Here is a 131,724-nt window from a genome sequence, read left to right as displayed (position 1 = left end):
TTCTTGATCTTAGCACAGTATAGTCGTCTTGACATGGTATGTGTTCGGAACCTTGTTAGTCTTTTGGTTTTTACTGGTGTTGTCCTAATCAGGTGAAGTATTGTTGATAGTTGACACTGCAGCTTTTGTTCGATGTTAAAGTTTTTACTTTAACACTGTCACATATTGTGTATTTTATGGTCTATCCTGGCATTCACAATCAGATAAACAGACACTGTAAGCTGACTAATGCGAACTGGTGATGATCACCATAATCTTGGACTGAGTGTGATCTTTGTGGTCATGGGTGATGAACTTGAACTATTGCAAAATTCTTTGTGTGATTTTAGTGATACATCTCAGCAGTGTCAACTTTTTGTGCATCTTCCTAAGATTCAATTGACTGATTGTTTTTTATTTGCTGGATTGTTACGGCTAGGGTTTGTATTTCTACGTACCTCCGTTCGCTGTGAATTATTGAAAAACTCAATCGTGTACGCAATTGATACTATCGAGAAGTTTTAAAAAAATAAAAAAGGAAATCAAAAAGAGAAGAAAAACGATTAAAATAACTTTTAAAAACAAAAATATCAGAAATATATACAAACGTCGAAAAGGAGATGCATACCCCTACGTTAACAAATTGGAATAGATGGGGTGGGTCAGAGAATTGCAGCAGTATGACTATTGCAACATGTATTGATGATCGCATAACAGTGGTTGTAATAAGAGTTCGCAACCAGGTTTAACCTTGTACCTGAGTAAAACCTTTATTATTTACACACCGGTTGACCATTCTGAATACTCATTAATAAGACTTTTTGAACTTGAGTATCACTAAATTGATTTTTATTGGAAGGAAAAATAAATGATTGTGTGTAAGAATGCTATCGGTCGTAGGCAGACTTAATAACGAGTTGGGCGACCTTGTGTTATTCGACCAGTGAAATGTTAGAATGTAACATTCAGAGTTATGCGTATAGGTTTTAATTTATGTGTGTGTGTAAGTACGCCCAACGCGGCTCGAAGGAAATGTAACCTTATTAAACGTTTTGGCATAGTAAATACAGGACAATTTAAATTGTATGAAAGTTCTAACATTATTTTAATAGGCCTTAAAGGATGGGAACGATTCTTTTTATATTAGTATTAGATAATGCCGGAAGCTACTTCATCTGTATTATCTTACAGGTTGATATAACTTATGGGAAGTAGTATTTCATATAAGTCTGACCAGTGACCTGTCGTTTACATCAGTCGGATATACTTTCATGGACAATCTCTACTGGATTTTAAACCACCTCAGGCAGTCTATTCCCTCTGGGAAGTCAATTCCACTTGTAAAAAGACAGACATAGGTCCTCTCTATCCCCACCACACCACATCTTCCATAGGGAGGTTCTGGGGTGGCGCCACGGCGTAGCACCCTGTCACGCAATAGATTAGCGTTTGCTACCTGCGGTTCTACCCGGCATAACTGCTCTTTGTGTGATGTGATGTCTTTTAAAGGCTGGTGCTTACAGTGTATAGCCTTAGTTCCTGGATCTTGAGTAAAAACCGGTACCCCTTCCTGTCCGAGAATATCTAGATTTAATTCGTCCATTTCAGTGGAGAAATAAGAGGGTTTTTTTTTAGTGTTCACTGCGTACAAGGACGAGCACTTAAATGAAGGAGGGGTTTTGCATTACGACTCTTCCTGTGGGCCTTGTTCGCTATTCCGGGCTTAGGTCTGTTGTGATTAGACTGCTTCCTTTGCTTAAATGACATCTGTCTTATATTACTATTTGGGTTGTGGTTTATGTACCGATGTGTCGAGGTTACAAGTGAGAGAATAAAGCCATTAAAAAGACAGGTTCCATAGGAAGTCGTTTTCCTACAAAAACAGAATAAAAACAAAACAAAAATCACGAGGGATCTTTTATTGTACTAGGGAGCGAAGAAAAATCTAATTCCCGCCATATAAGTTTTAAAACTACCTTGCATATTTTTACATATATTACTATTTTTTAAAACAGATTATTAAAAAACGAGACCGGGGATTGCTAAACCCCTCTGGCCTTGTTAAGAGAAGGGACATACACTCTCTTCTCTCTCTCACACACACAAGACCTTACCACACACCACACAACAGGACATCACCACCAACACACAACAAGCTCGCCTTTTACTGAATGATTCGTCGTTGTAACCTCAATATTCCTTACAGCTCACCTTCAGTCCACTGGACCTCCATGGTGTTACTATATAAATAACCAAGGTGCAGGTATAGGAGGACTTGAAATTCTTTCTCTCCCTTCGATATTGCATTTCCATTAAGACTTGCATCCTGATTAGTGTCGTAGGGATGTTTTAATTCTAGTGAAGGAAGCACAAAGGGGGCGAAAGCAAAGAACTATATTTTTAGGACAAAGTTCCGGGGCTGTTAGTTATTCCGTTGTAGATTTAATTTACACACCATGATCCCCAAAAGGTTTCGAATCTCCTTACGTGTAATTCAGTCTACAAATGTCACGAAACCGCATGCAAAATGATTTTTTTAAAGTGAAAACACTAACATTTCAGTTTTCCCTTTGTTGGTGGTCTTAATGGGGTTTAATCTTTAATAATGTGACGCTCAACGAGATCCCATAAGTCCAAGTCGTACGGGGAAATAATCCGTTAAGAAATAAGAAGGAAGAGAGAAAAAGTGAAGAAGAAATTTAACTGCGAGAAAAACTACCCGCATAGTAACGGTCGCCATCCTGATTTACTCGATCAGGGGCTTTGTTACATAGAAAGGGAAGTGGAGAGGAGAAGATAAAAGCGAATGATAACACAGGGACCATAAAGTCAAAGTCTACAACACTGTTACACTAAACAACGTGAATTTTATTTATTATAGTGTTAAATGATAGTCTTGTTTATTCTTACACGCTGATGACGATATGCTTCCATGAAGTCCAATGGTGTAGTGGAGGCCTTGACGCCCATCGTTTTTCAAGGGGCAAACCACTGCCACACAAACACACTTGCTACACCTCAAAACTTCTCAACTCTAAGCTCTACTAATCTACAGATTCATGAGGGCGGTGCTTCTGGCAATCGCTGACAGCTAGCATTAAGAATTCCAGAGATTTAAAGACACCAGATGAAGCTTTAATACGACTAATCTCGAAAAAATTATCTTTATAACACAGGGATCAAGCTTTTATTTTACAAATGGTAACAGAGATAAACGCAGGGATGGGATAGATCTAAGACGTCACAGCTAAACTGTAGCCCCAGGCATCATACAAAAACAACAAATTTTTGTTTAGTTTGTAGTGTCAGCCGGCTTACAAATTAAAAAAAGTAGTTTTTGTCAGCGAGCTACTTTTAGAAGTAGCCGTAGGCTTTTGGCTACATGGTTGGCTATTCACGACTTCAAGACTACAAAAAAAAAACACATGAACAGTGTCGACCCGCAAGGTATCTCGCGCACAGAAAAAAAAACCACATAGCCTAAACATAAAAACTGTCCCAAAAATAGATACCCACACACCAACCCGAAATAGAAAACAACCGCCCACCGACACCATCGATGTCCTCCAAGAACGCTTACCTAAAGGTTATCTACCCCCAGAGGACCAGGCTCTTTCATTTTGAAAACGATGTTTGTTATGGTAAAGTTTTTTATGTTTATAGCAAAATTTATTGAGCTAAGTTACGATTTTTCAAATTTTCCGTTGGTTCAGGAACACACAGGTATGCTTGGATGTGCCTATTTTTCCCCCTTTAGAAATGGTCAACATTTGGTTGTTTATTTTGTTTGTTTGCAGGTGTGGGCCGCAGATGTTCGGACTACTTGCAGTGGGAGAAGGCGTGGGCTTGGAACTCCATTGCCTCAGGCTTCAACACCTCAAGATCGCATCGAGCAAAGAAAGTCCAAGCTTAGAATTGTGGTCCCCGGCTATGCTGTCCTTGGACTGGGGTTGGAGACCAGATCATGCTGATCGCTATAAGGACCAAGACACCTCTTGAACTGTGTCGGACCCAAGGTGTGTGATTTTCGTATTTAAGGATTTTTTCGTCAGTTTATAAAACTATCTCTGTCCACTGTTTTTGAGAATGAAGAAGAAGTGAAGCGTTCAGAGAGCCAGACTACACGAGAATAAGCGATACAAAATATCCGTAAATAAAATAAACAAACTTTGACAGGGGCAGGGGGGGGTGTTGATTAAAAAACAAGAATAATACTCATTCACTGGTCTCTGTGGACACTTGCGTATAAATCCCAAAATAAGTAACAAAAATCAATTATGAAAGAAGTTCACGGCACCCTGAAGACCAACTACCTCACTGATGTCTGGTTGTGCAAATTCAATTGAAGCTGGACACTATCCACGATCAAAACACTTATTTGCCACTACACGTATCAATTTGCCCAAGAAGTGCTGCGAGTTTGAGAGATTAGTTCAGTCTGGGCAGGATCTTAATCGTAATGACAAAGCTGCGCTTGAGTGAGCAGGACAGCACATTCGAGGGCAAAGTTCTGGTCAAAGTCACATTCCATGAAGGACCTGAAAGATGTAGATTAGTTTTAACAGTATTCACAAGATTATCAGCACTATCAAAAGGTTGTTAATATTACCTTGCATTTTTTGTTAATATGGAGTTTTTTGATCTCAGGATCAGGAAATAAAGGCAATGTATATAAAAACCAATTCTTTTGTGTTAGCAAATAACTAGATGTTTTGTGTCTTTGATTGTTTGTATGTATGTTGCTACAGCTAACTTTTTATACATCCGCTTTTACAAGTAGCCAAAAAGAAGCTGACTTACTTTTAAAAGTAGCAAGTAGCTGGTTACTTTTTGGAAAAATTGTAGTTAGTGAGGCGGCTACATTTTGAAAAAGCTGTAGTCTAGCTGACATACATATTATGAAAAGTTGGCCGAATAGTCAAACGAGAATACATAGTTAGACCTAGTCCCAGTGAGAGAGTCGTTCCATTAGAAGGAGGGCGATCCAAAGAAAATCCCACACGATTGCTTTGGAATGTTGCGGGCGTGGATTGAGTTTGGTCTACCAGGACTCGATGCGGGCTGTGAAACAGATGTGAACACGGACTGTGGTCAGCAGAGACGTAGAATCACAAGTACGCAATCTACACACAACAAGCGACATGTAAAAAGACCATGCTGTGGTAAAAAACACTTGTAAAAATATATTCTAGCTTAACCCACATGACAACCTACCCCGGCACGTGTAAAACATACATGGTTAACAAACTGCGGTGGATATGTCATTTTTAACGACATGAATAACATGTTGAACAGCAAATACACGGGTTATGCGGCGGTTCAACAACACATGTAAAACATGCTGTGGTTACCCAAACAAACACCACGTGAAAACATCCGTTGTGCCTCAGCAACAAACGGCAGAATCAACAACAATGACAGCAAACACCATCAACAGAAGCGAATAATCAAAGGCACGAAGCCGCCACCAGAAAAATAGCTAAAAACATATGTAAACATAATATTATGTTGAATTTTATTGGTGGGGGTAAAATCCACGTATGTACCTCAAGGCGACGAGATCCGGCAATGCCGCACCACGAAGCAAACAGAGATGCGTTCTTGAGCGCCGGCATCACCAGAGAACAAGTGGTTGCGGCTTCCTTACAGTCACGACAGGCATGAGTCACCTGCCAAAATGAAACGATAGAGTTCATAGTTACAGGATTTCAGATGGTCATGTTTACCTCTTGCTTACAAGTTAATATGTTCGTGTCTTTAGACGCGACAAACGCAGTTTGCTATCCTAAAAACAAAAAAGTTAAAACTGTGGTTAAACTGGTCATTTGGAAAAAATTATTGAAACTAATTTAATAAAAGAATATAAATCAAATATATTTCTAAACTAAAACATTGCAAAAAAAAAAATATAAATTGGTGACCGTAGTGTTGTTAAAATGTGAGCAGTAATTGTTTTTGTCTTTATTTAAAAGTCTACCATGCTCTAAGGACAACAAACAAGTTATAAAGCTAATGAAATAAACATGGAACCATGCTATCTGATCAACCTGTGAACTGCAGACGACTCAGGTTTTTGTACCCCAAGCCTGCTACCTTCTTACCGGAGTATTGTTAGTTTTTATTTATGTGCGATGTTTCTTGAACTTATTTGGTAAAATTATATTTTGTGCTGGATTTTAAAAAAGGAAGAAAACGAGGAAGAAAAAATTCGAAGCCTTATTACTTTGTTAGCTAATCATCGATGTGGGTACAAAAAGACCAACGACAGGTCGGTACAGTAAAGCGAGAACGTGGATTTTGTGATGGATTTGTAGGATGATTACAGGATTATAATATTTTAGAACTAGGATTTCAACTACCACAATTAGCTCTTTTTAATTGGCATCATAAATCCTAGCATATTTCCAGTGTTGTTAAAAAAGTCGTCAAATGCAGGTTCTAAATTGAAGCAGCAGCGAAACGAGAAATAAAATTATTCGGTTTGCCTATCAGTACAAAAAGTCAGATTTCCCAACAAAGAATTTTCAACAGTAGTATTATGATTGTTTCACAAAATAAATTTTTATCATTACAAATGGGAACAAAACAACAAACCTATGTAATCATGATAAAAAGCTTTTTAAGGGAAGAGGCGTTTGAATTTTAAAAGCTCTCATTAAGATCATAAGATGGACTTGTCTCAAGATATCACACGAGTACTCGTTCCTTAATCATCCATATTCTTTAGCTTAATTATTTTAATTTCATTAGTTTTAATTATTTTATTAGGTTCCGTGAGTGCAAACAATAAGCTAACGCCTCTAAATTACACAAAATTAATGCAGATGTGTGGTGGCACAAAGATTAGTTTTACCATAAAACCCAGAAAAATTAAATACAATCCTGGTATTTTCACAAAGGTGCATATGTGTTCGATTATGAAAGGATATGAAGTATTGTTCCAAAACTCACCATGACTGTTGGGGTGGGGCTTCACGATGTAAGTGTGTGTTATGGGTGTCTCCGATGTGGTATGTAGCATCGGGTAGTACTGAGGGGGGTTGTGTGCCGCATCGACACTGTAACGAAATGTTAGACCAGTGTCACAATGTGTTACACTCTTACATTAGTAAAAACGCAAAATGGAATCGAAGATTCTCTAATACTACCGTGTTCCCCGAAAAAAGACCGGGTGGTATGGTGGAATGTTTTGCTTCCACGAGTTCTTATTTTCAGACGCTGTCTCATTTCTTCATGAACAAAACATGTACATTTATTCTAATATCAGTCATATCATCTTTTTCTGGAACATTCGTCATAACTCATAATTCTTATATATAAGTATCATTACTTCTATAATAGTGGATATCTGGGGCCAGGCTCTATATCACAGGCAATATGGAAAAATATTGTAGATCAGGAATTCAGAACCACCTTCCCTCTTTCATCTCTTTTCTTCATGTGTGTGTGAGAGAGAGAGCTGCCGTAGGTTTTGTGTATGTATTCGGCTCTGCTAAGCTAATCTTTGGTCCACAGGGACGCCCTTCTTCAGATTTAAGGGGTCCCTGTTCTTCGGCCCACCAATTCTTGATAGGGGATCCCATGAGGAAAACTGAAGGGTCCTCCGAATTTTTAATGGTAACGTACGCAATTTATTTTGCCGTAAGCAACAGCCCTGCTTATATCTGCATATGTATCTATGCGACTGGTGCTTGTGTATCTTTGCACGTATTATGTTTAATCTGCGTAACATGTGTGTGTGAGAGAGAGAGAGAGAAAAAAAACCGAAAATGTATAAAACAAAATATCAAACTAGAAATTTCAATAACACATTTTCAAATAATATTATCATCACCCATCAACAGGACAAACTACAAGACTCTTCTCTCACCTTTTTGTCTCTCTATTGAAGATTGCAGTCAGCAGTGCGCTGGCATCGTTGTTGCTGTTCGCTCAACACAGGTTGAGTGTTGTACACACAGTTGTGTCTTCCCGGATCTTATTCCCGGTGCTTGCGCAATACACTTTTCTAAACCGGTGTTGCCCTAAATTTGCTCCCCCTCTCGAGTCTATGAGCATACACCTGATATACCAACCCCGGAACTTCACCGCTAAAGAAACTAGATATTATACCACTACCCTCCCAATATAAGTTTAAAACTAATACTCCCACCTGCACACATTTATAATTTACTCAACTTAAAAATACATCACTACACTCTATTCATCCTTAGTGTAAATTCTAGCACTAATCAATGTCGCCGCATTGTAACAGGAAGAACTAGAAAGTGTACTGCAACAAGATAAAATATACAGGAACACAGCCCTAGTGCACTATTGGATTTTTTTTTCCATGTATTAAATACAACTAAGGCTAAATAATATGCTCAGATTAGTCAATAAGATAAAAAGTTTCCGGTGACGTGTACATTATTCCTTCCGGTGGGCAGAATTGCAAGGGGTACTAAACAATGTGGTCCCTTAAGAAGTGTTTACTCAGGTCTGTTTTTAATCTCCTATTAAGGTTACCCGGTATGTCCATACAGCTACATGTCCGTAGCAGGGACACATACACACAGACCTCACACACACACAGACCTCCACACACATACACCAAACCGTCACCAACACACACACACAGCTCGCACTTACTGAAAATGATCAGGTCGTGCTACCTCATTGTACTACTAACCACCTTCAGTCCACTGACCTCCATGGCTGTTACTATTAAATACACCCAGGTGCAGCGCATGGAGGGACTTGAATTCTTCCCTCACCTTCATATCTGCATTTCAATAAGACTTGCATCCTGTAGTGTCAGGAATTTAAATTATAGTGAAGGAAGGCGCATGAGTTGGAAAAGAAAAAGAAACTAATTTCTTTTTTATTTGACAAATTTTCGGTCCTGACTCCTATTTTCAACCTTTATGAATGAATGGTTCAAACTCTCAGTACTGTAATGTTTCATCCTCATAAAATATAATATTTCACTCTCAGTATCGTAAAATTTTAAACCGCTTAGGTATTTAATGTTTTCACCCGTCATTATTTAACATTTTAAAATCTTTTAATTAAATGATTTCATTTTCATTAATTGCAATGTTTTCAAAGCTCTCATTATTGTAAATATCAGCTCTTAGTATTAAACTATCAGCTCTCAGTATTGTCAAGTTTTACTCTTATTATTGTAATGTTTTCATCTCTTACTATCGTTTAGGAGAGTTTGTCTACTAGCTGTGGGAGCAAACTGGTTAAGAAAAGGTGTGGCCCTGCCCATAATAACAACCTTGCAGCACATGAGTTGGCAGGCATGCTACTCGACTAGTCTGTCTTTTTTTAACCACGGGGATAAACCTTCTTTAATCCTGGTTTTAACGTTCAGGTCCTGATGTACCAGGTTCACAAAAAATGAAAACAGAACAATAAATAAAAACAATAGCTTTTACTTCAATATACACGAGTATTAATGAGTTTTGCGCGAGCTAGGAACGATTCGAAAAACGGGAGATAATCATTCGCGGTCTTCTTTTTTAATCTGCTCTTTATTACCTCCCTTGTCCGTTTCTTTCTATTTTTATGCAATTTGATGTACATGTGATGCAATGTGTATTGCTATTACAATTTTTTATAAATATATCTGACCTGTTTTTAAAACTTTTAAAACGACCTCTCTTAGAGAAGAAATATATCTTATATTTCTCTCTAGAATCACACATAATAATCAGTTTTCTTTATTTTACAATTGTTATGAGCTAAAATATAATATTCCTCTTTTGTTACATCGATCCAACAAATTATTCTATACTGTAAGTCTAAGGTTGATAACTTACGCCTATTAGATAATAATATATTCCAATATATATTACAAAGCCATCTTTTACCATCATGGGCCTTTGTTTCTGTCATATTTTATTTTTTTAATTAACATTTATCATGAGAGATCACTCTAACTGGCACATAAGGCTAATGATGATCATAGTATGCACTGCAAGAGGTCTGTTTGAATGTGTGTGTGTGTGTTTGTACAGATTCTACATATAGATATATTGGATATTTTGGCTACTGTTAACTCCTTTTTATTATGCTAATAGGTGCAAAATCTGTTATCACATTTCCATGTACTGTATTTGTAGGTAACTTCTTTCAAGAAAGCGACCAATGGACAGAATGTCCAAACCTACCTCTGCAAAGCAGCCCAGGATTTCACAGAAAGCTGTAAGTCTTGCATGGTAATTGTTTTTAAATCATATATATCTTCTTGCTGCTAGTTTCATTCATTAAGAAAATATTTATAAGATGATAGGTGATATTGTCCAGTACATTATAAGCATCTTTTTATACATCTGTTTGCAGAAAGAACGAGCAGATATTGCAGTTGAGCCTGCATGCTCTATAACTGTGCAGATTCTCCTACAAAAGGCTGAATTAAAGATGGCGATCACAAATCTTAAAGAAAAAACTGAGCAGCCTGATGGAAGAGTGAGACTTTATAAGGTGTTACCGAGATGATTCTTCTTCTTTTCTTCTTCTCCTTTTTTAATGTCATTAGAGGTATTACAATCCATAGTGTTATTTAAGATTTACCAAGATGATTCTTCTTCTTTTCTTCTTCTCCTTTTTTAATGTCATTAGAGGTATTACAATCCATAGTGTTATTTAAGATTTTGAAAGATGACAAAATGGGCTAGCTGTCTCGCAGCAAATTTTTACTGAATGAGCAAAGATTCCATTTTATTTCACTTTCTTAAACGCTCTCCTCCATCTGAATCAGAATCAGAATGTTATTGTTTTTGTTACTCGAAATGACTTCTGCTCTTGGTGCCACACAGAAATGTCGCGTTTTGCTTCTCTTTCAAGATTTGCTCATTGTTTGGTATTCATTATTCATTTTTGTTTTCATTTTCTATTATTATTCATTGCTCATGGTTTGTGGTTCGCCTGCTCTTTGACGTCAAATCTCTGTTGACGTCATACACACACGCATTCCGACCATTAATTTGACGTCATGCACACACCTTTGTTCAGTGTCAGTGGCTTCTATAAATAAAATCATCATCATCATCATCATCATCATCATCATCATTATTATTATCTTTACTACAAGTTCACATTTGCAGAAGTGTAGTAAACAACTTAGTGATCAGAATCCATGTTTTTACAGGAGTTCTTCAAAAAGGAGGCTGTTTATAGCTCCAGATTCGATGTAATTTATAATTGTTATAAGCGACTGATAACTTGTAGAGGAGCAGGAAGAAGGTTACTGCCAGGAGCGACTCAGTCCATCCTGCAGTGAACGCCCGTTGGCTGGCGAAAATTCTTTCACTTTCGTCAGACTTCGTCCCTAGTACAGCTGATGCTCCATCCGTGAAGCCCACACAACCTTCAGCTTCAAAAAAGGTATTAATGTTATCTACTTTTACCTTTGTAGTAATTTTGGACGTCCGTAAATGATGTGATAAATATCAAAATGGCTCTGGGAGGGAAAATGGTTGTTCACTCCTGGCGTGAGGAATATGATGTTTTTGAGAAGAGAATGAATAGACTGTTAGATAAAAGATAGATATGGCAATGAGTAACATGCAAGTTACAGGTCGTAGTTGGGGAGTACATTGTCCTCTTCACATGATGCCCGAATGTCGTAGAGAAGTGTTAATCAGTCCCACAGAATCCAATCATCTAACACTGCAACAGGGTTACCAAACTACAACGAGGCCATACACCTCATCCCTCCATCTGTGGTGAACTTCGTGGGAAATTCAGTGGTGCGACCTTTCACTCCGGGGGCGCACGTGGTCTCGAGTACTTGTATGGTTGAGGACCTAGTGTGTCTACACGACCTCAAGGAATCTTCCTACATCGTGGGAATACAAGCTTGGACATCGTGATTCGTTGGTATCACTAAGCGCAAAACTTATAATTATTTATAATTATATATTATATTCTTGGCCTCGACCAAACTGTAAGTACTGTTAAAAACATTGTGACATTGAGTCAGATGGTCATTTTTTAGGCATCATCATCATCCATCATCCATCATCCATCATCCATCATCCATCATCCATCATCATCACTACACAATACCACAATACCAAACAGAAAATAGCAAATAGCGCTTTAAGAAACAAAAGTGTTTTGTTACTGTCGACTTGGCCTCTTCCAGTAACCCCCGCATTGCCAGCTGACTTTGACAAATTTAAACATGTCTGTGGACGCAATTTTCTGCCTGACATTCACTAGAGTCACTTGTGTAATATTTTACAGGTTTAGTCTGAAGTACAATCAATAATGAATTTGTTTTACCTGGTTTCTAAATTGTCTTTTTCATGAAGGGAATACTAGTTTGAGCAGGGACGGATAAAAGAAATATTCTCTAGCAACAAACAGTGGATTCGTTTGCCTGTTTTTTTTTTATCGAATATAAGTTTGATAAAATTATGTCATGCGCATAGCCTATAAAACATTCTGTAAGGTTTAAATTTAAAAACACAATTTAATAAGCAAACTAATAATTTTAACTACTTTTCAGAAACATCACTTATATCTCACCACAACAGTTTTCTTGATTTGTAGTTCTATTCTAAAAGTAAGAAAATAGTCTGAAATTTTGTTTGCTTTTCTTTGCTTTTTTTGCAGTAAATGGCGATGAATATTTTCAAGAAGTTTACATGGCTGAGCCTTGTGCTTATAATAATTCTTGGACTAGAGTCTGTTGTTTATCGCGCCTCTCTCCACAACACGCCAGACTTTTCTACATTAGAAAAAAACAGTGTAGACATCTGCTCTACATGGAGAAGTCAGTATTACAGTAACACAATAGTAAGAAAGTTGTAATCATACGAGTGATAATAATTTATTAAGATCGATGTACCGATGAAAACTGAGGACACAAAGCCAGAGCCTCATGACTTCAATAGTGAGACTACGAGAATAAGAAAATACACATAATTATTCAGAGTCCTAGCCACAGACAGAAAGAAAGACAGTCATACAGGCAAACATACAAAAATCTTAAAAGACCTGAAGACAGACAGACAGACAGACAGACAGACAGACAGACAGACAGACAGACAGACAGACAGACAGATGGTTGATAATCAACAGTACAAGACGTAGATGACAAAAATACAAGTTGGTTGTCATAAGTTAGATGAATCATCAAAGATGCCCCCGTCGTTCTCGTCAAACATTTATTTCTGTTCTTGAAGAGACCGTCAAACGCGTCCTCACGAGGGTGCCATGGTGGGGGCGTGCCTGTGATATGGAAAGGTATCATACAATACAAATATTCACGAGGCAAAGTAGACACAAATGACACCAGTGGTCAACAACGACTCGCAGGAGAATTACGAATAGTAAATAAGTGTCAACATCATCGATTTGGGCAAACAGAAAACAACATTTCTAGACATGCTTTTCAAATTAAATATTTTAAACTTTCAATAAGTAAAATGTCTAAAGTTAGATAAATTTTATTTTAAATGATGAATCCAGCGCTTAGTCAATGTCAGATAAATAGTTGTCCCAAACAGGTTAGTTATGAATAAAGCGGGTTCAAGGAATAATCAGTCAACAAGTACTTACCTGTCTCTCATTACACATGAAATTTGATTTTTTGGTGACCTTTAATGATTGTGATAGCTAAACTAGTCTTACAAAATTACATAAGATGAAAATGTTGTTTCAGTGACTGGGGAAGAATAAGGTACAACTGCAAAAACAAAAGAGGAATGGGAAACTGGCATGTTTGCTTTGATGATAACCTTGTGCCTCAGAACAACTGTTTAGTGTACTCATTTGGGTGAGTTCCTAAAGAGTACATAAACAGGGCTTGTCTTCCATTTTCGTGAAAATTATTCACTTATCAGAAAAGCCTTTTCACCAGTTCTCACATTATGTAAAAGTCTCCACAACTATGTCCGCCAAAGTATTTCTCTTTTCCATCATCTATATAATTTTTGAAGTCATTTTGTTTCATTTATACTCGTTCAAGGTAATGTTAACATAATTTTAATTTGGAGAAATGCGTAGACATTACAAAATCTCTTCCAATTTTATTTTTCTGTTAGAAGACTGTTTATTTTATCAGGCATTTAAGGCAAGACCCTCCAAAATCCATATTTTCAGACCAACAAATTATTATTTATCATTGCTATTAGATGAATTGAAATATATAGTCTGTATTCAAGATTTAAAAACTGTGTTTCTTTTTCAGGGGTTATATCACTTGTGGTTTACAGGGTTATAGAATAGTTTAAAAAATAGTAAACGTATTATGCAAAGAAATGTAATCAACTAGCTCTAAGCTCATAATAATCTTATCAATTCTGTTTCCAACGCCTCTGTTTTTCTTTGACAGTTCTTATTCAAGTGCGCACCCACGATCCCAGTCTCTCTCTCACATACACACAAACACACATGGAAACCAACTCACACGCACGCTCGCAGTCTAAAGTGTGTGTGCTTTGTGTGTTTCTTTGCGCGTATATCTATAGTATAGTATTCTATAGTATTCTATACACACACAAAAGGGAACAAACACCACTCTGTCTCTGACATTTATTTGCAGTATTAACTATGACTTTCGCTTTGATGATGCGATGGCAGCCATAGGATGCACCGTCTACTCCTTTGATCCCAGGTAAAATCACAATCACAAAAAAATATTTGAGAAATATATAAATATAATTTTCTATTATTTTTCATATATTACAATTTATAATATATTAGGAAAGTGCCACAAAACAGTAGCAACTTTGTAGAGTCTCAGACTTTCTTGCACCATGCATGCCGTGGGTAACACGGAGAGTATTACCAGACTGTGTCATGTTGCAGCATGCTGGACACTGATGACCACAAGCGTGGGGACCGTGTTTTCTTCAAGAGAATCGGCATCAGCGATAAGGACGACGACCATTTTGTACCCAGAGTCGATTGGTATGTTCAACGCCGCCCGGCGGTCAACGGTTGGCCGATGAGACGTCTGCAGACAATCCTTGACCTCCTGGGTCACAGAAAGGTTAGACAATAACTGTCACTTGAAGACGAGTGTTGGTGCGATATTGATGTGTAAGGCAATACAAGATACGATGTGTCTCAGACGCCATCTATAACACTTACAATCTGATGTCAGCACACGGGTTTGCGTTTTAGCTATTTTTTAAGGCAGAGAATTTAAAATTCAAAATTTAGTACAAGTAAAGTAAAATTTATGATCAAATAGTAAATGGAAATACTCAAAAAATGTTACAATACTGTTTCTTAATCTAAAGTCTCAGTTTGTTGTCTGACTTTATGATTTTTGTTAATTTCAAAAACTTACAATTAAGTTCTACATAAACGCTGTCGTAGTCACCTCCACTGCAAACAGTGAGGAAGCACTGTGTTATTGGTTGTTGTTGTTGTTGTTGTTGTTGTTGTTGTTGTTTAGGAGCAGCTGACCGTGCTTAAGATGGACATTGAAGGCTATGAGTGGAACGTCACTCGTGATCTTCTTGACTCGGCGATATTGTCGTCCGTCCCGCAGTTTCTGGTGGAGTGGCACCTGTTTAAGGACTTTCCGCCTCGAGAACGAGTCCCTGATGCCGTTGATACGTACTTCCGGCTGAATGAGATGGGCTTCCAGCTATTCTCCACTAGCCATCCCCGATATTACCTTTATTTAGCAACTTCCTTGGGAATGCAGGCAGAGGTAGCCTACCTTAACAAGAAAAGAAATTAAAACCTCCATCGTTTCTCACCATTGCTGTATCCCTAGCAGCTCATATTTGAATTCTCACTATGTTCTCTTTTATTGGAACAAGCGTTATGATCAACAATTTTATGCATCATGCTTGCCTTTACACAGGTGTAGATGACCGTACGTAACTTACACATTGAAGTCAGTGAATGGAAAGTCAATCGTAATTTTTAAACCAGTCCTTTTGTTTCCATCTTTCCTGAGATTTTTTCTTGTAACACCTGTTTACGTACTTCACAGGTCGTTAACGAGTGTACGTTGTTGTTGTACATCGGCTTCCCATTTTTTGTCACTGGCAGTCGTGGATTTCATTCAGTGACATCTTCAAGATTTACATCTCTTAAATCATTTAATCCTATTTATTAAACAGCTCTCTTTCGTAAATATTTCTTGTAAAGCTGTTACTTATAGCAATTTCATTTTCTTATTTCTAATTGGATTTTTAGTACTTTGTTCGTATTTACTGTCTTATCTTGTTTTAATTTTGTTGCTTGGTGTTGATTTTAATTTTTTTTTCTAAATCTTCCTTTCATTTTATTTGTAATTTTGAGATCGTTAATTGGTGAATGCACATTGAGCATTCTAATATCACGATACACAATGGCAAGGAATTCTTTTCATCTACAGTAATCTTCCTCTCTTTCTTCATCATTTTCAAGGAAGAATTAGCAGGAGTAGCAGTAAATCTCTAATATAAATTTATTCTCACTTCTTTTCAAATCCGCTGTAATAGATAAAAAGGAGAAAAAGCAATAGTATTGTTCAGCGGTTTGAGTTTACTTTATGAGAAGCCAAACCCCCCCCACACACACACACACACAAACACACACACAAACACACACTGACACACACAAACACACACTGACACACACAATCTGTAAAGAGAAGCTGATGATATCGTATCCATTTTTGTGGAAAAGGTCTGGCTTACACATTGTACATTTTTTTATAGTCTCTTATCTTGATCTTTATTACAAATGAGTTCAACATCAGAATATTGCAACATTTACATCTGTAAAAATAACATTTTTCAGTAGCTAAGAGTGAATGTATAATACAATTCCAGATGAAAATGACCTTTGATTTTGTTGGAGCAAATAATAATAACAACAACGACATCGTCATTATCAGACACACTGGACTATATAAAAATGCTTTGTGGTCCCTAATCTCTGTTTTACAACTTATACAGAAGGCAACTTAGATTAACGGCCCGATAACTACCCCAGAGGGTTGCTTTAGCTCGAGGTATACCCCGTGAATAAAATACTGGGACATGTGGGAGATGCTCAGTTGTTTAGCCAACACATCGGTGGATATAGTTTCTGTCAGCTCTACGCGCCATGACAGAACTTGTTGATTGTTTGATTCCATCCAAGACAGCAGCGTCTGGCGCGGGGTGATAACCCGGCTGTGACTCAAGGTAGATAACCGCCATGACAACATCTTTTGATTGCTTACTTCCCCTTCCTTGAATTTGATGAATTAGGCATTACGTGTATTTTAAAAGGTCGTTAGGTCACGACGGTTTTTATTACAGGAATCTTCCACTCACGTTTTAGTATTGATTGTCGTGAACTCTGGGTAGGAGCAGATCAGAGGTTGTGATTCCGTCCTTCTGCCTATCACACTCTCGATACCTCTACCAAATCATTTACCGCGTGCTCTCACACTAAATTGCTTATTAATTAACACAGGGCTTCTGCTTACGCAAAAAATTGCGTACAGTACTCATTAAAAGTTCGGAGGACCCCTTCAATTTTCGTCAATGGGGTCCCAGGGGACCCCTTCAAATTTGGGCGAAGAACAGATACAAAATTGGGCAAGTGTAGTGTCTGACATCGTAGCCCAGTCTATTGTCGTCTGCTACAAGGTGAGAGTTACTTCCCTTGCACTGAGTTAAATATAGTGTCTGACATCGTAGCCCAGTCTATTGTTGTCGTCTGCTACAAGGTGACAGTTACTTCCCTTGCACTGAGTTTTTTTTTCTATTTCCAAGATGTTGACAGCGAGGTTAAAATCATCGTAACAGAAACGGAAAGAAAGTAAGCCCCCTAAGTACAGTGAGCATAAGTTCATCACAGATGCTTGCACACTCTTCATGGCACAGAAATCTCGCCGTTTCTGACTAGACATGACAGTGCTTTGTGTGCCTGAAAGGCAGTTGAACAAAGTAGTTGATTTCTTGGTGGGTTTTTTTCAACTTTGTAAAGGGACCCCTTAGAGTTAGGCTAATTTAATGTAATTGGGTAACAAACTACCCGACATAAACGGTCGCCACCCGATTTACTGCGATTCCACAGGGCTATGTTACATAGAACAGAGAGTGGAGAGAGAGAAGAGAAAAGCGGATGAATAAGACAAGACCATAAGTCAAAGTCTACAACACTGTTGACACTACACAAGTAAACATTGATATTATTATTAGTCGTATAATGGGAGTATTTGTTATTCCTTCACATCTGATTATGATATGCTTCATGACAGTCAATGGTGTCAACACTGCTCACCTCTACTTCTCTACTTCTACATCATCTACAGATGTTGAGGGTTGGGCTTCTGGCAATGGCGACACTACCGAACACCCACTAGACTAAAGCTTTCAAAACGACCTCTCTATATATCTTACACTTATCTGGAATCACACATAATAATCACTTTTTTTTTATTTTAAAAATGTTATGAGATAAACATAATAGTGTTACTTTGTTACATCGCTCTGTCAATCAAACAAAATATTCTACACTGTAAGACTACGGAAGAAGATACAAAGAGAAGGAATGGCTCCAATGTAGTCATTATTTCTGTTTAGTATCTATATTCTGTTCGTTTACGTAAAGTCATTAAATAAATATATTCTGTTTAGTAGTTATCGTCTGTTCGTGTGCCTAGAGTTATTTCTATTGATGTTCTGTATATGTCCGTGAACTCATTGAGTGCTTGTAATCTGTTTATTCAATTTAGAAAAGATTGATGACTTTTAGTCCTCGTGATAGTTTAGTGAGTGTTCACACATTGCCAAATGCGGACATGCCAGTTGCCAGTGGATCATGAACTGATGAGAATGAAGAGCTGGCTGTGCTATTAACTAAAAAACTATTGAGAATACTATGGCAGCTATTATGCCGGGGAGGAGCCAAAAGTAGATGGCGAGGGCGAAGAAAAGCCAGGCGATCTTGACAGAATGGCTGGCCTGCTCGTACTTCTTTCCGAGAACATCCAGGCGAGCCTGTGAACAGATGTGAACACGTACGGGGTCAATGGCAGACGTCAACAAGGCAAAGGTTAACAAGAGGCATCGTGGTTAACAACATTCAAAACATTATAGGTTACAACATAGTAACAAGCACAAGTAAACACAAACATGATTCAAAAACACGATAAAACTGTAATAGCTATGAACAAAATAAAATAATGTGACTAACAACAAATGTGAAAACAAACCATGATTGTATCACATGGGAAAAATGGTTCGGTTAAATTTATCCTCAACAACACTTGTAAACATTCTGTTGTTAATATCATCATCATCATCATCCATCATCCACCCTCATTATCCATCCACCACCACCAACACCACCACCACCATCATTAGCAGAAGCAGCAGCAGCAACAACAACAACATCATCAACGACATCAACAACGTGTGATTAGATAGCGTTCTCTCACCACTTAAGACGAGGACACAATCAAAAGGACGGAAGGAGAAACAACTATTCACACAAGTAATAAAAAAAGAAATATAGAAGAGACTAAGAGGAAAAAGAGAACAAGCACTAGTTCTATACTTAAATATATATGTGTGTGTATATATAAAACGATGTGTGAAAATACCGTAAGAACAACACCATATACAAGTGCAGTGGTTAGCAATAGACGATTACAGGAAAAGCTAAAGCATCATCATTAACAACAACAACAACAACGGCAAAAGCTTTTAACGCCACCCCCAGATAACTAATAAAACACGTAAACAAAGAATGTTTGTGAGATTTCATTGGTAGGCGTAAGTCACGTGATGTACCTTCCAGGCGGCGAAGATGCCAGCCATGCCGCAGACGGAGAAACAGAGGACGACGGTCAGCACCGACATCACCAGAGGACACGTGGTGTTCGGCTCCACTTGGGTCACCACTGGCTGAGTCACCTGCTGACAGTAAAAGAAAGTTCAGAGGTTGCTGGACTCAAGAGGTCAAATTTTCGCTGTCTTTTCCAAGTAGCCAAAGAGAAAGAAAAATAATCCGAGTTTAACTGTTCGTATTTTTATACTGTGTGTTTATGTGCACGAGTGCTTGTGTTTGTGGGTATGTTGTTTTGACATTTAACATATGCACTTTTCTGTGTTTTTGTTTACTTTTTGCATTTCGTTGAAAAATTTATTATAAACAGTTATATTACTTTCTCTATAGTAATTAATGGATCCAGACACGAAGGTAACAAAACTTCTTGATTTCTGTAAACAAGATAAAGGTAAAATGTCAAATTTGTGAAAATAACTCACCACCACAGTGGTCCCCATTGTAGTGGGTTGGGCCGTATGTACCCCTATGAACTGGGGTGGGGTCCCGGTGTGAACATGCTGTGACACTGGGTAGTACCCAGGAGGTGAGTCCATCTTCGGTACTGTAGGAAACATTTAAAAGACAATGGCGACGGTGTTCCACCTCTCAGTACAACATTATGATAGTACTTTATTAATAATGTTTGAAGGTAGACGGTTGTGAGCAAGTAAAACAGTAAACCACACACACACGCACACACACACAAACACACACACACACGAGTGAGGATGCAATAGAAGGACATGGTCACTTGCGGGATCCGGGCTTGAATGTAAAACTCTTTCTGACCCGTTAGCAGACAACGTAGGTATCTGTAGATATACCCTGTATCGTATTTTCACTTCAACAGAACAGCAGAGCAACACCCTGCTATTGACTGGGTGGAGATGAACTACACTAAGTGCTTGATGACCCTCTCGAGAAACAAGTGTTAGTCACTACCATGCACGGACTTACGGGGAATCCACAGGTCTCCCTTGGGTTTTCGGTCATCCATTAGGTCAATCATTTTAGGTACATTTTTCTGCTAAATTAATAAAACATGGAGGACTTCCACTTTCGAATAACATATCAAAATCTTCCTGATAATTTCTGTGACAGTTTCACAAAAGTGAAGCAGACTGGCGAAGATGTCCTCTCACATCTGTGTCTACCACCATCTGAACTATCAGCTTCAATCCATGTCTGACAGAGAAATCCATGCTCTGATTGTCAAATCGCCATCTAAAACAGATTGTCTTGATTCAATCCCCACCTCACTCACCAAACAAGGTCTGGTTAACCTTCTGTCTGTTATTGTCAAGATTGTGAATCATTCGCTGCCTAACCCTGAGTTCTTCATGCTTTCAATCAGGTTGTTCTTACACCATTCCTAAGTAAACCGGGGCTTAATCCAATTTCTATCTTACTCATTCGTTCATTATTATTTTTATTTTTTTTTTGCCTGTATTAAAATTGTATTAAAATTATTACTAAAATATTATTATATTAATATTGTATTAAAATGCCTTTCGTCTCAACTTTTTTGAAAAACTGGAACAGTAACTAAATATTCTCTCTTACAATTGTTAGAGCACCTTGGTAAGTTGTTTGGTTGGACTGGTGCTGCCCTCCACTGGTCTACATCCTGCTGTGGCGGTATAATTGTGTTGTTTCATCTTTCCTCCTACTTGCTTCTGTGTAAAGATCTGTGTTGTGTATCCAGTCACTATCAAATGTTTTTTCTCACAGCTGTTGTTATCCAAAGTGTGCTGAGGACCTGGAGTTGTCAAACATTCTCACTCAGCACACTGTTGACAGTTGTATTTATGGTCTCTCTTGACTGAACATCAGAACACGGACAAGACTGAAGTGATACTTAAGGCGAATGGTGATGAATCACACCATAATCTGGTGAACTGCATTGCGATTTAGGGTTTAGGTGATGATACCATGAAATATTCCATGAAATATTTGGGTGTGCCTCGAAATGGACCCTACTCAATTCAGTCTCGTGTCATCTAAGTGGTACAACCTTCCTAAACTTGTGGAAACTCGCCAGGGTTGGTTATTATTTGACTCCAATTCTGTGGCTAGACTTGTATTTTGTTTTTGCAAAGATCAAATTATGAGCGCATCATACACCTACTAGCTTCCATCACACTGTCGGGTTCAGTTCAAGATCACTGCTCTTGTTTATCTTTCTGTCGATGTTCTTCATCTTCATGCTTCTAAAGTTACTCGCATCGCGCTGTCTCCACTCTGAGATGACAAAACTCCCCAAGAACCCCAAATCCTACCTTAAATTAATAAGTGTAAGAATTATGGCATAAATCTTTGTTTATATGTATTTGAGAGTATATGTGTGTGAAGGGGGGTAAGGAAGAAAAGGATAGCTCTTCATGCAAAGAAAAAAGATCAAAGGTAAGAAATTTAAAGAAACTATTTCGAATAACATAAAAACAACAAAACAATATGTGCAGTGTTATTATTATCAGCCACAGTCAACAAACTAGAAGCGCTTCCCTTACCATTGGAGTCTGTGGAAATTTCTTGAAGACGGAAATCTGCAGAGGCGGCCATGTCATCGCCTGCTCCAGACAGGTGAGTGTGGTATACAGGACAGTTCGTCTCAGGTTTTATACCTCTGTGCTTGAGTAACACCTTTATGACAACCGGTGTAATTCCAGGTATTACTCCCCCTCTCGTCTATACCCCTGTCACAGATCCACCCATCCCGTAGTTCACTTTAACCCTTGATGTGTTGTTTTTTTATTTGAGGAATAAATGCACGCAGGAATACTTCTGTGACACGCCAAAAACAGATTCTTCAAAAATGAGGTTTGCTTTCTTTTCTTTTGAAACCTATTTTGACCTCCTTGGGAGGACTGGTGGGATCGTTTACCTCTAACGAGTAATCATGGAACACACGAAAAAAACTGATTTTGATGGATCCCCGAATGACACCACCACCTGTTTCGGACGCCATGTGACAAAGTGTGACAGACATGGACGCACAGATGCGCGATATTTTGGAGCGAACGGATTTCAGTTTACATGACAAAGCAAATCTCTATCAGCAAACGTTGTGGCGGTTTTTTGAGGAGGTTTGGACAGTACAGAAACAGACCCTTAGGGACGGTTGACGTGAGACCGCAAGAACCAACGACACCATCACCACCACCCTCATGTCCTACGATGGTGGATGCTTTTCGACGCATTTTTTCTACGGGTCGCAAGCCCAGAAAGCTGCAAACGGACAAAAGAACCGAGTTTTTAAATCCAACATTTCAAAAATTTTTAAAAGAAGCTCACGTTGACTTTTTTTGTGACTGAAAACGAAGATATCAAAGCTGCCGTTGTGGAGCGCTTTAATCGAAGTTTGAAAGACAAGATATGGCGATATTTTACCCGAAAAACCACCCTGAGATACAAGGACGTCTTAATGAGGAACTCTTTACTATCAGTCGCATCTATGATTCCGAACCCACAACCTATGTGTTAAAAGATGACCACGGGGACGATGTACACAGAACGTTTTACAGCCAAGAACTACAAAAGGTCGGTGTAAAAGACAAGTATCGAATCGAGGAGATTTTAATGTGGGGGCAGGAGGAAGAAAGGAGTATTTAGTCAAATGGTATGGTTACGATGCCTCATATAATTCTTGGATTCCGCAGTCGTCGCTCACCCGGTACTGATGGAAGGCACAACACCACCACTACCACCACCAACCACCGACTGGCTTGTGGCGCATCATGGAACGTCGAATTCCTCGAAGTGAAATTGTATTTTTTTTGCCAAATGATCCTTATTTATGTTGTGGTCGGCGTCTCGCTCTTTAATCTGACACGTGGACACGGAGAGGACAATTTGTGGGTGGCTTTGCTCGGTAGCTGTCTCGGATACGTGCTTCCCAACCCTGCTATCGACCCTCCACCGCTTCCTGTTTTCACCAATCAAAAAAAAGAAAAAAAAAACAACAACAACCAAAAAACCATGTTTTATCTCACCCTACCCAGCAACAGCTAGATGGAATATTCTCCAGACAACTCTGCTAGTCACTATTTTACTAAACTTCTGCAGACCATCGACTTGGAGTGAGAATTTGAGGTAGGACTATCAGAAATTCAACTTCCCAATTCATACCTCAAACAATTATTTTCCAGTTTATTTTTTTTTTATTACACTGTGCACGTGCATATAAATATATAAACACATAGTGTAACACTCATACATAACTATCTCGGATATCATGGTTAGAATATGGAAAAATATAAGCTATAAATACTACATATACAGCTCCCTCCAATAAAGATCCAGCATAGAATTCTTATACTAATACGATCTCTACAAAAAGTTAAAATAATTAGTAGCCATTTCTAGAGCAAAGCAAAAAACAAAAAAAAAATGTAAAATTTTTACAAGAAAAACAAGAATTATGGGAGTCTTTCCTGTTATGCAAGTTCTTCACAGAGAAAACTTAAATATATTTACTTCGAGCCCTTATTTCATTCGACCTTATGTCACATAATACTGTCTCTTAATGTCACCGGTAGGTTCGTATAGTGAGTACTCCTGTAACCCTTTGCTATAACTGCTGAACTTAGATTTTAATGTTACAAATCTTTATCTAACTACAAATATCTTTGCCAAAATCAAAGACTTTCAGAATTGTTTGCATAAAATTAAATCCATGGTCTAAAATGATTTTTTAAAAATCAAGCTCAATCTTAACGAATCTCTTCCATCAAGATAAGCCATCAAGTTGTATAATAAAAATATATTATCAGGTATTTGTCTTTATAGTAAATCTTCTGTGTTTTAAAATAACAAAACATTATTTATTGGAGCTGTTAAACACACGCCAGTTTTGTAAAACTGTTTTTAAAAAATAAACCTTTAGTTTTTGTTGAAAAGTAAATTTGTGTAGATACTTTTAGAAAATCAGTAATAAGTACTTTTTAAAGGCTTTTTTGAGGGACTAAACGATAAAATACCTAATGTCTTTCAAAATTTATAAAATGTGCTCTACAAATTCAATAATAAAAATAGCAATAAAAATTTGTTAATATATATATAGTTCATTGCACGTTTTGGAACGTAGACATGAATTCAAGTCTTTAAGATAAAGAAGAATCGTTTACTGGAACTAAAGAGTTGAATCCAAGATCAAACCAGCGTGACACAATCGGTTGAAGTTCTATTGTTGGCTTTACAATTTCTCTGCCTTCGCCGGTGTAAATAGAATATAGGACATGCTGCTCCACCTGAGGAGAGAGAGAGAGAAACAAAATTATAGCAACATCATAATAGAAAAGGCGTTAATCGTCTGGAAACAATAATATTTTACCTCATGTAATCCGAATCCTCACCTCTGCCTGCCTGCCTGCCTGCTTGCTTGCCTATGTGTGTTTATGAAACCGTGTACATGCCATTAACTCAACGTTAGGAGGGTCGCATTGTGTTAATACTCATAATATATTCAGGGTAATTTGTATCCCGTTAAAGACCATCACCTGGCTTTGATTTAGTCGCAAGAACAGTTCCACGGCTCTTTGATACTGCAGCACGAAATTCACCATGACCTGTCGTTTAGCCAAGAAGAAGCCGCCTGCTACCCAGTTGATATTCTTCCAGAAAATATCTCTCCAAGCCATCGTGAAGTTCGGCGCTCCCACCTGTGTACAGAGAACCCGCTTGGGATCCAGGTTGGCCAAAAGATGCATTGTGAAAGCTGTGGTTTTATTGTGCCGTGTCCACATGTCTCGAAAGTAGCCTACATCCACCCACACCACATGCCTGCTGTTGAAGTAGTTGTTCAAGATGGCGTCTTTGACGAACTCGAACTTGGCGTGCGTGACGCACGTGTAATCCGGGTAGACGGTGTTGGGGTAGTGTTTAGGGTAACCAGCACGGTAAATGGCTGCGATGGCGTCCCTCAGCTGGAAGGCCCACAGGCTGGTGCGGTTGACGAGGATAATCTTAGTGAGGTCCGGCTGTTTCTGTCGCACGTGCTGCATGTGGTCGGCGAAGGACGGGGAGTCCGTGTAGAATACAAGCGGCGAGTAGATGGCGGAGTAGGCCCATGACCAGTTCTGGTAGATCCTGTGGTCGCGCTTAATGTTCCGGGCACCTTTGCCGAACTCGCCAATGTCTATGAAGGCGCTGACCATCGTGACATTGTATTCCATGGGTTTGTTAGGCTGCACACTGCTGCTTTGTTGTGTCTGTAATTAGGAAACTTTTTAAAGATTGTTTTTCAAATGTAAGATAAAACAAAACAAATATCTTCATTGCTTTACATTATCTTACTTTGTAGTGTTCTTATAACATGGAAAATACTGTTGACTGTGCACAATAGCCACAGGGTTGACAGTAATGCGCGATGAGAGAGACAATGTACGCAGGCTCTCGTCTGAAGGTAAATGTAAAAGCCACGCCATCAGTTTGCTTGTCCACTATAAAGTTGTTAAATGGCCTTGTAAACAATATTCCCTTATTTCCTGTAAATAATAAACATTCCGTATGATGATCAACTTTCTCTTCTCTCAGTGAGTAAGCGAGAGAGACTGAAAGGAATAACGACAGTAATGAACATTATGTGTTAATGAATAATCTAAATGAGTTGTGTGGAAGATTTGTGCTCTTGTGATTAAGTACTTGTTGTGCTTTGTTCAGATTGAGTGATGACAAGGACTTTTTTCAGTTTCTAAAGCAAGCTCCAGCAAGTTCTACACCTGTATTAAAATTAGTCAGAACTAAGTTGATATCGTCAGCTCGACAAGACATTTTCATACACTACAACAACGCAGGCAGGTACCACATTGATACCAAGTTATCGTAACATGAGCAATAATATTTTATAATGTTGCTTAGAAGTAGCGCAAATAAGCAGAATGTGCATAAATCCAGGAGATGCTTTCACCAACACACAATAATTCAGTTACAATCTTGTTCAATACTATAAAACACAATTTCACAGCGGTGCACCATGTTCGCTGTAATTGTACTGTTTCATATGACTTTTACCTTTGTGAATGATGATATTGTTATTTCTGTTTCTTGTTACTATAAATTTAAAACATAAAATCCGATAGGTGTCTGTGAAAGCTGGCTGATTAAATATCCACAAGACCAGAGCCTCTTGATGGATGATAAGTAGCGTGAAACACACAAACTAATTTTATATTGAAATCCCTGAAGTGTCGCATGCTGAACTGGATTGAAACTTTTGTCTGACGGCCAGAATGACAGCAGCTCGCCACTAATCTTGGTATACATGCCCGCGGAAGCGAGAAAACCCCCAAAAAACTATTTTATGTTTATTTATTGTTGTTACTCTCGGAGACTCTGCTGACATAGCCATTGTTGTTGTTCGCTAAACGGGGAGCTGTTTGTTGTAGAGTTAATCGAAAAATTAGTCTGTAAGCAGTTCAGTAATACAAGTTCATGATGTAACTGTCTGCCCTTTGTTGTCTTACAGAAATAAGATATTCAACTGTTTTGTTGTGTTTGCAGTTAATCCATCTAAGTCTGCTGAGGTCTTCTTACGAAAGTCTCTACCAAATACCACAAAACAATCTATGATACTGATATAAATTTCAGTTCTGTAAAAATTACCAAAAATTACTACACTAGAGCAGTGGTTTTCAAAGTATTTTGGACTACGGACCATTTCACTAAAGTAAAAAAATACTGCGGACCACCAAGGCTTTAAATCACTCTGTACCGTGAATTTCAAATTTAAATTGCTGCATTTGGTTCATTACAATTCAAAACTAAATGTACTTTTGTTAATGGCAATGACAATGACAATGACAATGACAATGACAATGACAATGGCAATGACAATGACAATGACAATGACAATGACAATGCTGTCCCAGTGGGCAATTCGAACAAGGGAAGGTGCTCTAGTCATAAAAGTAAAAAATTAGAAATAAAAATAAGAAATAAAGTTCCTTGCTAGGTATAGCGTTAAAAGATGTTAAGAGTGAAAAATATTAGCAAATGAAAAAAATGGGCAAGTGACAATTATATATATATAACAGACTTACACCAAGTGGTCTCTAAATGTCTGTCTATTGTTCCTTTACGTGTCTGGTCTCATGCGACATTGACTGGTACAAAACAAACGACCATCATCTGCATGTAAACTTCCCTTTGAATATTATTTAGCGCGCTCAGTACAACTGATATTAAGCGTTTTTTCATTTCTGCTAACGGAAATGTTATTTATGTACCAAAATAATACCTGATGTGACGTTTCAAAATGACACGAAAGACCTGGAATTATGGGTCAGTAAGTAAACGCGTCATCTTGTAAATAAGATTTTAGATTTATATTCGTATTTACACGAACTTGTGATTCTTTCCATGTAAGTACTTGAACGAGACAGGAGTATGCAAAGCTTCCAGTTTAGTCACATTGATTGTTTAGGTTCGCGAAGATTAACAATCGGAGAACCTCGCAAGAGATAAGCGGTTTTTTTAGCCGTAAACGTGAATGCTGGCCCAGGGGAACCGGACATGTGGGCAATAGTTAGTCCTAACTCGTACTACCCATGTCAACATAAGTTGCAGGGGAGGCCATCCGTGCAATACTCACATGTCGATCACACAGCTCACTACGCGGTTCTCAAGCCCCTACCCCTGCTGTTCCCCTCGAAAGTGTTGCTCCGCCACGTCAGAGAGCGACGACTGCTCTGCCGACGACACAGAGTCGAGCCTGTCCCAGTCCATGGAAATACACGTGATGTCTTCAACGATTGCAATGCCACGTACAACCGCCGAACGAACACCACCTTGGTGCAAAGGTCTCCGGCTCTTTGGAGTGCGGCGAACCCACCAGACGTTCTCCTTCTTTGAGAACGACGACTTCTGGCCTTGGCGTCGAACGTCTACCTCTCACAGGTAGTGCAAGTCCTCTCATAGATAGTGCAAGTCCTTTCACAGGTAGTCCAAGTCCTCTCACAGATAGTGCAAGTCCTCTCACAGTAGTGCAAGTCCAAGTCCTCTCACAGGTAGAACAAATCCAAGTCCTCTCACAGGTAGTGCAAGTCCTCTCACAGGTAGTGCAAGTCCAAGTCCTCTCACAGGTAGTCCAAGTCCAAGTCCTCTCACAGGTAGTGCAAGTCCTCTCACAGGTAGTGCAAGTCCAAGTCCTCTCACAGGTAGTGCAAGTCCTCTAAGTCCTCTCAAAGGGAGTGCAAGCTCTGGTCACGTAGTCCTTTGCTTTCCAAAGCGACAGCAGGCAGTCCTAACAGTTCCTCGTCACTGATTACCCCCCTTGCTCAAGGTTCTCTAACCACATTAAGCGTCCTTCCTCCCGAGTCTTGTCCTCTTGGCTTAAGACCCGGTCTCGAGGTATAAGTGAAGCTGGCGTTAGAGATGCTGAAGTCGCTTCGACTGCTGACCAGTTGCTCCGTCCACTGTGATGTCGTGCCGAAAAGTGTCTTTCTCCTTCTCCGTTCCCTATTTCACTTTGAAATTCGCACAGACACACACAACGAGGGATGCCATTGGTCACTCACTCACCAACCAATTAAAGGGATTAAAGGCAAAAATGAAACTGCTTAGAATCTAATAAAGAGTAGAATCAATTTGAATCTTGTCTATTTTCATGTCTGTTCATGTGGAAAACGTTGAAGGTTTTGTAGAATGTTGTGTTTAATAATAGAAAAACCAGTCCACCTATACACGTCATTGTTATTGATAAACATGACACTATCCTATCCAAATAGTACATCTATTTCGTTAAAAGTTTGTCTCGGATAGCGAACAAAATTTCGGATAACGAACAGCCACGTGAACCACACGTGACCGACCAGCATGTCATCATTCGCGCTCGAGATCAGTCGTTCCTTATCTATGTGCATCCTTCTTATTTAGTGATTTTTGTGCTTTATTTTAATAAGATAATCCTCAATCATGGCTCCAAAGAAGATTAAGAGCAATAGTAGTGAGGTAATGACAAGGAAGCGGCCAACAATTGAATTGAAAAAGGAAATGATTTCAAAGTATGAAGGTGGCATGCGTCTGTCGGATATGTGATGTCGTATTACCCAAGAGTTTTACAAAAAAGGCAGAAGGAACAGACACTGGACAAGTTTTTTCCTTTAACCTCAAAGCTACAGAAAAGGGAAGTCACCCCCGACTTTATAATGTCACTTGTGCTCATGGAGGGGGAATCAAAGCAGTAATTCCACCCCTTCCTCTCCGCACCTGCTTCCAACCACGCCGTCAAAACGGCAAGTTTTCCGATGTTTAAATGCTTTCGTTAATGTTTTTATGTTTATTTAACTCCATTTATATAGCATTATAACTGTTCTTATTAAAACAAATACCTATATAGCCTGTAACTTTCAAATATTAGCGAGTCAACAGGGGCTGGGAACCAATTAAATCTATTTCCTTTATTTCTTATGGAAAAAATTGTTTCGGATAACGAACATTTCTGATAACGAACAGCTTTCCAGAACGGATTAAGTTCGTTAACCGAGGTTCTACTGTATTAGCATCTGTGAAGCACATACGAATATATATTTTGACCTAAGCCTGAATGAGCCTGAGAAGAGAAACACAAAGTAAGACACAAAATGCACAAAGCACACATATGGACTCAGTCCAAATTATGTCAGCAAACAAACTGAGAGGGGAAGATCAACAGACATAAACCTGCACACAAAGTATGTCCAAAAAGTGTGTTTCGATTGTATATAATGTTAGCGCGGTATCCTAGTTACCGCACATTACAATCACAAGAAACACGAAGACGAAAATGGAAATGCCAAGTCGTTCTTATGTCGGATGACATTTATAGATGAGACAGATCTACAGACCGGAAACTCGTTGGACTAGAGCAGATAGATAATAGTTAGAAACATAGATAAAATCGTGATGAAAGTGTCCAAATCCTCACAAAACAGATATCGCAGTAAAGTGTTGAAGCACATGTCTATGTGGAACTGATATAACCGCGCAACAGTTGTTGGAATGGACTAGTCAATCCATGATGTTCAGGGAAAGACCATTCAGAAAAAAATCCCACACAAACACTTTTCTCTGAATGCATTGCATAGAAATAAAGCACATTGGTAAATGATAGTTTCACAGAAAATGGTGACGAATTGTAAAGAAATATTTTACCTTGGATAAGAAAATTTCCCCATAGAGGATGGACAAGCAGAAAAGAATGATGCACAGCACTGAGATGGCCTTGTATTTGTGCGATACAGTCCACGCCATGACTGAAGATGATGTGTTCACTCAAGGGAGATCATTTTCAATCCTAGACAACAGGACATTGTTTTGTGGTTTTGCAAAATAACCTGAACTTCAGCGACACTTGCAAGCTAATGAAAATATCTTTTATCCTGTAACACACGAATGTTTCAACATACTCAATCCTCATATATGTATATGTAGCACTCTAGTAGAGTACAAAGTAGAATGTCTTTGCCGCGGGGGGTGGATGATGTTGTAGATTTGCATCTAGATTCTAGAATGTTCAGCACTGCAGTCATGTACAAGGTAGAATGTCTTTGTTGCGACAAAGTAGAATGTCTGTGCGAGGATATGATGTTCCAGATTGCATCTAGATTCTAGAATGTTCTGCATCTAGATACTACAATGCTCAGCACGATTATAATGTACAAAGCAAACTGTCTTTGTTGCGAGGGAGGTCTAGAATGTTCGAGGATAAGGAAAATAAGTATCGGGGCTGAACATGAAATAGGAGTCTTTTTCCCCAACATTGATCTCATTTACACCAGCTACTACTTTTTTCTTCATTTGCCTTTCTCATTGAAATACATTATACCTTAAAATGTGTTCAGTACTCACCAGTCACCTCGGTTCTCTTATTAGTTGACAGAAGCTGCTCTGGTATCGCGGCTCATTCTCCAGGTGGCGTGGATGATGCGACAGCTGCTGGTGGTGCTATTCCTGGACTCGTCCATATTCAAGAAGGTAAGAAGTGTGTTCTGAAGAACGACAACGTCTTACAACATACAATGCCGGCGCGGCGGATATTTTTGTAGGCCCGCGCGCAGATTCTCATTGGGAGCGGCGGGCGAAAATAACCGCCGTGTTTTTACATTTTTTTTTTTTTTTTATTTGGCGTTTACAGCGCTTTTTTTCGTAAGGAAATCGCTTAGTTACGATAGCTTGTGCATTTCTAAATACAATTACTTCCCTTGTAAAGGGATGGTACTCTGTTTTGACTGAACTATCGTCAATTTCCCAGAGTAACCCTTCTTGAAAAAAATGGCGAGACGGATCTCGGAATTCTGGCATAATTTGTGAATTTCTAAGTACAAGAACAATGTGTGTGCATTTCTTTTTGGTTTTCAAAGATCCTATTTTAGACATTTTGATCTATCATTATCAATTTGAATTATTCTTCTAGCTGTTTTAGGGGGGTTTTTTATAATTTTTTGAAAATCGGTAAAATTCGTGTGTAACGTGCTGGAAAAATTTTTTTACTTCATCTACCCGATTTTGTATGGATTACAATAATAAAAGTGAGCTCTCAAGCAATTTTCAGGTAGGATTGTTCCTATTTTACAAAGTTTGATCTATCATTATCAATTTGAATTATTCTTCTAGCTGTTTTAGTTTCTTTTTTATAATATTTTGAAAAACGTTAAAAATCATGCGTACCAGTGTGTAAAACTGCCTCTAGCTCTTCCGTCTTCATAGAGTTAATATATTATATTATGCGGTATAACAGAAGAGGATTCGTGTCAAATTGTTTTTGAAACGTGAACTTACATAAAATGAGGACTATATAAGACTTTATCATAAAGTGCATGACACGATAATGAGATTGTCATCGATTCTGGATATCGATAAATAACAACCAGCGTGATATTATAAGTAATTAATTTGTGTGTGTGTGTGTGTGTGTGTGTGTGCTCAGTAAGAGAGAGTTAAAGGGGAGGGGATACATATTATTTATTATTCTTCCCTTATCTATTGTATTCCACAGTCAATGCCTGGTTTTGCGGAGTGAGGAGAGCCTGGCCACACGCTACACAAACATCCTGATTATTATTTTCATTGTTTAAGCATTGACACAAATATTCCGTCTCGACATTTATTTCTACCTCTTACTTGGTCATTACCTCTCCCTTTTTTTTAAGTGTCTTTTATCCCAGTTTATCCCTAAAAACTTGACTACTACAGCAACCTCGTCATCAAACTGCAGCTAGGGGATAACTTAGCAGCTAAATCGTTCCCGCTGGGATATTGAGGAACAGATTTTGGGATAAAACTGGGTCAAGACTGGGAGATTAAGGACGACTCCAAGTGGCTTGAAAGATCATCTACATCGCCATTTAAAGCAAACTGATTTCTCTCGGCATCACAAACAGGCAAGTTAATATCTCAAAGTAAATGTTTAAAGGTTTAAATGGTTAAATCATCAATTATTACAACACATGCATCATTTGACGACGTTTCTGGTAGTCATCGATTTCCGATTTTCAGATTTTTATCAGTACCTTTGTCACAAACCTGCTGTGTTATTTTTTTTTTATTTTTTTTTAAAGCAAGAACGATTTGTGCGTTTGCTCGCTCACTCCCTTGCTCACTTCCCCTCCCCACATCACAGAAAGAGAAATGTCCACATACCGTTAAACTCTTCAACCGTTAGATACCTTTGACCTCGCTGCTAGCACAAGTCCAAAAAAAAAGCTAAACCCTGTATCCGGATTCGTCTCACATCCTCGTAATCCCACGAATCAACTTTTCAATGGTTTATTAATTCAATCATACAATTAAGGAAATTTTTCGAAAGCCTTAAAATGTTTTCCAGTGGTCCAGCAGCTCCACGTGCCACTAGTACTGAGTCATCTTCACAGAGCGGACCTTCATGGCCACGTCATCGCCATGCCACGTGGCCTGCCACAGATGGCGCGCGTCCCAGAAGGCCGTTCGCATGGCGGCGTCCGAACCTCCGTCTGACCAGGGCTGGGCGTAGGGCTGGTTGGCGTTGGCGTGGTTGAACCAGGTCCCTCCCACAGCCACGTTGAGGATCAGGTAAAACTGTGAGGACAGGTGTAAAGTGTAAGTTGTTCATCTCACGAAAGACAGGTTAACTATTTGACCAAAAGGACCATTTTCTACATGAAAATATTTGTCCTGACTTACTGGTCTGTCGAAGGGCGCATCCTTGCCTCCATTGGCCCAAATGTTGGTCCCAGAGAACTGCCCCTCGTGCCAGTAGCCGGCAGCGGGAGTGTTGTGGGCTATGGAGGTGTGGTCATCCACGCCGATCCTAGAAAAATACAGACCCTCCAGTTGACAAAACACTCAAAGCACGATGGTGCGTACAATCGCTGTGATGCTCGCTTCGTGCAACCTCCCAATCACACGCATCCACATGGGCGCACATCTCACTCGGCAAAAATATTCCTAGATGCCACAAAACTGTTTCCTTGACTACACGCAAGACAAGTGGCTGTCCTTGATTTCTGTACTGCTAACAACAAATTTAGGTACCCTCTTCCCATTAAACAATTTCACAAAAATATATTTATTTTCAGAATTGGAGATCTTCTCTATTTTCTGTGTTTGGAATTTGTCATAAATCGCATTTAAAATTTTTTTTCCGGGGAGGAAGTGTAGATGTTGATATACAAAGGAGATTTGTAGCATCATCAATAATAAATAGCTTTATAAGTGATACGTAGAAAATGGCCAATAGTTACTAATGTGTTATTAACAGCACATGGTGCATGCAACTTGCGCCATACTGCAAATATAAGTTTGTTGTCTTACTTGATATAGTTTTGGGTCCAGTCAATCCAGAAGGTATGATAAGCATCACCCAATGTTGTTCCTCTTAAAGTGCTGAAACAAAGTATAGACCCTCGCTTTTTCTTAACACTGAAAACTTTGGACTTTAAAAAAAATTATGAAAGTGGTCACATTCGTGACATCACGTTTGTACACAGACACACCTAATTAACAAATAGTTCCTGCTATCCTATTGGCTGTAGTCTTGACAACATAACGTATCCTGTAGAATCCTGTCGTCTGCTATTTTGTATTCCTTCTTAACGGGGCATGTGTAAAGAAATGTATCTCTTACGCCGAATATCCATCCACACTTGGCAAATATTTATCTTGCATTGAACTTTATCCTATCATTAGGGGTGGAGGGCACCCCACTAGTCCTGCAATGCAAGAGTAGAATGTTTAGAATCACTTTGGTTGGAACTGAAGTAGTGATTGCAGGACTAGGTACTCACTAGGGGCTTCCAAAAGATCTCTTGTTGTTCCAGGCAGGCCCATAGTGCACCGTGGAGTAGTCCACGTCAGCCCCCATCGTCCAGCCCTCAGGGGAGTGGTAGTGAAGGTTGCCTGCAAACCACACACACTTTGACCTTTCCCTCTCCACTCATTTGCAAGGAAGGCATTGGACGACAGTATTTGCTAGGTCTTTCTTGCGAAGTTATGGAAAAGGTATCCAAGGCTACTCCTCGTATCACTTCTGTGAAATAGAAATGAAGACACCATCAGCCAGCTTTGATGTCGACAATTCTACCTTAGACAAGTCCAGTGCTTACCTCTCGCCTCCATGATGTCGATCTCCCCGGACGCCGGCCACCCGCCGTAGTGCCACTCACTGGGCAACAGCCAAATCGCTGGAAAGGACAACAAGGGGTTAACACACTTTGGTCACGTGTCCCTGTTAAAGGAACATTACTAGTCAAAATTAGCAAAGGAAAAATGTATGTTTGTGGTGGCTGATAAAGATTCATGCTTCAAAAATAACTGACCAGGCCACAGCCAATCGCCCTTCGGCAGCTTAGCGACGACCTCGATCTTGCCGTACCGGATGTGCTGCGTGCTGCTGAGCTTGGCGGACATGATGGGTGGGATGCTGTGTCCTTGCAGATGGCAGCCACTTCTTGCATTGTCCGTGCAGGACCCCCAGATAGCTATTATCAGACAATCATTTCCATCAGGTTAACACTTGACACTAACCTCGGATAGTTGTTACTAGATAATATAGACACACAAACGAAGCACGCATGCAGACATGCACACACACACACACACTACTTTGCGTTATTTACCACACAAATATTTGAATATTAAACACCGCTACCTCCATTTGCTGTTTCTTTACATAATATCACGTGTCTGTGTGTGTTTGAACCCCAAATTAACACATTTCTCTCTAAGATAATGATTCTGTCGTTCTGCAATTCCTGATTACTCACAGCCTTTCTCTGTCGGCTTCTCTATTCACTTGCGGCCATCTTGCACAGAAACTTTTGAGTTTCTTTCTGCAGCGGATAGCAATAACATCATAGCAGATGTGTCCATTGAAATATTCTAAACATTTAAAAAAGTTCGCATTTTGTAGACATAGGGACACAAGGAATGCTCAGTATTGTTATAAACTGTTTGCTTGTATCTATACATAAAGTATTTACTACTAACCTTTCACATCCAGGTTGCCGTTAGTTAAAAAATTTGCTCCAAAACGATCAACCGTGAGCGTCTGCAACAAATGATTTTTATTCTTTTATATCATCCTCACGGATACCTTAAAAGTATTGTTTCTTTTTAAGATTGTAAACATTACTTCTCTCTTTATTTTGTAGATGTTAAATGGACTATTTCTCAAAAAAAAAAAACAGCTGACGCTAGTAAACTCGTGTAATTAGATTCAAAATGTTCCAGAAATTTCATCAAATAACTTTAGTCAAAATATCTATCATATGTTCCCGCTTTAGAAGTTCAAAAGAAAACTTTTTTAAAATCGTTTTCCTATGTAGAAGTTGATTTGCATCATACAGCTGTTACGCCTCGTCTGAAAACGACTTTCTTTGTTAATATGGCGGACAAGCGTACAAGCGTACAAACATACTTACGGGATGAATGTACAAGACGCCATTTTTGACGTAGCTGTTGGCTGCTTCCGGTGTGTACATGTTGAACTCATGATTCTGTGAGCAATACGTAAACATCAGAAAGTAAAACCACGTGAACACAAATTCCGAGCATGAATCAAAACAACAAACGTGTATACATGCACAACATTTATTCGCACGTACAAAACACACACACACACACACTCATAATACGAACATTCATATGCATTCTGTATAAACACAAAACATGTATGCAAATACATCCAAAACATAAATATTTGCGTACGATTCATAAAACAATGAAGCAAAAATCAGGCTGTATATTTGTTATCTGCTTTCGATTCTAGACATGCTCCCTTCCTCTGAGAGAATCTGTGTGTGTGTGTGTGAGTCAGCCACTAGAGAATATATATATATGTGTGTGTGTTAGTAGGTGTGTGTGACTGTGTGTGTACGTGTGTGAGCGTGAGTCACCCACTTATATGTTCAAAATATCAGGCATGATCTGTGTATGACTTACTGAAGCTTTCATGTCAAAGATAAGTATCTTCACCTTTTGACCTTAACCACACCCTAACTTTTTCTTAATTGCAGACGTCGGAAAACAAAAAAGAGATAAAATATCTATCAATCCACGAACGTTTTGTGTCCAAGGTTATATTTTCAGACCACTGAAAGTGTGTAAAATGCACAGATTGCTATTCCTTTGGCCTTGGCAGAAGGTGCTGACTTAGCTAGCTTCAGGTCAAAGGTTCATACCTGACGACAGGTGATAAAGTAGCTACATAATTATAACCAAAGATCAGACAATGTAGTAAGTGACAGAACTCAGTTGTAAGATCTGGCTACAGGTCAAACTAACTACAGGAGATGTTAACAGGTCAGCAACCCTCGTCAGACCCACCCCGCCACCGTCGCCTGTGATGGCGTGCTGCCACTTGCTGGGGTCCACTTTACCGGAACTGAAGTCGTCGAAGAAAACCACCGTAGCCCTCCTCTGCAAAAACCGTTGACTTGGTGGAAGTTCCGGTAAATCTGAGCAAACATGAGATTTTGTTCAACAAAGTCTCAAGCAGAGCTACTTTCGGGTCAATTCTTCTTTCATTTTTGAAAACCACGATTATTTTCTCATTCACTCATCTCTCCACGTTCGCAGTGGACTTTACTAATTTTAATGTCCAGCATTCAACTGTTCTTTGAATTGCTCAGACACTTTCACATTGTCCTAATCTTTGCTGACTAAAAGAATTCTAATTTGTTCCCCTTCTCAAGGGTACAATACAGCCAGTGAAATATCCAGGTTATTTTAGGGTAGTAGGATAAATGTGTAGATGGACACAACTCACTGAAGACTTCAGTAGACCTCGCAAGCTGGTGAAGTGTGTCGAACTTGTGGTACTGGAGCACGTAGTTCAGAACACCGCCATGTTTGGTCTTCACTTTGTTGAGAACACCCTTCCATTGTCCGTCATCTAGAGGTCAAGAGCAATTTAAGATGAATAATATCTCAGGCGAGTTATCCATCATTTAATAGCTCTTGATAAGAAAATCTAGATGTATTGTATGAAAGGACATTTTCTTCTTGAACATTCGAACAGTGGAACTTTGTTTTTGGTAGGAGACCATTTTGTTTCCTTTAAAATATATAACTTTTATTTCTACCTGTCAATCTTTTGAGTTGGAGAAAATAAAGGTGCGTACGAAGTACGAAGTGATTCTACACATTGCCACAATAGGAATGGTTATCGCCATTGATAATACTCGCAGGTCTGGAGGCCGGGGTCGACCTCTCTCCCTCTTTCCCTCTGTCTAATGTTTCATTTAAATGTACATGGCAATATCTGATAGATAAGATACATCTGAAAGTCAGTCACGAGGCTGAGACACGCAAGTTTTACCTGTTTTAGTCAGCGACACTGGTGCCGCCTGGGAATCCTCGTTGGCCACAATAAGAGAAACATCATGGCTGTCCTTCAAATCTGAAAGTATACTCTTGCTTCAGTGAAAAAAATAAAACTTTGCGGTACCTGTAAGCACACACCTGCACAGTACGAACCTACTTTCCTTATCTTCAAGTGCCCGAGATACTGTTACCGTCAGACATTTCTCTCTGAACCGATCAAAAAGTGTTTAAACAATTGTTCACTGATATTCGTTAATGGTTTAGTTTTCTTAATAAATCTGCCGAGAGAAAGACAAAGACAACTTACCTGGCACCAGAACTCGAATGCTGCCATCCTTCTCACGGAAAAACTCTGGCAGCTTCTTCCCGGTGACCGCCGTCACCACAACCAGCACAAGAAGCAACCGCATGATCACGTGATCGTCGCCCTCGGAATGACGGCGAAATCAGATTCTGGCCTCTTTAGGGTCCTGCCTCATGAGGTCAGGGTTCGGCAGACCTCGCGGTGCAGCTAAAAATGTCCCTCTTGAGATAGATACAAAATTTTAAAAACTATTTTTTGATAAGTCTTTCTTCCATTTGTAGATGTATGTACAGAATCTCGATGTGGATATCTAGCTGGATTTTTTTCTCTTTTTTGTTTTTTCTTCTCTATTGTTTCAAAATGTTCGAACCAGCTGCTGAGCTGTGCAAATGGCCAGCACTTAGAACTTAATAAGTTTACAAACACTCACGCAACACGTTCGTCGGTTTACGAGTGAAAAGCGCAGAGAGAGGAGCGCTAGGTGGCGCTGGACGATTGTGATTCAGAGACAGGTGTCGCCGCCTTTTATCTGGAGAGGTTTGTGTCCAGGTGATTTCCCTGTTCTCCTTTGTCCAGAATAGATTTATCGCTACCCTTCTCCACTAAGCTACCCCGCTTCAATTCTTTTAATCTTTCGATCTCTCTCTTTCTCTCTCTCTCTCTCTCTCATGTCTTACGGACAACTATCAAGTGTCACCACACTGAGACCATTGCTGTGTTAAAGTAGAAGTAGAAAATTTGTCTTTGTCCAGTCCTTATAATCTGGTCTGACTGGTCATTAACTGTGATACCTTTATCTTTCCCCTTTCTACCGAGCACCTCACCTCAAATCGTTCTCTTCACTTTTCTTATCTTTCTCAAGTATGTCTGGGGTTGTTTTTTTTCAGTTTCAGGCATGCATCATTCACACAAAGATGCATGTCTACCAAATCAGACCTACACGTGAGTAGTGGGATTTCAAACACTCGTCTGACAGGCTTTATGGAGTGACGACAGGTGGGTTGCTCACCGATGCAGACAAGAAACTGCAGCACCTTCCTCTGGTCTTGTTTTGCTCTTTGGTCCAAAACTCCAGCTATCACAACTTCTAACATCTAGACCACCCTAATCGCGCACGAGCTTTGTACCCACTTCCCCTCCTGCAGTTTCCCATTTGAGATTTTTACCTGACAGGTGGGCGGACGGTACGAGGGAGACTCTTCCAGACACCAACAACACAAAGTCGTGAAGTTGTAAACCTCGGTGTGCAGGTGCTGCTTTAAAACATTGCTAGATGCACTCTTAGATAATAAAATAAATAAAAATAAATAAACATTACAATTTGACAACTAAATTTAGCGTAATGCACCCCTTTAACCAAACAAACTAATAAGAAATTTAATAATTAAATAAGAAATTGAAATATTCACGACCATGAGTCACAGGTTCTTGACAGTGAATTAACTAAATTTATCTGAAATTTGACAAGAAAAATAGATATATTATTCAACTTCAACTGACTCTACCTTGTTTGTTTGTGAAAGGTTTTAATGCTCTTTTAACTGGGAATGTGATCATGACATTAGCTCAGTTCCTTCGGGGTTCAAAGTTCATAAGTGTAAAAAATATTGAGTTTAAAACAGTTGTCACAATCAAAAAGAAACATGTTATCAAAATTATGTCCGTGTTGGTGTCCCTGAATTCATTTGCAGTGTTTGCTATGAATGAGTGCGAAACTTCTTCCAACTAAAGATGAAGAGAAAAAGGCGAGGCTGGTATGTGGTCCGATCCATCTTAGGTCTGTCCCCTCCCCCTCTACTAACGCCGCCCCTACCCCATCCCTGTCTCACTCTCCGCCCTCTATTCCCTCCCTGGTCACTTCCAATGCGCCCTCGAATAATGGAGCTTTGCCGTGATACGTGAACTGAGAAACTCGCGTGGTGAAAGGAAGCTACTGGCACAGGAAAGGTCTCGTGCAAATATCCTTCTATGAAAATGATAGTTTTCCCTAACATTTTTCATCACTTTAAAAACTAAACAGAACTATTTTCGCCACCAGCCCCTCCCCCATTCACCAACGCCACTCCTCCACCGCCCACTCCCCTTTTTGAGATTTTATAGACTTCTTGGATAATGGAGTTCTGTGGTGTTCAGTTAGTTGTTAGTCAGTAAGCACTCCACTTTTTACCCCATTCCTCGCTTGATTTCTTTTTCTTTCCTGTCGTTTTGCCTGGCTTTTCCATCTTTTTTAACCTATCATTATTTTTCGTATAGTTTATATTATGTAAAGCGCCTTGATCTTGCTCATAAGGCTGGATGGATATGGTGCTATTATTATTATTATTATTATTATTATTATTATTATTATTATTTCTTCTGGATATTTAAAAAAATCAAATAGGGACAAGCTCGACTGTGGTTATTAAACAAAACTGTTTTGTGTAGTTATATAGGACTGTCATAATTTAATCCGGCTGATTGATAACGAGATCTTGTCACGAGGCGTGTGGACCAGCTTGTGGCTGTTGTTTACTCGTGCATGTCCAGATGTCTCCCCCCCTTCCCACACCTCCAGCCTAGTCGTGGAGCAGTGCGTTAAGTGTTGGTGTTGTGAGCATGTTGAGAGTTTGATGATGGTGTGAGCTGATGACTGGCTGTTTCAAATCGATAGCGTCATGTCGATGTGAGTCGTTACTTAACAGTGTTCTACATTATACAGTTGCTGTAGCGACACCATCTGCTGTATTATCACTAACCTCGATCAGAACAAAATAACGATTTTCTGCCATGGTTTGTCGAACTTGCAATGATAACGACAATAAAGGAGAAAATATTTTCTGTTTTCTAATTTTTCATTAATGCGCATTTTTCTGTTGAATCTCCCGCTCGTAACCGAAAGTACTTTCGTCCGATTACGCATCGTTGAACAGGGAAACGGTTTCTTGCGATGGGATACAACTCCAGGCGTCTTCGTGACAATAGAATGAGGTTGTTTCCCTTAGTCCATAACGGGGAGACTCTGCGGTAGTCCAGCACATTGGTGAAACCACGGATGTATTAGACTGCCGGGTGTTTGCCGAGACCAACTTAGCTCTCGTAAAGGTTTAGGCTTATAAGATCTAGGCAAACCATACACCTATCATTATTTAAGTTAAAAGGAGAAAATTGTTACTGACACTGCTGAAATACTAACTTTATTTTATCATAGTTCAGGGAAGATGTTTCTGCTGACATTTTGACTTGCTTACTGACTCTTTTACAGAGTTTCTCAACATACAGGTGTTATATCACAGTACAAAAAAAAAGGTAAATAAATTATACTTTATTCAATATCCACTAGCAAAACATTTGACTTTGTTCTGGTCTCACAGCAGATGCTGTACACCCATACACCCATTACTCACAAGAAAAGTACAGTGTATGCATCAAGTTTATATTTTACAACTTCGGCTTCGAATGATTCTTCCCAATTGGCATCTGACACCTGTTAAGAGGGTGGCTCACTAATATGTAATTCAGTATACAGTTACTGACACAGTGGATAATACAACCAAACAACCGCTAATCACTCCTGGCAGAGTTTAAAATCATACTTCAATACAAAGGCTAACTGGACATATTTCTATGGCACTAAATAGCTCTTCCTTGGAAGTATTTCACATCTTTACTTTGTTAATATTTCTTGTTTCTGGCATTTCTTGTGTCTTCCCACTGTACTCAATATCTTTTTAAGAATTCAGAAACTCGACAAAATCTGAATTTAAGAAATGAATATAATATTTAAAAATAATCAACAAACAAATTGACTAAATTAATTAATTATAGATGAAAACACATAAACAGTTAATCCCCTCTTTCAGCGGTAAAAGTGTTTGATTAAAATTGACTCAAAGCAAGTCTGCTTTTGAAGCCTCCGCCGTCGAGTCCGTCGCTCCACCAAAGAAACCAGACGCACGGTCTTTTCAAAGTTGCCGACCCTCTTGAAAGTCGGTTTAATCCAGAGCACCAGACACAGGAAGATAAAATACAAATTTTAAAAAACATGGATAGAAAGTACACACCTTAAAAATCTAACAATCATTTAAATACACTGTATTACTATCTTCAAATTAAAAATACAATCCAAAACGTTACATAAAAAGATTCAAAAATCAGACTCACGTCAACAGGTTTCACATAAATCATTGATTGAGACTGGTCAGGACTAACGCACAGCACGGAAATAATTAAACGGTCAGGGGTTTTCCCTGTTCTGTTTAAGGACACTCAACAGGCAACAAAAATTATTCCCCCGGTCTTAATCTTCAACATTTAGACAAGTGGAGCCCCTCAGTGACGCTCGATACATAAAAAAAATCACCTTAATCTCATCAAAAACTATCGAACTTACTTTTTAATTAATAAAGAACTTTGGGAAGTATATAATTTTATGTAAACTTATTACTATACTTCTGTCACAAAAGTACATTAAGTTTTGAATTGTAATGCGGCAATTTAAATTTGAAATTCACGGTAGAGAGTGATTTTAGCCCTTGGGGGTCATCCGTATTTTTTACTTTAGTAAAGTGGTCCGCCGTCCGAAATACTCTGAGAACCACTGCCCTAGAGGGTCGGGAAACGTCAGGCAGCAGGGGAGAGAAAAATGATCCCCCTTCCCCCTTACAAAAACTGGTCTTGACAACTCGGGTATTTTAACACCTCATTTTTCACGTGGACTACCCTTAGCTTTTAACAGCGACCTCGATCAGTAAATTAAATGGTCCGTGCATGGGTTTTACTTTACTATCTGCAGGAGCAGGGTGAAGGCAAGGGGAGGCAAACAGTATAACCTTAATTTATATTATTTTATTAGTTATCTCGCTTGCCTTACCATGGTGGATGGGTTACGTCTTACGAGAATTTCCGTGCCGATGTCAACAACTTTGATTCAGAGATATTGCGGGAGTTTCAGAAGGCAAGTTTTTAGTTTTTCAGATTTGTCCTCTATGATGAAGTTTTTCACAACGGTGCGGTTTCTTTGTGAAATGAGATTTACATTCGAAAGACGATGATTTTCTGTACTCCTCAGACAAAAGCTCCTCAAGCGGAGTAATGAAGCAATGACTGCTTTCATCGAGCGAATCACACTTTAATTCGAGCTTGCTACTTTTTGAAATCTTCGCACAGACACGGTTTTCAATGAAGTCCTTATGAAATCCGTGCAAATATTAATGATACAACAGAAGACATTAAAATAATATAACAATTACGTGCTTGTGGATTGTAAACAACGTAAACTCTTTGTCTGAACAGTTCTCGTAAGAGCGAAAAACCCTCGAATCTCGATTTTTAGACCCTTACCTTTGTCTGCCAGCACACCAAATCAACTCTGTGACCTCCACCGCCACAACTCGACATACACGTATATATATTTATGACAACCTGTTATATGTTTGAACAGCAAGAGACAGATGATGCACATATACAGAGAGCGGGGTATATATATATATGCAAGCTTGACGTATGATTCTCTTCGGACCAGCATCAAAATTTTAAAAAGAAACTTTAATTGTAGGAATTGTTGTTCCTGTTGGAAATGTTTCAATGTTTTTTTCTCTAACAGTTGTTCAGTGTCAAGGTCCTAGCTGTGGCACTCTTTTGAGTGCAAAAGGCAACATGAACACTACAGTAGCCCTGTACAAGTACATAAAATTGATGAAGCTTATGTAAAATAATGAAATACTTCTCCTGGTATGATTCGATTTAACCAGTTGCAATGTGTATTAAGTTTCTGAAATGATAGTGTATATGGCAGCAGGATTAGAATCTGTTTAATTTGGAATTTTCCTGATTTGCACGGGCAAGGGTTTGATGTCTTCGCTTATTCAAAGCAAAATTCTGTTGAAGACATCTTTAATTTCCACATGCATATGTATACATGCAACAACAACAACAAAAAAATTCTGTTTTGAATGACTTGACATGCTTGATGGAAACAACTGACTTGAGAGGTCAATCAAGTGGTGACAAATTTTGCAAAAGTAAAGCAGCTGAAGTGTTATTGTCTACAAAATCTTTGCTGAAACGTCTATCATTTCTTTTTTCGTTACATGCACATATGGTCATGCAATCTTTTTGCCATCTACTGCCATCTCTAATGTCTATTGTCATTCAGAACTTCATTTTATTGGGTTAAAATGTTTGAAGAGTCTTTTATTTACATACACTGTATAGACAATTTAGTGCTTCAGAAGTAAACATTACACTTACAGAAAACACTGCACCTCACTCTTGGCACACACTCCTTTCAGATTCAGAGTATTTTTATTCCGAAGTTCATGACAGTAAATACAGTACATCCAAAGTCCAGCAAACTGAACATTTTCTGCATTTATCAGCAGCTCGTAACAGATCACAGCAAGTTCCTGACTAAACCATGTCTGACTTACCCATGTGTATGTGAGAGAGAGAGAGATGAGACTAAAAAAAGGAACAGACTGTGTCGCTGGAGAGATGTTTATTATTTCAGAGCTGCTCATATTACACACTTAAGTTACCTCACATGATGAGAGAGCAACAGACATGAAACAAGTCTGTACCAAGTCTTTTTACTAAAAGCACAAATTTATGATACTAGTGGTAGCCTAGTGGCAATATAACCCTTAGCACTGTAGTTTTTTTTACTCAGTGCTCTAAGGGTTTAACCCTCAGTATTGCAATGTTTAGCCCTCCATACTAAAATTTTTGACTCTTGATTGGTAAATATTCTTTGTCTTTGTACTGTTTTCATCATTATCTCCCTTCAGTGATGTAATCTTATAGAAAACGGAGTAATGTAATGTATTATTCCTTAGTATTTTAATTTTTAACCCTAAGTATTGTAATTATTAACCCTTGGTATTGTGGGTTTTTCCTAGTTCTCTGTATTGGTATGCTTTTTGAAAGTCTCAATATTCTTCGTAAACTCTGACATTGTTTGCTGGCACACGTTTTCACATTTGCTCGCTCACTCCCTTCCTCACCTCCTCTCCCCCTTCCCACATCACAGAAAGCAAATGTCCACATACCGTTAAACTCTTCCAACCGTTAGATATCTTCTGACCTCGATGACCACAGGTCCCAAAGAACTAAACCCAGTGCCCAGAATTCGCCTCACATCCTCGTAATCCCATGAATCAAATTCTCAATGGTTTATTAATCAAATCATACAGTTGAGGAATTTTTTTGAAAGCCTTAAAGTGTTTTCCAGTTGTCCAGTACCTCCACGTGCCACTAGTACTGAGTCATCTTCACAGAGCGGACCTTCATGGCAACATCATCGCCATGCCACGTGGCCTGCCACAGATGGCGCGCGTCCCAGAAGGCCGTTCGCATGGCGGCGTCCGAACCTCCGTCTGACCAGGGCTGGGTGTAGGGCTGGTTGGTGTTGGCGTGGTTGAACCAGGCCCCTCCCACACCCAGGCTGAGGATCAGGTAAAACTGTGAGGACAGGTGTAAAGTGTAAGTTGTTCATCTCACGAAAGATTTTTGTGACCGTTTGAATATTTGGATAATTCAAACAAAATTATTACACATAACACTTCCTGTTTTCTTTTTCTCTGTGGAACAAAGTATTAAAACCAAAGTTATCACCACAAAACCTTCTAGCTTCTGTAGCTTTTAGTATTGGAGTAATTACAAATTCGAAACAGTGAGGGCACTGCTGTCATACAACTGTCAGGGCACTGCTGTGTCATACAACTGTGATGGCACTGGTGTGTCATGCAACTGTCAGGGCACTGCTGTGTCATACAACTGTGATGTCACTGCTGTGTCATGCAACTGTGAGGGCACTGCTGTTGTGTACAGCTGCGAAAGGTTAGTTCTGCACCCAGTTGTAAAGCCACTTCTGTCAAAGACCTACAGCCAGTTACATCGGAATCGTTCATGAAACTTCAGGTTAACTATTTGACCAAACGGACCACTTTCTACATGAAAATATTTGTCCTGACTTACTGGTCTGTCGAAGGGCGCGTCCTTGCCACCATTGGCCCAAATGTTGGTCCCAGAGAACTGCCCCTCGTGCCAGTAGCCGCCAGCGGGAGTGTTGTGGGCTATGGAGGTGTGGTCATCCACGCCGATCCTAGAAAAATACAGACCCTCCAGTTGATAAAGACACTCAAAGGACAATACTGCATACAATTGCTGTGATGCTCGCTTCGTGCAACCTCACAATCACATGAATCCACATAAGCGCACATCTCACTCGGCAAAAATATTGATACATAGAAAACGGCCAATAATTACCAATGTGTTATTAACAGCACATGGTGCATGCAACTTGTACCATACTGCAAATATGAGTTTGTTGTCTTACTTGATATAGTTTTGGGTCCAGTCAATCCAGAAGGTATGATAAGCATCAGCAAATGTTGTTCCTCTTAAAGTGCTGAAACAAAGTATAGGCCCTCGTTTTTTCTTAACACTGAAAACTTTGAACTTTTAAAACAAAATCAGGAAAGAGTTCACATTCGTGACATCACATTTGTACACACACCTAATTAACAAATGGTACCAGCTATCCTATTGCCTGTAGCCTTGAAACATAACATATCCTGTACAATCCTGTCGTCTGTGATTTTGTATTCCTTCTTAGCGGGGGCGTGTATAGAAATGTATCTCTTACGCCGAATATCCATCCACACTTGGGAAATATTTATCTTGCATTGAATTTCACTTTATCATTAGGGGTGGAGTGCACCCACTAGTCCTGTAATGCAAGAGTAGAACGTTTAGAATCACTTTAGTTGGAACTGAAGTAGTGATCGCAAGACAAGGTACTCACTAGGGGCTTCCAAAGGATTTCTTGTTGTTCCAGGCAGGCCCATAGTGCACCGTGGAGTAGTCCACGCCAGCCCCCATCGTCCAGCCCTCAGGGGAGTGGTAGTGAAGGTTGCCTGCAAACCACACACACTTTGACCTTTTCCTCTCCACTCATTTGTAAGGTAGGCATTAGAGGACAGTATTTGCTAGATCTTTCTTGCGAAGTTATGGAAAAGGTATCAGCGGGGCAGCACGGGATTTTTTCAGACAATGGACGGATTATCTATAAACAACAGTGGTTACATCACAAAAGTAATGTCATTCCTCACCTCCTCAGTGAGTGATGTAACGGTAACAGTATCATCGGAAGGTGTGACCTGCTTGTCTGTGTTACGTAACTGTAATCTGTCAGTGCCATTGAGGTTTGTGACATACCTTATTGGTGTGTTAAGTAACTGTAATCTGTCAGTTGTGTCATTCAGATATGCGCCGTACCTCCTAAGTGTGTGACGTTGGTTAACTGCACTCTACCCGATCATGACAACAGTGACATCATCGCAAACGTTACTAGCCCATGGCTTATTAATGACTACTGTCTCTTTTTCTACGATTTACTGCGCAGCATCCATGTTTAAAGTGGCTAGACTGTTTTCTGACTGTTCAAACCCTACTCAGCCCAGCCATTCATCATCCCCCTCTTCTGTTATTGTGGTCCCGCAATCTTCTCGCCTACATTTTTCAAAATTCTCGGACAGATATATTTTTTAATAGTGTGGATAAAGCAAATCTAACGAGAGTTTTAATAATTTATTTTTTTTATTACCTTTCAAAAGCTATAACGACTTTCTATGTATGGGACAGAAATGCAGTTCACCTCACGTCTTTCTCTACGTGGTAGGAATTATGTGCATCTGTGTTCCAGGAGGTGGAGTCGAGGCTACTCCTCTTCACCTTTCTCTGAAATAGGAATGAAGACACCATCAGACAGCTTTGATGTCGACAATTCTACCTGAGACGGGGCCAGTGCTTACCTCTCGCCTCCATGATGTCGATCTCCCCGGACGCCGGCCACCCGCCGTAGTGCTTCTCAGTGGGCATCATCCAAATCGCTGGAAAGGACAACAAGGGGTTAACACACTTTGGTCACGTGTCCCTGTTAAAGGAACAGTACTAGTCAAAATAAGCAAATGAAAAATGCATGTTTAGTGATGAAGATTCATGCTTCAAAAAGTACTGACCAGGCCACAGCCAGTCGCCCTTCGGCAGCTTAGCGACGACCTCGATCTTGCCGTACCGGATGTGCTGCGTGCTGCTGAGCTTGGCGGACATGATGGGTGGGATGCTGTGTCCTTGCAGATGGCAGCCACTTCTTGCGTTGTCCGTGCAGGACCCCCAGATGGCTATTATCAGACAATCATTTCCATCAGGTTAACACTTGACACTAACCCCGGATAGTTGTTACTAGATAATATAGATACACAAACGAAGCACGCATGCAGACATGCACACACACACACACTACTTCTTTGCGTTATTTACCACATAAATATTTGAATATTAAACACCGCTACCTCCATTTGCTGTTTCTTTACATAATATCACGTGGCTGTGTGTGTTTGAACCCCAAATTAACACATTTCTCTCTAAAATAAAGATTTTGTCATTCTGCAATTCCTGATTACTCACAGCCTTTCTCTGTCGGCTTCTCCATTCATGTAAACTAACCCACACTTGCGGCCATCTTGCATAGAAACTTTTGAGTTTCTTTCTGCAGCGGATAGCAATAACATCATAGCAGATGTGTCCATTGAAATATTCTAAACATTTAAAAACAGTTTCGCATTTTGTAGACATAGGGACACAAGGAATGCTCAAGTATTGTTTATAAACTGTTTGCTAGTATCTATACATAAAGTATTTACTACTAACCTTTCACATCCAGGTTGCCGTTAGTTAAAAAATTTGCTCCAAAACGATCAACCGTGAGCGTCTGCAACAAATGATTTTTATTCTTTTATATCATCCTCACTTGCTGTAACACGGATACCTTAAAAGTATTGTTTTTTTTAAGAATGTAAACATTACTTCTCTCTTTATTTTGTAGATGTTAAATGGACTATTTCTCAAAGAAAACAGCTGACGCTAGTAAACTCGGTTAATTAGATTCAAAATGATCCAGATATTTCATCAAATAACTATAATCAAAATATCTATCATATGTTCCCGTTTTAGAAGTTCAAAAGAAAACCTGTTTTAAAATCGTTTTTATATGTAGAAGTTGATTTGCATCATATGTACAAATGTAAGTGCTGCTTCAAGGTTCCCAAACGAACCCCTTTAAATGAATATTACCACAAGCCAGGCTTCAGAACAACTTTGAGAAAAGAGACAAAGCAGTTTTACAATGTTTACTCGAAAACACTTTAGTGTACACCGTGTGACATTTATTCTTGAGTTTCAATCTACATTGTTTGTTTGTTTCTTTGTTTTCAAAGTCGACGAATGAACTGAACACGGACACGCATCCTCCCTGTGCGATGTTCACTCATTTACTCCCAGTCTTCTGCTTAGTTACCGAGTTGCTAGGTGATAGGTTTCCCCGCCACCTCTCCCCCACCTAACCTCACACATCTTCTGGCCCCCCATCAAGTGAACATCTTGCACACCTCGTCTGAAATCGACTTTCTAAGTTAATACAGCGGACAAGCGTACAAACGTACTTACGGGATGAATGTACAAGACGCCATCTTTGACGTAGCTGTTGGCGGCTTCCGGTGTGTACATGCTGAACCCATGATTCTGTTAGCAATACGTGAACATCAGAAAGTAAGTCACGTGTGTAATGTAAAACAACTACACAACATTTATTCGCACGTACAAAACATACACACAAGCATACATACGAACATAATGTACACTCATATGCATGCTGTATAAATACAAAACATGTATGCACATACATCCCTAACATAAATATTTACAAACATAAAATAATCAGGCTGTATATTTGTTGTCTGCTTTCGATGCCATCAATTCTAGACATGCACCTTTCTTCTGAGAGAATCTGTGTGTGTGAGTCAGCCACTAGAGAATATATATATGTGTGTTAGTAGGGGTGTGTGTGTGCGTACGTGTGAGCGTGAGTCACCCACTTACATGTTGAAAATATCAGGCATGATCTGTGTATGACTTACTGAAGCTTTCATGTCAAAGATAAGTATCTTCACCTTTTGACCTTAACCACACCCTAACTTTTTCTTAATTGCAGACTTCGGAAAACAAAAAAGAGATAAAATATCTATCAATTCACGAACGTTTTGTGTCCAAGGTTATATTTTCAGACCACTGAACTCCTTAAGTGTGTAAAATGCACAGATTGCTATTCCTTTGGCCTTGGCAGCAAGTGCTGACTTAGCTATAGCTTCAGGTCAAAGGTTCATACCTGACGACAGGTGATAAAGTAGCTACATAATTATAACCAAAGATCAGACAATGTAGTAAGTGACAGAAGTCAGTTGTAAGACCTGTCTACAGGTCAAACTAACTACAGTAGATGTTAACAGGTCAGCAACCCTCGTCACACCCACCCCGCCACCGTCGCCTGTGATGGTGTGCTGCCACTTGCTGGGGTCCACTTTACCGGAACTGAAGTCGTCGAAGAAAACCACCGTAGCCCTTCTCTGCAAAAACCGTTGACTTGGCGGAAGTTGAGGTAAATCTGCGCAAACATGAGATTTTGTTCAACAAAGTCTCAAGCAGAGCTACTTTCGGGTCAATTTTTCTTTCCTTTTTGAAAACCACGATTATTTTAGTTGGCCAAATCTTTGCTGACTAAAAGAGTTCTAATTTGTTCCCCTTCTCAAGGGTACAATACAACCAGTGAAATGTCCAGGGTTTTTCCGAGGGTAATAGGATAAATATGTTGATGAACACAACTCACTGAAGACTTCAGTAGACCTCGCAAGCTGGTGAAGTGTGTTAAACTTGTGGTACTGGAGCACGTAGTTCAGAACACCGCCATGTTTGGTCTTCACTTTGTTGAGAACACCCTTCCATTGTCCGTCATCTAGAGGTCAAGAACAATTTAAGATGAATAATATCTCATTTATCCCTCATTTAATAGCTTCCCCTCTGTCAGTCTAATGTTTCATTTAAATTTACATGGCAATATCTGATAGATAAGATACATCTAAAAGTCAGTCACGGGGCTGGGACACGCAAGTTTTACCTGTTTTAGTCAGCGACACTGGTGCCGCCTGGGAATCCTCGTTGGCCACAATAAGAGAAACATCATGGCTGTCCTTCAAATCTAAAAGTACACTCTTGCTTAAGTGAAAAAAATAAAACTTTGCGATACCTGTAAGCACACACCTGCACAGTATGAACCTACTTTCCTTATCTTCAAGTGCCCGAGATACTGTTACCGTCAGACATTTCCCTCTGAACCGATCAAAAAGTGTTCAAACAATTGTTCACTGATATTCGTTAATGGTTTAGTTTCCTTAATAAATCTGCCGAGAGAAAGACAAAGACAACTTACCTGGCACCAGAACTCGAATGCTGCCATCCTTCTCACGGAAAAACTCTGGAAGTTTTTTCCCGGTGACCGCCGTCACCACAACCAGCACAAGAAACAACCGCATGATCACGTGATCGTCGCCCTCGGAATGACGGCGAAATCAGATTCTGGCCTCTTTAGGGTCCTGCCTCTTGAGGTCAGGGTTCGGCAGACCTCGCGGTGCAGCTAAAAATGTCCCTCTTGCGACAGATACAAAATTTCAGAAACTAATTTTTGATAATTCTTACTTCCATTTCTTTCAACTTTGCTAGGATAATAGCAAATACAAAGCAAAAATCAAACAGCGAGAGATGTTTTCACGAGCCGTATGTAGCCACTTAGAAAAGTGAGGAATTTTTTTACAAAGTTCTGTGGGTTTTAAGTTTAAACTTCTTAAAACTACCTTTTTCCCTGTTCTCCTTTGTCCAGAACAGATTTATCGCTACCCTTCTTATCTAAGCTACCCCGCTTCAATTCTTTTATTCTTTCGATCTCTCTCTTTCTCTCTCTCATCTTACGCCACTTACGGACAACTATCAAGTGTCACCACACTGAGACCATTGCTGTGTTAAAGTAGAAGTAGAAAATTGGTTTTCTACACCCTCTTTGTCCAGTCCTTATAATCGGATCTGACTGGTCATTAACTGTGATACCTTTATCGTTCCCCTTTCTACCGAGCACCTCACCTCACTTTCAATCGTCTTTTAACTTTTCTCATCTTTCTCGAGTATGTCTGGTTTTTCTTTTCAGTTTCAGGCGTGCATCATTCACACATAGATTCATGCCTACCAAATCAGACCTACACTAATGAGTAGGGGGATTGCAAATGCTCTTTATGGCTTTATGGAGTAGCGACATGTCGACTGCTCACTGATGCAGACAAGAAATCTGCAGCACCTTCCTCTGGTCTTGTTTTGCTCTTTGGTCCAAAGCTCCAGCTATCACAACTTCTAACATCTTGACCACCCTAACTGCACCCGAGCTTTGTACCCACTTCCCCTCCTGCTGTTTCCCATTTGAGAGTTTTACCTGACAGGTGGGCGGACGGTACAAGGGAGACTCTTCCAACAACACAAAGTCGTGAAGTTGTAAACCCAGGTGTGCAGGTGCTGCTTTAAAACATTGCTAGATGCACTCTTAGGTAATAAAAATAAATAAACATTACAATTTGACAACTAAATTAAACGTAATGCACCCCTTTAACCAAAAAACTAATAAGAAATTTAGTAATTAAATAAGAAAGTTAAAAACTCATGACCATGAGTGACAGGTTCGTGACAGGGAATCAAATAAATGAATCTGAAATTTGACAAGTAAAATGTATCTTTATTCAACTTCAACTGACTCTACCTTGATATTTGTTTGTTAAAGGTTGTAATACTCTTTTAACTGAGAATCTGATCGTGACATTAACAAAGTTCCCCTCGAGGGTTCAAAGTTCATCAAAATTAAGTCCGTGTTGTTGTCCCTGAACTCATCTGCAGTGTTTGCTATGCATGAGTGTGGAACTTTGAAGAGAAAAAGGCGAGGCTGGTATGTGGTAGCTTTTTCCCCCGTTCCTCACTTGATCCCTTTTTCCTTCCTGTCGTTTTGGCTGGCTTCTTCATATTTGTACCTATATTATTTTTCGTATTGTTAATATTATATAAAGCGCCATGATCTTGCTCATAAGGCTTGATATGACATTATTATTATTATTATTATTATTATTATTATTATTATTATTATTATTATTATTATTTCTGGATATTAAAAAAACAAAATCAAATAGGGACAATCCCGCCTGTGCTTACTAAATAAAACTGTTTTGTGTAGTTATATAGGACTGTCATAATTTAATACGGATGATTGATAACGAGATCTTGTCACGAGGCGTGTGCACCAGCTTGTGGCTCTTGTTTACTCGTGCATGTCCAGATGCCCCCCTTCCCAGACCTCCATATGCTAGTCGTGGAGCAGTGCGTTAAGTGTTGGTGTTGTGAGCGTGTTGAACGTTCTTGTCTGATTGGGGAGGGGGATGGTGGTGTTAGCTGATGACTGGCTGTTCCAAATCGATAGCCTCATGCCGATGTTAGTCGTTACTAAACAGTGTTCTACATTATATAGTTGCTGTAGCGACACCATCTGCTGTATTATCACTGACCTCGATCAGAACAAAATAACGATTTTCTGCCATGGTTGTCGAACTTGTAATGATAACGACAATAAAGGAGTAAATATTTTCTGTTTTCTTATTTTTCATTAATGTGCATTTTGCTGTTGAATCTCCCGCTCGTAACCGAAAGCACTTTCGTCATTATGAACCGATTACGCATCGTTGAACAGGGAAACGGTTTCTTGCGATGGGATACAACTCCAGGCGTCTTCGTGAAAATAGAATGAGGTTGTTTCCCTTAGTCCATAACACAGTGAGACTCGGCAGTAGTCCAGCACATTGGTGAAACCATGGCTGTATTAGACTGCCGAGTGTTTGCCGAGACCAACTTAGCTCTCGTAAAGTTTTAGGCTTATAAAGATCTAGGCAAACCATACACCTATCATTATTTTTTTAAGTTAAAAGGAAAAAAATCGTTACTGCCACTGCTGAAATACTAACTTTATTTTATCATCGTTCAGGGAAGATGTCTCTGCTGACATATTGACTTGCTTACTGATTCTTTTACAGAGTTTCTCAACATACAGGTGTTATATCACAGTACAAAGAAAAAGGTAAATAAATTATACTTTATTCAATAGCCAAAACATTGGATTGTGTTCTGGTCTCACAGCAGATGCTGTGCACCCATACAACCACACACCATTACTCACAAGAAAAGCACAGTGTTTGCATCAAGCTTGTATTTTAGAACTTTGGCTACGAATGATTCTTCTCAATTGGCATCTGACACCTGTTAAGAGGGTGTTTGATTAATGTTGACTCAAAGCAAGTCTGCTTTTGAAGCCTCCGCCGTCGTGTCCGTCGCTCCACCAAAGAAACCAGACGCACGGTCTTTTCAAAGTTGCCGACCTTTTTGAAAGTCGGTTTAATCCAGAGCACCTTACACAGAAAGATAAAATAAAAATTTTAAAAACATGGATAGAAAGTATACACCTTTAAAATCTAACAATCATTTAAATACACTGTATCACTGTCTTCAAATTAAAAATACAATCCAAAAGAAAAAAAAGACTCACGTCAACAGGTTTCACATAAAATTCATAAATCATTTATTGAGACTGGTCAGGACTAACGCACAGCATGGAAATAATTAAATGGTCAGGGTTTTTCCCTGTTCTGTTTAGGGACACACAGCAGGCAACAAAAATCACTCCCCCGGTCTTAATCTTCAACATTTAGACAAGTGGAGCCCCTCAATGACGCCCGATACATCAAAGAAAAAGCGGTCGCCATGAGACGCTCACACCCACGCTAGCGCCCACACACATACACACTCACTCCCACGCAAAACTTCACCATCCTTCCACATTTTCCGTTCTCATTCAAACAATTTTTTTATATAGACAGGTGGTTTCTGACAACCACAATTATCATTTTCATAAAAATGATTAACTATTTTTTTTTTAAGGGTAGAGTCAGTGAGTGGTCGTTTGATAATTTAGAATAGCCGATACCTCAGCTCTATGCCTTGCTGCAGTTACTTTCCTCATTATATAGCAGAAAGGAGCAAGTTCAGATTGTCTAAGGAGCACTTTAATTGATGAACAATGAGATTAAGACCAGATTAATTTTTTAAACAAACTGATCATAACCTCAGCTCTCAACAGTGAGCAACACTAAACGTGGAGGTTATCTGTCCTCCAGAAAGGTTATGATCTTCATTTGCACATATCACTCGACACGCAAAGTATCGAAACAGCTAAGAAGACTAATTAAATGGCTAGAGTACACTGTATAGTGCGTCCAAACATACTCTCCTCAGCTGACCTACAGCTAGCTGCGGGGTATCTGACTCTCTAAATCAGTAGTTCTCAAAGTGTGGTGTCAGCAAAGATAACTTAATATCTCATCAAAAACTACATTTATCGCATTGACATTTTAATTAATAAAGAACTTTGCGAAGTATGTAATTTTATGTAAACTTATTACTATATACTACTGTCACAAAAGTACATTAAGTTTTGAATTGTAATAAAACAAATGCGGCAATTTAAATTAGAAATTCACGGTAGAGAGTGATTTTAGCCCTTGGGGGTCATCCGTATTTTTTTTTTACTTTTGTAAAGTGGTCCGCGGTCCGAAATACTCTGAGAACCACTGCCCTAGAGGGTCGGGAAACGTCAGGGGAGGAAGAAATAATCACCACCCTCACAACAACTGGTCTTGACAACTAGGATCTTTTAACACCTCATTTTTCACGTGGACTACCCTTAGCTTTTAACACCGACTCAATAATTTCACTTTACTCTCTGCAGGAGCAGGGTGAAGGCAAGGGGAGACAAACAGTATAACCTTAATTTATATTATTTTATTAGTTATCTCGCTTGCCTTACCATGGTGGATGGGTTACGAGAATTTCCGTGCCGATGTCAACAACTGTGATTCAGAGATATTGCGGGAGTTTCAGAAGGCAAGTTTTTAGTTTTTCAGACTTGTCCTCTATGATGAAGATTTTCACAACGGTGCGGTTTCTTTGTGAAATGAGATTTACGTTCGAAAGATGATTTTCTGTACTCCTCAGACATAAAAACTCCTCAAGCGGAGTAATGAAGCAATGACTGCTTTCATCGAGCGAATCACACTTTAATTCGAGCTTGCTACGTTTTGAAGTCTACGCACAGACACGGTTTTCAATGAAGTCCTTATGAAATCCGTGCAAAGATTAATGATACAACAGAGACATTAAAATAATATAACAATTACGTGCATGTGGATTGTAAACAACGTAAACTCTTTGTCTGAACAGTTCTCGTAAGAGCGAAAAACCCTCGAATCTCGATTTTTAGACCCTTACCTTTGTCTGCCAGCACACCAAATCCACTCTGTGACCATCACTGCCACAACTCGACAGACACATGTAGATATATATATATGTCACCTAGTTATATGTTTGAACAGCTAGAGAAAGATGATGCACCTTTACAGAGAGTAGGGTATATGCAAGCTTGACCTAAGCTTCTTTTCGGACCATCATCACAATTTTCAAAAGAAACTTTAATTGTAGGATTGTTGTTCCCGTTGGAAATGTTGCAATGTTTTATTCTCTAACAGTTGATCAGTGTCAATGTCTATGGCACTTTTTTGAGTGCAAAAGGCAACATGAACACTACAGTAATTCTCTACAAGTACATAAAATTAGATGAAGCTTATGTAAAATAATGAAATACTTCTCCTGGTATGTTTTACCAGTTGCAATGGCTATTATATTTCTGAAATAATAGTGTATATGGCAGCAGGATTAGGATCTGCTTAATTTGGAATTTTCTTGATTTGCATGGGCGAAGGTTTGATGTCTTCGCTTATTCAAAGCAAAATTCTGTTGAATACATCTTCAACTTCCCATGCATATGTATACATACAAAAACAAAAAAAAAAGGAAAATTCTGTGTTGAATGACTTGACATGCTTGATGGAAACAACTGGCTTGAGATGTGACAGATTTTGCAAAAGCAGCTGAAATGTAATTGTCTACAAAATCTTTGCTGAAACGTCTATAAATTCTTTTTCTTCTTTCATTATATGCACATATGGTCGTGCAAGCTTTTGTGCCATCTGCTGCTGATTTCTAAAGTCTATTGTCATTCAGAACTTCATTTTACTGGGTTAAAATGTTTTAAGATGCTTTTATTTACATACACTGTATAGACAATTTAGTGCTTCAGAATTAAACATAACACTTACAGAAAACACTGCACCTCACTCTTGGCACACACTCCTTTCAGATTCAGAGTATTTTTATTCCGAGTTCATGACAGTAAATACAGTACATCCAAAGTCCAGCAAACTGAACGTTTTCTGCATTTATCAGCAGCTCGTAACAGAACACAGCAAGTTCCTGACTAAACCATGTCTGACTTACCCACAAATAGAAGTCTTCAGTTTGCATGCAGTTTTGGCCTACATAAGCTTTTTGTGCTTTAGAACATTAGTGTCATGCAGGTCAGAGCAAACATCTTTGGTATGAACATTGGTATCTGCTTGATAAAGGATTTATATATAAATACAGGGCCTTGCCCAATGTGGAGGTACTGAACGACATAATCTGCAAACACCACTATAACAGATCATGCAAGACTGGCATGCAGTACCTCATTCTGGAGGCTGAGATCAAAATAAGTGGTTGCACGACCAAAATAAAATGTTCACAAGCTGCTAGCATGTAACATACAACCCTTCTCAGCTTCACCAACAAAGCATTAAAACAGGGAGTTTGATTATGCTTGCCTCATGTTGAAAAATCTGGAAGGAAATTACCAACCACCAAGTCCACTGAATCAAGTTTGAAAACACAAAAATTGGCCAACTTAAAGCTCATTTAAATTTTTTTTAAATTGCCGATCATAGCTGGGAAATGAGGGAGAAAGGAGAACAGAAACTTAATGGATACAATGGTCACAATATTCAAGCCGCTTTCACTCAGTTTGTGAAAACCATCCACCAAACAGTGTGTCCCAGGATATCACGTCAGTCTTTTTTTTTTTTTTTTTTGGCTATCAATCCACATAGGTACCTGCAGTTTTTTTTCTCCCCCAAACCAAGACCACGTAAGAGAGACAAGTAAAAGATCATCACCTTTATAGGTGGTGTCTTCCAGTCATTAGAATAGTCTTGATTACCCTGGATGTCCTCAGTGCCACTTGCCAGAATGTCCTGACCAGAGAACAGAAAATCCATGAATCCAAACAGCTAGAGAAATTGTTTAACCACTGCTGCAGGTAAGTCCCATAAGTGAGTATAATACTTTTAGATGCCAGGGGAAGGGTTCCTTTACTCCTGGGATCTGTATTGTCTACCTCGACGTTTCCAGAGTAATGATTTTTCCTACATCTGTTGGTGGAGAAACAGACCTCCTGTCGTCAGATACGGGGGGTGTGGGGGCAGCCGTCGAAGTCATCACGCCTACAGGTATATTTCCATTCACTGTTGTCAAGCTTGACTCTGAGCTGGTTGTTGGCACCGATGGTGGTGCTGATGAGGAACAGTGGTCACTGCTGCTAGTGGTGGTAGTGCTGGGTATCTCCTTCCCAGCCACAGTAGCACTGGATGTGCTAGTGGAGGTGGCGGTGATACTGCGGCGCTGGTCACGAGCTTGGGCAATGGTGTTGACCTGAGCCTTGCCACAGACAAGGTGGTGGTTCTCCCAGTCCTTGTGTTGACAGAAGGACCCACAATACCGGGCAACATTGCACCCAGAGCATGTCTCACTTGCCTTTCGCCCGCAGTTCCAGCAACTCTGCAATTAAACATTATTAACTTCATTAATTATTATTCAACAAGATAATTATTTTATCAGCTCTAAATGATTATCAGAACTTCCAGTAAAGATTTAATTAGCAAGGTTGATATTATGTACACTTGGAGTCTACTTGCTAACCTCACTTGACTCTTCTTGGTGGTTGATGACCCCCAGGATTTCATCCCTTGCTTGACTGCGGGCCTGAGCCAGGATGCGCTCCATTTTAATCCGTTCAGCCATGACAGTATCAGATGCCTTGTTCTCGGCTGCGGCCACAGCTTTTTGCAGCTCTAGCATGGCTTGCCTCTTCACCTCGTTCACAGCTTCTTCTGTGTGCAGAACAAATGCATTTTAGCAAGACTGTTGAAATCATTTTATCATACAAGATCATAGTGCAGCATTTAGTGATCTCGTACAAATAATTGTTGAATATAAAATCACACTACACTGGATCAGGCTTGATTTTAAGTCTTAGCAACTAGGTTTTCTAACAATGGTTTTGGTTGTCTTCAAATCTCAGCTGAAGAAAATCTTACCTGCTCTTCTACGGACTTCCAGCACTCTGTCTTCTGTCTGTCTAACTGTGTATGCCATCATATCAGTTGTACGCTTTTTCACGTCCTGGTCCATCCCTTCAGCATGCCTTCTCATCCACATCGTAAGTTCTTCACGATCACGGAGGCTTCGCTCCTGCAGGACTGACAAAGCTCGTTTGGTTTTGTCCACCATGCCCTGGATACAGTTTAACATCTGGAAAAGAAACATGAGAGTCCCATGCAGCATATTTTGTGCAGCACCACTAACAGTGTTTTTACAAAAAAATTTCTGTTTATTAAATGACTTCTACTCAAAAAAAGTCCCACTTGCATAGTCAGGTACTTCAGAGCTTACCGTTTCTACATGTCGCCAGTCATCATCCAAACGTTCGAGAGGATCAAATGAATCAGACCTGGCATAACCTGCAACAGTTGAACCAGTCTTTCTGAAATATGAAACAATAAAATTCTGCATATCCATTCCAAATACAATACCACAAGCTGAACATTCACTCTACCCCACCCACCTAACCAACCCCCCTCCATGCACACAGATACTTCCTCAGCAAATGTAACCTCAGTTAGTAATTATCTAGCAGACTGAAACCAAGTTAGTAATTGTCTCTAACTTACTGAAACTGCCAGAGAAGTGCCGCTCCCGTTCCCTTTCAGCTCGTTCACGCTCTATTCGTTCCCTTTCCAGTCTTTCGCGTTCACGTATTTCTCGTGACAGGCTTATATCCTCCAGACGGATGGGTGCTCCAGACCCCAAGTTCAAGCTGCCATTTGGACTGATCCTACTTCCCATGGGGCTGTTGGGCTGATGGCGCTTTGCACTGTGCATGGATTCCGACACCAAGGAGTCCATTGAGCCATTTTCTTTTGGCCGGCTGAAACAAAACCCACTAAGAATCAACAGCTATGAGAACAAGCAACATATGGATAAGCCTGAATTTATTTACAGATTTTAAAAGCACTCCTATTTTTGGAATTTGTCTCCATAATAAAGTTATGGCTGTGTTACAAGGCCTGTAATTATGGAAGAGGATGTGAATATTTGGCAATATCTGTTTGTTGTTCAGGCAAGTGCTGTGTTGCCAGAAAATTTTTGTGCTCTTTACCTCTAAGACCATTATACCATTTAATGATTTTATTTTTCTTGTAAATAAAAATACTGAAATGCTTGTGAGCACCTAAAACACACCATGTGCACTTCACTGCTGATATTTAACAAAAACATGCACTTAGTGCAAAGCAAGCATCTCAACAGCTGTAATGCTGCAAAGTGTTGCAGTGCTTCCCTCCCCTCACCTTTCAGGAGTTGAGCGTCGCTTCCCATTCTCGTTTAGTTCCGAGATTATCGAATCCTGCGACTCAAGTGGTGAGTGGGCAGGATCAAAGACTATGTGCTCGTTTTGTGTGAGAAACTGCTGGGGAGTTTGCTTTGCAATCCGTGCACAGTGCAGGAGTTCGCGTTGCAGAAGTGGAAGATTTGCCTGCAACAGAGAACATGAAGCATACTTTGATCTCTCAAATTAATGGTGGTTCTGATCCTGCTTTTTAAACTTATTTGCTCTAATATTTCCAACATTAATTTTTAAGGAAGGCATGCCTACTGTCAAAATGGAAAACATCAATGCCCCTTCAATAATGAAAACAAAACTGTTGTAGACATTTCAAGTGCAAATTATGTATCTTACCTTTAAAAATGGAATGACAAAAGGCCTTAAGGGAAAGTTTGTGGCTTCCTGGAGTTTTGCATGAAACTCTTCAATCGACAGATGTGAATTCTGAAGCATGAAAAAGAAAAAAAGTTCTTAGTTGTCCATTTATTATTTAAAAACTTATATAAGCAAGGCATTTTCTAATCAATAAAAAAACAAGTGTTTGGCATTGCAATTGACAAAACACAGCTGGCTAAAGTCAATCATGGCACTGCATAATTAAGAACACCAATCAGTACTCACAACCAGTCCCAGGACAAGAGTGCGTACACGCTCGCCAATCTCAGGTGAGATGTCGGATCCAAACTGTTGCAGTGTTGTCAGGAATCGCTTCAGTTTGCTGAGCTGTCGAGCTCCACAGGCCGGTGGCAACTGCTGACCGATGGCCGAATTCATCATGGAGCTTGCTGACGGAGGGGAGGGCGTTCGCCCGTTGATGCCACTCAAAGGCGAGTGGGAGCCGTTGATGCCTGCCATCAAAACAACTTGGCATTAAAGGGTGGAATCCTGAGCATGAAGGCGACCTCGCTGCTACAATTCTGAGACTGGCTTCAATGAAGATGATTGCATGCCGAATCATGAATGCCTGGGGAAAAGAAATGATGACAAGAGCTCTTACCGGAAATGCTGCTGCTGGTAGAGAGGGGGCGACCTCCGGCCGTTACGCCAGACATTGCTGTGGAGGGGGACACGGATATCTGCAAGGCGCTCTTGGTTTCAGGGGAGTCCGGCATGACGGTATCGCGAAAATCTGGCAACAAACATGAGACACGGGGTTACAGGGGTCATCAACATGAATACAAAGCACAGAACTAATTTTTAAAAATTTATTTTTAAAAAAAAAAAACTGCCAAAAAAGCCTGCCATCAAAGTGGTAAACCCCACCGCCACAACCTGCATCTGTTCTAAATTATCCCTCATCGCCAGGATGACCTGGGTTGTCTGCACAGGACGACAACTACCACCACCACCACCGCCGCTACTACCTCCACCGGACGGACAGTGACCGAGGCGGAAGGATTAGAACCCTGACACTGCGCGATAAGCGGAGCTGGTGATGCTGTCCGCCTGATGATAGATAATTGTCCTGGGGTCGAAATAACTGCGGTTTCTCGTGAGCAGAGCCTGACTTCACCACACATTCTCCACCATACTCGCACTCACCACTCACACTCTTATCCTCGCACTGTATCCACTACTGCCTTTTCCTGCTACAAAAATGTAGTCTTACAATGCCACAGCACTTACATGTAATCATGATGATGGCGGGACATCTGGATCTCGATAAGCGGTATCACAAGTCCACGAGAAAAAAATTCTTTTATTCTGACAGCACTCCGGAAGTTTTGAGAACTGATGGAAAATTTGTGAATTTCTTTCTGGTCTCTTATCACACACTTCAAGGGGAAAAAAAAGCCAGGAAAGATGAAGCACAATGTTTTAAGTCCTTCTCGCCAGTTTTACTCCCCTGTTCGTCACGGAGACAGGGGTAAGGGGTGGGTGTCACTGTCGAGCATCCACACTCCAGTCTGCTGTGCTCCTGTTCACACCGAACACTGGCCCACCCAGGCAAAGCAAATGCCTGAATCCACAAACTCGCCACTCACAGATTTCGCCAGGAAGACGCCAAAACACACTCGCCGTGAACACTGTGCCAACAATAGGAGGGGATGTGAAGGACTGGGGAGTAGGGGGAGGTGTGGTTGTAATGGGGGGGAGTCAGTGTCGGCGACCGTGACACTCAGCTCGGCCGCAGGCCAGCGGAGGTAAAAAGTCCTCGTAACTCGAAGGGGTCCACCCGTCGTAAGACGAGCGCTGAAAAAGGGGAAAAAAAAGCACAGGTTGATGATAATGACGATGATGGTGACACGCGAAGAGGCAGGGCCGCCTCCCACCTTTTCTCACACAGCCACTGTCTTGCTGCACGGGGTCTGTGAAAGTGGCGGCCGCGATCCCATGCTAAGAAGCCTGGACCGTTGATGTACCGGGGGTGTCGAGATGATGATGGAGGGGGGTGAGGGGATGTCTCCTCCCCAATTACTTCGCAGGAACTGAGCAAAACGATCCAAGACGTGCAACTTTGTGCACGCGCACGCACGCACGCGCGAGGGAGAGAGAGTGAGTGTGGGAGAGAAGCTGGCAAAATGCGCAGAGACAAAAGCAGCGACGGTTGCAGCTCGGTGCTGATGCGGATGCTGCTGCTGCTGCCTCGCCAGCCGTCGCAGCGACTGCTGATCAATCCAACAGCCTGCGCGCGGTGTAGTGATGTGCGGGTCTGTCCAACAGCTGGGGAGCTTGGCTGCTCTCCCTCTCCTCCACTACTCCCTGCCTCACCAGGCGGGTGACGGAGGAGGGAGGAGAAAGCTGTGCGGGGGGAGTGAGGCTGGGAGGTGCATGGTGGGTGGGTTCAGTTGCGCGAGGGGGTTGTCGGGGTGGATGGGGCTGGTGGTATGGGGGGGAGCACGGCGAACGGCAGCTGTTTCAGCAAAGACGTGTGTTCAACCCTTCTGTTACCGTTCCATTAAAAATAAGCGAGGTGGAAGCGCCTAAACTTGAAGATCGAGAGCCAAGTGGGAACAGACAGCGGCGAGAGAGGCTGACATTGTCGGGAAACACCTCCAACTGTAAACAAGGATAAGACAGATAAAAGAAAACTAAACAAACAAAGAACGGGTAGCAAAACTCAGGTGTAAAAACTTATTTTTAAAATATCTTAAAGAGCAGGAGGATCAAGAAATCAGAAACAAGCACCGAGCTTGTGATAATGGGAGTAACAACAAGGGGTAGATAAAATATACCAAACAGAAAATATAACAAAGATAATAACGAAATATGACAGAACAGAATGTAATAGAATAACAAACTGTAATAGAAAATGTAACACAACAGAATAGAATAACTGACTATAACAGCGCAAACGTGTAATGCCTGAAGTTTAAACCGAGTACCCGTCTAGACATGGTTCAACCGCTCCTACCCACTTCTGTCATGTAATCACCGAGTGAGAGTAAGTGGTGATTACAAACTAGCAATTATCACCCGTCTGCAAGCTTCCCTTGACATGGGCAGTGGTCCATTCACACTTCACTACCTCCCGCTACTAGCCACACGGTAGATGGATGCTTGTCCTGGCGGGAAAGTGCTTCCACCTACAGGTGATTTCGCACGATGAGGGAAGAATGGAGAGTAAAAGAAAGCGGAGTACCGACGGCCGGACCCACGAACAGGTGTCACACAAAGTGTCCCGAGACGAGATATGAACCCAAAGCCTCCCTGCAGTGGTGACAAGCGAATGTTGTAACCACTACGTGACCCGGCGCCAGATGACAGACGTTAGATGACAGACGTTAGACGGGTAGCAGACACGTGCTGATCAGTGACGTCATCCTACTTGAGCGAGAAGTGGTTGAGAGGACGGTTACCACGCTGGTAGCCTCCGGTGGACAGGTGGGCTGACCTCAAAATGAAGTTTGATAGTTTTATGTCAGGTAATCAGAATGGAACCCTTCCTCCCTCCTCCACCGCTTGGTCACGTGTTACAATATTAATTTTGCTTACTAGGAACGGAGTACCTTACGATTGTGTAAGTCGTTGGTAGGTGGGGTGGAGGGGTAATCTGTGGACTTCTCTGCTGACGACTCACCAATTAAATCTCTCCTCACACCGCAGCTCCCACTCTACGTGACAGAAACGTCGTCAGCACGTACTACAACAAGTCACAGCGATCACGTCATCATCCTATTCTTACAGCAGCCACCGTTACATGAATGTGACACTCCACTGTCTTCCATATGCTACCCGAGTGACTGAGGCGGGAGTGAGGCTAAAAATAACCCGCCGAGGATAACTTGTTCATTTAAGGGACAAAAAGTGCGAGTGGAAAAAAAAGGATGGAAAAATTAAGTCTGTGAAAACTCTTCTTCCCGCTGGCAGCGTGCAAGCTTTTGTTCCGACAAGCCGGGAGAATAAAGACAAAACTTGTTCCCGACAGCACAAGCTGGTTTAGGAGTGACAGATGGGCTGAACGCTACTCTCCGTCCTCAGCGCGCCTGTTTGTTAGTCTGTGGTCCAGATGTCACCACAGTTGATGGTATCTAACATACTGTAGATAATAATCGAGATAACAGTTTGTCAAGGCACTGGGCAAAGTTATAGAAAGAAGTGCAACTAGATATTAGTCATACTTATTGACATAAACATCTTCATTAAAGAGCTTCATCTTAAGGGAAGTGTTACGAACTTCATCTGAATTTTAATTATGGTGGTTGAGGGTCTTGAAAGTTGTTGAAAGGAGGTAAAAAGCTCGTTTGTGCCTGTACCTATGTGTGCTGAAACATTGCCCAGGTATGACTCCGCCATCACCGAGACTCACCTACAGCTGTAGGTATAATGCAGTTACGATGCCAGGTGTCGCCACAAGGCAGCCGCGTATGACCATCGACCACGAAACTCAAGGTGACACGACAGCTGGCGACACCACCATGTGCCCCTCCCACCACCCTGCTGCATCTACCATCGCACACACACACGTACACACACACACACACGTACACACACACACACGTACACACACACTTCACACCTTTCGGAAATGACAGCTGAAGCCGGCGACATCTGTGCGGCGATGTGGATGTGGATGGTACCAGCCGGGTGAGCAGTTCAAAGTGATGACCAACTCTTTTGTAAATCAAGAAAATCATCCTTTCGCTCCATCACCAACTGGCATACCCCCCGATATCGATAAATTAAACCATCTTTTAACAACGGTGAAGCCGCTACGCAGCTTGTAATGGAGAAAACCGAAACCGTGACATCTCTCTCCTTTTCCCCCTCCTCCACCCCCTCGGTTTCCCTCCCGCCGCCGATTCGTTGAGTCAGCAGCACTTTATAACGTGGACAGATCGAACGATTGAACCAGCTGGCACGGCATAAAAATTAAAACTTCGATTGGATCGTAAGAGAGAAGAGTGTTGGTCCATGCCGCAAGTACCCGGTCCTATCTCTACTGTCGCGCTGACATTACGAGAGCCGCAACACCTGTCGACACAGGTGTGAGCTGCAGCATTATGGACTGACTGCCTTTGGGACCCTGGGGTCGACTCCCCTTAAAGCCCTCTTACAGTGCTCATTTCTTTTTCTGACAGTTGTTTTCAATCCCGTTTTATGTTCGCAATAGCTGGGGGTGTTCCTACCTGCAGATTAAAATGCGTGTGTGTGCGTGCGTGTGTGTTTGTGTGGTTCATCGAAGAACAGATGGTTACTAGCAGCGCCACCTACAGTGGCACGTGGGGTTGCGACTGAGAATCGATCAGGGTATGTAGCCATAAAAACTTCAATCAACTGAAAACATAATTCATGTGGTCTGCATCACTTCTGGTCACCCGCGGCTGTGACCAGCCCTCCCCCAATGCTGTTGACAAGTCCAGCATCACGTGACACATCTACACCGTCGCCAGTAAGTCAGATGATGGCTGATGTTCACCAACACGCACATTTTCTTCGTGGCATGCCAGTGTGACATTTCCGCGATGTTCTTCTCGTCCCTGGCGTGTCCACAGCTTCCAAATCACACAACTGCCCTCCCAGGATGGTCCAGGACCTCGCCGAGGCAAAAGCAAAAGGTCAGGGGACGTAATTCAATATATCTTGCCTCCCCTTAGACCAGCCGGAGGAGACAATCGATATTTTACTTTCGCCAAGTCCTCTCCCTCTTCTCCCCACCCGGTCACCCCCAACACCACCCACACTCCATCATCCACATCCATCTCCTTTGGGAAACATGTCGGATTTCTTTCTAGAAAAAGTTCTTCGACTTTCTCCTCCCTTCTGTAGGAAATGTTTACATACATTCATAACATCATGGCGGACAATTAATTGTTTGTTTATGTGTGTGCGTGCGCATGTCACTATAAAACCGATGTTCACTAGTAACTATAAGATCTAGAGAATGGAAGTATGATTTGAGAATCAAAGAAACCTTCAAGCGAGTATGGGAATCGAACCAAGCTTATCAAGTCTGTACCAGCAATCGTCATCGAGCGATTATATTACACACCCAACAGTCAGGGAAATGAAAGTGTTCAACATTCACAATGTCGTTATCATCTCATCATATCGTCATTCATTCATCGACCTCTCATCTCTGTCTACAAGCTCTTTAAAGTACAAACACACATCCAGCGACTTATTTCATTCCTTCCTTCCCATCCTGCTTCCCACTTCGCAAAGATGGATGTTTACATAAATACATAAAGTCGTGAATTAAAAACTCGATTAAAGATCAAAATATTCACGAGCCGACATTTCGGCCTCTGCACGTAACAAACGTATTGTGACGCATTATAAACATGTTTACACGTGACGCACTCATGTTTACCCCGGGTAAACACGTCGAAAGGTAGATCTTTGTGTTCGTGCTGCAGCCTGCAGGCAGACGAGTGTTTCCAGTTCGCCATCACTCAGAAAGTGGGGCGATCTGCACTCGTTATTACATAAAAATCCATCAACACTTCTTCGTTCTTCTTTGCTTTCATCGTCGCGAAAGGTGAGTGTCGCCAGGAGGTACAAAGCATGCCGGGAGAAGGTTACATCATCTGAACTTCTTCATCTTTTTTTTTCTAAAAATAAATCATTTATCTGTTTTGTCTTCTCTATTTCCTTGTTATTATCCTTCTCTTTTTCTCTCCAGCCTTGTACAGCATGGCGGCCCCTTCCAGACCGCACCAGCCGCTGGCGGCGCCAGAAGCAGAGAAAGGAGGAAATGTAAAAGCATCTCTCGCTCTATCTGCCTCTCGCACGTTGACGCACGCGCAGCTCGCAGGCCTGCAGCGACACGCGCTCTGTGGTGCCCGCGCCTGGCCACCTGTCGACTGGCCATCTGGAAGGCGTTAGCAGCCCCAGACTTTCTGGTACCAGTGAGGAATGCAGGCAGCACCTGAAACCGGTGCAATCTGTGCGCCATGTGTTTGCAGTTGCTCCCTCACCCTCCCGCCAGCTATCTTCACCAGCCGCCTCTTCCTCCGGCCAGGGAGGGTGAGCGCGCGGCATCCTGATGGAGCACACGGCGAGCTTTGCTGGAGGGAGACCGGGAGGAGGGAAGGAGAGAGCGGAGCAGGTCCTTGCTCTCAGCCTTCAGGATTATCGCAACCTGCGCTTATTTCTTCAGGTGTTCCTTGTTATCGTTTCTTCTAATGTGAAAAAATGTTTTGTATTATCTTATCTACTAATCCTGTAAGCACGTTCCTTAATCATACAAAATATTCCTAGTTCATTTCTACTTCTCGGACAAATATATTCTTTATTATCATTGACACTAAACAAGTATGTTTCTTTCCTCATAATATCTTGTTTACATATTTAGTAGTTTGTTGTTTATCCATGATCCCAGCATCTTCAGAAGTTTACGGTAATTTCTTCCTGATGTGTCAATCATACTTCCTGGAAACATGTTTGCGAGGCCAGATTCACAGGTGTGTATGTTGTCTGTGTGTATGTGTGTATGTGTATGTTGTGTATGTGTATGTGTATGTGTATGTTGTTTTCACAATCTCCTGATTGTTCTCATGTCATCAGCCAGCAGTGAGACGAGTTCAGCCTGACGACGAATAAAGTTCCCACCCTGCCTTGCGATCGAAACTATACAAGATTTTACTTTCATTTTTTTTTTTAGAAATTGTTTTTGTTTTGAGGCTGGCGAATGCTGTTTTATTCCCCAAGCTCTAAAAGAAAACAAACCAGATTTTTTAAAAGCAAAAATCATTATCTAAATTTGTTTGTATTGTGTTCGCTTGCGCGCGCGTGCATGCGTGATCGAAAGATTGGTTAGCCAATAGAGTGGAGGGATGGGTAGCAACGATGGGTAACAACGATGGGTAACAATGATGGGTATGTACCTCGCGTGCTGGCGGTATGGGCGGCATCCCCGGGGGGACACGTCCCTGTGAGCGAGTCAATGACACCGAGAAGGGGTGTCAGGTGCAGTGCAGCGCCTAGTCATTACTGAAATTACCTCCAACTTCTCGTCGCCATCGACCCGCCTCGTCCCCCAGTTGGCCAATGAACCCAGCCTCCCAGCCACCCAGCCACCCAGCCATCAAACCAGCCCACTCCCCCTCTCTCCGCGAAGCTCGTCTGCGTAGCTGGCAAGCAAATTAGTCGTTTTCGTGCAGAAGTCAAGCTTGTTTATTATTTATAAACAAACTGCAGCGAACACGTAACCGTTCTCCACGTTCTGTCTGTCGTGCGCTGCGAGATTCGTTCCAGCGGAGAGTGTGTGTGTGTGCGATCAATCCACTCTGCGCGAGACCCCAGTGGAGGGCAGATGGTTACGATTCCTCTGAGACAGTGGAAGAATGCCCGGGCCATGGCGATCGTCTGCTAGTCCTGATTGAAGACCTCCCCACCCCACCCCAGCCCACCCCGCGCCCCACCCCGATACAATGGCCGCCCCGCTCTCTGCGGTCCGTATGTCGCAAGCTGCCAGTGTGTGCGCAGCTGGGACTCGAGCAAAACGGGGAAACCAGGTGGAATTTAATTGATTGAATTTGCCTTAATTCCATGCAATTCTCGCTTTCTTCTTTGTCTGCCCTCACCTCCAGAAACGACTCCGCCATCGTACAACAAATTGGGTTTCTTCTTGATTTCTCTTTAGGACCATCCTACTTTGGTCCTCCATTGTGTAGACATGCTCATCCGACAGTACCCATCACCACCACCACCACTGCCTCCACCACCACCACCAACACCACCACCACCATCACAGCCTCTACCACCACCACCACTCCTGCTCGTCGATGTCTTTTTTGTTTTAAGAGTTTGAACTTTTTTGCTTGGTAATGTTTAGCCTTTATTTTTTCAATAAATGATGGCAGCTCTTTGTTCGTGCCCCATCCCCTCTCTGTATCAAACTTCTTAATTGTTTTTCTTCTTGTTCTAAGTAAGGTTATGACGGGGCCATCCTTATTATTATCATCATCATCATCTTCATCATCATTTTCCTGTTGTGTATATATTTACTTTTATTCAAGCTCTATATGATGAAATTGTATGGGTGAATGCTATTTGTGTATCATGTCGATGTCTCCATACCTCTCAAATGATGAATGAATAAAATTAATGTCTTAAAAAACTGTTCTTTGATGTTTCTCCGCGGTGTCATCAACTAAACACGACGCTAGGTGTCGCCACACTAACACTCGCGCGTGAAAATCTTTTATCTTTCGTAGAAGTATGGAAGTCAAGAAGTCCTCATGTCAGTCGAAACACCCGCTGATACACAGAGGTGGGGATGAAAAAAGAATGCTATGGGGTGGTGGTGGGGTGGGGAGGTTGACAGAACAGGAAATGCACCCGGGAGGAAGGGAAGAAAACCCGATTATGACAGGATGGCGGACGCACTCTTCCTGTTGAGGGCTCACACGGAAAGGAGTTGGGGCCAGGGGGAGGGGAGGACATTGCCAGATCTCTTGCAAGACCTTCCTGGTAAGAGCAGTGAAGGGAGGTTACAAAGACGAACAGCCGGAGAAACAAACTCGAGACCATCTTGCATGCTAGGCAGCTGCCACACAGCTGTCCTGTCACCGCTGTCTGGGCTGGCGAGGCTGGGCCATGCTAACTCTTGTTACATCACATTTCACAGTCACACAGTCACACATTACACAGTCACACAGAGCATCTCACCACTGATGTCTGTGCACACACCTCCATTACCCAGCTGTGACACGACTTCTACACACAAGCTGCACATTTTCGCCAGCTGTCACCTGACTTGTACGTGTCCCAGCTGTGGAATGATCCTTCTGTGTATGACTGCGTTTCTCCAGCTGTTACATCACGCTTCTCTGTCACTGTTACTCAGCTGTGTGGTGTCACTGTGCATTTCCCAGCAATATCTCCTGGTTTCCCAGCTGTCATGTGATGTGACAGAGTGATGTCCCTTCGCCTAATGATGGAGAGTAATGTCCCTTTGCCTCATTGCTAGAGTCGTTTAGCTCTCCGTCGCTTTTCGTCTTTTCCTGTTAATCTGAGTTCAAGCTTTTTGTGCATTATTCGTCTGTGAATCTATAACTCAATTTCATATATTCCTGGATTTAATTTTGTTTCTGTGCCACTTTTCTTCTTTTCTACACCATTTTATTTGTACTGCCATCCCTTGTTTACAGCGTGTACCGATGTAGATACAGCTGTTGTTTACGGCGATGCATTATCCTCAATGATCACACAACCTACCGAATGTAGGACAAAATACAGTATTCAATATTCATTCTGGAAAATTCCTTTCAAAGCTGCCTGGGAATCAAAGCCGCAAATCTGAGGAAATGAGAAATCTTGAAAGCGGTGCGGACGTTGCAATAGAAAGGAAGGAAGGAAGGGGGCAAAGGTCGGGGTTGGGGGCGTATTAGTGGTTGTGTGACGTGGTGCGTGACATGTCAGCCGCTGCCGCACTGCTGCATGGTCGTGACTGTGCTGACAGGCAAGGTCGCTGCACAAGACACGTGGTCGCCAAACTTGACAGGAAAAGACACCCCACACCCGGGAATAACCGCCAGAAGTGGGGGAGAGGGCTGAAGGAGAAGAGAGAGCGAGTCACCCACCCACCACCACCACCACCATCACCATCCTCCCTTCCTCCTGCCGTTTCCTTGGCTCGTCTTATCTTTCCTGTCCATCTCTAAACAGAGGGGTAGCAGCTGCGAGCTGTGAAAAAAGTCAGCGTCGCCAGCGGGAGGATTGCTGGAGACTCCTTGCTTCTGGTTCCCCCATCAGTGCCACTCCTTCCCCTCCTCCTTCTCTTCCTCCTGCACCCCAAACTCCGAGCCGACACATCACATCAGCTCCTCCACGACACCCCTTTCATCTCCACCCCGTGGAGGTCGGGCAGGTCTGCCACGCACCACTCACTTCTGTCCCGTCAGCCATCACCTCGACCCTCCTCCCCAAAGTCCAGGCGGGAGGTCCAGTCCCACTTGCTGGACCCCGACCTGCCAGGTATGTCTCTGTCCAACCTCCAGGTATCTTTGTCCATCCTCCAGGTATATCTTTGTCCAACCTCCAGATATCTTTGTCCAACCTCCAAGTATACCTTTGCCCAACCTCCAGGTATATCTTTGTCCATCCTCCAGGTATATCTTTGTCAACAACACCATCAAAAGGTCTCCGGGCGGAAATGCGTCCGAACGTCGCTGCGGCGGGCATGTGTTGCGTGGAAGAATGAAAACTGCTCAGGAAGGATGTCAAAACTGCTGCAATAGGTAAATAAATACTTGACAAGTATCTGGCCCCCGCGAGCTTCTGCCTGGGCGAGCAAGCAAGCCTCCTCCGACATGTGTTTTCGATGCAGGCCTCACCCTGCATGGCCTCTTTGTGGGTGCAAAAACACAGGCCGCAGGCCCCGGTAAGATAAATACAAGACAGTCGGGCACACATGTAGCGATTAAGAAAGAAAACACCGCTGGCGCCATCACGTCGTTAAGGCGACTGGAGCAGTCGGCATGGTGAGGGATGGAGCAGAGCAAGCGAAAACACAGCAGCAGGCAACCACATTGCCAGGAGCTCTGGCGCCACTCTGCCACACTCCACACTCCACACCATCGCTGCTGCTGTTAAGACAGGTACCTGGAGGTGTGTGGAGGATGGAGAGAAGGTGGGGGAAAGTCTGACATGCGCATCTCCTGGTAGGAAGAAGAACCGCAGAGACGGGTTTCGTGGTAAAAGTTCCGGATCCATCCACCCACACTTCTACCCCTCCATCCATCCTTTAACTCGCTACCTGAGATCATCTTTGCCTTGTGTACATTATCACAAACTGTAAGTGGTTAACGACTACTCGTGTATGATACAGAAATAAACTTTTTTTGGCGGGGAGGTGATCCCGAAATACCCGAGCCAACAGACTTGGCATCATGAGTCAAAGCGAGGCTGGGGACTACTGCTGGGTAAATAATAAATAATATCTGATGACATCAAAATCAGAACTGCCATCAGCTGCGAGTACCCCAAAATAATTTCTGGTGGTGTCCCATGCCCGTTAGAGTCATTCCTGGAGGACGGTTACGAAGTGCGATAGTCGCAACGATTTTCTAACAGAATGTTTGGGTCTAGACATCCACCGTAGACAACGACCGCAGCCACTGAAAGATGAGTATTTTCTCCAGCAGCTGCACTAGTCAGGGTACGACACCTAAGAATTGTAAGCTAAGGGATACACCGGGGGGACGCAGCGATTCGTTGAAAATAGAAAAAGTTGGAGGGACTGGTAGGAGACCGTTAACTGCTCCGGGAAGACTTGCTAAGAGTCGCGCGCACGAAAACGAGGGGCGAGAGAAAGATAAGGCAGGAAGAGCCCCATTCATCTCATAAGCACTTGAAATGGTAAGCACCACAAATCTTATCCGCAGACTTTCGTTATCGGCTTTCCTCCAGCCTCCGATGCCGCCATGATAACGACGAGCGCGCACGCGCAGTGGCCGACGTTGGTGATGCTGCCAGACACAACATCCACCACCACTCGGACCTACACACGCACCCAAACACACTGTCCGTTGGTTATTTATTTGGTTCTCTACCTAAACTGGTTCATTGGTTCGTTGGATAGTTGGTTAGCTCGTCCTCCGGCCGCATGTCGACCATCCGTTCAGACAGGCAGGCTAATTTAAGAAAATTAAAAAAATTAAAATTACGCTGCAAAAGATAGTTCCGTATCCTGGCTACTTCGTAGACTTTAAAAAAAGCAGTTATCATTATTTATCATTATGTCTACTGCTTCACCACAGCAGTCACTAGGAGTGAGCTCCGTGTAAGCGACGGCGAACAGAGTGATGACCGGTAATGCTGACGTCACTTCCGGAGCTACATGTATTGTTGCTGTGACCCTGTAGTGTTACATCTAATGAATTCTAATCAATGGCTAAGCTCAGTACACAGGCACTAAGGAAAGAAATGGTGAACTGTTGGTAAAGTTTATTCTGATCTGTAGATTCAGAGATTTCAACGAAACTTTCCTGACAAGTGCTTCAGCGCACGAATACACAGGTCACCAAAGCCAACCAAAGATGGAAGAAGGATCAAATCAGAGAGAGAGAGTGAAAGCTCTTTACTGTTTTATCCAGGATCCACAGGATCCTAGTGACGAGCTCGTGACTGCTGTATCCAGGATTGGTGGTATCTTTCTGGCAAGCTCTTTGATGTTGCAACTTCCGGACTTGACTAAAGAGTAAGAAAGGTAAGAGAGAGCCTTGTCAGGATCACAATTGTCATCGTCACCAGCGTGTCAGGAAGATTGTCTGACTCTGGCCGGTCTATTCTATTGTCATTTGCATGAATAAATCAATGGACGACTTTGTTTCCGTGACAGGAGAGGTCTTAGATGTCTCCACAGAGTGCACGTGCATGGTCTTTCTCTCTCACACACACACATACAGACACACAAACGCACACATGGTTTGTGCACAGTTTGTCAATCTTATCGATCATGATCGCCCTGGTTCCCAACCTTTCACCGCGATTTCATCTCGGACGGTTTCCTCGGTATCTCGTCCCACCGGCAGGACTTGGTGGTAAGCTTGGCAAAATATACAGAGCCTTATCAATTACATCACTTCCGTTACACCTGACACTGCCCAAGGTTTCATCTTCTCATCAGCCTCACAAGAACTTGGCAGCCTTCCCACTCTCTGACATTTGTGTGAATGTGTTAACAAGCATCACAGGTTAGCAACGGGTCGTCAGTTAACTGTAGACATAATTCCAGGACCAACAACAACAACAGGTAGCTGCAGAAAGTCTGTCTCTAGAACAAAAAAAAAGTAAGCAAACGGGGACTGCTGGCAATTTACAAAAAAAAAAAAAAAGTGTGGTCGATCAGTTTAACACCTCGGGCATCCTTCGATAACGAGGCTTTGGCGCTGCAAGTGCCTGCCCCTCCATGGCTGATGAAGCCACGACCATTTCGTGGCAATGGCGCCTCCTACGACAAGTAGAAGAATTGAGTGTAATCAAAAACAGAAGCGAAGAAGGCCAGCCGGCAAAAAGAAAATAGCTGGGCTGGGTGGAGCTCCATTTGGAAGATGGCAACGACCACTTAGCGCTTATGGGACAGGACAGGCATGTGGAGAGGGCTGCAAAGGGACACAAACCACATGGCCCCATATGGCTTATCTCCCCTCTACTATCCGGCCTGGCTGCGGCTTCAAACCCTCCGTGTGCTCATCACAGCAGACATCTCAGCACCGAGCGACTGCAGCCGTTAGGGGTCCCCCGTCCTCCTCCCGGCTTGTTCGGAGTTTGGGGAGATTTTTTAAAATTTTTATTCTTTTCGGTTTTATTTTTCGTCAAATAGCTTTTCGCAGATTAGATGCCGTTAGACTATCAGCTCGTGAAGCTCGGACACACGCACGCACACACAGACACAGTCACCACACTTGAGAAATTAAAACTCACGTGAAAACCTACATCCTGGACAAATAAACTGTAAACATATTGTGCAAAATAAATCTTTGCAAACATTTTATACACAAACATCATGTCAGTGTTAGCCAAACATGGCCGCACATTCGACAAACGATATCCGGTTCAGAGAGGTCTTTAAAAAAGACACTGGATAGAAAGAAAAAAAAAGTCTGGTAAAGCTTTTACAACCGTCGTCTGCCCACACCAGGATACCTACCCACATCATCAAACTTCTGCCCACAGCACCACACCCCTGTACCCACCAGGGACTAGCTGTCCTCATCCAGGTTTTATCCTCCCACTCGGGGACTTCCAGTTCACATCGGCATCTCATCCTCCTTACATGTGGGTCATCGTGCGATTATGAAAGCACACCTCACTGACGAGGGCAGGGAGATAGGGAGGGGCAAGCAGCGTCCTCAGGGAGCGCGAAAGATAAATGCAGTCCGCGTGACCCCCTTGTGACCCTGTTGGTTCCACCGCACGGAAGCATCGCTCTGCCGCCACCCACCCGACAACCCTCGCAACCAGTGCTTGGGGCAGAGAGATTCCAGTGTATCACTCAGAAGACATTAGCTTCAGCCGCAGATTTTTACCAACGCACTTGTTGTCGCTCGTTTGGCGTCGGGCAAATCTTCTGAAAACATTAACGGACGAGTGCATGACGACATCGCGGGTGGGGATAGTAGGGTACAGCCGGCATGATGGTGTCTTTATATATTTATATTCTTTATCCAAGGGGATAAAGAACGTGGAAAAGCCTTTTTCACTTTTGGGTTGTATACGTAAGAGAGATTTTGACCGGATCCACTCACCCAGAGACAGGTTTCACTGTAGCCTCTCGTTAGAGTGATAAAGACAGAGAAAGAGAGAGAGATACCTGGAAAGATAAAGAAAGAGAGTTACCTGGAAAGATAAAGTGATAGATGTTCATTAATCTCAATGAAGTAAGCAAGACATGAACTCAAACTGTTTGCAAACGCTGACTGACGAGAGGAGACAGATGCTAGCGACTCCTGTCACTGGGTTCTTCACAAGATAAAGACATTCCAGTCCAGTTCTAACCACAAGAATCAGTAAAAACTTGCACACATCAATAACAAAAAGATAAAATCACAAACTGACATGCACTTTCAGTTGGAAGCCCCGGGTTACGACCCGCCACACAAGCCGAGGTGAGGGCGAGGTGATGCTGGCTGCAGGGGCCCTGGAGACCCACAGGGAGGTCAGACTCTGTACAATGCGTTTGGTAAACAAAACAACGATCTTGACAAGGCTTTCCATAACCAGGTCTGAGGATGTACGCATTATATTACAGTTCTTCTGAATTCTCCTTTCAGGCAGATCATCATTTCGTCCTTTTGGGTCGCAGACACCGCCCTCTTCGCCCTTTCAGACCCTTCCACCCGATTCCCCCCACACTGGCTCTACCAAGGTTGTTAATGTCTCCATCTTTGTTCATACTGAAATATTTATTCTGCAACTGTTACCAAATGTGATGAATCATTTCGAAATGTTGGAACCATGACTTTGCCCTGCCAGAGCCTCGGGTCATCTGACGGACACCATTGCCATCGATGTCTATAAAATACCCGGAGTACTCACTGCGGTCTTTAAAGGGGTTTGTGTTGAGCCTGGGGCCGGACAGGGTTACGCAGTGACCAAACATCACTATCATTAGATAGAATGAACAATATCAAGTTGATTTTCAATGGTTTCAATCGCTTTCATGTGTAAACTTACCAAACTTGACTACTGTAGGGTCCGCGACTGTTTGCGTCTATAGCCAAGGTGGTCAGTGAACCGTGAAACTATGCCCTCGTGTTTTGATTCAGTTTTATCACATGTTGGGTAAGGTACAAGTGAGATCTCAGTATTAGTACGATAGGTAAAGTTCTGTCCTGATGTATGTACAAAAAACACATTAGGCACCATGCTTTATCTTTCTCACTTGCCTTCTCATCCTCTTCTAATGAACACAAGCTTTAGTTGCCCATTGGAATTAATAAAGTTGGTCATTTATCATGACTAGTTCACCAGCGGACAAAACTGAGGAACTAAACTGTCTTTTTATGTCATATATGTCATTTAAACAGATAAGAACTTCGTGTTCTTGTCATAGTTCATTAGTAATAGTTTCTAAGGTCTCAGAACTCACGGCGATTATTCTTTAATTTTTTTAAACATTTTTTTTTCTGGTCTCTGCTACCCTTGTGACGACACTATGGTTGATTGGCCTTCCTCAGAACCTTCCTTCACAACCAGCAGCCAACACAGCACACAGGCCGACTCACACACACAGACATGCACGCACGCACGCACGCACCGAGTTCCACAGAACTCAGAAACCAGAAGGCAAGCTGAAAACCATCTCCCGCCTCCATTCCAGCGCCAAACGTGTTCACCAGATTTCTCGCAGACAGGCTGTCGCCGCTGCACGTGGTTCTAATTCCAAAACCATCCAGCCCGACGTGGGCCAGGCTTGCCGGCAGCCCCTCTCAGCAGCCGGCGGTGCTTATTGACAAAACGCACTGTTTTTGAATACATAAATATGTTCCTTCCTGCAAACTGCTTCCAATAAAAGCTAGTTGGCGAGACATGCCCTTTACCGGCTGCACGTGGCGGCCGTAGACACATGCAAGCCAAAGACCCGGCTGTTGTACACTGGAGGTAAGGGGGAAGCTTCCAGCCTCTTGTAGTCGGCGGTCTGCGAGCTGAGAGTAAAGAGAGAAACAGGAAGGAAGTGGTTAAAGGGGCTGCATTGCTACTGAAGGTTTCATTTGTAAGGTTGAGGCACGTGGAAGGTTTCCACGACTGCACACATTGCAATCTTGCTCAAAAAAGAAAAAAAACGAGATCTCGTGACCTGCGAGAGACCGCGAGATTTGGGAACAATGGAAGGTCCAGATTGGATGACCTGGTGAGTATCAGTCATGGTGTTACTTCACACCAAGTGGTCGTCCTCGTCCAGAGTGACAGTTGCCACATGATGACTGGGAACTGTGGGAAGGGTGAACGAAACTCACTCACACACTCGCTAACATGGATGCCATGCCTCGGACAGACGTCAACATCTTAGTCGACAACGACACTGCTGCAGTTGATGTTATTGCTGCTAACTTATGATAATAAATAATAAAGACAATAGTACACTTTTTTTGTTTAGAAAACTGATTAACTTTGTATATGTATTCATGAGCGACTTCATGTCAAAAATACCTAAAACTCACACCGGAAGTTTGTCAAAACTACAATGTCATCATTTAGACCGAAGTTATCGGTCTTTTTTTACAAATAAAGATTAAACAGGAAACAGAAACAACAGAACCTACATTACAAACCGACAGATGACTGACGATAATGCAAGGCATGATCGTGAGATGAGCAACAAGACTAATCACGAGACTAATCAAGATACACACACGACACCAGACACACCCCACCACAGCGGCAATGATGACATAAACGATGGACTTATATGTGATTATTCACACTTACAGACTCATCGTCCGATGCGGAAGGTATCGGTCTGTTTTTAAGAATGATAACGGAAGAGACTAGTAGACCAGCAAGTTTATAATCGGGTTAACGGTCCAATCACACCATCTCTCTCTCACTAAGTATGTGCAACACTTACAGACGGCATGGTGCTGGTGTCCGGTGCTGCACTGATACTCCTGTCACAATCTGTCGCCAGATGTTGTCACAAAACACTAATTCCACTCCTAGATGCTCTCCACTGTGAATGTGAAGCCAGAGTGGATGTGAAGACGACGAGAGTGACGAAACACAGCAACACAGTGATCGGAGGACAAAGATAACTCCTGGTGTATGCACGCAGCAGACAGTAAATATATGTAGGTATACCGAAGGATATTTGGGTCACTTCGCATATTAATCACCAGAAATAGTGGATGTTGACCCTTTAATCGTCAACAGGTGCTGCTTTACCCAGTGGAGGGACTACAGCAAAGCTTGGCACAACCTCTCTGTCACTCAGCTCAGGCCATTGTTAAGTGAAAAAAAAATATTTAAAAAAATAAATCAGAAAGTCTGGTTCAGTTTTTTAACGGCTTGATCTGTTTGAAAATATAACAAAGGTCAAACAAACGACATGAGCAAAGTTTGAACACACAACAGAAAGCTTTCACTCGATTAAGTAAAGAGAGAGAGAGAACCTGCCATCTTGACAGCTGAGGACATTTGTTTGTATGTCATTGCTGGAAAAAAAAAATAAACAGATGAATGTTATCTACGTAGCCAACCAATCACCTTCCCTTTTATATTTATTCACCTCAAGTTTATATTTATTCATCTTTTTTTTTTCTTTTTTTTCAGTATTTTCGATGTCAAATCGGAACAAAATCAAGGGAGAGAAGATACACCTGTCTCAGGGGACAGTACATGACCAGGGGAGATAAGGGACCTCCCACTCACCCACCCAACCCCACACAAACACACTGGTTGTTCAGTCTCCCTGTTGCACCTGACATGCGGAGGTTAGTTGTCGTCGAGCGGTCACATGACCAAACTGTAGTCCTCCATTCGTCTGTCTTTCCCCCGTGCAGCCGTTGCTATCTGTGACGTATCACCACGCGGTCTCGCGCGTTTTTTTCGGACGTGGCCAGGTGTTCTCTTTCAGAAGCGTGTTCAGGGTGGACCGTGAGAACGCAGGAACATTCGGAGACTACCCCATCTTGGAAGCTTCCAGACATGGACACCGTTTAGGACAACCAGAATCTGACCGTTTGTACCAAGATGGCGGAGCTCGGGACGGGGTGGCTAGCTGGACCAAAGCACAATCCCACGTGATGCCTGACTTCAATAGATAAGTTGATATTTACCAAAAAAACTCCACGAGGTTTTTTTCCCGAGACAAAAGGCAAACTAAACAAACGTGCCGATCTGCACGTAATACTCGTTTGGATGTTGGGTGGGTTACTCGCCAGGGACCCGCGCTCCGTACCCGTGGATCAATGAGGCAATGAATAATCTGGGCAGCCGGCCATCTGCTGGCCACAGGGGATTGGCGGAGCTGGCCTGGTGCGCATGCGTGCTCACGCTCTCTTCCGCTCTCTCTCTCTCCACTCGTTCTCCCACTTCTGTGTCTCGGACTAATGTGTTTTAATGTGTGGTGGTGAGCTGTTGGGTAGATTGTGTGCTCGCATGTAGGGGCAGGAACGAGAACGAGCTGGCGATTTGTTTGTTTGTTTGTTTGTTGTTGTTTGTTTGTTGTTTGTTTGTTTGTTTGTTTGTTTGTTTGTTTGTTTGTTTGTTTGTTTGTTTGTTGTGTGTGCTAAACTGTTAGGTATATTGTATGCTCACATGTAGGGGCATGAACGAGAACGGGTGGTGGGTGAGGACCTGGGCGATGTGTTTGTTTGTTTGTTTGTTTGTTTGTTTGTTTGTTTGTTTGTTTCTTTGTTTGTTTGTGTGTGGTGCTGAACTGTTGGGTATATTGTGTGCTCGCATGAACGAGAACGGGTGGTGGTTAGGAGCTGGGCGATTTCTTTCTTTCTTTCTTTCTTTATGTGCGTCTGTACTTGTGCATGCTGGAGGTAGCGCATGATCCATGCCTCATTTCATGATCTGTATTGGTTGCAATATCATGGACATCAGACATACTAGTACACGGAGATGTTAAGACAGACATATTAGGATGTTTTTATTACATACGGGTATTAATAACCTCTGTGTGTACGTTTGAGGGTTGAGAGAGAGAAACCGAGAGTTGATGAGCACCTATTTCTTATACCCCACATGCATACATAAAAACCATAATAACGATATCTCTGCTTTCACATAAATCATTTAAATCACTTTCACAAACCCATATGTCCACGTCCCAACATCCATTTTTTAAAATCCAAACTGTTTAAACCAGATCTCAGTCCGTTGACACACGTTACACGGCAAGAGAAGGGAGGAGTGAGGAGCTGCAGGAGCGGGGGGGAGGGGGAGTGGGAAGACAGATGGCTGCATTCTTGCGATGTCTCTCGTGTATGCACACATGTGCACGCCCTTTTCCAATCAGCTCGTGTTCTATGGCTCCCTTCGATCTCCCTCCCATCCTCTCTTGTCCAATACACGCAAGTGTTTCGGGTCCCCGGGTCTGAACAGTTCCCTGGAGAAAAGGCATCTGAACGGGGCACGGTCTGGGACCCTCGTCTGCCATCCGCCAAAACATCTGGCTCATTCTCACTTCAACCGCTCTTGCTGGCCCACTACCGAGCGCCGCCATTTACCCCATGGCCGTTGTGTGGGTGCAACTATATAGCGGGAAGCTCGCTGCATATCGATACACTAATCGAGAACTATTTCCAAAAAATAAACACGAAGAATTTTTTTCTGATAATATTTCAGCAGCATTTAATAACCAATTCTAAAATAAACTGACGATGCTGGGAATACTTTAACAACGAGAAAAACATGTCTGGTTCTTGTTTTGTTCTCTCCTGACTGGCGAGTAACGGCTGAACTCAGTGACTACCAAGTTTTTAAATGATCCAGCAGGTACATAGGTTGGTGCCAGGTGTTCGCTAGATGATTATCGCAAACCAGAAAGCTCAGGTAATCATGACATGTAAGCTGACTGCTTCGCGCTAACCATCTGGTTAGTCTAGCGATGTGTAGGAGTTTACACAGTGGCTGTGGAGATCATGTGACCTGCCGCACACACAGCTTTGTAATGCCGAGAGTATTCACTCTCACCCACCCCACTTCCCCACCCCAAACAAACGCTCGCACAGAGAGAGAGAGACAAACACAAGAACAACAGGATCAATTAACACAATACTCACACTTAACATTCTGTTTCATCTCAAAAGCAAACCGAACTCTTTTATCAGGCGTTACAAAACCTCTTCACGACTGTAGGTTTGTAGTTCTGTGTACTTACGCCGAGAAATACTATGACTACTACTTTTTAAAAAAAGATGTTGGAAGATAATATTATGATAATGTTAGCAATAACGAATACTTGGTCCTCTCTCGCTGTTCACTTGTAAACTCCTCTACTCATTCATCTACAAACATCTCTCATCCTTCCTCTATACACTTCTTTAGTTGTTCATCTTGAAAAGTAAAACAAATCCGACATTTCTACTTCGCCTTTTTTAATTTAGAACAGATTAGGAAAATAAAGACGAGGCTGTGAAGACTGTTCAAGTCCAGGATGCGTGGGCATCGAGCAGCTGCCACAAGACAATCTCGTTGACAGCCTCCCCCGCTCTCCCTCTTCACCTTGATCGACCAGCTGCTGTATTAATTGCACACGTGATGTTAATGAGAGCCGAGCTGCACCCGCCTCTTATTGCTTTTTGACCTGAAGGCAGATGAGCGCGAGTTCGAAACTCCCTGAGGCGCGTGACTGGAAGCCAACTCATCCAATATCTGCAGGAATGAAAACTCCAGTCACCGCGAGGATTAAAAGGAAAAAGATTTCGGTTTCACTACTGCAACTGGTGTCCACGCGCATTTCACAATAAAAAAACAGAAATATTTATTTATTTATCTTTTACAAATAATATATAAATAATATTAAAAAAATATTTTCCACTTTGCATTGTTTTTCTTCTTTCACGAGTCGGTTTTAGAAATGGCCATTCAACCGCCCCATCCACTCCTGAAACTGAAGAATGGAGGAAGTTAATGGATGGTGTGTGTATGTGTGAGAGAGAGACAGAGAGAGAGTATGGTTGTGTGTTAACTGTGTTAAATTAAAACAAGCAAAAGTGAACAAACATCGAGGAGGATGCTGATGAGGCGGAGGAGAAAGGAAGGAGGGATGTGAAGAAAGGAAGGAGGGATGTGACGAGAAAGCCACGTGTGCCATGGCTGCCATGCTGAGACTTATGCAGGAAAGAACTCTGCAAGAAAGGTGCTGGAGGTAAGCTAGTTAAACAAACATGTCAGAAACTATTACACCCAGTTCAGCTGCTTCAGTCGGAGGGGGAGAAAAAAGCCAACTTCAGCATCGGAAGAGGACATGAGCAAGTGAGACGAGCCCCTGTTAATGAGCTATAACACTTCAAAACAACTCAGTCCAAAACAAACCCCGAATCCCAAATCCCTGGAACATTTTTACCAGTCAAGAGGAAGGCAAGGGGACCCTCGTCTCTCAAAATGCTGCAAGTCTCGAGCTTATGAGCGAGGAAAGAAGTAAATGCAGATACACCGATGACATGGAAGACAATGACCACAGATGGAGGTGAAGCTGCTCTTGGTTTCTGTCACAGATACATGAAACACTCTGGCACCACGACGGGAAGAACTTCCATTTTGTTTCTCTCCACTCCCCTTCTTTGCTGCCAGAAACTACATCTGGAACCCTGACTACACCGGGGATTGTTTACAACTTGGACAACAGTCGTGTGCACTGCTCGCCACCTTCGCAACTGCTCGCTAAACTCGTCTGTTCCGGCTTCCAGAAAGACATCGAAGACAAATGGAAAACAGAATCATGGGAGATCAGAGCAAGTTGTTTTAAGATGTTAAAGCTTCCCATTGCAGGACAGGATCAACATAGGAGCGAAGTAAATGGTAGGGAAGGGGGAGGAATTAAAAGATATCCTGCATTAATATTTCATTAAGAGGGAACTAAGAAGATGAAATAAAGACCCTGAAAATGATTCAGGGAGGAAGAGCTTTGTATTGTCATACACCAAAAAGGGGAAAAAAATCATTGCAAAAGAACTTTTACCAGGAACACAGCACCGCCTCTTTAAAAAATGAGAGTGAGGTTGGTAAATGATGGGAAGTGAAAGTGAAGCTGTGAGCTAAGTAAAACAGGAAAAAATAAATGGATAATTAAAAAAATTCTAACATCCAAAAAGCTGAAATGGACATCTCTACACCTGCAGATACATTCAACCTTTTTCTTCTCAGCATCACGAATCTAGAACCAACGCTTCTGGCTCCATTCGCTGGCTTTGAAGACTTCAGGATGCCAAGAAACTTTACTTTTTACCTATTCGTTCGCAGAAGGTCAAAAAAGTGATCTGACACTCCAAGTTTCTGGCTCAGCGATATTTGGACGAGAATTCGAGTATCCAGGAGGTTTCCACTAATTTAGTCTACAGAATATTTTGACTTGAACCCTAAGCTCTATTCCTGACGAGGGCTTTGCATCCTCCTGCATCCCTTGAGGGCCGACACAAGGAGACCATGCACGAGCATAGACATTACGCCAAGTGGTTGCCACAAGCCAATCAACCACGACAACAATCCTATAAGAAGATTGTAATAAGCTGATTGGCTGGCGTTAACTGGTCACGTGACAGGCTGCGGGCTCCATGGTACTGCATTCTGCGTCGACCTCAGTTCTTCAGGTCGGGGCTCATTGTTGGCGCAGATTGGGTGGTCCGAGTTCGAAGCCTGGATTAACAAGCTGTCATCGAATTTTGAAGGTCCACATCAATAGTCTCCACAAACCGCGCTTTGCTCAAACCGTGAAATCATGGAATTTTTTTTTTTTTTTTAGTTTGACTAATTATTTGATAGGTTCACGGAAAGTTCAGGTTATTTTCTACTGACCGACTTCTCTCGACTTTATTTTTTTTTTTAACTTTTCGTTCGCTGCAGACACGAACTTGCAAACAGCAAAAATGCGCGTGCGATGTAGACACTCAAGTGTGGTATAACAATATTTTCAGCAGTCTCCCCCACAAAGCAGGGTGTCGTTACAGTCGGCAAATTGTTTCTTAACATGAGGCCTGCACAGTGTTGGACGCCTCTTCGGAAGGATGGGAGGAGGAAGATGGGAGGAGAATTCTTTAAAACACGAGCCTGGATACCTGCGTTGGTGTGATGATGAATTAGCCAAGTGGCAGTGGAACTAACATTGTGTGAAAAACCTGAAAGTCTTCTCTCTACATGTGCAGGGTGGGAGTAGGGGGTAGCTCCTGGCTTTCATACCCCACAGTTAAATGGACTGTTTGCAGCGACGATACCCCGCGACTGTGTTCTGAATTTGCATTAAAAAATAACTGTTTGGAGAAAGAACAACATTGAGAGTCTCCTGTATTCTTTTCTTAATGTCTTCTTGTTGAACAACTGCTGCTTTATGAGAACTAATTGCTGCTGAGGACAAATTAAAGCATGGAACACTGTATCGCGACCCGTCCACCCCCGACTGATGATTCATTACAATTGTTTGTGTTTGGCTTTGTAATGTAAACCCCGCCAACGATGATTCACTTCACTTTTTGTATTTAACCCTGTAACTTGACCCCCAACGATATATCTTAGTACGGTGTTCTCTCTGATGGGCGGCCCCCGGTTTCCTTTTATAGCTTTTGTCTCTCGCTGTGTGACGTGGCCTTTACTGACGGTTACCGTTACATGTACGTCACACACACACGCACACACACAGATGTGTCGCTTCCAAACTGTTTGATCACCATCCCTAGTCACCGACAACCAATCTCATCTCACGATTTTCAATATGGAGTCTTCATCTGACAAACTCATAAAACCCTCAACATCTCAAAATATATCTTCAATTAAATGGCTGAATCCGCGTACAAAAAATATTCTATTATTATACTAGTAATTTGTAACCACTTACCAAGACAGTTTAAACTACTCATAACCTTTCCTGACAACATTTGGGTTGGTGTGGGGCTGTCATTTCTTGACAGAAGGAGAACAAAGCCTTGTCGTGTGTTCGGTCCTGTCTTCCTGATTGTACATACTCTCCGTGTAATCAATAACTAATCTTTTTTAATCACGCAGGCTCCAGTGTCATTATCATGTTTCTGTAGCATCGACTTCTTGCAGGTCTTCATAATTACCATGGCATTACTTCGAAAGAGGAGACAACTCAGACGGGCGTCTTGGGTTACGTCTCTTGCGAGTTTGGAAGACAGAAGAGAGATTGTCTAAAGTTACATCAGCCGTTCGGTCCTTGTCTCGTCTTTTCTGACTGCCACTAAAAAGGACTAAATACAGTCAAAGTTATTTTCCACCAAATTAAAAGACACCAGTAACAAAATTTTGAGCGAAATTCGATTCCATTCACGAGTTACAAACCTTTGAACATGGAGATTTTCAACTTTGTTCTTCTTTGCTTTGTCTTAGAAACAGTTTAACATCGAAGCATTTTTTTTAAATTGGGTAACTCATCATTATCTTATGTTTGCAGCTCTCGCAGCTGACCGACATCAGAAGTATGAGTTCAAGCCACTCCTTGTGAGCTTTTCTAAACACAAAATAAATGTTTCCACACATTTTTGCGATTTTAAAGTGCCATCCCTATGTTCTGTTAACTTTTCTAGTTGTAGAGGATGGCCTCAGGCTGTTATACGTATTTCGAATCAGAATCAGATTTATTGAAATGACCACTGACTTAATTCATATGTTTGATTATTATATACTGGGTCAAGATGCTTCAGATGCCACATGAAAGCTTTCCAAAAAAAAAAATCCTATGAAATGTTACTCAGCTTACACTACGACAAAATAGGCTACTTGAAACAACTGTTTGTTGTTGATTGTGTTTCTCTAAAACTGTTTATCGAAATAGATCTTACAAGTATATAAAATGAGAGATGTGCAGCTCATCTCACCAAAAAAAAAAAAAAACAACAAAAAAAACCACCGAAGCATGTCGGGTCTCGAACCCACTTGTCAGGCGCAGCAGAAGTCAACAAGTAGAGACGCGAGTATCTCCGATTACAATTTTTTTGTGACTGCCTCCCACGGAAAAATTCTAAAACTTTATTGTTTTTCAAATAAGCTGGGTAGGTACTTTCTGTGCCATTCTGGCTCCTGCAAAAAAAAATGAAAAAGAAAGAAAAAAAAAGAAAATAGCAAAAGTATGAGGGTTGGGGTCACCGGCACCGAGAACTTGCTACAGACTCGTGGAAAATGCTGCTCAGCAAACACTGGGAGAAGCTTCACTTATTTTGAAAGAAACATTAGCCAAGCTCATTTCTTAAATATAAAAGCTGTGTTGAATGGACAGCTGAGAAAGCGGCAAGACAAAACTTACGATCGTTTACGATGTTCTCTCGCTTCCATTTTTTTTTTTTCTTCTCCTCTCTGAGTTTTTTTTTCTCTCTCACGCTTTCTAGTGCCTTCATCTCTCTCTCACTCAATCTCTCGCTCTCTCGCCATGATGATGATGCCAACTATCCGTTTACTGTCAAACTGTTCCGGACCTGTCGGCGGCTGCGCTCCGTCGCGTCTGCGGCAGCAACAAACACGCGGCGGCGGCGACAGCGGCCTGGCCTCCGCCTGCAGCAGATTACCTCAGGTGATGACAGGAGGGCCAAGCTCCTGCCTCATGCACACCCCTTCCCTCTCCTCTCCCCTCTCCCTCCCGATAGCATCTCTACAGCGAGGTGCCGACTGCCGCCCTCCCCCCGCTGGTGCCGCCGCGGCTGTGGGAAGCGGAAGTGGCGCGGCGCTGCTGCGCGCCTACGACAGGAGGTTCCGACCTCGCTTAGCTGCATCTTCGGTGCTGCATACTGCTGCATGCGTGAAACGACACGAGTCGACTGCACTGACTGACCTCGGCCGTGCCGATAACAACAACAAACAATAACAACAACAACTGGACTACGAAGATTATGTCTGAAATAACATTCGTAAAGTAAAAGAAGTTATTTCATCTCGAGGTGTGAGGCTGCGGTTTCTCAAGGACGGTTTTTTTTTCTTGTTTTTTTGTTGTTGTTTTTTTTTGTAGGATGGTCCTCTTCCTCTCGCTGCTTTACCTTCTGCAGGTGTTTATTGGAGTCAGGTATCCATTCCCGACAGCTGTGTCCACTGGGGCAAAGTTCGCTGTGCCACACAGGTAACAGACAGGTGCAACTCCGAGTTTGGATGCAAGTGAGCTAACCACTCATCTATTAACAGCAATAATCATCTGACATTACTATCATTATTAGTAGTAGTATTGTTGTTTTAGTTTATATACGTGTTGTTGATGCGGCTATTTTTATTGTTGTTGTTGCTGTAGTAGTACACTGTTGTGTGTTCCAGGTACATTTAGTTCAGGAGTAATTTCTTTAGAAAATTCGGTTAAAATATTTTGTGTTGTTTTAAGCGGTTGCCAGAGAAACTTCTTAAATTTCTTGTGGAAATATTTTTAATATTTAAGTTCCCATTTTTTGTAAAAGCAAATAAATACAACCGTCTTCGCTTATTGACAAACAAGTGCTGCTGAAATTTTGAAGCTTAAACTTTTGGTACCTTCACACGACAGCTATCAATATCAAACAATATCGAAATATATTCCAAAATTAAATCTACACAACTTCACTAAAAAGCGAAGATATCACAGATCACATCATGCGTAATAATCAAAAAAACTGAGAAAATACTGAAAACAGAAAGTATATCGGACCTTCAAAATGATTTGTGTTTTTGAATACGACTTAGGATAGAGAGACACCTTGCTGTCCGTTGCCTATAAATGATCCAACATTGTCATTGGTCTTAAAGGGAAAAGTAAGTAAAATGTTAAGTTGGTCTGAAATGATACATACTGACATGTATAAAATTTCTAGTTGCTAAACGATCGTTTACTAACGGTACTGTCTAAAAACCAGGTTCAAGAACGAAGTCATGTTGTGTCGTGGCATGACTTGCTTTTCATTTTAAAATCCTGGACCTTGACTAAAAAGTTCACACCTTTGTGGCTGGCAGACAGGGGGATGGGGAGGACAATCTAGGAGCCTCTGTGGTCAAGCTCCTGCTATTGAAGACCGTTAAGTCAGGGTGACGTGTCTCGCCTCAGGACGCACGCGCCAATCTGGCAGTTTCCTCCCCTTTTCATTACTTAATCCCCTTTAGTGCGACATCACTACGACTTGTCTGCTCTTTTATCTCAAATACCCAACCAACCGTTGACTGGACACGACGGGTAGAGAGAGAAGACAACTCTGTACTTGATAGAGTTCTCCTTGTCGACATCAACAGCGACGACATGAATGAAAAGCTCACTGCAGACAGGTGAGGCAGGTACAACAAGAAGGTTCACTGATCCCAAAAATCATTCCTAACCTGATACAAACAGGTGATTGTTTGAATAATTGTGTGGCAACTTTTTATATGTATAACTGTCATGTAAAGATGTAAAAACATCCAAAGGTTGGGCTATAATTATTTGTTGATATTTACCTGTAGATGTCATTGTTTAAAAAGACACCAGGGTTCCTAGCTTTACATACTGTATCTTTGTACAAAATAAAATAAGTTTTATGGTCTGAATTCAATGTAAACAATCTGGTTGTCTGTCCTTAAGGAAGTTCAAAGTTCAACCTCCGACAGAAGCCCTACAACGGACCTCGCGAGATTCGTTGTCACACAATACGTTTCTCTGAAAGGATTTCCCACCGGAAGTTTATTTGTGGGGGAAGGGGTACACAATCATGTAGGATGTGTGCTACTACTGTAGCTTACCTTGTTTTGTGTACAGCTTGACAACCTCGTTGGTATATTCCCACGGGAACAGCCGACAAGCCCTGTCTCTACACAACAGGGTCTGGGTCACATTTCTCTACAACTTTATAGTCTCCACCACCAGACAAAGGAAGATTTCAAACTTTTAAAAATATTTTACAACTTCGTGAGTATACTAAATGCAAAAACAACCAACCAAACACAAGAATCGGGTTGCATGACCTCAGTAACCAATATTTCCCGATAAAAAGAATGTCGAAGCCAAGAAAACTCTTCTACATGGTTCAGTCTGGAACTATTCGAACCTGATTTTTTTTATATGAATCGTTCCCGAGATCTTGTTAAGATGTGAACAACAGTGCGATTCCCTCCCTCCCTCTCTCTCTCAGAAATGTTTTCCTAAACATCAATACACTTCTGTAACACCAGCAACATCACCATTGCCACCCACGACAACTAACACACAAAAACATCGTTGCTGTTTATAGAAAAGCTCGGCAATGAATGTTCCTGCTCCACGGGCCATCTTGACATGCATGACGACCGAACAAGGGAAACAATCTTTAAAAAGCTTGTAAACAGCGAGGAAGTCGGCAAAATTATGTCGATGGCGACGGGGCGCCGCCATTTCCGACAGTGCCAGCGGTCGGGGCGCATGCTTCAAAAAAAAAGAATAAAATGGAGAAGAAAAAAAAAAGGATGAGAAAAAGAAGAGAGTGAGCGCTGAAGAAAAATCAATGAAACAAAGAAGGAAAGCGTGATGCTGGCTGACAGCAGTTGATCGGCACAGCTGGGCTTCAGACATTTTCTGAACTCGAGTACACCCGTAACAGTAGTCTTGTTCCTGCTAACCACTTCTACTTGGCTGTGGCCAACCCTGCTTCTCTCTCTCATCTCTGTCGTCGGCGATAATAAGCTACAGGGTTATTTTTAGCACACTGCAAACACTTGAACAACAGCAGACACCCCGTGTTTACTCCTCCATTTGTTTCTAAAGATATACTCTCATCATGTTTGGGGAAGTGTTTACTACAATTCTCGTTTTCGAAAGTAAAAATGATCATTCGTCTTCCATGGATAGAAGAATTTTGAAATGTTTTTCTTCTGCTTTCTAGAAAACAAGACGATTCACGAGTGGGCATGAATGCAATCAAGATGATGATGCGAGTGTGAGTGTGTGTTGGTTGGGGTGTGGGTGGGGTGGAGGGCTGAGTGGCGTGTGTAAACAAACAAGAAAAGCTTGACATTACCTTACAGAAGAGGGTGAGGATGGTGAAGTCCGCCAGTCGATGATGGAGATGTTTGAATGGTTGTAGCTGCTGAGCACCACTAGCAAGCAGCCATCGCGGCCTTACATCAGAACTGATTAACGCGCGGGGTGTCCTGTCCAACCGCTTGCCGCCAACTGCGCATGCGTGGGCCGTGCTGTCACACGCCGTGCATCGCGCTTCACGCAGTCACAGACGGTGGACATGACGAGGGCAGGTGAATGTGTGAGGCCACCACGCACACACGCACACACACTAACCCAGGCATGCACACTCAGGAACGCAGGTCCACAGATACACATACACACAGACATGTACACATGTACTTACACACTACTATACACATTAAAATAAAAATACACAGACACGCACAGAGGCATACTACATAGGTATATATACACTAGTAACACAAACATAGACAAACACCTTATAAACAGAAAAATGTGCACATATATACAAAGAGAGATACACTCGTACCCTTAATTATTACGAATGGGAAAAAAACGAGAAACACAAATCTCGTCGCCAGTAGATGTCGGCTGGTTGCGAATTCTTGAATTCTCGGTCAAGGTTTGATCGACTGACTGGCGATGAAAACGCTTGTCACGAGGCATCCCATATCCACTACAAACTCGTGTGGCAGATAATTCTCTAATTTCTCTAATTTCTCACAGCAGCAGACAGCTATGAAGCGGGTAGGTCACCTCCCTGACCCTCCGGGGTGATGACACTACCTTCAGCTTGATGTAGCTGAATACAGGTTATCACGATCTTGTATCACTGGACTGCTGGCAGACGATTTTTTCCAGTTAACTACTAAAACGAGGCATACTACTACAAAGCTTCCGGTTTAGTCACATTCTTTGTTTAGGCTCGCCGAGACTAAACGGAGAACTTCGCAAGAGGCTAAGCGTTGGTCTCGGCAGACAGACAATGTGCGTGCGCGCGCGCTATGGAAGCAGGTAAAAAGTAGGATGTCACACTTCTTTGTCATGGAGGTAGCAGGTGGGAATGAATGACTCTGTAGAGGAATCCTCCCTGCGACTGCTGCTGCTGTTGATGATGTCAAGCTCTGACTTAGAGAAGTTCCAGATGAGACTGTCGTCCCTGAGACTGGTCAATGCCTTGGCACATCCTCGCTGCCATCCTTCACGAATTTTTTCTCTCCCTCTCCCCATCAAAAAAGGAATAAAAATGTGAGACAATACCAAGCTAGTGGCTGGGGAGGGAGAGAAGTAGAAGAGCGATAAGAAGGGAGACAAATCAAAGTGACTACAAGTGAGAACGATTACGAGCAGTGCAACATGGGATTGCACAACCAATGGAATCGATAATGGCGCCGAGAGGAAAGCGCGCGCCACATGTGGTCAGCCAGGGGCGATAAGAGGTGCCGGAGGGCGTCTCCATATGGCCGCAGATGCTCTCCAGCGTGTGGAGATAAAGAATGTTCGCAAAAAGCGTCCCCTTCGTTCCTGTCTGCCTTCTTCTCATACTTCCCCATTCCATTCCATCCCCTACCTCTCACCCAAGCCAACCCATCGTTGTCGCACCCGATGATGTCGTTTACCTTTACCGGAAGTGACGACAAAGAGTCCGCTGACAGGCGGAAAGCTCCAGACTCCTCGTCCTCACTTTGGACACCTCCATGGGGTCAAGGTGACAAGTGTGTGGTGCACTGGGGCCAGACTGTTCAGAAGACCTCATCTGATGGACTGTCTGGGGGATGATGTAGAGACTTCAGTTGAAGACAGCAAATCATGTGGCTTCCATGTCGTCAATGGAAGTTCTTTGACACACACTTCTTCTTCTAAAGAATGTATTTTTGTTGTCAGACCGTCTCAGCTTTCTTCCCATATGTACTCCAGCTGTTCTTATTCTTGCCGCATTGACCTTTCAGTCGATGGCTGCTTACATCGGTGAGAAGAAGTTCGGTCCAGTCGCTTGGGAACAGCTGTACCTGATCATCCGTCTTTTTTTTTTTTTCTACTTCTGTTCGACTAAAAAAAAGTAACGAATACTGTGTTACAACCTGCAATATTCCAAGTTGGACAGCAGCCTTTGGAGGCTGAGAATGGCATTTGCATCGGAGATGCTAGTAGAGTAACAGGTAATAAAATAATAAAATAACAGGCAAACATTGGCTATGCTGTTGTTATTCCAAAAGGAATTCTCTTAGTTGAACAGATTTGCCCGAAAGTACCAACACACCTTGTCGAATTAGGGAGAAAGAGTTAATGAGTTTTGTACTAAAGGCAGATAGTTTCTCTTTTTCTTTTAACATCACATTGCTTCATCTTTGTCTTCTGTGTATTCATTCAAACATGAATGATGGTGAACGCAAAAGCAAACGCACACACATAAGCAAACAAGTAACGACAAAAATGAACAGGAGGAGGAGGAGGAAGAGGAATACCCGTTTCACCAATTACAACAGGACATTTGGACATCTCTGAATCAACATAAACAAAACAAGTCAATGTAGATGAGTTTTCCTCCCGCGGGGCAAATGATTCTGATCTTCGAATTTTCCTTACTACTCCACCATTTAAACTAAAACTTTAATGTCTTGTCTTCATTTCAGGCTTGTCGTCTCGTGTAGGAATCAACTGGTCAAGAGAAAGAGATGTGAAGAATGAGATAAGATCGAGAGCCGGAGATGCGTACAGCGAGAGAGAGAGAGAGAGACAGAGATACAGCGACTGGACAGAGAGAGAGAGACAGAAGCCCAGAAGAATGTCGAGACAGTGAGATTTGGGACGGGGGACGGGGACAGGGGACGGGGGCTGCCAAGACGGATGCTGGGTGAGCGAGGGCAACATGGCGGCCTCGTGTAGCCCTATCAGCGCCCGCCACCTGCAGCAGCCCACAGCCCTCGTCCGCTCGTCCGACTGTGTGATGTGAGGGTCACGCGGAACCACCAGTCGCTCTCAGGATTTTCAAGGAAACTCAACAAATACCACAAGACAATAAGTAGGCGGCATCACTAGCATGAAGTTGTCACGGTCATTCGATCGGTCGGTTGGTTTGTTCGTTCGTTCGTTTTTGTTTTTTTTTTTTTTTGTTCGTTCGTTCGTTCGTTTCTTCGTTTTTTCGTTCGTTTGTTCGTTTTTTCGTTCGTTCGTTTTTTCATTCGTTCGTTCGTTTGTTTTTTCGTTCGTTTTTTCTTTCGGTTTTTCGTTTGTTTGTTCGTTCGTGTGTTTACGTGCAACATTCAAAAACACTGAAGTGATAGGTGCAAGTAATATGCGAGGGATTTTTGAACAATTGTTTGCAAGTCGTTTATATTTTTGACAGTGTGAGGGTCAACCACGTGCTTCACAACGACCATCGCAGACTGGTTGCTAGAATGATGCAGTAGACGTTGTAAAGGTGTGTTTTAAAAAAAATACAAGAATGAGAATCGACAAGAAACTTCATTCTCAAATTTTCCTGTATGCCATGATGATTGATGATAATGATGTATTCTCGTAAAACAAATGTTTCCATAGCAACCAAACTTTCAGGACAGGACATGATATAGCGAGAGACCAAGAAAGTTTTGCTTTTGGACATTTATTTCGAACTCAGACCTGATCAACAACTTTAGACACAGAACTTCACTGAAAACACAGTCAAGGGACAGGGAGGGAAAGTTTCATCACAAAGATAAGAATTCCTACAAAACTCCCACAAAGGGATGATCTTTGGACAAAATCAGCTCAGAAAAACTAAAACACAATTTAGTTAGTTCGTTTTTCAGTTCACTTCCAGACATCTGGGCCTCCCATTCGTCGAGGGGACTGAGGGTTTGACGGCAATGATGAGAAAAGCCTGTCGGGCCCTCCACATTGTATCTTCCTCTGCCTACTTCTCTTATTTCCCAACTGTGAAACTCATCCTGTGTCTGCCCATAAATACCTGTACAAAGGCCGTGTAACTGTTGACCAGGTGCACACGACAGTCCCCTGTCGAGTCCTGTACTTGCAATCGCAATCTTACAGATGTTTAAAAAAGAGCATCTCAACCCAGGAGCTTGGTGGTGTGGAGAAAAAAAAAAGACATATTCGAGATGAGAAAGCATCTGGTATTCTTGTCGTGCGGGGAATGGGAAATGAAGCTGAACGTGGAAAGTTTGACTGTGCAATCAGAAGTGTGTCACACGGAGGTCTGGCGGTTACAGGCCACTGGCAAAACAATCACGAGCGATAAAAGTCTCCCACCCGTGACCAGCCCTCCATCAGTCGATAGGGGCTCGATCTGCCTCCCTCCGTTCGCAGCAGGCTGGTAAGACCCGGTGTTGATGTTGCTCTAACCTTCATCGCGCCGTTTTTTCGCACAACTCTTTCGTAAGCAAACAAGCATCAACAATCCGCCACGCGCCGGCGCGAGACTCCGCCGAGAACTCACCGAGAGGTCGTTCGCGTAAAATGTTCGCGGATTTCAAGTTGAAAGACAAGGATTTACATTTGTTTATTTGTTTTTGTTTGTTTTGTTTTGTTTTTTTTTTTTTGTTTGTTTGTTTGTTGTTTTTTTTTTAACATACCATTTTTTTCTGCGGCTACAGGGCTGGTTTTGTTGTTGTTTTGTTTTTGTTTGTTTTTTGTTGGGTTTTTTGTTTGTTTTTTGTTTTGTTTTTATGTTTGTTTTTGATTTGGCTTTGGGTTTTTGTTTGTTTGTTTGTTTTTGGGGGGTTTTTTGGTTGTTTTTTGGGGGTTTTTTCCATGATATAATCTTAATTGCTGACTCGGGATAAAATAATATTTTCCCCCCCCCACACTTTCTTTCCCTCTGCATTGTTTATTCAATATAATTTTATTTCAAAGCAAGATGAAGGATTAAGTAGACTTGGGGTTTAAAAACTGCCTTGAAACCGTAAAACAACGATTCGGACTTTCAATGAAGGACTGTACCAGTTCAGTAGATCAGCACAAAGTCAATAAATCTGTACATATAGCTTACAAAAGTATATACTACTTCTTCTACATTAATATAAATAAATATTATTTTTACTCTGACATCTGACATGTTTATTGTGCATCGCCTGTTTCTCACACAGTGTAAGTTTATATGTCTGTTACTAATTTGTCTCCTATTGTAAATTTTACTCAGTCCAGTTACATAACTTATTTCTCACACGTTTCACACTCATTACCTAGTATGTTTCTTGTTTCTCAAACACCATCCATTACATGGCGCTTCCACGTTTTTCAAACATCTCTTATTATTCTATACACGTTACATGTCACGTGTTTGTTCACCATTACACAGTAATGCCTCATTTCAATTTTCACACTCCTCATAATTCTATTTTATTTAATATTTAATAATATTTAATATTAGTATTCACAGACAGTCACAAACCCTATTTTCTCAACCCCCAGCCCGAACTTCATCACACGAGTTTAGATATTCTCGGATTATTTTTGACAAGAACATCCCCCTTGTCGCATTCCCCTCCACAGTTCTACCTGCTGCTTGGTTTGGGGAATTAACTTTGCTCTCTACGTCACTGTGTTGTCTTAAAAAAGCCGCGAGAGAGGCCTGGGCCGTGCTGGTCCGTGATAGTGGCTATCATGGCGGCTCACAATGGCGCCAAACACCGTCCATCACACGGCGCATGCGGCGAATTTATTTCGCCGGGTTCGGACCTCATAAAACCTACATCTGGCTGCCCCCGATACGGCGACCAAATCCCAGCCACAGCTTTCTTGGCACACTATGACGGCGACTTAAAGCCAAATTTGACAAAAATTAAGAAGGTGGCCTTGTCTGACAAGAACTTATCTCCCCTTGCGACTTTGAACACCAGGCGGAGCTAAGGACGTTGGAGTGATTAGGGCTTGAGCGGATTGCAACTTTCTGAAATAGTTTTTTTTTTTTTTTCGTTCTTCAGCTGAAAATTTTCGGGATGTGTCGTAAAGATCTCAGGCTGTCAAGCGAGTTCAAAAATGCGTATCTCGGTGGTAGGAAGCGGGGGCTCGTTGTTGAGAGGATCGGTGGGTGAGACCACGTGCCTTGCTTGCTTTGGGAGTCAAGGCTTTCTATTTTTATAACCGATTTCTTGCAATCTTCGCGAAAATAGTTGTGTGTGTGTTTGCTTGGTTGGTATCGAGTGTCTGGATATGTGTGTGCGTGCGTGATTGTCTACAAATGATTTTATGCTAGGGTGAGTGAGTGAGAAATATGCGGGATAGAGATGCTGAAGACTGTCAGGAAAGGAAATTTCATTTAAAATCCTTCCTGAAAAAAGTAATTCCTTCCCATCCCCATTTTACGTAAGGATTTTTCTGTTTATTTAAAAGCTTTTCTTTATTACATCCTCAAACAGTTCACTGTAAACGGTATGATCGCACGTGACAGCCACAATACAGAAATCGTGTGACTGATCTTCGTCTTTGACTACTACAACTACTACTACTGTAGCATGAGACTGACTTTTTCTAGATTCCTTCCCAGCCAATAGTCACTGCCACAGAAGATCCCTAATTTGTAAAATCGTTTCTATTTTTACCGAGACCAAAAAGTAGTCGAGACTGAAAATGAATGCGTCTGAGTAATTAATTGCGATTATTCAAAAAACTGAGCTTCTCTGATACTCATCATCGTGATTACTACTGAAGTAGACAGATTTTTGGCCAAACATAGAAAAACCACTGTCAACACATTCAGTCGAGCTGACCATGACATTATCGAGAAGAAGCTAAGATGACCTGAGGACCAGTTCCCAAGGCGCCATGGTGGGAACTCCTGTGTGTGCCTTGTCCGTGTAGGCACACCTCATTATTCCAGACAACCACAGCATGTGTGCACGTGCAAAGAGACGCGTGAGTCGTGTGCAAAGAGACATATATGCGTGTGCAAATGCCGCCATGATGAAACTATGGACGTGTGTAGATGGACTGCTGTCTGTCTGCCGAGACCAAGTTCTCCGCTGTTAGTCTCGGCGAGCCTAAACAAAGAATGTGACTAAACCGGAAGCTTAGTACAAGCCTCGTTTTAGCAGTTAATCTAAACTGTGAATAAACCGGAAGCTTTGTAGTCTCATGCCTCGTTTTAGTAGTTAACTGGAAAAAAATCGTCTGCCAGCAGTCCAGGAACACAAGTTGTGGTGGAGAGATATGTTATTTCCCAAACACAATTTTGGCTCAGCTCTCATCCCCTCTGCTACCGACAAGACGAAAATCGACAAAAACAAAAAAAAAGTAATAGCAGCCTGTCGTAAACATGGATTCAAGATTTGAGCAGAGCCACCTGGGACACCTGGAGTGCCGTCGACAAATCCTCGCTATTCGTTTGGCGCTAATTGGCACCTGTGGACTTGGTGCCGACCTGAGACGAATAAATATGGGCCAGAGCACGAGCATTCCTCCACACGGCCAGCCAGGCAAAGATCTTTACCTACGATGGTTCACTGCTACAGAAGGAGAGAAGAGCTGATCAAAAGAAGCAAGTCTAAATACTAGACACTTGCAAGAAGGTTTGAGAAGAGGAAAAAAACAATAAAGAGGAGGTGTAGGAAGATGAAAAGAGAAGGAGACTAGAGTATTTTATCAAAAAGAAAGATTAAATCTCCTCCACACAGATGTATGCAGCAAAGGTTTGTCGTTGGAGCTTTCATCGAGTAGCAGATGTTACACGAGGATGTTGAGGCGGAGGCTGAAATATTCTCACGGCGAGTAGAGTTCACTTCAACATGTTCATGACACTTCATTGATACTATCATTATGTAGCTACTTTTATAAGATAATGCCTATGATAATTACATAGATACTGCCTTTGATACCTGCATAGACCCTGAATATGACAGTTGCTAGGATACCGCCTATGATACTTGCAGGGTGCATCAATCATATGATGAACATCAGAGATACTTGATTGACAGACTGTTTATGATACTGGAGCTGCATTGAGTTTCGTTTTCGCTCACGGCGCCTACACAAGGCTCAGAAGAGCAACGGTGCACGACACTTCCATCAAAGGTCACGTGATCAGTCGGAACCGCTTCCAGCAAAAGTTAAAACACCGAGCAACTTGAAAAAATACGAGTTTCACTTCCAGCCCATGCCCTCACCTCTCTCTCTCTCCAGCCACCCTCCTTTCTCTCAGTTTGCTCTCCTTTCTGTATTTATCTTTTATCCCTCTCTCCCGCTTTTTTAACCCCTCCCCTTATCCGAGATCAGTGGCGCCCCCTGCACAGGGTCTCCCTTCCTGCCTGGCACCTGGGAATACAGACCTGGCCATCACCTGTCCCATAACATTCAATTCGCACGCTGTCTGATCATCGATATAGCTGGCCGCTTATCCTGGGGGCTGAACAAACACTGGAGTGAAACAACACAATTATTTCTTTCTTTATTGTCTCTTCTCTTCTCCTCCTCCCATCGTGTTTCTTCTCCCAACATTATCTGTCTAATCATCGATTGAGGATTTTTCCCTTGTTACCAATAATCCGAACAGCAGGTGTTGCTGCTGAGGTGCTTCGTGTTTTGCAGGGGAATATTTCCAATCGGGTTCTGTTGTGGGGGTGTGTGGGAGGGATGGGAGGAAGGTTGGAGAGGGTGAGTACAAATTGTGAAGGTGGGGATGTACTGGTTCTCTCCATGCAAGCATCACCGCAAGAACCCGGATGACGTCACGGTTGGATCAGTTTTACAATGGAAAAAGAGAAAGAATTCGTTTCAGTTGTACAGGAGGAAAATATTTTTCTCTGGAGATGGGAGCTATCGAGAATTAAAGCAGAAGGCAAACGATTATAACTCAAAGAAAAGCTTCAACGAAGATACAAGTTGATGTGACCAAGAGATGACCTGATGGGGTTGAGGAACGACCTCACGTGCCCAAGACAGATGACCTTTTTGAGCAAGAACTGACCTCACGTGACCAGACGATGACCTGATCAGACTTACAGATGACAGGGTAAGAAGACGACTTATCGTAACGAAAGCAAACATAATCTCAAAAGATAAGAACTTACAAAAATATGCCACAGCAACTCCATATCTAACTCTGAGTGTACAAGTCTCACAAACACTCTATGTGACCACAGCGCCTGTCACCATGACGGCGAGAGTCAGATATCGTGGGTTCGTATCTCGGCTAGGACGTATCTCTTTCTGAATATACACTTATTTACAAGGCTAGTTTCTACAATTTCCTCAAACTGTGTATGTGTGTACAACATTCTATAACGATTCATGTTTTTGACCCAGGGTACATGATAATACACAATGTTTAATGCATATATTCACCATTCTCACCACCAGATTTCCACTCTTGCGTGCTGACACACTGTATACAAACATCAAACCATAAGTCATCCTAAAATCATTTATTTACACAGTTACAGCTCAAACTAACTCACAAACAATGTTCAGGTATGTGCGTGACATGGTGTCACCCATACCAGCAGTAATGTTTGAACTCACATCTTTCTACAATATTCGTCCTAAATAATGCCCCCAAAATACGATAAAAAGCTCGTGGAGAAAATCTGGAATTTTTTATTGTTTATTTCCAACGGTTCGCCGCGTCCGTGCACCTGTGGCAGTCAGTAGGCTATCGGCGGACGTCTCGTCCTCCACCTGCAGTGCGCCGCGCATGCGTGGAAAAAAAACTAAATGAATGTTTTGTATCCCTGGTGTATTTACATGGATGAATAGATTACATCCATGTGTGAGTGCTCGTGATGGGAGAGAAAGTGTGTATGTGTGCGTGCGTGCGTGCGTGTGTGTGCGTGTGTGTGTGTGTGCGTGTGTGCGTGCGTGTGTGTGTGTGTTAGTGCATTGCATCACGATTATGTTTCCCCTTTTATTTTTATTTTTTTTTCAAAGACATGAGAATGTTTCGGCTGAGAACAGATGTTGGCTTAAGCGAGTCTCGTTTGATAAGGCCTGAACACACACGCATGCGCAGAGAAATCGAAACTGGCTCCCTTCCGCTACGACTACGACTACGCTGAACTCGTCTGCTGCTTGGAAGTTGCCGGCACTTGTATGGATCAGACGTGACAGGCAATGAGTCGTCATCGATTTCATCTCCCCCCGGCGTCTTAGCAACAGTATACTTGTCCTTGGCAACGGAAGGAGCGCGCGCGTCTGTCTAACGTACCTTGTGGAGGGCAAGAGAAGAACTCAAGATGGACAGAAGAACAGAGGGCAGCAAGAAGTCGCTGAGTAAAATAGTTCTTCACAATGCAGCCATCATCAGTGTATTTCATGGCGGTTGTTTTTAAAGTCGTTTATCGTTAAAACAAAATGTCCACGCAATCTCTATTCTTAATATTTCGCATTTTCAGATAATATCTCATGAACTTTTAATTTTCATATTTTATTAGAATACTTTGTTTAATTTCTTCAAAATCTCGATTACATATTTGTTTATCATATAAATGCCGAAATCTTAATAGTCACGCATATCTTTCTTGATTTGCTTCAAAAAAATCTTTTTAAAAAAATATTTTCTGGTTTTTGTTGAAGGTAAAATTGATCAAATGTTCTCTCTTTCTCTCTCTCTTTCTCTCTCTCTCTCTCTCTCTCACTCATCCAATTATTCAAAATTATTTTTTAGATGTCTGGATTTGCATTGTCAAAATTAGCTTATCCCTTGAATCTGAACAAATAACTAATCAAGAAATACAAACTCTGAATATTTCAAATTTTCACTTGTGTATTTAGTAATTGTCAGATATTCATTTTTCGCAAAGTCGATCCCGTTATGGTCACACCTACTTAGCATGTAATCAAAGTTAAATCTTAGTTGTACTTATGTATCCCTTCTAACCATAAAACAATAAATCATGCGCCCGAACAATTTTGTATTTAAAAAATACTGACGATAGCTCTGCTCTCTGTTAACTTAGCAACTTTTTTATTTCGGACATGAATGAGCCTCCTACTAACAGAAGCTGCTTGTTGATGAAGCACCCGGGGTCTCTCCGGACAGCCAGTACTATCACGATCACTGTTTGGGTTTGGACTTTATAAACCTTTGCTGCTTCCCCTCCGTCCCTTCACCACCATGCAGGTAAAGACAACAGGTGTGTCGGGTGTGACGCAAGCTGATGCTGTAGCCTCGACAACATGAATAACTTTGTAACGAGAGAGAGATGACCTTTGTTATCTGAACTTTGATGGGTGTGGGCCCCGCTGCATGGCTGGGACTTAGCTCGGGAACTGCCACACTTGTTCTAAGACCTCGTAGGCTGTCACAGAACCTGTGAATGTGGTCCCAAGGCTCAGACACCCGCCATCCCATGCCACTGACCTCCAGTCTGGGAGCAGTGGGATACATGGATACCCCGAGGTATCTGCACTGCTGGTTTTGGATTTCCAACATCAGCAAGAACACTGAATGGTTTGACGACAGTTGAAGTTTCTTCTAGGGAATGAGGTTAATCTTAATGACAACGGCGACTTGGCTGTGACCCTCTCCTGACCCTGAATATGATCACGTGTGTCTGTACTTTGTGTAGGTGTGAGTGTATGTTGTACACGTGAGCGTGTCTGTTATAGGTGAACGTGCTTCATGGTTGTTACTGATTTAGTCTACATATGATTTATGTAAAGAGCTATGAGCAAATCTTTGGAAAGGCGCTAAACCATCATCATCATCATCATCCAGCGATATTCAACTGCCACCAGAGGGCGTTGCAGCATACGGACTAATTTTGATTATTTCAAGAAGCATCAATGTCTAAGCTTCACTAAAACCAGAGGAAAAAAAAGCTCAACGGACACGCTGATGGATGGCGGTGGATGTGGTGGTAGTAGTAGTGGGATCCTAACACAATCGCCTTGATCATTAATGCCTTTTATGGGGTTTACCGTTAACCATCCAAATTTAAAAAAAATAGGTCAGCAGTTTAATCTCTGGCCTCGTGTGTCCAGAAATGTCAAGGGTCAAACATTAAGCACTCTCTGATATCACGTGGTGCTTATTAATCAGGGTTGCTAATTGCAATGTGATATTATTTCTCCATCTCGCAAACAAGGAAAGGAACAATGGAAGACAGAACCTTTGAAGGGTTCTCCCTCCTGTGGCTGCATTCGCCGAAAAGCCGATCGGCGCGCAGCTTTACTTCAACGTCACTTCCGGTGACGCCATGACTGTTTCTGATTCCTCAAGCGATTTGCACCTTTTTCCAGACGCTTTCCAGATGCAGCCAAGTGGGAGAGGGGGGAGATAAACCATGCCACACGTGCACGAAGATTTGAGCTCGGAATTCCTAGAATCGAATGACGAGGACCCGGAACCGCGACGCCGCCTGCGGAAGAGAAAGCAACTCATCGAACTGCGCGTGGCGACCGAAATAAAACCACGAGGAAGAAAACGGACTTCCGGGCTCTCCACCGGGGAAGTTACATTTGAAAGCGACTTAACAGACCATGCGCGGCGGCCATGACTGATTTCTTTCCGTTTTGAGCAGTAAACAACGCTTAGACCGATTTTTTTTTTTTTTTTTTTTTTTTGCAAATCTTGCTTGTCAAGATGAAAGATTTTAATAGAAGTAATTTCATTATTTCAAATAATTTGATAAAAAAATTTTGCATTGTTTTTGTGTGTTTGTTTGTTTGTTTGTTTTTTTGTTTGTTTGTTTAGCTCCTCCAAAGGCAGAAGCAAATTTAAGTAGCTGTGAAAAAATGATGTAGAGGTTGCCAACTTCCGTATCAACGAACTGATTCATACACAAAGGAGTCCTTATGCATAAAAATTCTCCTGGCAGAAATGTAACCCTCGCTGATGGCTGTTACCCTTTCACTCCGCCCTGTTTTATCATATCTTCTTTGTCGTCAGTCAGTGACAACATCAAAGCTGCCTTCATGCGAACTCTGCCAGCTGTCACAGGATTCTTTGACTGTCCAAAAAAAAAAACCAAGAAGAAAATCGTCGAAAGAATTAAAGAAAGGAAGGATATGGAAAAGTTATGAGTCTGCATGTGCCCGTGTGTGGGCGTGGGAAAGAGAGAGAAAGAGCGTATGTGTGCGTGTATGTGTGAGCGCATGTGTGTGTGTGTATGTATGCGTGCATGCAGTCAATGTGTGTGCATATATGTGTACGTGCGTGCGTGCAAAGTTCTGAAGATCCTGGTTTTATGATCTCTTCACGCTTGCTGACTTCATAGGTCGCAGGTCACTCAGCAAACAGAAACCATAGCTAGAAAATGCATGATCTGATAAATATGAACCCAGAGCAAACTTTCTATCCTCATGCTCGCCATCTGCATCTGCATCTTTTCTAGGAACCTGCAAGAAAACAATGGCGCCGACAATGCAATTACAAGCATATTTCTTACTTCGGGCTGAGAGCCACCACAGCCTGTAACATGCTAAAAGCTGAAACCGAAAAATGGAAGAATAAAAATAAGGCTATAATGTCGACTTGGTCCTCGAATATCGAGAAAAGTGTGAGGGAAAAAGTAGAAGAAAAAGGGTTAGGAAAAAATAATGTACGATAAAATGGTCAAAAAATGTATTTATTGTTCAAAAATCTGTGTGCTGCTTTAACAGTTGCCATAACAAGTAAATGTATAATAAAACGAAATGTGAAGAAATTATGTAAAATATATAAATTACAGGAGAAAAAAAATTGTCGCAGATTTTTTTTTTAAAAAGGAAGCACAGTCCAATCTTTATCTCACTCTAGTCTAAGAAAAAACAAACAGCCAAAGCAAACAAATTTGTTACAGCTCCACTGCAGCCTTTTGAAATCGGATTTTTAACTTTCAAACGGTTTCCATCCTGATGTTTATGATGACTTTATTGCCTCGGTCTTTTTAAACCTGCCTGCCAGCAAAGAGCGAGCGAAGGAAGCATTAACACTCTGTGTGCTGCGAGAGATATTTTTAAACTGCATCTCTCAGTCCTTCTTGTCTTTGATGCCTGCTACCGGTGCGCCGAGGGCCGCGGTGCAGCTGCTGCTGCAGCAGAAAGAACCTCTTGGAAAAGTTTGCTGGAAGCGCAGGTGCAGGCTGAATAATTCAGTCCGCTTCTTTCAGCCGCAGACAAGATGTGTGGGAACCGCCCATCGCCCTCCACCACCGCCGCCATTCATTGTGAATAGTTGCGGCCACCTTATAGGGCTGCGGTGACGTCGAGTAGGGACCGACAGTAGGGTCGGGAGAGAGAGGTATTGTTGGGGAAAGTGTCCCTGGGGATATTTCTTACGTGGCGGTGGAGTAGACGATGTCCAACATAAGAATGATAGGGACGAGAGTGTGGGTAAACAACCGTCCGTCCTCTGTGTCACCAGTTCTTTTTTATGTCTGTTAGTTTGGCCTACAAACGCTGCTGTAGATGTGAGATGCTATCGAATTTTTTCTGGGTTTTATTTTTTTTATCTCTGTCTATTTTTTTTTTCTTTTTTATTCCGCGTATTATTTTATCTTCAGTGACTGTCAATCGTATCATTGTTAAGTAATCTCTCTCTTTCTCGTTTCTCGTACCCTGTGTACAGACCACCTTATATATATTTACTCTGTGCGTGTTTATATGTATTTATCTACATATGTGTGTATTATATTTACGTGTTTGAGTTATACCTTGTTAATGGTGGTAGTAATAGCTGAAACATTGACTACAACCCCTTCATAATTTGGTGATTCTAGAACTCGAGATCCAAGAATAACTTCTTTCCTTTTTTTAAAAAAAAAAAAAATAGAACGATTCACTGAATAAAATAAAAATTAAAAATTAAAAAAAATAAAAATAAAAATAAAAATTAAAAATAAAAATAAAAAAATAAAAATAGTATCTGGAGGCATCGTCACTGCACTGTAACGCCACCTTGCCGTAGGTGCAATAAATTGTTTTGTTGTTTTTAAGTTTTGCAGCTGATGTCAAGTGTGTTTTTACAACTTGTTCTTATTCTTAATGCATACAGTTGCTAATAACGCGTGTGTCTTTGTTTTTTAAGGTTGGTTAGTGTGTGTGTTGGTGTTGTTGCTGCCATAGATGACGACACGGACATCTCGCTTGACATATCAGCCGACCAGACAGATTTAAAGATTATCTTCTGGTGCTGTAGGTTCGTCACTGCTGCCAAAAATATTATAAATTATTATATTGTGAGGTCCTACTGATGCTCCTATTCCCTGGTGCAGTACGTTTAACCGTATTTTGACGACGCTGACGACACGTGGTCCCCATCCGGGTCCTCATTACTCAACACGTCACGAACACCTCCTCTGCAGACCACGTGCATACGTCACACGCTGCTTGAAATGCGCGATGCATACGTCACAAGCCCGCCACAAACACCACAGGATACAGGCGTCACCAAACGCTAAACCTTCAGGATACATGCGTACGTCACCAACACTGCAGGATACGTCACAAAAAGACTGAAGCACTGCCTGCTGTGTGACACGTGTGTGCGAGTGGGAAGCAGCTGACAAAATATCGCTCACCCCCCAGACAGCGGGCAGTCATTATCAAACGCCTTTTCTACTGGCCCCACCCCACCACCACCACCACCACCACCACCACCACAACCACCACCACTAACACCACCACTACACCATCACCACCACACCCCACTCAGTGTACTTGTCACACAATACTCTATTATGTGTATTAAACATCGAGATACCTATCATCAGCAATATGGCGCACGCAAGCTGTCGGTCCAACTTTCATAAGCGAATCACACAATCTAAACTAGTAATTAGCGATGTGACGAACGGAAAATGGGAGGGGACTGGGGGTAGGTAACTGTGCAAAGATGGCGGAGTGTCGCCAGCATTGAAGAGAGACGCAACATATGTACAGAGGAAAGAGAGACAAGAGAAAACTGAAAAGAAGAAGAAGACTGTTGTGTTGTAACTGTCAGGTCTCTGTGTTGTGACTATAAGGCTATCAATGTACTGACACGTTGTATGTTCAGACACCAACACATGTTCACCTCATTCCCCATCCACCATCCACCTCACCCAGTCTTTGCACGTGCGTCCCTCACGAGGTGGCAATGCACCTGCACGTGGCGTGACACTGAAGCCAAGATGGCGTGGAAGATGGACAGGTACCCGATGATATGAGTGAAGATTCTCCATGGAACAAGCTTTCCCCAACTGATGAACCACTCACGCTCGCGTGCTCATAGGAACCTCTTCCCAAAATATCGAGATAAAGCAACTTTAGGTAGTGTTAATGAAGTCTCAGTAACAAGACAGTCCCTCCATCTCTTTATTTTCATCTTCTCTGTCGCTCCCAAAACAATTTTGTCGTAATCATTACTGTTTGTTTGTTTGTTTGTTTTTTGTTTGTTTGTTTGTTTGTTTGTTCACTGACTTCTGTCACCCAATCACACATCTTTTATTTTGTACCTGAATAGTGACAGTGGAGCTGCAGTACTTCAAACACCTTAACTAGCGACTGATCTCACTTACGAGGTAGGTAAAGAAAGTAGTTTGAGTTGAATGTTGTATGTTCGTTTTGCGGTAGATCTTTTCAATTTTTTCCTTTGATATTCACCCTTTGTTATTTATATTTTATCATATATTTAAAAAATATATACTGTATCTGTGGCAACTTGTTTGTATGTGTGTGTTTTCAAGTGTTTATTATCAAGGTAGGAGAGAGATGGCGAGGGTGGGAGAGAGACTTGGGACAGGATTAATCCTCCTGACGACGTTGGTTAACTGTCGTGCATGTGTAGCTTTAGCCAACACCACAAAATTCGTGATTATGATGCCATTGGTTCAAAATTCAAGATTCTATATTCTTTTACCCTCTACAGGGTATTGAAATATTCAGATATATATATATGTAAAAATACATATTCACACACATCCCTGTCTATCTTTATATACAGTCTCTCTTTCTCTTTCCAACTAGATAATATATCAAAATATTAAAAGTAATTTTTTTATCACTCACTTGTTCTTTCCTTCTTCTAGCCATGTACAAGTCCTGTAAAACCTTGGTGTGACCCTCGGTTGTGCCGAGCGCTCGTCTCTCACGAATGATGTAATCTGTCTAAGACTATTAATCAGGACCAAGCACATGGTAATGAATTCTGAAGGCGGAAAACATCAATTAGTTTGTAGTTTCTCTGAACAGTAACGTACTCCAAACGACTTTGAAAGCTCACATCCTCGAGAAAGCTCTCAAAAAAGGTCAGAGGTCAGACACCAATGAATATCTAATTATTCATGTAATCAAGAGCAGCAGTATAGACGTTCGTAAGATAATGTGCATGAGTACTTCAACTAAGAAACTGCCTGAACGGTCTCGTCATCCAGTGAAAATTATGGGTACTCGGTGTACTTTATTGTCGTGACCCGCGTAACCCCAGTCATCGCCAAAGAACGTTGCAGATGAAGACTTCCCCGCAATCTTTTCAAAGAAAATCTCTTTAGCAAGATGTTTCTACCCGGAGCTCTCTGGCGGAAGTCTACCCGATAACTCATATCTGCCCTTCCTCACGTGGTCTACATCTCAGTAACCATAGCTAGTCATTTAATTAACGAGTTTTGTAGACGGACAGCCTCGTGTCCTCGTTAACCAATCAGTTAACTAATTAAGCCTCGCGCTCAGAAAACAAAAGTTATTATAATTTACCTGAAAACTCGATCATAACCCATCATTAAAGTCAGCAGGCCAATAAGCACCTGCATCCTTTAATTAAGCTAATTACGTTGATTTCATCGCAGATGCCTGTGCGGTGTTCACGCGACGGTTTTTATGCCGCGCGGAGGCTCAGGCGGCAAAGATATCCGCGACGCGGTTTGTACTGCCGCGGACTGGATGTAGGTCGTCTGCTGGCATCTGTCTTGTAGGGAGTTGGACGCTGGTGTTTATTTTATGTACAGCAACATCGATGTACATCGATCGTCACTAAAAGGTTTGTCTTTGTCCTCGTCCGCCGACTCTCGGCGGAGCAGCGCGACTTCCGCGCGGCGAGGAAACCGATGCCAGCAATGAGCGGAGTGAGTTACTTTGTTAATTGTGGAGAGGGGTTTGACATTTACATTTGCTGCTGACGGTTCCATTTAGTTGCCATGTCACTGCCACCTTGGTTATATGGATGTGTAAACACACACTCACACACAGACTCACACACACACACACACACACGCACACACACACACGCACAGTGCCACTTGTATTATTTACTAGCCTAGGTTGCCCAGGGGAGGGATAATTTGTCCAGCGAATAATTCCAGCTGTGATTTGATTGTCAGCTTTTAGTGAGCAGCTTGGTTAGGTTCAAGATTACTCATGCGCAGCCCTGGTGTAGCGAAAGTGAAAAACTTGTACTCTTGATGATTCTCTTTCCTAGCTTGACAGGTTGACACCTCCGTTTTCAGCAACGGAAGCACAGATTTCTATTGAAAAATGGAGATACAAGATGCGACACTTTCCATTTTCTTTCTCTATATGCTTCTCTCTCCTTCCCCCTCAATCTTTCTCTCTCTCACACAATCAGCACCCTTTTCAAAAAAAAAAACAAAAAAAAATTTGTTGTCTTAACATGCGAGAGAGAATCAGTTCCGTCTCAAATTACATTCTGGAAGTTTCTTATCCGCAGCACAGGTACATCACAAGTTCTTCTGATGGTACATTGTTTATTTGAAGCTAAAAAAAATCTGAAAACTGAAAATAAACATAAAAACATGCCTTTAATTAGACCAATGTCTACAGACCAAACATAGCCAAAGGGGAGAGAACTCGTCTGCTGCTACTTCAGGAACACCCTCATCAATCGTCGTCTCCACAAACCGATGACATCATCACCAATGGCGTTCACCGTTTTGTCTTCTGTGAAAGCGAAACACCACAAAAACTCGCTATTCGCGTTTGGTGCGGGGCTGATGGGAAGCAATCCGTGCTGTCTTTGACCTTTCACCTCTTGTCGTTTCCTTGTGTCAATTAACTTTCTCTTGCGCAATTCTCTGGCAAAGAAACTGGTTTCCCTGGCAGGCGCCAGCGCCCGCCGTGTGTCTGCGAGAGGCGCGAGCAAAAAGTGCCAAACGGTGAGGGAAGCAAATGGCGGACAATAAAGCCATCGAGAAAACGGTCATATTAACCGAAGAGGAAGACGGAAGATGGAGCGAGCAGGGTGAGGGAGAAGGAAAGGGTTTGTAGCAAGCCCTCCAATCGCGGCTTCGATTAAACCCTCCAGCTTCCCCCAACCGTCCTGCTCCAAGATGCTGTGTGTCTGTGGTTCAGACCTGGCTTTGTACAAGCATCCGTCGAGTTATCGGCGATTGTTCCCCGCCCACCTACCTCCTCCACCCGCTTCCTTCTTGGATTATTATTCAGGAGAACTGTATATAGTCAATCTATACCGTCTCTTTAAAAAAAATCAAAGTGCATCAGTCTAATTTTGAAAGCTAAAATTTTCTAAATTTTTTTCTCTTCTTCTCTGTCTGTAGGGGGGTGAGAGAGTAGGTAGATGCTTGGGTATGTGTGAGAGAGAGAGAAAGAAAAACGATATGCCTTCTTGACTTACATTTCCAATGAAATACTTGAATTTCTTTGAAAGGTTGAGACAACAAGGAAGAAAATAAAATATTATTAATACTGAAATTTAATCATCATTGTCTGGCATTCAAAGTTGTTCAACTAAATGAAGAAAAAAAAAAAAAAAGCTGCCGCAAGTCCAAGTCACAGACTCACTTTTCTTAATTAACGATAATCTTGTGTTTAAAATGTTTTGCATTGTCTGGAAGTGATTTGAAATATGACTAACTGAGAACTTGGAGGTACCGCGTTCGTAGCCCAGAGACTACCCGACTCAAAAGTACATTCCTGTGTCAAAGTAAGGAAAGAAAAAAAATAAAGTTGTTGTCTTCATCAGAGATCATCCAAACCATGTTTGACCAAAGTCACTATCTACTTGGCAGGAAGAAGCAGGAAGCACCGCGGAAGAATTTCCGACGAAGATTATGGGATGTAAGGAAGGGGTCGGGTAGGGAAGGTGATAGGGTGGCCGAGACAGCGAGGCCCGGATGTCAGCTGCGCGAACAGAACCCATCGCAGCACGTGCACGCGCACCTGTTTCGGCGGATACGAAAGTGGCGTCGATGAGTCTTTAGAGAATGTTTAGTCAGCAGCTGGAAAATGGAGACTTCCCTTTTACTTTGTTTCCCTCTGTCTCACACAGAACCTCTCTGTCTCTCACAGCCTCTGTCTCGCTGACACGGAGACTGCTAGTCGCCTGATACACTTACATGCGACTAGAACTTTCTCTGACACCAGCTTCCTTCGCGACCAAACAAGGAAGACTGACCAAATCAGTGAGCTGTGCGCATGTCAGTGAGTGGTACCAAACGTGACGTCACGAGTTGTACCTTTTTCTCTGCATCTTGATGTTTGTTTGAGAACAAAACGTGTGTAATTACCCGGATATAGGGAAATGATATCTTGAACTGTGTTTACCTGATTACTTCAAAACGTTTGCTCTCCACTGTTTTACCCTAACATACAGCAGTGAACTAACCCATAAAAATTTTCTAGTTCACCCAGAACAGATCTTACAAATTCTATCTAGATTTTTTTGTTACAGAATATTAGTTAAAGCTACAAGGTAGGCGGGACAGCAGCAGCAGCAGCAGCATGTCAAACACCTGTCGTGTATTCCTCCTTGTCAAACGAAAACGAGGCTGACGATGGTCAATCAATGAATTAAAAACCTACGTTCGGTGCCGCGCTCCCTGGTGCATGCTGGTCGTCCTGCTCTGCCATCTGCTGTCCCATCTGCAGAGCACGCCATTACATGGAGTCGACCACACTCGCCAAAGCTCGGGTCTAGCTTTCAATGGATTACCGCCACGTCGTCGTCCGAGTCACGAGGGCGGTGCGGCTGCTTGCCATTGTCTCCGATAAGAAAGGCGACGAGGAGAGGGAGGAACAGCGCAGCTAAGCTGACGTGGCATCAAAAATGCAAGAAGCAACTCACATTAGAAGATTGCATCGCCATGTGTGTGACAAGTGTCGTTAGCGGGGTAGGAAGGTGGGGGTTCGATCCCTGGCTCGGGGTCATTGTTCGGGATGCGAATTATGACATAAAGAACTTTTGCGACTTCATCTTTTTGTCCGCCTCCTCAACTTTCTTACAGCCACTTACAGATTTTTGTTCATCCTTTTGTTTTCACCAAGAACAATGGTAGAGACAATTAATTTCTATCTTTCGCACGCGTACGCACGTATACACATACACTCATACGGACCAACGGTGCTGGACACTCAAACATTGGGGATCTGTTGTCCGGGTTCACATCTCGTCTCGATCATACTCTTCTTTGTCTCCACATCGGGTCTGTTTGTCCACAAATGTAGGTAATATCCCATTTCTCTCTCATTCTGTCGGTCTGTAGGAGTTTTTAATCAGGTACGCCTTGCCAAACACAGCATCCAGCAATCAGTTATGTTCTATAGCTCTCCTAATCAGCTCCTGCTCGCAGACTGCAGCCCTAGAAACCCAGGGAAAATGTCACTCTCAGGGGAAAACAGGGGCTGAGGGGTTGTGGGGGGATTAATCCAGAGCGATGCCCGAAGTATGAAACACATCTTTACATATTTATGACCGAATCCGATTTGAAATGTTGTCAACATCAATGCTTTTATTAGGCTTTGCTGCACCAGGTCTCCTGCTAAGTAGCTTTTCCCCGTCGCTGTGATCTCGGGGGGAGGATGTTGCAGGGCTGGGGAGGGACTGGAGTGGGAGGGAGGGGATGGCGAATGCCAGCTCGTCATAGCAGGAGCAGCTGCATTGCCACGAGTCACTCAATTATTTAGAGTGCTTAGGCTGATTTGATTTCCAGTTCTCTCTTTCCTCCACACTCTCTGTATTCTCTCCCCCACCCTGTCTCTCTCTCTCTGCCATTTTCTCTTCTTCTTTTCATTCCCACATTGTTCAGCACATTTACTTGCAATATTCATGACAACAGACGAAAAGCTCGCTTTTGAAAGAACGTGTTATGTCTTCTTCATGCTAGGCCATTTTTTTTCATTTATGTTTTTTTTTTTTTTTTTTTGGGGAATACTTTGTTTAGTTTTTTTTATTATTATTTACTGTATTCATGCATTTACACAGGAGTTAACATTTCACACATTTCACATAGCATTTAAAGCGCCTTTCGCTCTTGACACATTCCTTCAGTAGAAAAACAAGAGGAGAGTCTGGAAGGGGAAAGAATGAGAGAGAGAAAGAGGAGAGTTCTCAGCTTCGATTGGGTTCAGAGCAACAGTTCAGTGCATGGCCTTCACGGTACATCACATAAATCTACATTAATAGTTATTATTTCTAAATCGTATTTATGTCGAACACGTTTTGAAAAAAAAAACACAACAAATGGTATGTGATATATTTTTTTCATTTGCTTAAATAAATAAGTTTTGCTAACATTTTGTCTACTGTAGTGACAAGTGAGTGTTTTAACCCCTCCACTGCTGACCCCACCCCATAACCCTGCACTAACAGATGGCTACTAATATTTTCCTCTCCAAGACATATAAAAGATTTGAGGTAGTTAATATTCTATCTTATGAATAAAAGTTTAGAGCAAATTTTATGAATGAACAGAACCCTTTTAGTCTGTTGGTGTCTTAGGCTCTGGTTTCATAAAAAAAATAACGATATCTTTTTTCAAAATTAGCATTCCAGTAATCAGTAATCAAATAACCTGCCTCCAGATTCATTCCCCTTGCAAATTATCTCCCATACTCATCGCCTTTTTTTAAGTTATCTTGATTTTAATCAGTCACATATCTATATATTGAAATGAATTAATTGTTTTTATCGCAGAATGGGGTATGGGTTACGTTTACTGATGAAAACATATAAAGTCTTCTTTTTTCAATATATTTTTTATGATTGTAGATATCTACAAATATCATAGAGACATAAGGTCACGAAATGTTCACATTTCTCTAGCCCTTGGCGATTCTCAACACACTAAACTGACCGAGAGCTAATTAAAGTGGTGTGTTGTCTCTTGTTTGTTGTTTTTACACTATCAAGGCGCCGGGTCATGAGACAGAACAAAAGAGAACAATTAGATTAAGAAAACAGAAATGAAAATGCAACAATATTCTTCAACATAAAAAAAACTGATTCTTTCCTTTTTTTTTAGGACAGGAGAGGCTTACATACAACTCGAACAGAATGAATTAGTTGTAGACTTTTTTACTTTAATAATCTCTCTTCCAAAGGACTTTATGTCAGGCTGCGACAGTTATTTCCCTCGAATGGCAGAGAGCATTAAAAACCTACGTGGTCTGAATGTTTTGAAATATTTAAAACGAGCGCGTGATGCCATTCTCGGAATGCAGGGAGTTATTTTATTGTAAAATTGCAAAAAAGAGTTTTTAGAATTTTCCATGTGTGTTTTACATGTGCATTCTTCCCTTCTGTCGCCCTTCTCTCCAGATCATGGCCACGCACACACACATCGCAATGGATGATTATAAGGCTGGCCTGACATTCTAGGAAAAGATTCTTACGATGACATCGACCTATGACCTCGCCTTGTGACTCCGAGATACTCGCAACGAGTGAACACCTTTAAAAAAAGGTTTTTTTGACTTTTCGACTTCTGTCACTGCACCTCACTGCTAACAGACGGTGTTAAGGTATAAGAAAGGTGGAGGATACAGTAAGGAGAGGGGACATAAAGCAGAGTTACTGGAAGGTAAAGGCTCGTGTACCAAACCTTAACCCAAATAAATCAGGGTCAAAAGGTCGAACGTCAGGTGTCAGCCGATTTCACGAACGTTTACATTTCGATGGTTCATCGACCTCAAGTTTCGGTTACGAATACGGAAACCACTACAAGTGCTTGAAACCAAAGTAGAACAAAGTCGTGGCGGTGTAAAGCCAGCCTCACACACTTCGACTCCAGGTTGTCCCACCAGCAGGTCGAAAACTACTCACGCCACGAGTGCGAGAAAATTTTGGTTCAGAATCTTCGCGAACATTTTCTTCCGTCCAGTGGAGAGGAAGTTGTGGGGGACGGGGAGGGATCAGTCGTGTTCCTGACCACCTGTTGTTGTAGTCTCAGTCGCCATGAGACTTTGTACTGATCTGTGGAAGCGCGTGAAGAGGAAGCAAAAGATGAGAGAACTTTGCATGAAGCACGTGACGTGCACGGACCTGAGCTCCAACGCAAGATCAAAGGCGGTAAATGCGTGACGTAAGTATACAGGGGCTACAACTGCTTGAAAAACATGGGGGGATAATCGCCACAGAGATTACATCGGAAGGGGCCACAATCGTGGAGGAACTGGTAACAGGGAGGTAGGCCTGCGTACAAATAGTTTTCTACAGTTTTTTTTTTTTTTGAAAACATTCGCATTCTGCTCCACCAATGGGATTAGTGATGTACTTTTCTCTTTCTGCAAGTCTTGGATTACTCTCGACACTTTGGGGTCTTGAAGAATTTGTCAAGATTACTGCTAATTATAATATTGAAGCTTCACTCTCATTATTAGTATTTGTATGAAAGCTCAACTAACATTTTTTATGAAGTGGCTAACTTTCTCAGACATAATCACAGTTCTATCAACACAACTCTAGTTAAAGCTTCATGCTAATGGTCACTGTAAGTTTATCTTTGTGAGATTCACATTGTCAGCCACACCAGACCTACATACGAAGCTTGCTGTGACAGCTCGACATAAAACAAAATTCTGAAGCAATTGCAATAAAAGAGGATTAGTGGAAAATCGACTCTGTAAGGTCTAAACTCTAAGTAATGACAAGATGGCGCACATGTGGCAGTCGAAATAAAATGGGTCAAAAAGAAAAAGAAAAGTGGTGCAGACACAGAAATCAATCTAAGAACATCGCAAATGGAGTAACAGATGCTCAGGTCAACATTTGACTCAACAAGGGAAGCAGATCAACGGGCAAAGATGAAAAACCACCGAAATCAGCTTCTAGTCAAGAAGGTACCCAACTCTCCATGTCCCAGTCATCTGCAATCATTCTTCCTCTACTGCAGCAACATTTTGATACCAATATTTCCTTGAAGGTTTTATAAAGTCCACGCATTGAAATCTCTCATCAGTTGTCTGTTGCAGTGATAGTTTGAACAGATGTTCATCGCAGGTTTGAATGCTGCAAAGCGCGGTAATCCAAGGGTTGACTAAGGAGAGTAGGGTAACATGTCAACGACCTGGACATCAGGAAGGTCAGGGTAAGGGTTAGGGTTGGGGTTAGGAAGGTCGTCCAGATGATGAGCATATCCAGGTGCATTGTCTAAGACTAACATAGAGACATTGAACGGGGTACCCACATACCTATAGAATCATAGAAGTCTGAGTGAAATACCCTTCTCCAAAAATATTCACTCGGCTTGAGAATAAAACTGTATTGTCATGACCATAATTTCATCGAAAATCATCAGGGCTTTCTTCGTGTACACCAGTATTCTTCCCCTTCCCTCTCCACTCCTAGTGCGATGTCACCTCTAGGTGGAAGCACTTCATCGCCAAAGCAAGCAACCAACTACGTCCACGTTCTCCACTGTCAACGGTTTGGTTGCTTTTTTCTTGGAACGGTCAGCAGACGGTCATTATTTCCTTCTTTCGCATTTTCGTTTTTTATTTAACTTAAATGCTTTGAGTATGTTTTTTTAAATAGAACTTTAAACATTATGGATACAGAGTAACTTAAACTGTTAAAAATATTTTACACTAAGTTCCCATATAAAACTGGTCTTGATGCCAAACTGATATCCACAAAATGGGACAAAAATAAAACATCGCTATAAATACCAAAAAACAAACAGTTCCTAAGCGGCGGATTTAGATTAATTAAGTTACCAACATCGACAGACACAATGGTGCAATTATTCAGATGCATGCATGACAGGTAGAAGATGAGAACAGACTCGGAACCTGAAACAAATCCACCCCATTCGAGAGCAAAGCCAACCATCACAGCTACCCGTACCAACTGCCGCGGTGCCAATCACGAAGAGCCGCTTGTTTCTCCCTCCCTTGCTCGTAGCCACGACACTCCAGGCGCAATATGGCGCCACTGCTGTCTTTGAGAGCTGCCATATGGCCGCACATGCCACGTGACCTGTGAGGAGGAAAGGCCACTGCCGGTCCTCGGGTCTATTGTTCCTGATGCTGGGGCATCCGTCTCAGTTCTTGCGGGACCGACCTCCCCGACCCTCCTCCTCCTCCTCTCCTCTCCTCCGCCACCATCGAGTTGCAGCTTTTCCCGCGATGTGTTTGCGAATCTGTCCGTCACCTCTGCCATCGGCTTTGTTGTGGAGTGAGAGAGGATCAAGTCGCAAACGGCGGTGATGACGTCAGCTGAAGGTTGCAACGGCAACAGGCGGGAAGCAGATTGTAACTGATTACAGCTCATGCTGCCAGACATCACCGCATCTTGCTCTTGGCTCGCAGGTGGTTCTGGTTCTTATAGGACAGCAAAGGGTCTTGACTGGCTCAAACCTCATTTCTTATATATCTATAATTTCTTATACAGGTCTGTGCTGAATGTGTGTGCGTGTGTATGTGTGTATGTCTTTTCGTACACCTTCTTGGAGTATTTTAAGTGATTGGTGTGTCTTCTGTGGGAACTCGTAATTTTTATATATTTATATAATATAAAATTGTCAAATCGTGGGTTTTTATATATTCTCACACGCATCATTAGGTTATCGCAGATGACTTTCTTTATTGTCATTATTCGCCTTAAAGACATGAAAGAAAGACTGAAAGGTAAGGTCGTGTGGAAAAGCGAGGAGAGTTTTCATATCTATGTACATGTAAGGAATGTACAAAGTACGGATGTCTCTCTCTCTCTCCCCTCTCAAATTTTGTTTCTACTAACCAATTGAAAGAATAAACAAGACTCAGACAACAATTAAAATAATAATGCTACTGTCGGAAGTGAATGATTTTTTTTATTTATGATTAAACATGACGAGGTTGGATCCGGTATTAACTCTTCTTACTAAATAAAGTCATTTTCGTGAAAATTTTATTATTACTAACGACTTGACAACGTCCATTGCCTCCTACTACAACTCCAAATGTCAGAACAGTTCTCCTTCTGGCTTTCAATCCTATAGAGTAGCGAAAAAGGGAAGGAGAGAAAGAGAGGGAAGGTATGAGAAAGGAACAGGAACACAAAAAGGAAAGCAATAAAATATTAACACGTCTCGCTTTGGTCCAACTGCCAGACATGAAGTCTAAATTGTCGGGTTGCACGTGCCATTCGTGAAGATCGTCCACGTTTATGACACCCACTCTGTCACACACGCAAGTGATCGCTCTCATTATCTGCAAAAGCCTCAATCCGCTTGGCATCGCCAGCAATGGAGATCATTGGCTACCTTTGCAGGGATGTATCATCTTGACTACCCGCTTGTTACAGGCGCACCCGAGGGTGAAATTATTGTCAAATGAATGGGTTTAATTCTGTATACGAGGCGCTCGTTCCCAAAATATCAGTGTAAAAAAAAAAAAACTCTGTTCAGTTCAAGATACCAGCCTCTGAACATAACAGCTATCACTCGGATTTTTTTAAAAAAAAAAAAAAAAAAAAGGTCAAGAGGCTTCACAAACATTTTATTTTCATTGGTTGGGGTGCTGGGTAGTGTAGTGGTTAAAACATTCGCTTCCACCCTTGCAGTGAGCGGCTCAGGGTTCAGATCTTGTCTCCGGACATTCTTTCTATGTATGTGACACCTGTCGGGGTTTCCTCCCCAAGTGCGTAAATCGCTGCAAGGTGGAAGCACTTTCCCACTAAATAAACCAACTAACCAACCATCTTCATTGGCATTTAATTGAAGCTTTTGCGTTGGTTATGTCCTTTGCTTTTGTCAGTAGGTAGAATTTAGATCAGCTCATGAATTAGTTTCTTTAGATGAAAATACAAATTTAAAATTAAAAAACCCAATTCATTTGTGTAGAATACTAATGATATCACTCCGTCATGTTAGCATGGAAGTTCTTGGTTTTGAAGTGAACTTTTCCTGCTGGCCTCTTCTTTTAAATATAAAAGCCCGATTTGTTTGTGCTTAAGCCGATAGGCCGTATGTCTACATCCACAAGACCCCTTTTGATTAACTAGGTTACTAGCATCCACTAATAGGTTATTTCCGGTTAAGACTTGCCACAAGAGCAAACAGATGCGACTGGCAGGACCTGAACTCATTGCCTGATCAAGAAGATCAAAATGTTTTAGTAACGAGTTCAACTGAACCATGGCTGTGGATAATGAAAATTCTATTCCTGGAAGAACAGAACTGTAGATAGGCACCGGAAAATATTAGTCTCAGCAGCTAAAAAAAAATTATCTTTGTCGCCCAGGTTAAAACAAAAATTCTGAATATTTCCCGTCCATGTGAACTTTTCGTGGAAAGGAAATAAGTTATACTTATTCTCTCGCCCGGTTGATAAGCTTGAAAAACTACGGACTCGTGGGTGGTGGCTGTTTAGACCGCATCCAGAAGTGACAATTGTGGACACGATTATAGACGAGATTACAATGAGTAACGAGCTTTAAACAGTTGTGGGGGGAGCAAATGCCCACTGATGGGGACAGGGTGGCGGGGTGTGAAGCACCCTGTGTGTACAGGTTAGTGAAAATTTCGATAACTTGCGAGTGAACGCCATGACATCAAACATCCTTGTTATCGGCCCCTGAGGAGAGGATGTTCTGATAACAACGGCGAGGAGTGTCTAGCCGCGCAGATAACCGCGGCGCCATACCCGGACCTGCACGAAATCCAGAAATGACAGCCTCCCCACCCGCCACTTGGTGCTGGGCTGCAGAAGTTGTTTGGATGGTGTTGAGCAGGACGGATCTGGTGAAAGACATGAAAGTAAAAGTTGATTTCTTACGAGACGTTTGAGTGTATTGTGAGGTCCATGAAATAGTTGATGTCTATGCATTCATCAGGCATGCAGTGTGTGTGTGTGTGTGTGTCTGCTCCTCTCGTAGTGTTTTGCAGAATGTGAAGACAGGTGAAAAGGTCATTGTTTCTAAGAATGCGTCTTTCTCTGCCGAACCTCTTCACTTTTCACAAACAGAAGGATCCGAACCTCGTGGGGAAGATAGTATTTCTAATCCACTGCTTCTGAAATTTTAAAATTATTTCCTTTTCTCATCCAGAAAAGATGGACATGAAATTAGGTTAGAATTGCAGACAGGAATACCTTTTATAAAACACATACATATATACAGATCTTCTGATATACATAGATATGAATTCATGCATACACAGGGTGAGATCGCACGCATCACACTATACAACCATAAATGGTGAGAAAGTGACTTTTTCTCCAGTGAACCATAAACGAGCTTTTGTAGTGAGTTCCTGAGTTGTGACACCTGCAGTACCCGCATCAAGATCACGTGACCTCACCAGACACGTGACACCGGCCACCAATGTTGCTCGTCAGCTTCTCGCGATTGCGGCAGTCACGCATGACGCGACAAACGTCTCACCACTTGGCCTGACGCACAGGTACCAGCCAGCCATCCAACCAGCCAGCCAGCCAACCACTTATCTGACCCCTTCTCTCGGTTATCTTCACCCGAGAGCGGCAACTGCAGCCTGGGAGATGAAGGGGGCGTGGCCCTGTCTTCGGCAAATGTTTGCATCCTTCGCCATTTCTCTTCCTCTCAAAGTGCCTCCTTCGCCTCTCCTCCCATTATTCTTCCTCGATCAAAGCTGTCCGACACTTAATCTATATATAGGTACTGCTTAGTCTCAGCTTGGTGCCGGGTAGATAGCAGAAAATCCTGCACAATGTTGAGTTTTTTTGTGTATAATGATCTGCACTTTCCGTCTTTTATAAAACTTCAGACTAGAAAATCTTTCCACTCTCCTCCCTCCCCTCATCAGCATCATTATCGGGGCTACTCTTATCTAAAGTTACCGAACGTTTCAGATTCCCGAGGAGAGCTTTTGCAGCTGAACCTTAATGACTCCATTACCGGACTGGTGGAGAGAGAGAAGACAAGTGTAATAAAATGCTCGGTGGGTATCGCACACTGATGCTTTGATGTTTGAGAAGCGAAAATTGACTTCACTAATTACAATAGTTCTTACCGCATACAATTAACTAATTATGGCCTCGAAGAAGCTTTGAGGCCCCACTGACACGAAGTAAAATAAATATTGTAGGGAAACAGAGCTAGATTTTATAAAATTTATCGTACAGTGGGAGGTAAATCATGGTGTCCTGTCTTGTGGATGACAGGGGAGGATAAGCGAGGAAGCAGAAGTAGATTTTGTGGAATTTATTGGTGAGTGAGAGGTAAATCATGGCGACCAGTCTTCTTGGCCGACAAGTGAGGATAAGGAGACATGTCAGGGTAAGTGAAGCAGAACCGGACAGAAGACCGCAGTAAGATGGATGACAGTGACAAAGATTCATTTTGTCATGCTTCATCATCATCACGTGACGAGACGCCAGACAAGACGCGTCATCATGGGCTTCCAAGATGAGAAACTTTGTGATGAAAATGATACTTTATAAAAAAAATAACCAGATGAAAATATAAATAATGAAATGAGCTTATACTCTAGACGAAATGTTTCGTTTTCTTTTTTTTTTCGACTAGCTTTCTCGAATTAACACATGCTTGAAAAATGCAATACTGCGGCCCAAGTCAGACGAAATGTTTCGATAACATCCCCTTAGAGAAAAAATGATAATGAGAAGATGAAGATCATAATCATGCACTTGAACGACCCACTGAGATGTGTTGTGAATCCAGAGTTGAAGACAAGACAGCAAATCTCTGCTGGCAGTGGCACCTCATTGGGGTGGGTATAGGGGTGGGTATAGGGGAGGGGTAGAGAAAGTAGACTAGCACAGCAAGGATGGCACAACAGCTGGTGTGACATTCTCTTTACAAAGAGGTTGCCTGTCGCGGCACCAGCACAGCGCCACACGACACGCGGCTGTTGCAGCAGTGCTGCAGATTCCTCCACTCCACATGCCACCACTACCACCACACCATCACATCAGCAGCACCTCCACTGATGCAGCAGCAGCGTCTACAAGCAGCGCGAGGCGGACCAGCAGATAAAAAAGATGGCTTCGGTAGAGGCGGGGGCGGAGATAAAGAGAAAAGGGGGGAACATGCCGAAAAGGGAGAGGGGGAGGATAGGTCTAAACGGAAGGGGGAAGGATGCGGAGGGGAATGAGGAGGGAGGGATAGGTGAGGGGTGGGGCGACAAACAGCTAAACAGGCACAAGGCAGGCATCTGGCTTTCCAATTACTTGTATAGTATTTAACCATTAGAGAAGCATGACAAACGCATATGGAGCGAATTTTTGTTGCGCTGGAGGTCAGGGGGAGCGCTTGTGCAGACGGGCCTGTAGACAGCCTGGCGCCAGCCCGTGTGCGGAGGAGCACATGTGGGACAGATTGAGCGGCGCGATGTGCAACCCCACACCTTCGCTCGTGCAGCACGTGCAAAGGGGATGGGGAGGAGGGAGAACGGCTTCTTTTCGGCGGGTTCCTCCAGATTCGGTGCAGACCACTCTGCCAGCCCCCCCGATGGTGCCGGTGGGCTGCTTAGAGCCTTTCGCATGATCGCCGCATGGGGGCCGCGGAGTGCTGGCGGCAGTGGCTGGAGGATTGAAGCGATAGTGCTGCTCACCTACACACCTAGTGATTGTAAGGTGTGTGTGGGGGGGACTGTGCAGGGGGGGGAGGAGGGTCAGAGAGGATGATGGTTACAGTAGCGGCGTAGAAATCTGAAGGTGCGCACACTAGCAGGTTCGATACCCGAGAGACGCAGTGAACTTTTTCTAGTTAACCAAGATGTGTTCTTGACCTCTTAAAGAGTTGAAGAAATGTAAGGTATCTGAATGGAATTTTGAAAAGTCTGGGTGAATAATGCGTGACGACATGATGGTCAGTCAGCCATTGACTGAAGCTGATGGTTTATCTCTGGCGGGGAGTGTTCTTTAAGGGTATTTATCCTTTTGATCATAGCAAGTGATGTTTGTTTCCTACTCAAACCCTTCACTTCACTCTTATCGGTAAAGTCTCATTTTTTTTATTTTTCAACAATAGTTTATTGTCTGTTAATTATTTTTAATATTATGATCACACGATAACTATTATGGTTAATAGGTATTCAGTGTTACGAAGTGTATTAGTGTCTGTAAGTGGTGTACTTATTATGTAAGAAAGTGGGATAACAAGTGATTTATTAAAGCTTCAAAGTTTTATTTATCATCTCTAAAGAGTAGTGGACTGGACTAGAGATAAATAAATAGTCTACAGTCGCCAACGAGGTCGAACTATTCAGGAAGTACGAACTTAAAAATAACGGACTTTCCCTTTTATTTATTTCTCTGTTGTGGATGTGTTTTCAACGACAGGACCGAATCTTTTTTGTTTGTATTTACCTCTGTTTCTTTCTTCTCCATTGCAGATAAATTGAATTTACTGTTCTTCCCTCCAAAGTGCAAACGAATTGAATTTCTTTCTCGACTTTCTAACTTTTAGCCATTCTACTTTCTTCACTGTTTTTCACAAGCAAGGAACTTAAGTCACAATAAAAAGCAAAAAGTGGATTTCTACTGTTTGATATCATGTTACCTGAAAAACAATAATTTTGTGTCTACGACTTTCGATCTTCAGTGATCCCCCTTCCTTCAACAAGAAGTGGCCTTTACTTTTGCTTTATTGTTTCTTTGTTGGGGCTTTTTTTTTCGATATCGACTGTGCTTGATATTTACACAAGACTTACTCTGAGATAGCAGAAAAACAGCGACATACCTAACATGAAATGTGAACCCAGCACCAGCGACTTTCACGAGACTAGTCTGTATCAAAAGCCACAGGTGATAAAAGTGTCTGCACTCTGTGTCAGGTAAACTCAGTTTATGTCAGAGGTACCTGCGTTAGAGGCTATGTAATTTGTAAGTGAGTATGGGTGGCTGGCATGTTAATGTTTTTTTCCTAAGAGGATAAATTCGTTTTAATAATCCTTGCCTTGCTGTCTTGTATTTTGTATCTGTTGCTGGTTGGTTTAAAACTCATTTTTCTTTGTTAATTTTTTTTTTAGACAAGCAACTTTGTTGACATTAATTTTATTACTATCTTGACTAAATATTTTAGTCAGTGTGTAGGTTTAGGGAGTAGGCTCATGAGACGTCGTCCAGCCAAAGTCTTGACCTGCTTCTAATTTATGGTGAGAAACGTGACTTATCTCCCATTTTTAACGTTTCTTAATTTGAATTAAACTCACATATTTGAAAATAATTTTAAACTCAGGTTTTGCTTTAATAGAAGCTTGCAGTAGGGCGATAATAACAATGTCGCATTTACTCTCTCTTAAACCCATCTGCACTCTGAGACCAAAGTCAGACGGTGCTGCACTGGGAGTTAACCCCCCTTATGCAACACCCGCAACATTCCTGCTGCAACGCCTGCAACATCAAAACCCAGGACCCAGACAAATGACAAACGACTTTCTCTCACTCCAATCTGCACGACTGGTGCGACTGCAGCGTTTATTCCTCTCCCCTCCCTCTCCCCCCTTCTCCCCCTTGCCCTCATTGACAGCAGGAACACGGCCGAGGCCAGCGCCCAAGGGACACAACCCTTTTTGTCTATCCTGCATTATCACCCTTCCCTGGATTGCCCAGCCTGTCCCACGTGACCACCAAATGGTCCTCGGTGGACCAATTAGAGCGCGCGGCTCTCGGGGCTGGTGTGTGGAGCTGCCAGGACCCGGCGGGCGGTGTGGTGCTGGCACCGTGGGCTGGACGGCTGGACGGCGGGACGTCCGGCACCATTACAACGGCAAGCACTGGAAGGCGCACTGCCTGGCTCTGAGGTCATGGGTCAAGCTTGAGGGTCCATTAACAGTAATTGTGAATGATCTGTTTTAAGTGCAGGCTCCCGCCTGATGCCACTAACACCATTTTTTTTTTCTTCCTGTGCCTCGACTTTTTCTTCACTAGCGCCATTAGGTCAAAAGTTTTCTTTGATCCCATTAATTATTACGACTATAGATGTATAGGAGATTTATTATCTCTTCTATATTATCTCAGGATTCAATCAACGATGAACTTGCTAGCAAAGGATTTATGGAAAGAATGGAAGAAAAAATAAAACCACAATGTGAGAGCGTTGAAAAACTAACAAGGAAGCCAGACGGAAACCTGAGTCCAGCTGCACCAAAAACAATATATCAACTTCATAAACATTTGAGCTCATTGAAGGATAAACAAAAAGTTGTGTGACATTAACAAACTGTATGTAAAAGAGACTCACACCAACTCAGGTGTTCACGAGCTAGAGAAAGAACTTGACTCTAGAGATTTTCTCCAAAAAAGAATAATGTGAAATTGATAGTTGTTAATGAGTCAGGTAAAAGAGTACAACGAGTGTGCACGAAGGATTGTCAACATTCTAAAAGATCATTTCAATACTAGAGACAGGGCAACAAATGATATACACTATCAGGACTCCCAATCATCTTGTTTTTGAGACCAGCTGTGTGTTTTCTACCTGTACAGCACTTTGAGCTGATTGAGAGAAAAGCTGTATACATCCACTTTATTATGGAACAGACACACAGCGGGGGTCCACAAGGGGACTGGGGCAAGGAGCCCCGCCCTGTCATTGTGTGTTTCTATAAATGAGGCGACAAGATTACAATGATACAAAATATTGAGCTGAAAACTCACAAAGAAACACTGGGGTTCGGGTAGCTGCTGGTCTAACCGACATAGAGAATAATTGGGGTACTTGAGACAGGATGGAAAATTCAGGCCTCTATAAGACCGACAGACTTCATGTTGAAGAAAGGGGTAGCATCACAAGGTCCAAGGAATTCACCAACAAATAAAGTACCGGGGGTAACAAATCTCTCACACACACAAAATATTTTCACTGAATACACAGGTGAAGCCAGCAAAATGAGGGCAAGAACAGTTCCACTGGCCATACTTCGTTACTAATTGTGAAAAAATGTGGATTATTAGGAATTGTGAGGTAAGAGAAAGTAAATAAATTGGATTAAACAATTGTAATATTACACAGGATATGTGTTTTATTTTTGCATTCTTAACAGACGCAGTAACGTACTTTCAGTTACAGAGAATAAACTCATGATGATCAAACATACATCTCTGCTTGTGTGAGTGTGTCTGTCTGTGTGTGTGTGGGGGGGGGAGTATTTCAGGTTTTATGTTCGTCTGTTTGTTTGCTACTGCGTTTTTATAACCTCGCGTTTGAACCCCCGTCAAAAACGCCAGAAACGACGACCTTTGTGTGACATACATCATTTACTTCCGGTGACACTTTCAGGTCGAAGGGGACGGAACTCCATTACTGATCGGGGCTTGCCAGGTTTTATCATCCAGCGAATTACCCCGAAGTATCAAGACTTGCATGCCAAGCGGCAACTCCCTCAGGGGCTCAAGGACGAGATGCATAAAATGGAAATGCTTCATCAACGGTCCCCGGCGTGGACTGCAAACTGCGGGGGTCGGCTTGGCACGCGGCGAGAGACAATGGCGGGGGTCAAGATGGCACAGTGAATCAAGTCAGAGATAATACAGCCAGCACCAGACGAGGGAATGTGTGCAGACGGCAATTCTGTCCTTCAGCTGTCAAAACTTTCAATCGGTGTTTGAATTCTCGGGTTTCGTCAAAGTCTGCGACTGTGCGTGCGCATGCGTGCGTGTATGTGTTTGTGTGTGTGTGGTTGTTGTTGGGGAATCACGTTCTTTTTTAACCGTTAGGCCAAGGATTCTGGCACTTAAACAACAAAACCTGTATCTGAAGACTACCCACCTCTCTTGTTTTCAACCACAAAAGAAAGAAAATGTGTTTGGACTGTCAAGCATTCTCGTCTTAGTTACTCACAAAAAGTTTTTGCAGATGAATTGCTTGTGCTGCAAGTCTCAGCCAAGCTACGACAAAAATAAACCTGGTCACGTGACAGTTGTTGTTTACTTGACTGACGTACCTGACGGTTTGACTGACGCCAGCAGCTGCGTCCCACGCCACGGGTTGATCCACCCAAGTAGAAGTAAGCAACTCAGTTCATGGCGAAGCTTGTCTTGAGATTGTCGTGAAGATGACTGGGGTCAGCATCTCCTGCGGAAATGTGTTAGTTAAGTACAAAACTGTAACCTCATCAGGTCACGTGATCCAGCACTGACTCGTCCATTTTGAGTCGTTGGGAGGATTTCTGTCCTGCGTTCATCAAATTCTAGCTGTAAAGACACTTTTTCTTTCAACCAAACTGTTGGGGGGGGGGGGAAGTTGTTTTGTTTTGTTTGGTTTTTTTTGTTTTGTTTTTGTTTTTGTTTTGTTTTTTTTTTGTTTTTTTTTTGTTTTTATTTTTTATTGTTTTTCTTTTCACTGAAAGCAAAGATACTATTCTAAATGCATATAATTTATGTATAATCTGTGTGTAAGTGTATGTGCGCATTTCCCTGTAAATGTAATGAACAAAAATGTGTGTGTTTATAATTTATTATCAAAAAAAAATGTTTTGAAGCCCCAAATAAACAGATTAAAGAAAACGGATTCCAAAACTCTGATTTCAACACGCAATGATGCCATTAACAGACACAACATGTAGGGGCTGGAACTAAGGGTAGAAATAACAGGGAGACATCTAGCTGAGCACCTCGTGTCTCCCCAGTCCTCTAACTGTCATCTTAAATTACTCGTTACATCGTCTCCACAAGTCTCGTGAAGGGTCTGTAAGCGGCTGTCATTATGTGCAATTCCACTTTCTGGCACCAGCCTGTTAAAGACCGGCGCTGCACGACATCCACACACACAAAAATGAAAATTCTATTATATGCTCCCGCGCGCGCTCACTTTGATACGAATTCCAGGCCGCACTCGCGAAAATTGTTTTCACACCCGACAACACCAGTCTGTGATTGCCCTCCATCGTCACGTGACGCAACTCAGGCTGCTGTACTTGCTGGCCCCGTGCTGTGTATCCTCACACAATGTTTAGCATCACATAGCCTAGTGGCCTCAGTGATATGGATGTAGGTGGTTCACCGTGACTAGCCAGAGCTCAGCCTTCTTTCGCTGCCTTTACCTTTCCCTGATAAATCTGGTAAGTATTTCTTCTGGAAAAATTCTGGCTGGACAAGGAGGAGTTTTTAAATCGTGACCGTTTTGCTTTAGTTGAGGACTGACCACGGAGTGAAAGAAGGAAAATTAGTTCGAAGGATATATACACGGAGAAGGCTGTGAGAATGATAGTCCAGACGACTTGTGTGCTCAACTCTGGAGACATGTGATCTTTTTATATATATAACACAATGAAGGATGCAGGTAATTCTTCGTGAGATATACACATTGCCTATCCTCTATCCCTACCACCCGACTATCACCACCACCCGACATGTTTGAAATTGTAACGATAAATTCTTGAAGCTGTACTTCAGTCCATGTCCTCCTCTTCCAGACTTAAAAACTGTCGACAGAATTTTGACCGACGGAACCCTTGTCTCCACGAGAACGAGTCCAGACTCTGTCCGCCACCTGGGTAGGACTGTACAGGAAGTGACGTTATTTCTGACAGGTTACAGGAGTACGTATCGACTCCGCCTGCAGTTAATGAAACAAAATTTCTGGCAGTCGGAAGTTTGACAGCTCAGCTGATAACTCATCATAACGCAATTTTCTACTTCAAAAGACCTTCTCTTTAAAAACAACAAATCCACCCGCAAAAACTGTGGGTTGGATCGTGGAAAATATTTTCGTCGGTATGTTGTTGTTCCTTTGTCTCCTCTCTTCTCTCTATCCCACCTCTAACTCAAATCACACTCACACGCACACAGATTATACACACATGCACGAACGCACACCCACACGTACGCACAGCCACACACACACGCACACTCTCACATCACGCGTGAACGAACAGGCAAAACAGAAAAAGATTTGAATCTTTGCCTCGGTGTGAAAAAGTTCCCCAAAAACGTAATAAAGTGAAGCTTGCTGCCTGTCAGTGATGAGGACGCCAGCTGGCACACAGGAGCCGTGGCGCCAGAGCCTATCACTCGCGCTGATTAACGGCTTTCTGCGCTCCAACAAGTGTGCTGGCCGGTCCACCCCGCGTGATGTCACCGCAAACGTCACGAGCCTAAGTCGGGCTCATCCAGATGCCGCCGCCCTCCACAGCACTTCCTGCAGCATCGTGGGGAGCAGTTGATGCTGCTTCAAGAAGTATGGAAGCAGCAGAAATTATAATATATATATATTTTTTATTTGTCACTTCTCTCTTCTATATCGGTTAGGATCACAAGCATTACGAATAAATATTCTTATCATATACCCTGAGGACCAAACTGCTCTATTGAGATGTTTGTTAATGCTTAAAAGATTTCAAATGTTTCTTAACATTTTCCTCTTCTATAAGAAATTAGAAAGCATCAGAGAAAAATAACTGGGAAAAATATTTGTGAACGATGATTTAAAACTTTTCTATTTTTTCATTATTCTGTTATCTGTACAGGGATGGAGAGATGATCAAAGCAATTTTTCCGAAGACTGCATGATACTTTTTCTCCTGAAAAAAGCAGCATTGGTTGCCCTGGGATGTAAATGTGTTTGTAGATACTGTGTTCTTGTTTTAATTTCTGAGAATGGTAAACTGCGAGAAAAGTTGCAGTGAACAGGGTCCAGGTTTAGGGCTTGGTTCCTTGTGCGTTCCTGCACCTGCTGTGTTCGTCATGGCAAGGTGCAGAAGGAGGGACGGGGGAGGCCGCCAGAGGGCGGGCTGTGTCTGGCAGAAAGATAAGTAGGCGACAAGAATGAGGAACACACACCTCTCCTGATTGGGAACAACTCGACAAGCTTCTCCAATCAACCCTCAGCTTGGCGCCGCCGCCACAGACTTCCAGGCGGCCGCCCAGCGCGCCTGTTACATCGCTTACTCGTTCTCTCGTTCTCTCTCTCTCTGTCGGTGGCTGGAGGCCTATAAGGCTACACCACCACCACGAGCGTGTCTCGGGGAATTCACGTCATATCCCACAAGTCGATAGATTGGTCGGTTCACAGTAACGCAGTGCGCATGTCTAAAAAAGCTTTCCGTCGTTTCTTTTCGTAGAGAAGACTTTGTGAGACTTCGCCGCAACTGTGACTGGTTTCCCCGTGAACCGCTTCCTACGAGAAGACTTAGTAGAGAGGCTGAGGGGGGGATGAATGGAGGTGGAGGGAGGAGAGGGAGGATGATGCCACCACTTCACCGACAGATTTGCACCTGCCAGACTTTTGTCAGAGTTGCTATCGCGAGTAACCCCGCCTACCTTTCCCCAACACAACCACACCAAAAAAAATGAAGAAAAAGAAGAATGGATGAAAAAAAATGAAGGAAGTGAGCTGCATCTGGTTGTTCGTCAGGTAAGGAAAAAGACTTGCAACTGAGGGACCGGAGAGATTGTTTCCGGTGTCAAGCAGACACGTGATTGCAAGTGCGGCTACTTCTTGATTAGACCTCAGACCCTCCCCATCCCCATCCCCATCCCCGTCCCCCATCATCCTGTCGCATCCTTCCTCCCCCATCCCTGCCATACTGTCCCCCACCCAAGTCCCTATCAGCTTTGGTTTCTTGAAACTTGAGCAGCAGGCAGTCGTGTTACTCGCAGCTGAATCTTGAATGCGCATGCGTGTGTCAATCACGACAGCATTTCCTCCCTGTTGTGTAAAAAATAGTTTCTACTAATTGCATTTACAAAACTCAGAGTACAAAGCTGAGTCTCCTTCCAGTGAGCGAAAACAATGAATATATTTATAGATGCCGAAGTCCCGGTTTGTTTCTTCGGTTTTTTGTTTTGTTTGGTTGTTTTGTTTTGGCTTGCTTTTGTTTGTTTCTGTTTTTTGTTGTTGTG

At 42.1% G+C, this 131,724-nt stretch overlaps 6 protein-coding genes and 2 long non-coding RNA genes across 20 annotated transcripts; 3 read left to right on the top strand and 5 right to left on the bottom strand.

The window, feature by feature from the left end:
• The first annotated feature begins 11,030 nt into the window (after positions 1-11,030).
• On the top strand, positions 11,031-16,061 carry LOC112577243. Of its 2 annotated transcripts, none has more exons than XM_025260278.1 (9): positions 11,031-11,355; positions 11,650-11,846; positions 12,592-12,751; positions 13,164-13,224; positions 13,643-13,756; positions 14,525-14,596; positions 14,791-14,974; positions 15,386-15,646; positions 15,935-16,061. In XM_025260278.1, the coding sequence occupies exons 3-9, from the start codon at positions 12,595-12,597 to the stop codon at positions 16,058-16,060; spliced, it is 975 nt and encodes a 324-aa protein (XP_025116063.1). In that variant the 5' UTR covers positions 11,031-11,355; positions 11,650-11,846; positions 12,592-12,594; the 3' UTR covers position 16,061. The 2 variants fall into 2 exon arrangements, with proteins under 2 accessions (XP_025116063.1, XP_025116064.1); XM_025260279.1 differs by having other exon boundaries at positions 11,650-11,850.
• Positions 16,062-17,840: 1,779 nt separating this feature from the next.
• On the bottom strand, positions 17,841-22,460 carry LOC112577298. 2 transcript variants are annotated; one of them, XM_025260347.1, is made up of 4 exons: positions 22,266-22,460; positions 20,196-20,317; positions 19,719-19,844; positions 17,841-18,923 (listed from the first exon to the last, which is right to left on the bottom strand). In XM_025260347.1, the coding sequence occupies exons 1-4, from the start codon at positions 22,315-22,317 to the stop codon at positions 18,783-18,785; spliced, it is 441 nt and encodes a 146-aa protein (XP_025116132.1). In that variant the 5' UTR covers positions 22,318-22,460; the 3' UTR covers positions 17,841-18,782. The 2 variants fall into 2 exon arrangements, with proteins under 2 accessions (XP_025116132.1, XP_025116133.1); XM_025260348.1 differs by having other exon boundaries at positions 19,719-19,841.
• Positions 22,461-23,258: 798 nt separating this feature from the next.
• On the bottom strand, positions 23,259-31,887 carry LOC112577102. 2 transcript variants are annotated; one of them, XM_025260051.1, is made up of 4 exons: positions 31,582-31,887; positions 30,886-31,027; positions 25,254-25,964; positions 23,259-25,004 (listed from the first exon to the last, which is right to left on the bottom strand). In XM_025260051.1, the coding sequence occupies exons 2-4, from the start codon at positions 30,982-30,984 to the stop codon at positions 24,858-24,860; spliced, it is 957 nt and encodes a 318-aa protein (XP_025115836.1). In that variant the 5' UTR covers positions 30,985-31,027; positions 31,582-31,887; the 3' UTR covers positions 23,259-24,857. The 2 variants fall into 2 exon arrangements, with proteins under 2 accessions (XP_025115836.1, XP_025115837.1); XM_025260052.1 differs by lacking the exon at positions 30,886-31,027.
• Positions 31,888-33,482: 1,595 nt separating this feature from the next.
• Positions 33,483-39,377, bottom strand: LOC112553170 (beta-1,3-glucan-binding protein-like). 2 transcript variants are annotated; one of them, XM_025220218.1, is made up of 13 exons: positions 39,267-39,377; positions 38,840-39,057; positions 38,528-38,608; positions 37,976-38,101; positions 37,534-37,664; positions 36,630-36,704; positions 36,196-36,256; positions 35,526-35,687; positions 35,313-35,390; positions 34,995-35,106; positions 34,522-34,593; positions 33,892-34,018; positions 33,483-33,786 (listed from the first exon to the last, which is right to left on the bottom strand). In XM_025220218.1, the coding sequence occupies exons 2-13, from the start codon at positions 38,940-38,942 to the stop codon at positions 33,580-33,582; spliced, it is 1,335 nt and encodes a 444-aa protein (XP_025076003.1). In that variant the 5' UTR covers positions 38,943-39,057; positions 39,267-39,377; the 3' UTR covers positions 33,483-33,579. The 2 variants fall into 2 exon arrangements, with proteins under 2 accessions (XP_025076003.1, XP_025076002.1); XM_025220217.1 differs by having other exon boundaries at positions 38,840-39,340.
• Positions 39,378-45,099: 5,722 nt separating this feature from the next.
• On the bottom strand, positions 45,100-52,356 carry LOC112553171 (beta-1,3-glucan-binding protein-like). The gene is made up of 12 exons (XM_025220219.1): positions 52,137-52,356; positions 51,825-51,905; positions 51,537-51,662; positions 51,184-51,314; positions 50,321-50,395; positions 49,526-49,586; positions 48,835-48,996; positions 48,628-48,705; positions 47,619-47,730; positions 47,151-47,222; positions 46,790-46,916; positions 45,100-46,273 (listed from the first exon to the last, which is right to left on the bottom strand). Exons 1-12 carry the CDS (start codon positions 52,237-52,239, stop codon positions 46,067-46,069), a joined length of 1,335 nt encoding a protein of 444 aa, XP_025076004.1. The 5' UTR covers positions 52,240-52,356; the 3' UTR covers positions 45,100-46,066.
• On the top strand, positions 46,070-48,655 carry LOC112553172. The gene is made up of 3 exons (XR_003096970.1): positions 46,070-46,267; positions 47,652-47,778; positions 48,519-48,655. It is a non-coding gene; the product is annotated as an uncharacterized LOC112553172 (long non-coding RNA).
• Positions 52,357-58,012: 5,656 nt separating the features above from the next.
• On the bottom strand, positions 58,013-92,061 carry LOC112576867 (protein CBFA2T1-like). Of its 9 annotated transcripts, none has more exons than XM_025259679.1 (10): positions 91,910-92,061; positions 62,428-62,559; positions 62,052-62,278; positions 61,785-61,874; positions 61,396-61,580; positions 60,718-60,989; positions 60,440-60,507; positions 60,085-60,298; positions 59,687-59,877; positions 58,013-59,545 (listed from the first exon to the last, which is right to left on the bottom strand). In XM_025259679.1, the coding sequence occupies exons 2-10, from the start codon at positions 62,540-62,542 to the stop codon at positions 59,102-59,104; spliced, it is 1,806 nt and encodes a 601-aa protein (XP_025115464.1). In that variant the 5' UTR covers positions 62,543-62,559; positions 91,910-92,061; the 3' UTR covers positions 58,013-59,101. The 9 variants fall into 9 exon arrangements, with proteins under 9 accessions (XP_025115464.1, XP_025115469.1, XP_025115462.1 ...); XM_025259684.1 differs by lacking the exon at positions 91,910-92,061 and adding an exon at positions 79,891-80,018; XM_025259677.1 differs by lacking the exon at positions 91,910-92,061 and adding an exon at positions 63,057-64,014 and having other exon boundaries at positions 59,687-59,874.
• Positions 64,222-70,928, top strand: LOC112576868. Its single transcript, XR_003101930.1, has 2 exons — positions 64,222-67,429; positions 68,497-70,928. It is a non-coding gene; the product is annotated as an uncharacterized LOC112576868 (long non-coding RNA).
• Positions 92,062-131,724: the final 39,663 nt, after the last annotated feature.

This window comes from Pomacea canaliculata, linkage group LG12, assembly GCF_003073045.1.
Source record: "Pomacea canaliculata isolate SZHN2017 linkage group LG12, ASM307304v1, whole genome shotgun sequence".
Taxonomy (NCBI): Eukaryota; Metazoa; Mollusca; class Gastropoda; order Architaenioglossa; family Ampullariidae; genus Pomacea; species Pomacea canaliculata.
The sequence above is the reverse complement of the archived record's forward strand: the minus strand, read 5'-3'. Positions and strand labels throughout refer to the sequence as shown.

What these genes read in the sequence shown, in the direction of transcription:
- LOC112577243 (XM_025260278.1), top strand. Translation starts at nt 12,595, where the DNA reads ATGGCGATGAATATTTTCAAGAAGTTTACATGGCTGAGCCTTGTGCTT. An exon ending in CATCTGCTCTACATGGAGAA is followed by an intron (nt 12,752 to 13,163) that starts GTCAGTATTACA and finishes CTGTTCTTGAAG; the next exon opens with AGACCGTCAAACGCGTCCTC. An exon ending in CGTGCCTGTGATATGGAAAG is followed by an intron (nt 13,225 to 13,642) that starts GTATCATACAAT and finishes ATGTTGTTTCAG; the next exon opens with TGACTGGGGAAGAATAAGGT.
- LOC112577298 (XM_025260347.1), bottom strand. Translation starts at nt 22,317, where the DNA reads ATGGCCGCCTCTGCAGATTTCCGTCTTCAAGAAATTTCCACAGACTCC. An exon ending in AATTTCCACAGACTCCAATG is followed by an intron (nt 20,318 to 22,265) that starts GTAAGGGAAGCG and finishes TGTTTCCTACAG; the next exon opens with TACCGAAGATGGACTCACCT. An exon ending in GCATCTTCGCCGCCTGGAAG is followed by an intron (nt 18,924 to 19,718) that starts GTACATCACGTG and finishes ATCTGTTCACAG; the next exon opens with GCTCGCCTGGATGTTCTCGG.
- LOC112577102 (XM_025260051.1), bottom strand. Translation starts at nt 30,984, where the DNA reads ATGGCGTGGACTGTATCGCACAAATACAAGGCCATCTCAGTGCTGTGC. An exon ending in GGGAAATTTTCTTATCCAAG is followed by an intron (nt 25,965 to 30,885) that starts GTAAAATATTTC and finishes TCCTAATTACAG; the next exon opens with ACACAACAAAGCAGCAGTGT. An exon ending in TGCGACTAAATCAAAGCCAG is followed by an intron (nt 25,005 to 25,253) that starts GTGATGGTCTTT and finishes CTCTCTCCTCAG; the next exon opens with GTGGAGCAGCATGTCCTATA.
- LOC112553170 (XM_025220218.1), bottom strand. Translation starts at nt 38,942, where the DNA reads ATGCGGTTGCTTCTTGTGCTGGTTGTGGTGACGGCGGTCACCGGGAAG. An exon ending in CGACATCATGGAGGCGAGAG is followed by an intron (nt 35,107 to 35,312) that starts GTAAGCACTGGA and finishes TGTGGTTTGCAG; the next exon opens with GCAACCTTCACTACCACTCC. An exon ending in TGGACCCAAAACTATATCAA is followed by an intron (nt 34,019 to 34,521) that starts GTAAGACAACAA and finishes GTATTTTTCTAG; the next exon opens with GATCGGCGTGGATGACCACA.
- LOC112553171 (XM_025220219.1), bottom strand. Translation starts at nt 52,239, where the DNA reads ATGCGGTTGTTTCTTGTGCTGGTTGTGGTGACGGCGGTCACCGGGAAA. An exon ending in GAGGTCTACTGAAGTCTTCA is followed by an intron (nt 51,315 to 51,536) that starts GTGAGTTGTGTT and finishes ATGTTTGCGCAG; the next exon opens with ATTTACCTCAACTTCCGCCA. An exon ending in TGGACCCAAAACTATATCAA is followed by an intron (nt 46,917 to 47,150) that starts GTAAGACAACAA and finishes GTATTTTTCTAG; the next exon opens with GATCGGCGTGGATGACCACA.
- LOC112576867 (XM_025259676.1), bottom strand. An exon ending in ACTGGCGACATGTAGAAACG is followed by an intron (nt 60,299 to 60,439) that starts GTAAGCTCTGAA and finishes TTTCTTTTCCAG; the next exon opens with ATGTTAAACTGTATCCAGGG. An exon ending in ACCAAGAAGAGTCAAGTGAG is followed by an intron (nt 59,546 to 59,686) that starts GTTAGCAAGTAG and finishes GTTTAATTGCAG; the next exon opens with AGTTGCTGGAACTGCGGGCG.